General features: G+C 41.4%; 1 protein-coding gene and 3 long non-coding RNA genes across 13 annotated transcripts; 2 read left to right on the top strand and 2 right to left on the bottom strand.

Moving 5' to 3' along the window:
- Window positions 1-24,495: 24,495 nt before the first annotated feature.
- Window positions 24,496-28,382, bottom strand: LOC137483023 (uncharacterized). Its single transcript, XR_011004319.1, has 2 exons — window positions 27,118-28,382; window positions 24,496-25,560 (listed from the first exon to the last, which is right to left on the bottom strand). It is a non-coding gene; the product is annotated as an uncharacterized lncRNA (long non-coding RNA).
- A 156-nt stretch (window positions 28,383-28,538) lies between these two features.
- MACROH2A1 (macroH2A.1 histone) lies at window positions 28,539-71,499 on the top strand. 4 transcript variants are annotated; one of them, XM_068205776.1, is made up of 9 exons: window positions 28,539-28,655; window positions 36,294-36,494; window positions 49,186-49,292; window positions 50,748-50,945; window positions 52,767-52,874; window positions 59,568-59,658; window positions 63,418-63,507; window positions 66,583-66,757; window positions 70,774-71,499. In XM_068205776.1, exons 2-9 carry the CDS (start codon window positions 36,323-36,325, stop codon window positions 70,937-70,939), a joined length of 1,107 nt encoding a protein of 368 aa, XP_068061877.1. In that variant the 5' UTR covers window positions 28,539-28,655; window positions 36,294-36,322; the 3' UTR covers window positions 70,940-71,499. The 4 variants fall into 4 exon arrangements, with proteins under 4 accessions (XP_068061877.1, XP_068061875.1, XP_068061876.1 ...); XM_068205774.1 differs by lacking the exon at window positions 59,568-59,658 and adding an exon at window positions 57,987-58,086 and having other exon boundaries at window positions 28,540-28,655; XM_068205775.1 differs by having other exon boundaries at window positions 28,540-28,655; window positions 52,764-52,874.
- On the top strand, window positions 63,514-65,990 carry LOC137483024 (uncharacterized). Its single transcript, XR_011004320.1, has 2 exons — window positions 63,514-63,744; window positions 65,518-65,990. It is a non-coding gene; the product is annotated as an uncharacterized lncRNA (long non-coding RNA).
- A 57-nt stretch (window positions 71,500-71,556) lies between the features above and the next one.
- LOC137483022 (uncharacterized) lies at window positions 71,557-89,373 on the bottom strand. Of its 7 annotated transcripts, none has more exons than XR_011004316.1 (6): window positions 85,993-86,007; window positions 85,729-85,890; window positions 85,164-85,353; window positions 79,441-79,506; window positions 79,117-79,193; window positions 71,557-73,351 (listed from the first exon to the last, which is right to left on the bottom strand). It is a non-coding gene; the product is annotated as an uncharacterized lncRNA (long non-coding RNA). The 7 variants fall into 7 exon arrangements; XR_011004318.1 differs by lacking the exon at window positions 71,557-73,351 and adding an exon at window positions 77,895-77,909; XR_011004315.1 differs by lacking the exon at window positions 79,441-79,506.
- Between the last annotated feature and the right edge of the window lie 54,806 nt (window positions 89,374-144,179).

Raw genomic sequence — 144,179 nt, 5'->3', positions numbered from 1 at the left:
CTGAGAAAACAGTTCTGTGCTCAAATCTCCAAATTTGCCCAGAAGAAAACTTGAATTTGCAGTCAGGAAGTTATTAAGAGAAAGGTTTGTTATATCAAAGAACACTATCTGAGCCAAAGGTACTTGGATGCACAAGATCATCATCATCAAAAGCTGTTTAGCTGATGTACAGGTATTTCAATTTGCTGAAGTAATTTTGAAGTGTTTATATAAGAAGAAGAATCACAGTAAACTGCTTTGAAATCACCGCTAAGCACCGCGAACTGAGCACTTGAGCATCTGAGTTGGCAAACAAGGAAACTTCAGGAAACAGAAGCTCAGAGTAGCCAAGGACATTTCTTCATAGCAGGAAAATTAAGTAGCTAGGATGAGAAATGTGAAAGGCTCTTGGGCATGTCTATGAAAACAGCCTCTTCACAGATCTGTGCCCTTGACGACAAATAACTTTCAAGTACTCTTGCAAGGATCTGAACAGAGGAATACAGGAAAATGAGAATTTGCTATTAAAATTGTTATGGAAAACTCCTTGGCACAAACTCAGCTCTTCTCAGCAAAGTCTGAAGCACTCCTTTGTTGAGTGGATGAGATTTTGCAGGAGGTGAAGCTCCAAGCCTACCTAGAAAGGGCAGTTGTCATTGGCATCCCAGTACATGATCTTGCAGACCCTGACCAAGGCCTGTTAAATCCAAGAAGAAATCCTTCAGGAGACAATAAATCTGACATTTGATGCTTACATGACTTGCATTTTCACTGATATTCTGTGGAAAGTTTAGAAATAATAAAATTGTTTAAGGGAGACTTTTATTTTACTGCATGGGGTAAAATGAATGCGTGGTGCAATATCTTAAAATTCATCTTTTTAAAATGTCACATTTTAGTCCTTGAGAAAGGCTTACTTTTCCAGAACCTCACACATGTCATGCAATTCGTTGTGAAACACGATTCATTTTTAAATAGAAAACCCTTTCACTGTCAGATTCACATGGGAAGAAAATTTTGTTTCCCTGGATGCAGGGACTCCAGAGAAGCATCAACAACCAGAATCCAGAGCATTGAGAGAGCTCTTTCTGTTGGGTGCTCTGGTGAACATTCAACTTTCCAAACCATTCACAGTGACTGAAATCCACCCTTCAACAAAATACATACAAAACACATTCTGAGCTTTGTACCTTGCTGATCAGCCTGGCATAATGATAAGGACATGGTTCATGCAGAACCAAAAATGTGCCACCCTCCCTGCAGTAATCAGCCATCTCTCATCCCCAGGTCCCATATCTAACATGTCCCCAGTGATATGGACACGTTGAGTGAGCCACAACTGTCATGCAATCATAGACTCATAAAATAGTTTGGGTTTGAAGGAACCTTCAAAGGTCATCTACTCCAGACATCCTGAAAAAAGCCTTCAACTGCATCAGGTTTCCCAGAGCATCATCCAAACTGACCTTGAATCTTCCCAGGTATGTGGCATCTGTCACCTCCCTGGGCAACCTGTTCATTTTGACTTGCACTGAACACTGCTGTCAATATTGGAGGTGCTCCAAGAGCTCATCTCAGATGTGGAAGAAGAGGAAAAAAAGGAACATTAAATAAGAATTTATGGCTTCAAGCTGAATCTCCTCCCAGGTGCATGCAGCCAGGGGCTGAGGTTTGCACAGTGTCTCTGAAGGAGACCTGCCAAAAGGATAAGCAAGGGCTTAGTGCACCTGATCCTGCAAAGTGGCCAGAGCTCAGGTCCCAGTTCTGCAAGGCAGTTAAATGAAGACTTAACTGTAAGCACATGAATAGTCTCTCCCACTTAGCTGAAGCTCTTTTCCAGAGCACATTTAAAATGAGATTGGACAGAAAACCAGAAAAAAGGGGGGAAAATCAAACCAAGCTCAATTCCCACAGTAAGTGGGAAACAGAGAAAGAAGACTAATAAACATTTATCATTTCTAAAAGCAGAATTTGCAGCGGTGACTGGCTTGGAGGAAGATCTCATCTGGGTCTGAGCTGACAATGTGCTGTGTTCCCATTGAGTCCCCCAGTGCCTGAGAAACTACAGCTGCTTTTTTCTGGGGCAGGGAGGAAAAGGGAAAAAAATAAAGGGGTTTTTTTTGGGTGGGGGTGGGGGGGGTGGTGGCAGTGGTGGTATAGGCTTTTACAGGTCAGCAAAAAGAAATATTTCCCAAGTGTTGCAAGATTTTTCTGAATGTACTTGGTCCCTGTAAGTTCATGTGCTGTTGTCCTTGCTGCACCCTTTAAGCCAATTCCCAGTTGGTTTTCCCCTCAGGAGCACCATGGAATCCTCCAAGCATAAACAGAGCCAGGGCTTCTCCCAAAAGGAGCCGCAGAATTTAATTAACTCTACTCCATGTTTGCAGTCCTGTGATTTCTCTTACCTTTAACATGAACTCACATATGGATTAAAGTGAAATAAACCCTACAATTTGAGTTCAATTCAAAGCTGATTGGAAACATGTATTACCTTTCCTTGACCCGGCAGTGGGAAGGGAAGTTATTACAGTTCTTTAGTGAGTTTGTAAACTCTTTACTGCTGTGGCAGTTTTAATCCTGCTGAGAGAAAATTTGATCTCTACAATAAATTGCTCCCATTTTATTCTAATACTTTACAATCACAGGTTTAGATAGCAAACAAGCATCAAGTTCTTTTGGAATCAACAAGTGAGAGTATTACCAGCATCCTCATGGCATTTTTAGGTTAAACAATAAACAGCCATAATAATAAGAAATGAATGATTCAGATCATGCAGGCTCTAATATGCTGATGCAGAAAAATTTGGAAATTTTAATGGTTTTGTTACACCATGACTCAGAAAAAAGGTGCATGTCTGAACTGAAGTAACTGATTCTTCATTCCCAGATAAAACAGCAGATTTTCACCATTCTTTGGAAGTTTGTAAAAATTTCACGGTCACACGAAGAATGTCACAAATGATAGATGCAAAAATTCTGGCAATGCTCTCATGAAAATGTGAGTGTGGTCCAAAGGAGTCCAGAGCAAGCTCCCAGCAGCTCTAATGCCCTTACAAGCCCTAATGGCTGTTTGCATGTCAGCTGAAAGGAACCGGAACCCCACACTCGGGCTGACTGATGGGGGTGATTACAAATTAGAAAAGCAGAATTGGATTTTCTATCTCTTGAGGTCTTCAGGTGAAGGCAGGATGTCTTCCTGGAAGACATGCTTTGGCAAAACAGAAGTTATGAGGTTGCAAACAGAAATGAGCTGGGCAACATTTATTGGCCAGTGATAGATGAGTGGTGCTTCATCTAATGTGCTTCCAGCTTCCAGTGCCATGCATCTCCCAGGAAAAATCCATGAAGAGTCTCACCCAGGAAGTCTAAATCAAATCTCTAAGGTCTTTGCTTAAATTAGGCAAATCAAACACTTTGTACAGGACTGATGTGTCCTAAGTGTTTGTGTTTATGCATTTGCATGGTGATAAGGCACAAATCTCCCACACAGTGCAAGGTTCCCGACCTTTCCTTTTCATTTAATGGGATGAGCTGGTGCTGTGTATTCTGACAGAGGACAGACCTCAGGCAGCTCAGCATGTCACTGTCCCCAGGAAAGGAGCTGACATTCTTGGGGTAGAAGAACTGGATTTGTTTTAGCAACAGAGTGAAATGCCACCTGTGAAGCATTTTTACATAATTCCTTAAAAATAATCTAACAAAAAAGGTGCAGGAAGGGGGAAAGGATATTTTTCCTCTACTCTTAATTTGCTTGCCAAGTTGGATGCAGTGTAAGCCACCTGGGCACTCAGGCTCTAGGAAAGGCACAGTCCACTAGCAGGATTTTCCATCACACCTGGGCACCAAATATCTGCAGCTTCTAGATCCATTTGCCACACTATTAAAACTGAAATATTAAACACAGGGTATTCAGCTGAAAAGTGGGGGTTTATTATTCTACATGAGCTTTAGACTTGCCAGGCAAAAACCCTCAATAATATTCCTTCTAAACTCAAATAAATTATTTGCTCTACACAGAAGAGTCAACATAATATTATTTACAGGAACATAATAATGCCACCACTTTTACTATCTCTGTTTTTTTTGCATGACACAAGGGTAAAAAAGGAAAAATATTGATGCTGAAATCAAATCAGACAGAAGATGATCCAGTGTAAATAGAGCATAAGGGAAGAACTTTTGGGATTTGCTTTCACTGCTGGCATCTGTTCCTTCTGACACATAAAATTAAAGAGAATGATAATTTGTTTTCATGGGTGAACAAAGAAATAACTGCAAAATAGAAATAAAATCAAAAGTATGCAAGAATGTCAGTAATGGGTCACACAAAGATGAACCAGCTGACAGTGGCTGCTGCTCAGGGTTCTGAAAAAGAAATGAGGAAGAGGATAAATACAGTGTGATGATTCTCCCTGTCCTTCCATGCTGGCATGTAAGGACTCCCAAAGCTGAGGCTCCAGGCTGGAGCAGCATGTTTGCCACCAGCCAGCTAAGCTCCAGGACTGCTTCCAGGACTTTGTTACACTTCTGTTTGTTCAGGAGTGGTTGCCCTGTCATTTCCCTGAGCATTCTCTCCTTTTGTCTGAGGACAAAAAGGACAAATCACTCCTTGCTCAATGTGCCCACATACAATTTTACCAAACCCCGTGCTTCTGTTTAGCCTCTCTTTTTTGGCAGTGATTACATATTCCCTGTTTTCTGGATCACTCCCAGACTATTCCCAGTCTGAAATGTCTTCTTTAAGAGGGGTTACCAGCCTCCACCCCTGAGGCTGGTAACAGCCCTTCCTCACCCATTCCCTCAGTTTCCCATGCAAGAGGTGATGTCTCTTCGCAAATCCTCTTCTACAAACTTCAGAGGTCTTTCAGACTGAAGGAAAAATCATTTTCTCTTTCGACAGATGATGTGAGGCTGAAGAGGGTCAACATGCATTTTCCCAAAAGCATCCCTGATGCTCCCAGCACCCTGGGCCATGTCAGAGGCTCAGTCCTTGTCCCTTGGCTGTTGTCCTCTCTCCCCAGTCCTACTGCAGCCCAGCTCCCCTCTGGCATTGCTCCTGCTGAGGCTGGCTGAGCATAGGGTTTGCATGCACTTTCTCCAACATCACTGTAACCAGCTGACTAGCCTCCCCTCAGCCCCAATTTAATTTTATATCATTAAACAACAAGGTACAGTCCAGAATATCTAAAGCCTTTGAGTGGTCAATGTAACCTACAGCAGCCAAAAGCTCCTGATCCCCAGCCAAAGCAAACTCATTAGGTACCAGAGAAACAGCCGTGGCAACACTGTTTTTCTTTCAGTGCTGACTGCAGTGGGGATATTATATGAGGAATGTTCATATGGAATATGATTTTTACTTGGCCAGTAATAATTCTGCGAGGTTTACAATCACTGGGGTCTTGCAGGTCAGGAGTTATTAAATGAAGTTATGAATTTTGCATACCTACCAACATAGGAAACGGGCAGTGACCTCCTACACCACTGAGACACACTCAGGTCTGTGGGGCCTGATGGGATCCACCCAAGGGTACTGAGCCACTTTCCACCATTTCTCACAAGTGCTGGCTAAGTGGGGAGGCCCCAGCTGACTGCAAGTGAACAAATGTGACACCCAGCCACAACGCCTGGCTCCAAGGGTGCTGGGCAGTGTGACAGCAGGGTGGGGTGAGGATGGAGATGGGGATGGAGATGGGAGCATATCCTTCCCTGCACTGCTCCCTCCCTGCTCCTAGCCTCCCCACTTACAGCTAAACATTTCAGCCAGCCTTTCAGGGTTGCTTTTGTTCTCTTTCTCTAAAAACCTTCCAGGGAAATGCTGTGCTAACACGCTAGCCGGTGCAGTGCTCGGCACAGGGAGGGAGCAGGGGGGAACACACAGACACCAAACCCAGGGGTCACCACACCGATGGGAAGCACAGAACAGGCTTTGTGTGGATTTGCCCTGCCAGCTCCCTTCATTCTTGACTTGAAACACTTGCTGATAATCCACTCCTTGACCTCTCCTACACAGGATGCAGTGTCACTATATGGAAGCCATATGGAACAAAGGGATCACTCTCAATACACGCTGAGCATAAAAAATAAAAGTTTACAATGGCACTGTCACCACAGCAGCTGGGTCGGCTGTTTGCCAGCGTGCCCTCATGTTGGCAGCTGGAAGCTCATGTGCCTGGTATGACAAAGCACAGACTATCAGGCTTCAGTAAGAGGAATTTCTGCCAGGGAATGTATTTGTACCTCTAACTGACCTAGCTCCTGAATTTATTGTCCAGATTTTTTTTCTCCCCTTCGAGTAATCATTAAACCTGTGAAATGTTTTCTAGAACATGAGAAACAGATATGAGCCTTGATGGTCCTGTTCCTTTGAAGGAGGATACCTGGTTCCCATTAATAACCTATATATAATGGGATGGAGCTATGGACAATTTGCTTTCTAGTGATTACAGATTGGAGTAAAAAGCTCAGGAATAATCAGAAAATGCAATGAGTTTCTGCTGCAAATGCATTAAATGTGCATACATATCTCATGTCTAAAATTTAGATTTGCCGATAGAATTTAATAAACTTTAAACAACTCCCACCAAACTAAATGACCTACTTGTGCTTTGAGAAGAAGAAGGGAAAAAATCAACTAAAACGTTGATTACTTACAAAGAAACAGTAAGACTCTTAACATTGCCCCCTCAATACAGAAATAAGCAAAAGGCTTCAAATAAGCCTTAGAGGGGTGGAGCTACAGGTAAGGTTTTGACCTTCTTGTTCCGTATTTCTTCCCTAATCTGTCTCTAATAGCAGAAAAGATGTTCTGGCAGATGCAAAAGCCACCTGATGACCAAATTTGAGCCAAAGTTTCCACGTCACTTTTATCAACAAGGTGCTACTCATCCCCTGCCCTGCATTCCCAGCGCTTCTGGAGCAGATGGCTGGAGCTGGACAACAACCAGCATCTTGTCTCTACCTTCCTTTGCCTTTCAGGAAGGTTTTATTGGAAATCTCATCTGCTCCCATTGGTTTGGTCCCATGCCAGCTCTAAATGAGAAATGGCTCATTTCCCACTTCATTTCCCCTTCACAATTCACGGGGAGTGCTTGGCAGTTTTCAAACCAAGCCTTGACCAAGAAGACCAGCACAGGCTAAATCCACAACCCAAAGGAAACCCAGTTATTCAGCCCAGTGCTGCTGCACTGGCACCACTGCAGGGAGAGCAAGTTCTGCTTGTCTTCAGTATCTTTTGCAGAAACCCTTCTGCCCTCACCAGAGAGGATCACACATAACTTTTGCTGATTATCTGGATGCCTGACAATGAGAAATTTCTCATCATATGACAGAGCACAAGCAGTGGTTTCTTCAGCATGACAAGCTAAACCCTTCTCCAATTTTCAACCAGGAAGGAGGGGGGTTAGTTTGGAATCAATTATTTAATTATCAGGCTTGAGAGTTCAGTATCCCTTATGAAAATTATAGAGAAAAATCTGATGGGTTTTAAGATAGAGATTAAGTGACCTTCCTTGCACACAGATCCCAGCTTGCTACTCCACACTTTTGGGTGGCAAAAAAAGAGGGGTAAAATGTGTCTTTTCTTGTATGCTAGCAGCTGACCTCAGAGTAGCCTGAGGTCATTTTAAACCTACCTCTGCCTTTATTATGTGTGTCATATGCCCCGATTCATCCTTTGTAGTTTAAAGCAAAAATGACCTTTTATAGCTATCTGAAGCGTAATTTTGCTTATGTTCTCCACTCTCACCATTTGTTTTGAGTTAAATATCAAACATATGTGCACCCATTTTTAACAAAAAATGTTTAATATTAGAGAGCATGCCCTCATATAAGACTGGGAAAGCCTTTTGGGGAAATAAGCCTTTCAAATAAAAAGGCATATTAGTAAATTTTAAAGTGATTTTAACTGTATATTTTCAAGCATTAAAGGAAACAGATCCAGAAAGCCATAAAGTGACAAGTGGGAGGTGGGGAAAGATATACGGTACTAGTTTGAAAGAGAAATTAGACCTGGAACAGGGTGGAAAAATCCACCTACCCTGGAGCTATTTGAATTCACAGGTTTGGAGGTAGGGAAGTTGGAGAGAATGAAGGAGGGCTGAAGACTGGATGGGGCATCAGCTCCATGCCTCAAACCCTGGCAGACACAGGTTGCTGACTGTCAGAATCACACCATGGAGAAGGTGGTAACATCCAGGCTCATTTTATATCTCATGACTAAGAGGCAAACAGCAAAGCTCAGGTTTTTCAGAGCCAGCTCCCAGCTGGAATATTGTGCTGTGACTCCATGAAGGTATCAATCAGCTCAGTACAAGCTTTTCTCTTGTTCCCCTCCTGACTCTGCAGCACTGATGGTGCAGGGCTGCATTAAACATTCCACATCTCCTAATAGTTCTTGGCGCTGCACATATTCAAAATACAGGACTAAATTACCTGGCCTCCATGATCTGCAACAGCCATCTCCTCTGATGGTTAATGCTGAAATTAAAGTATTTCCATGTGGCTGCTTGAATTTCTTCCCCTGTAGGAGAGGACTTTCTCTGCTGAGACATGCCTGCAAATTACATTTCCATTTGGCACCAAAGATGGTTTGCAGAGATTTACTCTATTCTGGGGCTATTCCATTTGCAGTTTGGAGGAGAACTGATACCTCTGGTGTTTTACAAACTCAGGTTGTGTCTGCTGGTGCAGTCCAAGAAGATGTAACTGGTTATCAGTCCATTAGGCTGCTGCAGCAATACCTGAAACCCTGAATAATCTGAAGTCATTTTCCTTAATGACTGCTGAAGGGAAATGATCCTGCTTGCATCCACTTAGCTTTGACAAAGCAACTGAGCCCAGGGATCTGCAGGAATTAGAGCTCTGGGGGCTTGGGGAAATAATCCTCTTGCTCCCCACTCTATTTCTTTTTCAAGCCTGGCTGCCAGCTTGCACATCACAGCAGCTCCCAGAGCTGGCTGCTGGCTTCCCTGCTTTACATGAAATACAGGTTCCTCAAAGGGCAAAGGAAAGAACATTTCTGTCTCTTTTAATACCTTTATTCCTCATGATCGGCTGAAGTGGGAATGGAGCATTATTACATTTTGAGAAGTGTAACAAGGCAGTAGAAGATTTATTCCTGGATATTCCACTCTTGCTGAGGGATCTCTTGACCAAAGTCTCATAGTTTGGGGGCTTGTGAGCCCAGGGCAGAGAGCAAATTTTGCATTTGGGGAACCGTTGCATACCCCTGGAATGGGCCACATCGAGGACAGAGGTGACAACAGCCACAGGACTGGCTAAAGGAGGAGCAGCTCCATCACATCACCACTGCACTGGGGCAGTGCATTCCCAAAGCTGGGCAATGAAGGGAAGTCAGTGTGTTTTTTCTGTGCCAATCAGCCTGGCCTGCCACTGCATGGTATGTCCATTGCATCATTAATTTTAAGGTCAGAAAGCACTACTTTCATCAAGGTGTATTTTTTCTGTATTGACCTACTTAGCTGAGTTATGAAGCCTATCACCACCACCACAGTTCAGCAAAGGGTCATCAGTTCCTCAATTAGGACTTGTTTTGATTGTGTTCACTCACAAAAGAGCAGCTCGACCATTTGGAGACCTTCCAGCCTGACCCATCTCCCAGAAAGTCAGTGGAACTGAGGTTGGGCCCTTCCTGCTTTCATCTGGAAGAAAAATAACACAAGGCAGGCTGGAGAACAGGAGCAGTAGAGTAGGCACTTCATTATTAAGGCAACTCAAATCACAATCCAAGAGAATTCAATAGTGATTTTTAAATTCAGTGCATTAAACCAGGACAACCTAATAAAACCAGTTTTCCACCCTAAGTATTGAAAAAGAACAATGGAATTATCACTGCTGGCTGGACCTGCTGCCCAGCTCAGTAGGATTTCCCATCCTTCGCTGAGAACAAACACAGAGATGACAGAATGTCAATGTGTGGTACAAGGCAATGAGAATCATTGAGATTCCAAACCATCCCATCCTAATCCTCGCTTCCCCACCAGCCGAGCTATTCATCGGATAACCAGAAACACCTGGGTACAAGGAATTTCCTGCTGCAATTCAGCTTTAATTTCCTCAGATAGTAAAAACCTAAGGCTCACAAAGGTGAAAGAAACCAGCAGTCAATCAAGTAAATCACCACCACCACCACTGCAGCAGTGATAGTACATTCTAAATTAAATTTTAATTCCCACCTGATGGTTCACTGGGAGTTACTTATATAAAACCATTCATCTGACCCACCTTTGTATTTCAGGCAATTTGTTGGGGTCCCATTAGTTATTAACACCCACCTAAGTTCCAGAACACATTTTTTTATTTTTCTGTGATTCTGATCAAAATCAAAATCAGAAGCAAAGATAGCAATGTCTGCAGGAATTTGCTGGACAGATACATTAAGGTACACAGACAATCTTACTGTGGAAAGCAATGAACACCAAAGCCAAGAAAATTCCCAAGTTCAAGCCTAAGTATAAACAAGACAGGTTTAGGATCTTTAATTTTTATTCATTTTGGGGTTAGAAAGAGCTTATGGTGCTTACTGGTATCATGACTAAGTGACAAAGGTCACCTCTCCCTGTGGTCAACTGTCTTAGCAGCAAAGATTTCTGAGAGTTTGGCACAAACACACAGAGAAGCTGTGGTTGCCCCATCCCTGGAAATGTTCAGGGCAGGCTGGATAGGACTTTGAGCAACCTGGGATAGTGGAAGGTGTCTCTGCCCATGGCAGAGGGGTTGGAAAGAGACAGTCTTTAAGGTCCCTTCAACCCAAACCACTCTGTGATTCTATGATTCCTCAAAGAAGGCTGGACATTAATTAGAGAAGGTGATCAGAGCTGAGGCATGTGGGCAGAGCTGAGTAGAGAAAGGCAAGAGGGGGCATTTCAAACCAGCACTTTTAGTCTCTCATCACATGGATTAATTATTAAAAAAAAAGTAAACCAAGTCCTGACAGCCAGATTTTTAAGAGCAATATTTGTGGAATTTCCATTTTTACAGACTCAGCACAGCATCTGCAGTCATTTCTGTTTGCAATTCTGCCAGATCTGTCAAAGTAATGCACACAATTAAAGTATGTTTTTGGCAAAAATTTATTGCAAAAAAATAGCTTAAAAGGAAAAAAAAAAGTTAATTCAGTATAAGAGTCATCCAAAATTGCTGACATTCCTTTTTCCTTCTCAGTGAATTTAAATATGAATAGTCACAATTGCCTGTGAAAACTGGATTCTGTATCCTAGAAAGATGCTTTGCAAGGCAGCTTCTGACACTCTTGAAGACTATTAAGACCAGGGAGCCTGCTGTGCTCACCAGGCAGGGGCTGTGTTAAGAGACAGCTGCCAATACCAAAGGAGTGAGACCTTCTCAGAGAAGGTGTTGTTGGGTTTTATTGATGGGACAGGAGTTTCAACAACATCTCCTGCTGCTCCAGCACCCCAAGCACTGGGAAATGTCACATTGCACTTCTGTGGTAGGAGGCCCTTTGCCTTCTGGGGGAGGTGAGAAATAAGACTTTCTCCATCAGCTGTAAAATTCTTTAGAGCTGAAAAATGCTGTGGTGATCAATGTGAATGCAGTATCATCTTTAGGAAGGTATTTGCTCTGATATGTTGCAATGTGGGATTTTAAAGGAAACACTATTTTAAAACAGTCCCATCATTTGTGTCTGAAGAGCAACAGTGTGGCAGCTGGAATGGGTATTTTTAGGGGCTCAGTAAGAGATTTTACACACCAGTTGCTTCTCACATCAAGATAGGTGCAAGGCAACAGATCTTTCCAAACTCTCAGACAAAGCAGCAAAGTAGGTATCAGTGATAGTCAGTGCCAAGTCAAAAAGAAAAAAATAGGAAAAAAACCAAACCTGCAACAAAGCTGTATGGAATTCTGTCATTGCAAACTAGGATACAGAATGGGAAGCTACAGCAACAACCAAGTTATGTTCTGCCAGTGTAAAATTTATGTGGACAAACAGGAATTCTGCACTCACAAGGAGAAAACAAAGCAGAAACTTGGTTCAGGTCTTTATCCTTTCTGGTTTCTGTCACGCTAAAAAGTTGCCCACGGCCTGCAAAGGCTCCCAGAGTCCCTGTCACCATGACATCTCATAGAAACTGCTGGGACCTTCTCAAGGAGGAGGAAGATGAGCAGATGTCTCTGTAGAGCCCACCTCTTTATGGGTCAATTAACTCCTTGGGACCCCGTTAAGTGAAATTAAAGGGAGACTTTTCAAGCCACCTGGGCAGCATTTCAAATCCACTTGGTCCATATTTCTCAAGAAATAAGGTCAGATAAGCCCTGGAAGGGGAGAAATTCTGCAGTAAAGAACATTTCCCACAGATAAAATCCAGCCTCTGATGCACCCATTTCCCAGCAGAGAGCGATTCTTTTCCTGCTATAATGGCACACACACATGGACAACCATGTCCAGCAAACAGTCTCTGACAAGGGAAGGGTGATGGGTGGACTGAACAAGGACTGCACCAGGAATAACAAACACACTCATATGGAAACAATTAGAACCGTTTCTCAAGGGAGGAGATCTCTCTCTGCTTCTTCAAGCTTTTCTTTATATTCCTCCCTTGGAGTTAGCCTGAGCAATTTTTTAATTCATAAACTATATTATGTAGGTGGGATTTTCCAGCCTCCTGCCTGTTTACAGCAATCAGGATTGCCTCTGTCAGGATATTATGTCTATTTAAAAATGTTTATCACTCACTACTTCAACCAAATTTGAAAGCATATCTGTTGCCCAGCAACAGAAAAAGCTGCTCCTGTTTCCGGTACAGAAAATAGGAGTTTAATCACCTAATGTCATCCTGTTCACTGATAATTAGGCAAAATATGTTCAAGGAAATGCCTTATATTAAAGTTACAGGAATTAATTTTACTTCCATGTGTAGGATCAGATTGAGGCTTCTCCTCTGTGGTTTGTGGGGAAACTTTAAAATTTAACGTGTGATGAATAGGGCTTCTCCTAAGTCCTATTCACTCAGGACAGTCTGAGAGCTTAATTCCAACCAGGTGATGAGAGAGAGGGAGGAACCACACTCAGATCTCTAAAAATTCATCTCAACATGCCAACCACAATGAGAGCCCCTCAGAACTGTGTGCAGATATTTTCTCTGCTTCCCATGACCAGGAGATCTGCCTGACTGCACAGTCCTGCTTACGGCCACAGCTCAATGGCACACCAGTAATGCTTCTTGAGGTCTGCCCTTCCACGTAGTCCTCTTGGCCTTAATTCAGGTGGATTGATCCCTATATGTGACTGGGTGAGACAATTGTTCACTGCCTTGGATGGCACTGATGATCCCAATGAAGCCTGGTCCCACTGTGCAAAGGATGATCAGAACTAGCTCCCCCAGTGATGCTCTCAGGGCCTGGGAAAGGAAGCCACAGGCATCCTGAACAGTTTAGTCTTCATAAAATGAGAGTAATTAATTTTAATCCCCACTAGATGGTGCAGGAAGTCAATAAATGTCAATCGTCTGCTAACACTGGACTTGTCTTTCAAGTGCTTCCATATTCTCCTGAAATACCTCATCAGATGGTTTCTTTCATGAAGCCCTAAGCAAGGTTTGAACCAGAATCTGAGCAGCACCTAAACTCCCTGCTGTGCACCAGAAAGAGTTTTTAAACACCTTTTGGGCATAGATCTGTGTTTGTACAGCACATTATTATTTTGAAAAATAATAAAAACAATATTATCATTAATAATAATACCCATATAGGAATTGCTTGCAAGACTTAACAGCAATCTAGTTCTGCTGACATTTAGAAATTCTCTATGGGATTTAATAGGCAACCACATCCTTATTCTATATTAAGGTGGTTTAATGTATCAAAGGACAAGATCTGTTATCTTATAATTAGATTGTGAATGATTTCAAACGACAGACTGTACAGCTTCTTGTACAAATGCTCTAATTCATGGTTAAAGATCTCCAGGATGCTGGAATAACATAAAAATATACATAAAGATAATAAAATCCTGATGGATTTTATAATTATTTCTGTCTTTCAAGATTATAATAGCTTCATACCTCCAGTTCAGTTTTTGGACTCTCAGGTCATAAACCAGAGGGGTCTTGCAGATCAATATGCAAGTTATTTAGAGGACTGTTTGATGCACATATGATTTTCTGTAACACTGACACATGGCAGCACGTAGATCTAAACCCAACAAGCAAACATGCACACACTGGGGTAAGGATGAAAGAGAGAACGAGCATGGCAGATGTTAGTTGGATCACATAATGCTTGGCTGGAAGGCACTCAGATACTCTCTGGTGATGAAGGTGGAATAACATCCTGTATAGATGAGAAAGCAATTTACCCAAGGAACTTGCAAGCAAATAAAAAAATACAGTACCATACTCATGAAATGAGCCCTCTCTCTTCAGTCCTAAATTCTGCCATGAGGCAGTGCTCTGAAACAACTAAATCTATATGGATCAGATGAATTTCCAGCTCTGAACACAAATCAAATCCAAAGAGATAACGAGCCAAACAGAGACATTAATTATTTTTTATGCTGTCATTTATTTTGCAACATTTAATTAATGTCATAAAAATATATACTATACATTTTCAATAAAGAATTTAAAGTACCACAATCAAAGATCACATGACCCTAGTTTCATTATGAAAAATACCTGGATTCAATAAAAGGAGGACATAACTTTATCCAAGACATAAATTTGGTTCAGGCAGCAATATTGAGAAAGGTTAAATGGTAAAGAAAACTAATCTCTTAAAGCAATATGAATCATAGAAAAAGAGGTGGTGGTAAGGCGATAATAAAAGTCAGAGCTGTAATTTTCTTCTCACAGAAGCAATGCCTGCTAGGGAATGCACAGCACTGCGGGTGCCTTCACACCACAGCAGGAACCAGCCGGGTGAGCAGGGACCAAACACACAGTGTTAGGAGTCACACCTGGGAAAGGATGATGGGGGTGAATTTGGAAACAGGTTAGACTGCTTAACAGGGCTGCTTTGCAACCTTCAAAGTGCCACTGGGGTTAAATACCGTGGGCACGTTGTCTCCTGGTGTCAAAGGGTGCAGAACTATCATTTGTGTGGAGCTGTGCCAGTTTACCCCAAATGGACAACCCAGTGCCAAATATTTCCGATTAGTATAATTTCTTATTTATATTTTTGAAGCCAGTTTAATCAAAGACAGTTTAAAACTTCTTTACTCTTCACTGTACATTCTCTTTGCTGGCAGCCTGAAAATGCAACCCCACCAAAGTAACTTGTTTTCATTGCCATTTGTCCTAGAGCTTTAGACTTTGATGAGTTCAGAATTTTGAGTCCAGCTGAGGAGATCCATCTCTCAGTCAGCACATCTGGCCAGTCACTAAGATTTGTTAGCATCCGTTTAGAGACATGCAGACCCTTCGTGTTGTCCTGGTTTGCTTCTCACTTGTTTCCAATAAATGTAAACCTTGGCCTGTTTCGAGTTCAAGTTTTTTAATTGTCTCTTTGGAGGGACAAATTTGGTCTGACTTATTTTGGTTTACTTTAGTCTTCCTGAGCCCAAACTGGGAAAACACAATGATGTGGCAAGGCTGTCAAGCCACAGTGATTAAAATGGCCATGTCTTGAAACCATTGCTTCCTGAAAGGTGGAACTGCAACATGTCTCCTCAGATTCACTCTCTCATTAGAAAAATGCAGTCTGGTTTCCCTCCTGCCATCAGAGAAAGACTGATTCTGAAAGCCAGTGCTCGTGAAAGTATGAGAAGAAGACTTGGATAAATTCTACTTCTTTAACAAACCAGTATATCCCTGTATCTTCCTGACACCTATCTGAAAATCTTTGCTGCACATTCATTATCCTGCTATCAGCTGCCTGAAACCCTAACAAGTGTCTTCGGCACCAGCTCTGTCTCCTATCTAAAACTCTTTGATGAAAACTCTAGATGCACAGGCTGGAATTGAGTTGGCTCATGAGGAAAGGCTGATACTTCCCAGATATAAAAATCCCAGCTCCGTTACTCACCAGCTGGATGTGGATAACATTTGCTCATATTCCTAATAATTTCATATATGGGCATCAACCAAACCATGAAATGGATGAAACTTGAAACCTCCTGCAGTGAAGACTCTCTGGATTGAAAAAAAGAAAGAGCTGAGTGGGTCTCAAGTATTTTAAGCTCTTGATCAAACCAGGAAGCTCCTGGCATGCTGGCTGTGCATGGCACATGACCTTCTGTCATGCCACTCTCCCCCTCATCCACCCTTAAACTTGCAGTAAAATATTGGATAAATTCATAATTTCTCTAGCCCTCTTACTATTTATTGCCAGACCCTGTGGAAACTGTTCCAGCATTCCTTCATTTCCATTTCCCTGGCAGCTCTGAAGCTACATTCAGGATTTATTTCTTGAAAGTACAGACTAAGTCCTAGACACAATCACACTACATCACTGCCCTGTGCAGAAGTTGTCTTCACATTCTGCTCCATTCCCTGCAACTTTCTCTGTTATCTTAACACTGAATTTTTATTTAATTACATTAATTCTTCTTTTATAGCTGAAAGCTTCTCTGATAAACAAAATGGAGATATTTGGGTTGTACATTTAAATGTTTTAATATAGTTCCACATCTTCTGTATGCCTTCTGGAGAAATAGATTTAGACCAGCTAATACTCTCTGGATAATGGAGTACAGAAGCCAGGGAGAATGAGCTCCTTCAGTATGTTTTACACAATGCAGAGCATTATAAGGCAAAATAATAAATACCTCATGTGATACACCTCAAGTACTGCCTAAAGAGAGATGCACATCTTTAGGATGCATATCTGACAGAGGCCTTTATTTGATAAAATCACCAAACTCTTTTCTGATGAACCCTCTTGCAGCTCAAATCTGCTTATTCCAGATGCAGTGTTCTATTCCTTTGCTTCCCATGCTATAATCTCCTCCTCAAAACAGTCAATAGCAATTCCTACATAAACTGACCATAGCCTCCTCATTTTAATTCAGTCAGAGAGCAAAATCAGGGTGCCCTTTGTCTTCTGAACAACTGCTTTCACAGCCGTGGAGCTGTTTCCCAGATTTAAAGAAAGAAGTGAGGCAAAGCAGAGCTGTGTGTGTTTCACAGCAACCTCCAGCACAGCCATCTGCAGGGGAGCTGCACTGGGGCATGGCACAGCCACAGGGACCACACCATTTGCAGCAGGAGGGGGACATTTGAGCCTGAGGAGAATACCCCCCAAAAAAAGCAATAGACCTTGGTGACAAGCTACCACAGGTATCCTGAATGCTTAAAGCTACATGATAGGAGAGCAGGAGCTCCTGCACAGAAGCAATGGTCCTTTAACAAGAAATAGTGAGTTTCCTACAAACCAAAGTGATGATCTCCTATAATCCTCTTCCACGACCATTTCCCCAACTTAGATTCCTCCTTCCTTATTCCCTCTGACTGCTAGAAATCAGCAAAAACCTGATAATAATAAAACCCCCACTGTCTGCTTTGTCTTCGGACTGAGGTGATGGCAAGGATCTCTGCAGAAAACAAAGCCTTGCTGCTGCTGAAGTCATTTTAAAACCATCTGCCGTAATTTACTGACTAATGAAGTGAAGGCTTGCTCTCCCCAGCCTCACTGCAATTTGCCATATTTTTTGGCACATATATAAAACAACACTTGCCTCCTCTAGCAGTCTCTGTGACAGTCTCAAGGTGACTGTCCAAATATTCCTCAACCCTGGCAAATGTAAAATCACCAAACTTTGTTTGACCCTCACTGAAAGACATTACAATAGAGTTAGTTTTGCAATACTCTAACAGCAATTTTTCTCCCAGCGGCTGTGTGTTGGCAGTAAAGGACATGATCACACAGAATACACAGCAAATCCAAGTAAAACTGGAGTTCATTGCAGAATTGATTGACTGAGGTTCAGATGCAACTCAAAAGGTGAAACCATGTGTTACCTCACCATCACCTCTTTTATCTTGTACAGCAATTCACTGTCCTTGACTTTGAATCCTTTCCTTCATCTCTTTTCTTTATTCTGCTGGAAATACTGCAGTTAATTTGCGGGAATCCAAGCAGCATATTACTTTTGGAATCCCATCTGATTTCAGGTACATCCCATTGACCTCATACCCCATACATTGGCAGTTAGATTTTGTTTAGAAACTGAAGAAATAAAAATAATACAGAATCATAGAATGGTTTAGGTTGGAAAAGACCACTAAGATCATTGAGTCCAACAGAAATATAAGAGTTTATTTAATTAAAAAAGAAATAGCCTGATCTTGCCAGAATTTTCCACTTCTAGTTCAGGGAGGTTTATAGCTTGCCAGTAGCCCAGTCTTCATCCTTTGTACATTTTTCTTCCCTTATGTCTGTAACTCCCTTCGATCCTGGCAGGTAAAATGATGCTGGGACTGTAAGCACCGAGGTACACAAGTATGCTGACATCAGGCATGAAGCATGGCACCAGGAGGCTGGAAAGCCTGTTTACAGTGTATCATTTCAAGAGTGGAATGCCATATATTTCTTTGTTTTTTGCAGCTTTCTTTAAAAAGTCTTCATGGAGTGAGGTGCTGATTCAGCATTGCCTCCTGGTGAGCCATGAGAGGCTGATGATGTGAAACTGAAACACAAGGTCCAGCGCTGGAACAGATCCTTAGATCAGCAGAGTCAGCCTTCTGCTATGGCAGAAAGCACATCATCCAGGCCTTTGCACTGCTGAGGTTTTCTGAGGTGGCAAGCAAAACGCTGTTAATTTTTGCAGTTGGCGAGACAGTAGGAATAAGGCAGGGCTGGTTGTCTGAGCCCACCCAGGCAGGGATGACCTGCCCCCTGGAACGCTTCCCGGCGTTATTTATGACAGCCTCTGTGGCCACGGCTGCTCTCCTTCTCCAGCATCAGTTGCCAACTTTCCTTTTTTTGGCACGTAATAAGGAAAAGTTCTTTTTTTTGCCAGGTGAAATGTATTCACTGAACTCAGGGTATTTGGTAGTAAATTCTGTCTCTGGCTTTGTTTAATGCTACTTTGGTCTAGTGCAGTTTGTCCATCTGCTCCCTAGTGCTGCATCCATTACGGGCACTGAGATGCTTGTTTTATAGCTCCTGTTACTCCCTTCTCTCTCCTGAGGCGTTCTGCTGACTGATTTGAGAATACAAGCACATTTTCAGAGGCAAGGATCTGAAAATCATTTCAATGCTTCCAAATGTCTGGATATTTTCTAGAAGGTCTTTCCAGCCTGTGTCATCTGCTTTGAACATGATTTTTGTGGTGCTTTGCACCTCTCCTTTGAGTCCTTTGTCACAGGTTTAGTGTCACTAGTTCAGGACAGACGTGGTTTAGATGAAAGCAGTAGGTTTTCTGTAGCCTCTACAACTGAAATTTCAGTCCGTATAATTTGCTTCAGTGTTTTGCCTGTAATTCACATTGTCTCTGCAGCAATCGAGTTGTGTCATCATGTGCTTTCAATGGCTGCCAATTCCCTTTCTTCTCCTGCATAGCTCAGAGGAAGTCAAGGTAACCTGGCAGTCCCTGATCTGCCCATCTGGTTTGCTTTCCCTTTCCTCTTTGCGTGTTCCTGACTGATTTGCGTCCAGTAGGACTCTAGATTTTATAGACTCCATTTGCGTGAGGTACTGCAAACCATTCCTGGCCAAAAGGATGCAACCTTTAAATCACCACAGCACAGTGTAACAATTTTTTCCCTAAAAATTGTGACATAAAGCCTTCCCTGGATGCCAGGACCGCTTACAACTCTATTAACCAAAGCAAATGCCCGCATTGTTTTTCTTCCCAGTCTTACACACCTCTTACACTGATTCCTGGGTAACAGCAAAAGCTGCCTCCAGAACAGAGTAGCTTATCAAAGCAGTATTTACTAAGGAGTTCCTGTCTTAACCTCAAACCAGAACTCACAGTGCAAGATAAAGTGATGCCAGACCACACAGTTCATCTCTAAGATTGAGGTATAAGCCTTGGAGCCTGGCTCCATTCCCAGGCAGATGCCAGCCATAGCCATATCCTGTTCAGAGGGGTTGGCCAGCTCCAGTCTCTCTTGCTTTGGCTGTTGTCCAGCATTAGGTTCATAATGAAGCTCAGTGACAGATGCATAAACCTTGCTGTCATCTACCTCCCATTGCTACCAGTGCAGTGTTATGATTTTTGTCAAATACTTCTTGACCCTTCCATCTCTTTCAGTGCTTATTGCAGCTTCTAGTGAAGCACTACCATCAAATCCTACACTGAACTTATTCTAATCCAATTGTTTGCCATTAAGGCAAAACATAAAACAGTTTAAATTGGGAATTCAGTTCATCTGAGTGCTCCTTCTCCCTTCATGTCTGTTCACGTATACATAAAAATGACAGATGAATTTTTTTTTATTTACACATAATCACAATTATTTAGCACTCCTCCACATTTCTCCGAATTTGAGGCAAGCAAGTTAATAAACTGCCCGTGCCACCTTTGCAGCAGCGGCAAAACTTTCCCGACCCAACACTCTTCTGGAAGTGTCCATAAAGAGGCATTTCCAGTAGCACAGTTTCAGATAAACCTTAATCAAAGTCTAAAACTGCTGTTTAAATGCAATTTAAACTCCACCTGCTGGCTGAGCTCCTTAATGGCATCATGTCTGCCCATACAGATGCTAACAGGGCTTAAGGATGCTCCCCTTCCACTGCTAAGGGGCTTACGAAAGATCTATGATACATCCCATTAAGAAAAATACCAGGCAACACTTTCTAAAGTGATTAATGATCTCTATAGCTCTGTTTAATATAAACATGTCTAAAATATCTGATTTGCAAAATCACTAATCACATTTGGCAAAACCAACCCTGAAATACTCTGAAACACAAATGGGTCTAAGGAGAAGTAACAAATGTCCTCTCAGTTAAGAAAAAGTGGAATGTATTTCACAAAGAAGGCTTGAAATAGGGGTTTGATGACCAGATGTTGTTTTGTTTCCCATATCCAGTTTCCAGAGATACATTTCAAATAACTGTAGAACACTACATACATACACATAGAGAACACAATGCACATATGTGACAATGAGGGATTTGTGCAGGGAGTTCAAATTTAATTCCATTGAGACTCCTATACGCCTGTGTTTTTACAAAACCATATAATGAAAGAAAATTAGGATTTTGTTTTCATTTTTTATTTCGGTACCTAAAAATCAACTTCAGTGTCAAAACAATCTGTATAGCATTTTAAGAATATGAGGTGTGTTCAGGAAAAATGTTGGGCATTAGTAAATTTTTCCATGTGTGATAAGGGTAATTTAGCATAAATCTATGCATCTTCTGTTTTCTTAAGGCTTGTCAGTCTTCAGAAAAATGTTATGGTACTAATGAGACAAAAATCTCTGCAAATTCAGTGCATGGCATACAGGGAAATCAAAAATTAATTTAAGAGGCATATTTCCAAGCTATGAGGGTTATTGACAATAATCAGTACAATCAGGAAGTCTTCAAACACTGACTAGACTCTTTTCAAAACACGGCATAAAAAGATATTCATTTTGTTTCGTGTTCATATTTCATATTAATTTATTATTCAATAAACAGTTTATGTGACTGTATTTATATTGCATGAATTGTTTGGAAAGTATTCACCACAACTATCACCCAGAGAACATTTTACTTTCCATAGCTCAATTTGTGGGGCAGGTCAGCTGACACTTGAGACTAATTCTGCTTGCCTGGTTAATCCACAAGCTTCAGAATGACCTTCTAAGCACTTCCAAACAAATACCCCAGCCCATTTCTCTCTGATATTCACCTCAGTGCTTTCCATAAGCCATTTTTTAATGGATAAAAATGTCATCAGATGAATTAGCAAGAAGCAAGTAGAAAATAATAACATATCCTGACATCAGTTGCAGGGCTTTATATAAACACACATATAAACACAAGAATATATATGTTACAGGCATCTGCTGATTCCTATTGTGCTTAGTGACAGAATCTGAACGTGACAGAAAGATGGACCTGCTCAGTTGGTAATACTCTGTTAGCTTGATGCTGCTTACCCCTTCAAAAGTCGTATGGGAGGACAACCATAGTGCAAAGCCTGTTAGGGAAGAAAAAAAAAAAAAAAGAAAAGCAAAGCAAAATCCAGCAATAATCATAGGGTTTCTCATTAACATGTATAGTCTTTAAAAGCTCAGGTTCTGAGTAGCTGTCAAGAAACCAAGACTTTAGTTAGAAATAATTAGTTACAATTCATACCCTCAGCATCTGCACCTCATCAGCCCACCCAGCCTGCCTGGAACTAGCAGGAGCAGCGGAGGTTTGGCCAGACAGGTAAGGCACTGCAGGAGATTTCAGCTGCCCAGAGCCTGGGGCTGCACTACAGGTGATTCCCATAGAGGGAGATGTTGCTTTGTTTCTTCCTTATTTCTAAGGTTTTCTGTCCATGTCATGGGAAAAACTTTGTGTGCTCCAGTCACAGTGCAGACTATGTAGATTTTTAAGATGAGCAAAGCATTCACCAGAACTTGTCAGTCATGTCTATTACTGAATTAAATTTTTCCACTGTCCTGCCATATGGCTTTTTTGAGCCAGCATTGCTGAATTTACAATTCCTGACTGTATTCTTAACCTGTCCAAAGGAGCCCATGAAGATGCTCAAAGGGCTGGAGCATCTCTGCTACAGAGACAGGCTGAGAAAGCTGGGGTGTTTAACCTGGAGAAGAGAAGGCTCCAGGGAGACCACACTGTGGACTCTCAGTACCTAAAGAGGGCTTATAAAAAATTGATAGAAACTTATTCCAAGGGCATATGTCCTATCCTTAGTGACAGGACAAGGGAGAATGATTTTAAACTAAAAGAATGGAGATTTAGATTGGATGTTAGGAGGAAATTTTTCCCTGTTAGGGTGGTGAGGCCATGGCACAGGTTGCCCAGAGAAGCTGGGATTGCCCCATCCATGGAAGTGTTCATCCAGGCTGGATGGGACTTTGAGCAACTTGGTCCTAGTGGCAGGTGCCCCTACCCATGGCAGAGGGTTGGAATGAGATGAGTTTTCAGGTTCCTTCCAACCCAAATCATTCTGGGATTCTGTGATTCCTAAAGAGGGATGGAGATGGAAGCTGTTCTTACAAAGCAATAAAGCAGCTACTGCATTCCCAGCACTCTTTGGATCCTTTAGCAATAGCCAGGCTGACCACATCACTTGGCACTTTTGACATGAACATACTTCTATGTCCATCACAAATAGCTGGCACCATCACTTCCTCATTCTGTACCTCCACACAGAGAACATACTTCAAAATAAACAGAAGGAATAATGGGCTGTCTCTGATATAATGAATTTATGAAGCTCAGGTTAAACTGAGGACATCACCCTCTGGCAACCTATGGTTTGCTATGACAGACAATAATCTTTACATCTGCAAGAGAAGTTTTGTTTAATTTAAGGAGTAGGGTTTGTCTGATGAGATGGATGTGAAAGCACCTGATTTCATTGCTGCCTGGTATTATGGTGGACTCTAGTTCTCTTGCCTCCTTCATGAACCATATTCTATATAATGTCTTCTGTCCAGCACAGGAGATTTTTAATTAATATTCCTCAGAGAGGTGATCTGATTTTGCTTTTGCAGGCAAAGAAATGGGTCTGCTTTAAAAATAACCTTTTATATGATATGATGCATCATAGCAATCCCATGCAGAACAGCGGCAAGGAAATTACTCCATAGCAACGACCACATCTTAATAGAAGATCATCTCCTGGACATCTCCCTGTGCATTTCTGCAATTACCAACTATGTCTCCTACCATCTGCAATTATATAAAATCCCTCTGGCAAGTACAGCTATTGCTTACATGGAAAATTAATGTAGTGGAGCAATGGGACCTAATAACTAAATATAAGAAATATGAGTTATTACTACATTACTATCTGCCAAGCTTTACACCAGCTACCAGGAACCATTGAGCTGATCATTATGTGAAGTAATTTTGAATTCTTTGACTTAATAATATAAATCATAGCTCTTGGATTTAATATTATCTTTGCACAATAATGCAGAACTTTCCCCTGCCACTTGACATTAAAAATGCAGCAATGCAAGAGGCTGTTTTCAAAATCAGAAAGGAATTAATCGATCTGCTGAAAGGACAAGGTGGGAGTCAGGTTATGTTAGCAGCTGTGACCACAGGAGCAATGGACAAGAGTTCCTGTTTCCTGGGTACTTCAGGGTGCATCAGGCTTGTTTCAAAGCACACTTCTTCCATATTGCTCAGAAAGAGGCATGTAAGTTTCCTGCTGCCCCCGTGTCATACTGCTGTTGGGCTATTGGCTTTATAAATTAAAAAGCACTTAGATTCTACTTAGAAGAAGCAGGTTTTGAAGTGTGTTATATTGCAGGTTACTATTGTCCCTAATCTACAGATTAATAATGATTTTACAAACTTTGGCCTTTTTTTTGTCCCAGCATCCATTAATTGTATGAATGACTTCCTAATCTGGTTAAAAAGGTGCAGTTATCATAGTGGCTCTCGTTTTCATCTTAAAAATTTAAGACATTTGCCTTCTTTTTTTTAAAAGTGACATTTTATTTAAAGTATTTTGAAAGCAATTAAACATTTTCTGACAGTGGGTATAAACATTGATAAAAAAATTCCATAACTGACATTTCTCTAGAAGAAAGCAATGACAAATGGCAAAAATGTTTGAAAAAGTTGCACAAATATCATCTGGGGGAAAACAGTAAGACATTGCCTGCCTAAAAAGCTTTGGAACAAAGTAAATTATTGGTACTAACCTATCTCTGTCTACCAGCCTGGGAAAGAAATCTTAGACATCTACTTTTTGTGCCCTGGAAGTATTAATCTCACCATATCAGCACCAGTCAGTACTTCTGCCACAGAACAACATGCCTGGCAATTAATAGAGTCACCAGTGCCTTGACAATGTCGAGGCAGAAGGAAATGTTCTGAAGAGGGAGGATATCCCAATTGTCATGACTCGGATGTCAAAGCAAAGACTGTTTGAAAATGGAATTAATCCTGTTCACCTGTGGCAGATAAAGAACAGCTGAGTGTAGAACAGCAGCTCAGTTCAACAGTCAGCTCTCAGGTTTTGAATTGTGCTGAAACCAAACTGCAATTCTCTGGTGGTCTAGATAGAGGAGATAAAAAGGGATCATTAAGATCAATTGTTCTGACCCTGAACCAAACAGGTATCAAATACACCATGCTTCCAGCACCGTTTGTGGGCAACCTTAGTTGCAGAACTTCCTGATCTTGACGGGCTAATTTAGAGTAACAGGAAAGTTGAGTTTCTTCAGAGTGGCTGGAAAATAAAGGGAAGTGAAAGCAAAGGCCCAGCCCACGCACATTCAAGTCCTGTGGTGCGTCATTCCTCGGGATGGTAATGACACCGGTGGATTACAGCAATCTGCTAGAAAGCCAGGGTCAGCCCTCTGAAGTCACAGCTAATACTGCCCTGGGACAGGCAGTAGGTCTGTGGGTCACTTTAGGAGCATGAGCACTGAGTGGATTTGGTACCAAGTCACTGTGCCCCTCTGATGGTGAAGGCAAGAATGCCACTAGCATGATGCACAGTACAGGTATATTTATCTGTGTCACTGTAACCTGAAGTTAAGAAGCATGGATTAGTCACATGGTCTGCAAAGAGAGAGGAGGCTGAGCAGCTGAAGGAGGTTCAGATAACCCCTCCTGAGAAGCAGGTCATGTCTGAGGAATCTGTACTTTTCACCATGTGAAGTTTTAAAGAAAACAGCAGGGATCTGCTGGTTAGGCACACAACATCCTGAAGGAATATTTCAGCAACCTGCAGTAACCTAGGACATGTATTCTCACTAGCCAATAAACATATAACAACAAACAAATACCAGTGCCAAAAGAGGTGACACATTTAGAATTAGGATAGCTATCCCTAAGTGAAAATGCTTACCTAAGTTTAAGAGGATTACCCCCAGCCACGGCCCTTCCCACGCTGCTCTGCCCCCTCCCAGGTGATATTTGCTTCTCCACCACCTCTGCTGCATAAACAAGTTAAGTGTTTGTATTCTAAATCACTCAGAACTTTCTTCTGCAAATAGTCCCTTGATTATAGAATCAGTGTCAAAATAAAATAAGAGTAAATAAATGTAAGAATATGAACTGTTTATATTAGAAATAAAGGCAGTGGAACCCTGGAAAGATGCTTTTTATCATTCTATACATAAATAAATATATCACAACTGGCAAAGAGAATAAAATCTAAGGCAAGGTTTTTTTTTAGTGAGGTAGTTCATGTAGTGTAGTTTCATAGGCTTTCATAGAAACTTGTAGAGAGTCATGATACATTTTGTGCTTTCAAAATGGGCACTCTTTGTAGATCCAGCAGATGTTCAATATAATAAATCTGTGTTTTGGTGGGAGGTGAGCCAGTCAATGCTAACATTACACATTATCAACAGCAGTCTTCATGCTAGCATCCTATTCCACGGACAAATTGTTCAGGCCCTCTGCAAACTCAGGCAGCTCCCACTCCAGAAATTCTCACCAACTGAGAAGGCTTTGAAAGATAAAATTGAAAGTTTTGAAGGCTTTCTTCAAAAGCATAAAATCCATAGACTACCTTTCAAACCAGACAAAATGAACAATGATAGTAGAAGAGCACAGACAGCGACCTTTGGGTTGTAAGGGACCTTAAAGATCATCTAGTTATAACGCACAAGTCCCGACCCCTTGCAGCCTTCCATCAATCCCATCAGACAATGTTATGTGTTCTTTAATTTTACACAGGCCTTTGCAGCTCATATCAACAGAGATATCTGGAGGAGGGTTGGTTTTGTGGTTTGGGTTTGTTTTTTGTTTTGTTGGATTTTTCTTCATTTAAATAAAGCTTGTGTGGGTGACAGGAAAACAGTGTGAAGAGCCAAGCACTTGAGGACCAGTTCTGTTGGGTACTCTGCACAGCATACAGAAAAGGTTACTGCGTGGGCAGCACTACCAGCAAGGAAAAATGAGCGGGGCAACGAGGAGGAGGAAGAGGAGGAGGAGGGGGAGGTGGGAAGGAGATGATGCGTTCGGATAGGAACACAGGGAAAGCAGAGTGTATCCTCAGCTCCATCAGAGCTGTGGCAGATGGCCTAGTAAGGACTGTATCCATATCTTTGGGTTAAGGGCAATCAGGGTACTTACCCAGCAGGGAGCCTTTGTTAGGCAAAGCTGCCCCACTGCAAGACAGGCAAGGTACAATCAGCACTCAGGGAGTGCAGTCAGGACTAGGCTGCATTTGACCGTGTGGTGCACTGAGATGTAATGAGAGATGTCTCGGGAGACACTGAGTTCAGCTATGTTAAAAACCAGACCAGGTCTGGCCATTAAGATGGATGAGAGCCCCGCAATTATAATGACTGAAACATTTTTTGAAAGGATTTTCTCAGACCAGCCACACATTTTACATAGGCTGTTCCCACTCCCGTTTTTTTCTTTCTCTTTTAAACCCTCTTCTTCCTTTCTGCTGTTTTGTATGACAAAGGCACTGCGATGATATGCTGATATTCAGCAAAATAAGGAGAGCTGGAGCTCAGAGTGGTTGATAAGAAGAGCGGGAGAGAAACTCCTTGTAATCTAGTAGTAATGGCATTATGCCATTTGTCACCTGGTACAGTTCTACCCATGAAAGAACAGCAACGGACACTGGGGAAGAGGCTGTGGGCTGGCATTCGGCTTTGGGCACTGAAGAAATAGGGTGCTCCATTCAAATGGCAGTGGCACAAGAGTCTGGGAGCATTAGCAAGCCAGGAATCTTCCAGGACATTCAAAACTCCAGCTGCTTCTAGTCCCACCATTGTAAGCACAGAGGCAGTCTGTTGTGACTTGTCTGTCCTGCAGCAAAGATCCGCTGTGGCAGCTCCTCTTTTCCCCTGGCAGCCGGTGTGCAAGGCAACTGGGGGAAGCAGGAGAGGCGAACAAGGGAATGAACCCTCGCTCCGGCACAGGGCGTGGGGGCAAGGGGCAGCAGCAACCCAGCGCTACCAATCCAGCAAGGTGAGCTCAAGGACATCCGTGTGGCCCATGCACAGACGCCTCCAAAGGCTCCATCTGGGGCCTTGGTAAAATGGCACTGAGCCATTTTTGTATAGCACAAGAAGAAGGTGCGCGCCCCTCACGGAACAATCCAGCTGCTCATTCTCTTGCCTCCATGAACTTCATTCTTCGGAGAACACAGCGCGAACCCCTCGTTCTGACCTCCCCGTCCTGAAAATCTGGAAACGAACACGTTTGTACACAATGGCTCGGCCGGCAGCAGCTGCGGAGGCCACGCAGGGACCGGGCTTTTCAACAGCCGGGCTGGGCCGGGCCAGCTGCCGCCTGGGGCCCGTGCGGGCGGGAGGAGAGGCAGGAGAGCCCCGGGAACCTCCGGGATCGCGGCACCGCTGGCCCAGCCGTGAAGGATCGTGAGGGGAGCCGTGAGTGGATCGTGAAGGACTGTGAGTGGAGCGTGGGGGGGCCGTGAGGGGATGCTGAGGGACCGCGCCGGATCGTGCGGCACCGTGAGGCGGCCGCGCCGCGAGGGGCGGGCGGTGGATGTGACGCGCGGGCGCGCGGGGCATTGTGGGAGCTCCGCCAGCCCGTCCAGCCGATCCCGGTGGCCCCGCGGGCGGAGCGGAGCAGCGGCAGCGGGGACGGGAGTGGGGCCGCCGCCGGCCGACCGGAGACATCTTGCCCGCGCCGTAAGTCAGCGCCCTGGTCCGCCCGCCGTGCGGGCAGGAGGGGGCGCGGGGCTCTGTCGCGGCGCGGTGGCACCCGGCGGCGGCGGGGGGGCCGCGAGCCGGCCGGGCGCGCCGTGGGACGGACGGGAGCCGGTCCCCTCCCCTGAGGGAAACCGGGAGTCGGTTCAGCTGCTTCTTGCTGTGCCTCGGGTGAAGCCGCGAGATCCACCCGCGCCCCGCGAAATGGTGGCAGCGGGTCTCTATTTCCCTGGAATCCGCTATGGAATGACGGTGTGGGGCTGGAGGGAGCCCGGCGGGGGTGCGGGAGCAGCCGGGGGTGTGGAGCCGCGGTCCCCCACGTCCCTGCTGTTCCGCGCACGGACGGGCTCCGTCCTTGTCGATCCCACCGCGGGTCGCCGAGCAGGGGAGGATAATCGAGGGAGACTGCGAAAAGCACAAGGCAAAAAACAGCAGGACTCGTTTTCCATGTGTTTCACTTCGGGATGAGGAGCCCATGGTGTCAAAGTTACCTGCCTCGTCTGAATGACTTAATTTTAAAAAGCCTAATGATGTATTTTAAACCTTAAGCAGAGGCTTCTGAGAGTAGTAAAAATAAATGTTTGTCTGGAACCAGGGCTCCTTATTCTTTTAGGACTGTCACTTCTTGTAGAGGCTGCAATATGTCTGCCTGCAGGATTTGAGCAGCCCGTACGGACTGGGTGTGGGTGCTCCTCCAAGGGGACCGCGAGTACTGCAGGGCGCAGGTGAATGCAGGTTCCCGGGGCTCCGCACCGGCTCCAGCTCAGGAGCGCTGGGACTGAGACTCGAGGCTGACGTGTTTGTGCGTGTAGGAGACAGGGAGGGCAACAGACTGTTTCTGTGACTCGCATCTCGCTGTAATCCTTTTGTTTCTTCTGTGATCTTTAAAAGTAAGTTGTAGAAGGCCCATGAAATTGTGTCTGAAGCCAGCTAGTTGGAACTAGCTCCTATGCAAGCAGGGTGGTGTAAAGCTGAGGTTGCTTCATTTGTAGAGATGGAAGGAGACTTGTTGTTGAAATATACTTGGATGAGACTTGTTATTTATCTTTTGACCATGCAAGTGAACAACCATTTTTTTCCCCAGGACTGTGTGGCTGTCACTTAGCAACAGGTCTGTAGAGAACTTGGCAGATCCACTGCCTCCCCCATTCTGAAGAGTAAAAGAAATAAATTAGCAAAGGAGCAAGAGTGCCATTAATAAAAACAGTACCTGGGTTCTCGGGGACAGCCCAGAGTTGAAAGACTTATGTTGGAGCAAAACAATTACAGTTGCTTTGAAAATTATGTTTTAATGCAGTTGGGTATGAAAGATTTTCCATCAAGTAGTCCCTAGAAAACTACTCAGTGTATTTGGGAGTTTGGAGCTTTTTTTTTTTTTTTAAGTGTTGTGAAAGAAAGGAATTGCATTGTTTACTAATGGTTGCAGGTTATTTTGCTGCATTATGTTTCATAACCTTTCACACTGAAATCTAGGCCTTTTGGGTTTCTGAAAAGTAACTTTGCTTTGCTGTGTGAGCTGTATGCCCTTCTGATTGTCAGTAAAGCCAAATGTTGACAGTGTAGATTAAGCTATAACTGATATGAAAATTAGTGGTAAGACAAGAATTTGGCTTAATGACAGTAAAGTCAGTAAAGTGCTTAAGCACTGGTTATTTTGTAGATCAGCATGAGCGAAAAGAGAAGTCCACCACTGCAAGCTTAGTCTTAAAAGAAACCAGTGTGTTTAAATTTGTTCTTAGGAGTTGCCTTGTTCTGCCAATACACAGGAATGAGCTTTGATAAAAGATATTCCCTTGATAACGTAGGTGATACAATCACACTCTGGAAGAATAGTCATGAACCTTTGCTCTCAGAGAAGTACAGAAATATTTTTGTGCAACTCTGTCAGCTAGTTTCAAAGCCTGCTGTCTGTTCCACAGAAAAGGTAGTCCTACCCCAGCAAGGTTATAAAGGAGCAGGGATCTGTAACTGATGCCACAAGTGGAGAAAAGAGCCTCCAGACAGATCCTCCATTGGGAGAGGAAGTGTTGGCCCTGTGGGTAGTGCTAAGCATTAGGCTTTGTCATCTTAAGAGGTAAAATTGGAAAAGAAAAATGCAGCACTTGTGGAAAGACTGCAGGGCTGGCTTGTTTGCTTGCTTGGGAAGGATGCTGTGAACACATAAAGAAGCTATAGTTCCTTACCCAGGCCCATTCTAAAGACAGGATAGTCAGGATTCAGCTCATGGTCCTTGTTCCAGGAGTGATGCAAGAATCACACCATTCATGAACTTGATGGATCAATCCCTTCTCTCAGCAGTATATTATCTATTTTAAATTTTGTTCTGTATCTGAATTTTGCCTTGGAAGCATCCACATGAATTCTTTATTATGTTTTTATTTTCCTACAAAAATGTTAAGGGACAAAGTTGTTCTTCAAAGTGTTATTTAAAACCATTTTTCTGCATTAAATTCGCAAATTATCCAGTTTCTTAAGGCCCTCTGTAAATTTTTATGTTTTCTATCTAGTATACAAAAACCTATAATGTATAAATGGTTATTTCAGGCCAGTTCTCCCAGCAGTGGTCAGTGAAGATAATTGTATTTACGTTTTCCTGGCTATTGGTGGCAGGATGCCCAGCAGAAACTTCTCACACTCCCAGCACTGTTCTTAGTGGAAGTTTGCACATTAAGAGGTATTTATTTTGGTGTTTCAGACCCACTGTGGGAGGGAGGGACTTCTGCCAGTTGAATACAGTTGTGCAGCAGTATTTTGTTTAGCACACATTTTATGAAAACGTTATTCCTCTTTGTCCCATCCTTTATGTTATTGCTATAGGAATTTTAATTGTCTTAATCTTCAACAGAAAGTACACCTATTGTGCATTCCTAGATGGGGAGTGTTCTCTTGGTTTTCCAAATGAAAATAAATGTATGGTGCTACCTTCTCAGATGAGAAGTTAATGGAGCTTTCTGTTTTACAGCTGTTTTTCACTCTTCTGTCTGTTTCAGACCTCAAAGAGTTACTGCTTTGATAAAGAGTTTGATCTAAAGTTTGCAATCACATCAGATCAAATGATAGCTGAGTGATTGGCTCTTTTTAGTTCTGTTGTACCTAGAAACCACAGTTTCAGGCAGAGACACTGTTGTGCTAGGGAAGTATTATTAGAGACCATTCTATACCATTTTATAAATATGCCAGAGTAGCTTCTGATTAGCTAACAACAGAGCAAGCTCATTGTCACAGCAAAGTCAAATGCATGTTTTCAGCAAGAGTTCAGCGAGTGCTGAACTCATTTTTATGGGACATAAATAGATTTAAGAGAGAATGGCAGCAACTTACATTGTTAATCTTTTGAAACATGGAAAGAAAATAGTATTGCAGTTAATCTCTTGTGATACAAACTGAACTTTCCAGCTTAGTCTTTGTACTGAAATAAAAATAATTGCAACATCTTAGTATTTTTCCTATTGTAGTAATGATCTCCTGGATTCTCCTACTTACTGATATGATGATGTAGAACTAAATTGAATCATCTCTTTGCTAAGTGCAGTTAATACACCAGTGTAAGCCCTCAATCAGAATAGTCTCTGTCTCTCAACAGTAAGAGTCATAGTAATTTGTTTAGTCATTAAGAACTAGTACCTGAAAACTGTTAATAACAGACTGGGTTTATTACTGCTGTTTGATCAAGGTGTCAGATCAACTGAACTAATTAAGTGCTGGTATTTGGAATTTGGGTATCACTTTACCAGGATGTTCAGGCTGTACTTTAAGAATTAGGTGATGTTAAACCTTTCAGAAAAACAGATGCCTACGTGCATTTGAGGAAGATGGTATTTGAAAGTGTGGTTCGGCAGAGTATCTGTCTTCACACAGAAAAATATGGCCAACCAGAGTTACTCCAGCCAATTTCAAAGAGAAAAATGGTAATTTTGCTGATTTCATTGCTATACCTTAAGGTTGTTTCTTAAGAAATGGATTTCTGGCTCACAAAGATGTGACAGCAGAGGAGCCTTGTAGCTTGGATCTTTGTTTTGACCCAATTAATACACCATCAAATCTTATTTATGTGTTTGGAGATCTTAGAAAGCAGTGTGAATCTTGCCACAGTCTTTAAGGGGTTTCAAAAGGCTGTGAATCAAGTGCTAAATTTTGTATCTAGGGGGATCTGCATCCAAGCACAGCAGAGCCACTGAAGAATATAGTGTTACATTTGATTTGAAGTCAAAGATGAACTTAGATACTTAACTCCTCAATGACGTCCCGACGTCCCCTGATTATCACAGTGATAATTTTGTGAACTCTCACATTGAAACAAAATCATTTTATTAACAAAATCTTTGGAGATTTTGCAATGTATTTGGTAAAGTTCTCAAAAATTCCATTACAAAGACAGGACAGAAGAAAGAAAGGAAAGTACTGGTCCATTGACAGTGATTTATTTAAAAATATATTTACTTGCTTTTATTATACTGCTCAAATCTTGTCTGAATTATGATGCATGTGATAAGGTTGCCTTCGGTTGCCTCTCTGATCTGTGGGCTCCCAGTGACTCAGCAAACAGCTCTAGTTCATTAGTGTTGGCAGCATTCCAGAGTTTCTGGTGTTACAAAGATAAACCATTTCAGAACATGGAAGGCACACGGCTTTCTTTGGTTTTTGATCTGTTGCCATGTTCTTTGCATTTCACCTCAATGCATTTTCTTGTGGCTTTTGCAAGTGAAATCTCTTTCTGTTCTGTTTTTTGGTGGAGAACTAGGAAATAGGGAAGAGGCATTGGTTGGGCCATCCTGCAGCTCAAAGGCAGGACAAACAGGTTCTGCAAAGTAACGATGCGATCCTGAATACACAATTAAGCTCTGAAAAAGGTTTCCATGCCAGGCTCTCACTTTCACCTTCCAAATGGTTGCATGGTTGGTAACAGTAAAAGTGGTACTTGAAACCTAATTGAAGTTTTCCTCTCTCCACCCCCAACATCTAACCAATCTGAGCATACATGTAGGAATGGGATCCTTGAGATGGGAAGGTCTGAAACTCATCTATATCATATTTCACCTTTAATACTGAAAGTTTCAGAAGTTCTTGGTTTTTTTCATTATGCAGCCCTGTGCACCAGCACCTTTCAGATTCAGGCAAAGTTTCTCCTCAGAAATATACTTTCAGCTAGAAAGGTCTTTAATGTTCCTTATAAAGGGATCAGGTGAATTGGCAAGATGGTCACATTACATTAATATTTAGGATACCCTGGACCTAATTGCATAAAATAAAGAAATTATCTGTAGAATTTGCAGAGGTGATAAAGTAAGCTCATGAAAGAAAAGAAAAAAAGACACCATTTTACAAATGGGTTGGCGTTATTCTGTATTACTACCTACTTTACTAATGCTTTGATGCAATTGTTACAGCAGCTGACAGCTAAGATGTCATTCTCCCAAAGAAAGAAAACATTAGCAAGTAAGGATTTCCATATTCTCTTCCAGCTGTTCTGATATCCCATAAACTCACTAAATGATTAATAGAAGTTTGCTGCTTAAGGCTTGCAGACTTTCTCTAGAAAAGTTATGGTTTTCATCATTGACCTCTCAGTTACAAACCAAATATATTGCAGGGCAGCACAGATATTTCTTATGCCCCTTTCTGTGGTGTTTGATTCAATGAACCTCTTAACATTTGAGGTTAAACATCCCTAGTACTGTTGATGAAAATGGATTATGAAATATGAAAATAATTCTTGGCAGAAGGTCCACAGACAAGTCAAAGCCCCACCCAGCCTTCCTGCTAACAAAGATAGAGCTAACTAGATGAGAAAATGCAATTAAATGGATGTTTTTAAAATCATTGGTGAGCTGCATTTGGGTCATTTCTCAAGGCAAGAAAATTGGCTTTTGTCGTCTTCTTCACAGAACAATGGTTGTTACAGAGTTGACTCCACAGCAGATGAAAGGAGAAGGAGCCCTTTTGATGGCTTCCCCTTTCCAAAGATTCCTATCTGTCTCTGGACATGAGTTTCCTAAATATAGTGTGACTTTCATCTGATCTATGAAGATGGGATTATTTTGTTTAGCCTTAAAAAACAGTGAACCCTTTGCATTTAATTTACTTAATGTGCTGTGCAGGTGTAGATTCTGATGAATGGAATGTGGAAGTGGAAAGGAGAAGAAACCTCTGATACTCATGTTCCTTTAGCTATTCTGACTGGCATTTGTTTGGCAGTTATGTAGCCTAAATCTTATTGACTCATTGAGAATTGAAGGACTGCAGGATGTGTCAGCACCGAACAGAAATTGCAAAACCTAGAAGTAGGGTTGATGAACCTGTTTTGCCTAATTCTGAGATCACTTCATTGTGGATTCAGGCATGTGAAAAATACATGAGGGCAAGGAGGGAATTCAGGATAAACAAGTGAAAAATAGGGGAAGTAGAGAAATGGTGTGATAGAAAAGGAGGACTAAAGGAGGTTTCATTGTGGAGCGTATAAACACATCAGTGAATTTGGATGTGTGTTAGGTGGAATTTGTGCAGCAAGGGAAGAAGTGAGGTGCACGGAGCTGTGTCTGTATCACTGATGCATTCTGCTGGTTTCCCTGGAGTTCAGACATGAGGGAGGGGAGAGGTGGGGAGATGGGCACTGTCTCCTTTCCTTTGAGGTAATTTCTAAACCCAGTGAGTTGCCTAAACCTTCAAAGACACCTTGAGAGCCTGTGAACCCTCCACCTCTTTGGATTTGTCAGTTTCTATTTACAGCCTGAGCAGATATCAAAGAGAGGACAGAATATGTTTGACAGCTGTATCAGCAGTAGGTTCCCTCAGCGAGATAAACTGAGATACAGTTGTCAGATACGTGCTGGGTATTCAGAGCACTGTGCTGTCAGGAAAATGTGGCAGATAGAAGATTGTCAGATTCCTGGAGGGAATGTTGAAGCAATATGCTCTTCAGTGTAGAGATGGTTGAGTTTTGGTAGGTTCAAATCTCAAGGGGGTCAGATCTTTCTAAAAATAGAAATCTACTCTACAGGAGATGTATTTTGCCATCCATAAGCCTTTGTTCTGTCAATTCTCATGCATCTGGGAAATCGAGTTTTTTAAAGGAGGTGAATACACTTTATGAAAGCTTTAGTGGATATGTTTTCTCCTAGTTTGGAATGTAATTATACATGAACCTAACTGCCCTACCACAGCTGTTCAAATGTCCTACCAAAAGGTTTTCATGGAGATAAGGGGGCTGTGTCAGTCTCCTTGCAGAAAGCATCCTCTGCTTCAATGCAGAAGTTCTATTTTAAATCCGATACTTATCACTCTTTGCTCCATTAGTGGTACTGGGTTTAATCTGTTAGGAATTTCGGCAAGGTAGATTCTTAGGAAATAACTTGTTTCATATATTTTCTGTATAAAGTTATATGAAATTACAGTGGGGAGTAAACATTCTGTGGGAAATTATAAATTATTTTAGGTTCTTGTTGTGTATACTCTAAAAAGGCAACTTGTCTGTATGTTTTAGACACTGTAATGCATTGCCTACCCCAAAATGCTGATTTGCCTTGGAATTCAGTGTGTGGTCTTATAGTATCAGTCCTTATTAATAACCTTTTATCTTTTGTTCCTTTTTTTTTTTTTTTTTTAATTTCTTCCTAAATACAGAGTGCTGTTTCATTCCTGATACAGACAAGATGTCCAGCAGGGGTGGAAAGAAGAAGTCAACCAAGACTTCCCGCTCCGCAAAGGCTGGGGTCATATTCCCTGTTGGAAGAATGCTCCGGTACATTAAGAAAGGCCACCCGAAGTACAGAATTGGTGTTGGTGCTCCTGTGTACATGGCTGCTGTACTGGAATATCTAACTGGTAGGTTTTGCTGAATTACATGAAATAGTTGCAGTAGAAGTTAAACACAAACTGAATTTACACAAAAAAAAACCCCAAACAAGTGAAAAAAGTTAAAGCTGAAGTGTGTGTTTTGCTGATCACACATCTAAGCCAAAATCAAGGTACCCTCACCCCTGCCTCAGAGCCTTGATGACTTTTGTTCATTCCAGCATGGAATTTGCTTTCATGACTTGTAAACATACTCCTTCCACATAGTCAGGGTTCCCACTGCCATCAGTGTGTGTGGACTACATTGTTGCAGTTCTCCTTGCTTTGATTTTGTGCCTGATGACTTTGTTTGGGTTATAATTGTCTGTTAAGCATATACATTAATTTTAAGTAGAGAGCTTCTCCATGTTTACACAGGGCTGAGACTGCTTACAGCCTTGTTTAAACATTTTTGTTCAATTTGCAGATTTCTTTTCAGACTACACATGCTGTTTGCAATTTGTTTGAGTCTGTGTATACATGCAAACTGTTCATCTGCCCTGGATCTATGTAGCTTATTTGCTTACAGTTGTAGTTCTTGTTCTGTTCCCTTCATCACATCAGAATGAGAATACCTTAAATAACTATCTCATCCTCACCTTCTTACAGGAAAAAGTATTATTTTTCCTCCATTTAGAAATAAGCTTCAAAGGAATAAAATGCTTTTCCCAATGACATAAACAACCAGACATGCAAGTAAAGATCTTTACACAGCTGTTTTGTTCTCAAACAAAACTTAAGACATTGCAAGTTTACCCATGCCAAACAGAATTACAAAAGCAGTCTTTTGACAGAAAACGCCAGCTGTAATACAATCAGTATATGGGCTTTTTGCAGTAATGGTTTGCTTAAAATAAAAAAGAAGAGATAAGGAGGTTCAGTCACCTTCATGTGGCCAGACTGATGTCTAAGTATTTACCTGTGGTGTAGGGATCTAGCAAAAAGCACAAGTACCAGATAGATGAGTGTTTGGAACCAGATTGTATTAGCATGACTAGGGAAAAGTTTAAATTGGATCTTATTTCTCAAAGCAGTGTTTCTTTTTCCAGTGCATCTGCTTGTGTTGGTGTTCTTGCCCTAGGTTCAAGTGTTTCAATGGACAGGAGATTTTAAGCTGTATTGGTGTGCTGAGCCTCTAAAAGGTACAGGTTTTTCTTTGACTCAAGGACAAAGTTATAACACATTGACTTTTTTGGGAGTATTTAAAACTGAAGCAACCTGACCTTACCACAATATTAGATATGTTTCATAATGGCTTTTGATATTGAAGGACAGAAGTTTGCTTCTTATAAAGTTTCTTCTTCCCCTAAAGATGAAGATTGATAATATTACCAAAAAACTAATAGAGTGCTTGTTTTCTGTTGGGTATTCATACCATCAAATATATGTATTTTTTCACCTTCACTTGTCGACATTCAGTAGTCTTTATTTGGGCCTTTTCTTTAAAAGAGTGCTTTTAAACTTCATAGATGGTCTTAAAAATGAACATTTCCTTTAGCTAGGTTGCTGCTTACAGCAATAACAACTCAAATAAAAGGCTTCTTAGGGTGAAGGGTGCTTTGAATGTTGTCCTTTTAAAGCAACAGAGCAATACAGGTGAGCTTAAGGCTCTCCTAATGAGCAGCACATGTTACAGGTTAAATAATTTAGTGTTGACTGAGGCAATGATAGTTTAGGCAGTTAAGAATAGGCTGGGGAAATAAAGGTGTTTCTTTAACTGCTGTGCATCTTGAGAACTTGTCTGAGGACATTACCAACAACAAGAAAAAAAAAAACCCAAGGAAAGTAACATACATCACTTTAGGAAAAATTAAAGGCAGGAGGAAAGAATAGCTGAAGGAAAAAGTACTTTTCTTCTTTATCCCTTCAACTATTTTAAGGCAGTTTTGCTGTGTTTTTTTGTCTCCTTGGAAGGCTAGGTAGATAATCCTAGTAATCTGTATCTTATGGCTTTCTTTCATTCCTATACATAGATGCATGTCAAAAGCACAGATACGTCTTTCTTTCCAGAGTTGGTACTGGTTTTATCATAGAATTATTTTGGTTGGAAGGGACTTTGAAGTTCATCTTTTTCTAATCCCCTTTCCATGGACAGGGAGACCTCCCTCTACACCAGGTTGCTCCAAACCACATCCGGTCTGGTTGCCTTGAACCGTCTTGGCCATTTCCAGAGATGGGGCAGCCACAGCTTCTCTAGGCAACTGTGCCAGTGCCCCAGCACACTCACGGGGAAGAATTTCTTCCTAATATCTAATCTAAATCTATTTCAGTTTGAAGTGAATCCTCCTTGTAGTCCCATCACTACAAGTCCTTTCCTCTCCAGCTTTCTTGTAGACCCCTTACTGTTTCAATCTGGTGGGTTTTTTTTCCCTTTCTCTAAGTTTTTCACACAATGTATAGTATAATTTTTAAGCCTTTAGTGCTCAGTATGTTTTCTGAACTTCAGGTCATTCATCTTTTTCAATGTAATTCAGAAACAGCCCCTTGAAATGGAATGCTTGGAGATTTTTGGTTTGTGTTCTTTTTACCTCTTGGTAGTTATTACTTCACAAAACCAGAGAAATCCTGACTTCTCTCCAGGAGAGTTTTTAAAGATCCTTATGTTAGCACATGGTCTGAGACCAAATCAAAGCATTTCAACCATTTCAAAGTAAAACCAGGAATGTGACATAATAGGAAGGAGACCATGTGAACTGGCATGCTAATAAATTGGCTAAATCAAAAAGCAATCCTGTGTATCCAGGAAGGAGAAGTATAAAATATCAAAAGCAGTCATAGGAAAGAGAAACTTCAGAAACAGAAACGGGAGGGGAAATGACAGAGACATGACCTAATAGAAAGGAACCTACTAAGGTTTGAAAACTGTACATCAGTGTACAGAATATGGAACCAACTTTATTCATTTAGAAGGTGAGGTGCTAAATTTTGCTGGCCTTTTCTGAGGTTTAACTTTGATGTAAATCTGAAATTAGCCCATAATGTGGTCAGATCTGGGATTTTTTGTTAATTTGAGATTTGAACTTCTGAAATGCTTCCAGCTGTTCAGACTTGAAGGTCTGTTCTGGATTCATCTGGAGTTATGACTTACCACTTTGTACTTTGAAAGTAGCTTATTTTTATCTTGTATGTACAACTCCTCATCAGAAAGTAAGAGTACACATTCTATGATTTCGCATGTCCTTAGATTTCAATATACTTCACATTTAAACAAGTTGCACAGTGAGTATCCTCCTTTTCTTACTTATTCACTAAAGGTTCTTGTTACCTAGAAGTTAGAAAATAATTCTCTCATCAACACAAGTAATGTATCCAGTTTGGTTTCTTAAGCCAAATTGCTTATTGTTTCCTGTTTTTTGTCTATGGAAATATTGTGTTATGTCCACTGTAAATAGGATGCAAGTGTGTCTTTCATGGGTAAATGTGCAGAAAGTACCTTTGTGTGTTACCAGTATTGAAGCAGGTGGATGTACTTCCTTTCTTTATGCTCGAGGAGTAGTGTGGATGCCAAAGAACTGTAAACACACAGTTCTTTCTTTTCCTTCTTTGAAGCAGCAGTTCATGCAGTGCTTCCTGCATTGCAGGGAATAGTCAGAATAGTGGATCAGTTCTACAGCATAAGCAGAAATTAATTTTAACCATTATCAACAGTTTTCAGTTGCCACATTCTGTGTTGGTGATTACTTTTGTCTTCTTTCCTTATTGCACTTATTTTCCAATGGTTCCTTGCCTATTTGTTTTTCCAAACGTGGACTTCAGAAAACTGCAATCCCTCCCATAATTCCTCTGCAAAGTAGTGCATCAGTATCAGTTTATGTCAAAAAAGAGCTCTAGGTCAGTCAAGAGAATGGCCACAGACTTCATCTGGGGCATTGCAGCCACGCACATGAATTTCGGTGGTTTGTATTTGTCAGAACTGGTCCTGCCATACATCTCATCAAGTATGGTCTTTTCAGGTGTAGGGCTTGCACTAGTTACAATATGTGGTCCAACCTTTCTTACTAATGGAAAAAGATACTCTTTTGCCCTTGAAAAACAGAAATCTCTTGAGCATATTTAAAGGTAGAAAGAGCCAGGCCTGCAAGTGATTTCTGCTCTCCCCTCCCCGATCATCTGTTATACACTGTAAATAATTTTCAATTGCCAAAATGTCATAGCAAATGAGGAGAAGAAGTTTATAAAACAGCAGGAGCACAGGAATACAAAAGAAATGAGACTGATTTATATTTGTTATGTACATATGAAGGTAGGAGAAAATGTTTAATAGTTGTTTTCTCCATTAGATCTTCTTCTCAGCTCTGTTTTTGGAGTTTTTTTTGCACAAGGGTACCGTTGATCATATATTTTCTTGAAATGTAAAATAGCATTTCTTGAACCCCATGGTTAGAATTGCATCTGAGGCATTCCTGTGTTTACCCAAGTTTTTGTTTTCAGGCTTTGTGATGTCACCAGAATCAAATAATGGGGGTTCATGTGCTGGAGCTCAATTCATTGTGATTTTATCTTGATGAATTTTCAATGTGGGAAACATTTTTGATCCAGCTGCTGACTGGCTGCAAAAGAAAAGTCCTTCCTGAGAGCAGTAGGTTTTACTGCTCACTTCAGATGCTCACTTTGCAATGTCGAAGCTGAGCAAATTGAACTGCTGTTCACCTCTTGTGTTCTGCTCACTGACTAAAATCTTCACAGGGTCACAGAGGAAAACAATGATTTGCCCTTTCTGTCAAAGCAGATGTTCCACTGAACTCCTGCTTGGAAGCAGAGGGGAGCTCAGGGGTTCACAGTAAAAAAGCATTTGGTTAAAAGCAGATTCAAGTTCCAGGCAGTCTGAGACTCCCATTAATAACCATCCTTGGAGAGTAATGAAATTTAAGCAGATAATTAATCGACAGTATTTTTTTGATACCATTGAAATGTGCATTCATTACCAAGATACATTTCTGCTATTTAAACAGGCAGCTTTAGAAACATGACTTCATTTTATGTTGGTGTACCACAAACTCTGTCCCAAAGACGCCGGAAGTAAATTAGGAGCTCATAGGACCTGTGCCTTCTCTGAGCAAGCATGAAAATACCTCTTTGTATGTAATGTTCTTTCAATATGGATTAGTACTGCCGGGTTGTTTATGGCAATAACCTCACAAGCAGAGACCTTTTGACTGTATCAGCATAGGAACACTCCTTTGTAACATTCCTACTACATAAGACTCCTGTCACGCTCTCAAGTGAAGTGTCAGTATCACAATTTAAAATTGCTCTGCTTCTAAGTGCAACTTCAGATATAAAACTTTGCACTGTTATCAAATGAATGACCAACTTTCTGAATTACAAATGCATCAATCAGTGTCTTTCAAATGTATATAAATGAAGAGTGTTCTTTCACTTATAAGCCCTTCCTTGGCTCCAGCCCTGTAAGCACTTACATATGTGTCTGTCTTATTGTGTAGTCCTGTAAACTTCCATGGATCTCTGAGTTACAAAAGCTCACTCAGTACAAAATTACTGACCTGATTACAGTCCTGATGTATTTTCCAAGCTGCACAGGTCAGGTTTGATGAAAAACTGTAAGAACCAACAAGAGTGTTTTCTTGTAATAAAAACTCTAACAGTGCATACTGCTATGTCAGCATAGTTCAGAGGGGTAAATATGCAACAATGTGACATGTGTAATATTTAAAGAATGTACAAAATGGTGGATGGGGCTGGTTTAGTTTTTATGGCATGGTCAGTGAATATTTCCTGCCTTGAAAATGTTAATTTTTTTGCTATATTTCAGTCACATTTTAAATAACATGAAAAACTTCTTAGTCTAGTAAGTAATTTCACCTGTTTATTTGGCTAAGTTGCAACAGACTAATGACTTCATCTATATATTGCTGCTCAATTTAATACTGGTATCAGCCTTTGTTTGGAAGAATGGAGTGTAAGAGAAGCGTAAAACAAAAATGTGGCTGATTTTGTTACGCAGTTTTTTCCTACTCATAGCCTTGTCTTAAATGGAATTCCTTGTTGAGAAGAATAAAAGAATCTATAAAGCTGAAGTCTTGTCTTCTTTGGCCTTTTATTCTTGGAGTGACAGTTGTAGGACAACTGGGTAGAAGCAAGAAGACATTCTGACTCTACAGTGTATTTAGCAAACAGTTTCTTTCCTCAGATATTCTCAAATTTTAGAAGTTCTTGCATCAAGTATTGTAAGCATGATTTTTTTTTTCACGAGGAATATTTAGAATGCCTGAGTTCAGCTAATATTCTGTCTTCAGTCTTCAATATTTTTCCAAAGTATATTTTTCCCTGAATTACCTTTAGAAATTAAATTCCATGTGGATTCTGCCGTCAGATGAAGTGCTCCATCCTAAGTATAAACTTCACTGGGGAAAAATAAATTTAGGGGATATACAGTGAAATACAATATTTCTTAACCATACAGGAGGTACTTTTCTCTCAAATTGCAAAAATGTCTGTGGTACAGCAGGCTTTGTTAGTGCATGATGTCATGGATACTAAAAATGGTGCTAAACCTTTCTGAATGTGTTCAGAAAACAATTAGACGCATCCATAGAAGTAAAATCTGTTGGGGAACTAAACAAAAAGACAGCATTTCTAACTCAGGGAACCACTCAGCTGCACATGGCTGAAATCAGAGGGAATGTTCTGGAAAATTTGCTTGCTCCTTTAATGCCCCAGCCCACCTGCACTTGGGCACTGGCTGAGGACCGGAGGTCAGGTTGGATGTGGGCTTTGCTCCAAGGAAGTTACAGTGAGTCCTCTTGATTTCTTTAATGTTTAGAAATGCAGCATTAAAGGCTAAGCCAGGAGCTGGTCTCAGGATGTGAGTAGTCCCCTGTATTCTTTAACAGCCAGACCAAAGCATACATGGAATCATTTAGATTGGAAAAGCCCTCCAAGATCATCAAGTCCAACTGTTAACCTGGCGCTGCCAAGTCCAGCACTAAACCATGTCCCCAAGTGCCACATGCTGCACTTGATCAGGTAACGTCTGGCAGCAGTTACTTTAATCATGTTTGAGTGCATTTCTAAAACATATGTGAGCTGTTATGAGGAACAGCAAAGTGTACTGCCAGATAGAGGAAGCTCCACTGAAAAAGAATAAAGGCTGATTTGAGTTGGAGCAGGATTCGTGTGGAGAAGAGCTAGGCTATCTCTTTAAATTAGTACTCAGGGTGTGGCCATTGTAATAAATAACATCTGAGTTGAAATTCAGGTTTCCCTGAAAATTGAACTCTCATGTCTTTTACAGATCAATAGTAAACAAGAACAAAAAAAAAAAAAGAAGTTAAATAACATTGGATCTCTTACAAAAAAAAAAAAAAAAAGGATGGTATTAAAGTGTAGAAAAAAGCTGAAGAGATGTGTAAGTCAGATCAGAAGGCTCTAAGTGGAAGTGGCTTTTGTGGCCTGAATTTGTGTTTTATGTAAACAGCAGTCTGTCATCTGCCTCACAGAAATGCAAAACTTATAATAACTTGGCAAAGTTAACAGTTTTTCCTTTAAGGGGCCTAGTTTTGATACAGCTCAGACACTCAAGACTGAAAGGATTGGGGTTTTTATCACATCCTAAGAGAACAATTGCCCTGCTGAGAGTTAAGGTTTCGTCAGGGCTTGTTCAAAGCAGTAAAGTTTCTTGAACTGATTTTCACTGCATCAGATTTCCATGACTTTGAACCAAGGCTGAGAACTGTTTTATTGGAATGCGTAAGAGGGAAAGTGTTGTTAAATGATTCTACCTTCACTCTTGCAACTGCAGATTCCAGGGGGATTGGGTGGAATGCATGGAGAGAAGAGTGCAGGAAACTCTTAACAGCCTGGATTGATTGGGTTAAAACCTTCTGGAATCATGTAAAATGAATCTCACGTCAGTAAAATGCTGATGGGAAAGATGATTAATTTGAAGTACAGTAAGCAGACTCTTTGTCATTTGGTTGACTCTGTAGCAAATACATATTTTTCTCAGTGGAATTGTATCAACATTCATTTTTTTTGATTTCTGGATATTATTTTCAATTTTCTTTTGAGGAATGGCTTCAGATTTTTTTAGAAACCCCTGACTTACTCCTGTTGGAATTTGCATGTTCAGAAATTGGCCTTGTATCAGCACATCACCTGTTAGTTGTTAAGAGTTTAATTTTCAAAGATATGATTTCATCTCCCTGAAGACAAGGTGAACAAAGTGATTCAATGCAACAGCAATGATTTAGCTTGTGATGTAAACAAAAAAAAAAAGAAAAAAGAAAAAAAAAACATTTTGGGGATGAAGTCAGACCAATTGAATTTATTGTTTACATTGAGAAATCTTACAGCATGGAATGCATGATAAGCTAAAGGCTTTTTTATTTAGCCTTGAGAGGAGTTTTAGTCAGTAATGGCCAGTAATATTTTTTTTTGAAAACTAATGATAAATGAACTAGAGCACTCTCCAGGAGTGGGAGGAGAATGCATTTGCTTTTGTAGCATCCAGGTCTACAGTTTCTACTGTGCTTGCTTTGTTCTGGCCTAATAGTAATTAGTTTCATTTTAACCATGTGTTGTGTTCTGTTCCAGAGTTTGCAAGTGTTGTGAAATACCAATGTAACAATACTCAGGGCAGAGGGCAGCCCCTTGTGAAACAGGAAAATGCAAGTAGTGAAGTTGGGAAGTTAGTAGGGTGTCTAAGAGATGACCAGGGTCTCTGAAAGTAAAGGATGAGGAAAACTGAAATCTGAGTCCTGAATCCTTTATCCAGGATGAGGTTTCTGTGGCAACTTCTGACACTTTTTGGTTGTGTTTGAGTAGGAAATGTCTTGAGAACAGCTTTTCCTGTGGTCTTATCTCAATCTTAAATATGAGGATACACAACCAGTTTGCTTTTCTCCTTTAAAAATACTTAACTGAACTTTTAAAAACCTCAGCTGAAGAAAAGCAGTTTTGGTCCAAGTGCTGAAAACAAGCTTAGACCAGTTTTCACTACCCATATCCCACTTCTAACTATTACCAAGACGCTTTTCAAGTGATCTAAATGAAAACTGACTTGGAGATACATTTTAAGGAAAATTTCTTAACTTTTAGGGTTTCCCACTCAATGCCTCTACTTTATTAATGACTGAAAAGAATAAAAATATTATCATAACTATGTCTTTTAAATCAAGTTGGTATGCTCACAGTATAGTCAGATTTCTGAGGCATCAATGCCTTTTTTGCTATTAAACAGCTGTCCATACATTAATATATCACATGCTGACATTGCATTCCTAATTAATTTTCTTTTCCTAATTATACAGCTCTCACACTTTTTTCTGGTTTGTTTTATATCAGTACTTAAAGTGGTACATGTTGGTTTGCATTTTTGTTTGAAATTATTCAAAAGCACAGAAAAAGTCATTTGTGAGATGGAATTTCTCTTCATATTAAGCTGATTTCAGTATGTAGTAGTTGAAGGATACATTCCAAACCATATAATACTGAAAAAGTTGGGATTTTTCTTCATTTTTTAAAAAATAGAGCTCTTCATGTTCTGTAAAGTAAGTCTTGCAGTTGCCATCTGCCTGAGTGGTAGTGATGTAATTATTCTCTAGGGGGGAAATGCCTTGAGTAAATACATGAAACGAATGGAATAGACATTATGCAATTTCCATCCTTTTTGTGAGGCCTCATTTTTGTAAAACATTTTTGTTTTGGTCTTCTGGTTGGATAAATACAAGCTGAGTGAAACCTGATGTCATGGAAGCTCTTAACACTTTCTTTTCCCTCAGCAATTCTAAGCAAAGCTGTCTCTCATGACCCTGCTCAGTTGCTGGAGTTGATTTTTAAATGTCTGTTTTCTCCTACTGTGGGAAGATTGCTTTTAATGAAACAGAACTCCTCAATGACTCAAACCTTTGAACCTGGTAGAATGACACTTCCAAAGTGATGGGTTGAACTAAGAGTTCAAGTCCAGTCTCAATTTTTAGTACTTTTTTCCACCTACTCCTTTTTCCCGGTAAATCCACAGTTACTCTTGTGAAAATTTTAATCAGCCCCTTTACAATCCTTTAATTTAAAATTGATTTTTAAAATGGGCAAAATACCATTTAAATCTCCAGAATTAAAGCAGCATTAAACAGATATGAAAGTAGTGCTGTCTGCAAGAAAAATCCAGGCAAGTAGTCTGAATCCTGTCTGCATGCAGAAAGTCTTCATTTCCAGCATTTCTAAGTGCTCTGATCTGTTGGATTTGGATTAGGTTTGTCTCTTGTCAGTTCTAAATCAAAAAGGTGTTGCCTGTGTTGGCTTCAGTTTGAATACCTCCTAATCCTCTGTTTTTAGATAGGAGAGTCCCCCTCTGACCAGACTTGTGCACATAGCTGAGTCTGGCAGTTCTCAGTGCTGTGGGTCTCTCTGCATGTACAAGCAATACGTGATTGTTGTTGGAGTGCTGAGGAGAAGGCCAGAAGAGAAATTCCACCCTCCATGGCCTCCTCCTCTCTCCCTCTCCCCAAGCTCCTCTTTTGTGGTCCTCAACACCAGTGCAAAGCGTTCTCTTCCTGAAGAGGAAGTGGGGTACCTCAACTTCCCTAAAGGACCATTAGAAAACTGTAATTTCAAAATAAGTTTCCTGTCCAAGGAAGAGGGCTTAGCACTTACAAGAACAGTTCTCCACTGTACGAGGCAGACATTTTAGTTTTATGAGGAACAAATAAAACATTCCTGTGTGCTTTACAGGCATAACACTTTCTTAGAGTCTTTAGTTCCAGAATGACCTGTCTGCATAGCTGTGCTGATCAGTCACAGAGAGTAACACGGCCTGACTGTTCAGCAGGGCCCGCTGCCGGAAAGCAGCGGAGGTGGGGGAGCAGAGGCAAACCAAAAAGAAGCAAAGCTTCCCTTGCTTTTCAGCTGGGCTTAAGTCTGAGGTACAAACAGTTGCATTCCTGGTGTGAAGAGGTGGAGGTGGTGGCGTTACTCGGTGACAGAGCCTTGCTGGAGTCAGTGGGGGTGCCTGGGGTGCACCCAGGATGTCACCGTGTGTGCTGCGAGGTGATGGAGGGCTTTTCCACCACAGGCTGCAGGCACCAAAACCTCACGTCTCTGAGCTGGGCTTTGCCAGAAGTATGTGAAAGGGATTATGCCAACTTAATTCAGTTCTTTGGAGGTGTGGAAACGGTGGGCAGGTTGACCTTACCCTGCTAATCCTGCTTTAAAAATAAATTAAAGCAATTGTTGTCAGTATGAAATGTTGAGTTACTTTGGGGTTTAGACTGAATATTCTGCCTCATGCTGTAATGAAGTTAATTCGGTGCTTTGAAGAACACAAAAATGGTGAAAGCACACCAAAATCCTCAATGAAGTTTAACTGTAGAATATTCAGAAGCAGCTGAAAGTTTTCCAGTAAGCATCATAGCTTAACTGTTATGGGACTTAGGATGGAAAATAATTGGTGAATCATGTTAAATTCAGTCTAATGAGAAGCCGTAGTCTGTGCTGTGTAGTGTTACTGAAGATTTACTGTGTCCTATGGTAAAGGCATGTGGTCACATGAACTTTGATTTCAGTCATTTTTTTTCCAGGTTAATGCCTTAATTCAGTTTTCTTTGCTTCTAAATCAAGCTTACCGGAGAGCTCTCATGGTGTAGTCAGTTCTTAAATGTGAAATCAAGCTCATATATTATTGGAATGTTACATTTTAATATTAGTGTGTAATAGATGTAAAAAAAGACATTTCCCTTTTTTTTTTCCTCTTTTTCTCCACACATTACCAGATATGCAAAAGGAAATCTACCAAGTGCAATAGTGAAACACAGATTGTAGAGAGGGAGATGAAAGGTTAGGTGTAACGGAGACAGGTAGCACATAATTGCTAAGTCTGATAAACAAGTTATGTCATTTTTTTTAATTGTTCCCCAGACTTTCTTGTAATTAATTGCATCCTTGCCCAAGGTTTGTTGAGCTGCAGATAAATCAGTTAGCAAGTAATGCTCTAGCCTTTCTCTTCAAAGATCCTTGCATAGAGAGCAAGTTCATCTTTCCTAACTCAGAAAAAGCCATTAAATGCCTGGCTGTTGAACATTATTTTGTCAGCTCTGGAAATATCTTCTGAGGAATAATTTATGAGGAGCAAGCAAATATGATTCATCAATTACTTCTTCTGGTTAAAAACTTCTTCTCAGATAGAGAAAAAAATCTTTAAATGAGTGTAGCAGCAGAATTTTTATTTTTAGTGTCCTAACTTGGATGTGTGTTTACATGGTACCCTAATGCTAAAAATGAGTCATTGAGAACAGTGTCTTTTCCAGTAATAAAAAAGTAGAAGTGATGCAAGCCAGAACTCACATTTGACAGATTTGAGAAAAAGACCTCTAGAATTTATGTATCTACTGTACTCTGTCCTCTGATATGAGAGCGGTCCTAAGAGATGAGCACACAGTACCCTTGAGAAGAACACTGAAAAGTGAGGAATCTGGGGAAACTGTTTCAAAAGAATAAAAAAAATAATTCTAGTTTAAAGCACGGGACTTAAGTGTGCATTTGTTCTTCAGTGATTAGACATATAAAAACAAAATGATAATTTTAGAGTTAGATGTCTGTTGAAGGTATCTACAGCAGTTAGGAGTAACATGATATAATTCCCATACCTTTTTGCATGGATGCTAAATAATACATTGAATTTCTTAATGACCACACTGTAATGAAAAGGAGCTTACTTTTTCCCCAGCGGAAATTCTGGAATTGGCTGGAAATGCTGCAAGGGACAACAAGAAGGGTCGAGTCACTCCTAGACACATCCTGTTGGCTGTAGCAAATGATGAAGAATTAAATCAGGTAAGAAAAACCTCTGCCATGTGAAGGCCAGGATTTCCTTTAGGGCTTCTTAAATTGTCTTTTCATATAGCTGACTTGTAACTCAAGACCTCTGCTTATTGAGCAGCACACCAGGAAACACTCACTAGCATGCTGGCTGTGTAGCTAACTACAGCACTTAGCTTAATTATGTATTTCAGCACTCCTAAAATGTGTAAAAATGCAATGGAGATGTAACATGATGTTTGCTAACACTGTTACAGCCACTTCTGTTGGACTGGGGTATTGTCATAAATTCTTCAAGGACACAGAAAATCCTGCAGATGCTGTTTTTTTTTGTTTGTTTTTAGTTTCCCCCTTAGACAGCTGAGGTCTCAGTGGGACCTATCCTGTTCTCACTGAAGTCTGTTACTGTGACCACAGAAGAGCTTTAAACTCCTGCAAGTCTGTGTCCTTTGCAGACTTAAAGATGCCTTTAACCTGGCCATAAAAAGATTTGGCATTATTATTACAGTGCTGTGGTGTCAGCCAGAGGCAGTGGCTAGGATTAATGTATCTTTGTGTGAGGTGCTGTAAAAACCTCTCTAAAAAGATACTTTTTCCAAATCTGTGTATCATGATGGAGCAGGAAAAATATTCCCCCAACCACCCTCCTTCTGGTTTTGTCTGAAATTTGGTAATACTTTCCATTCATTATACCTTTGTAAGCTTGGAGCCTCACTGAGTTGAGACTGGGGAGCAGTGAACACGAATCAGAAGGTGGGAGCACCTGGGGGACTTTGATGTCACTGTCTGTATCCTCCTGAATATTGAATTAGTCACAGTTAGATGTATAAAAATGAGTTAATGTGGTTTTAAATACAGAACTTGATGTATTTCAACTCTTCTTTTAAAGGCTTGAGTACACTGCACACTTTTGAATATTGATCTTCAAATGCATATTTTTTTGAAGAAAGACAGGTATAGAGATTTGTATAAATGTTGCCCTCCATTTTGAAATTTATTTTTCTGAGGAAAAAACACTTTTTAATAATACAGTTGTTGGAAAATGCAGCACTTGGGAAATATACTGGGTTCTTCTCAGTGGGGCATCCACTGTAGTCTTACACCTGGACTTTGGGGTCCCATTTTTCTCTCACAGGCTGCCCTGCTGGGCCCTCAGGTGTGTGCCTGGGGCTGCCTTGTTTTTCCTCATTGGGTAACAGCCTTCATGGCATGGATTCAGAGAAACAGATCTCAGGTGAGCCCTAGAGATGCTGACAGTGACCATCACGTGTGCAAGAAAAACACATGCTCCCTTTATAGTTAAAATCAAGTATGTGGTCAGCTCCATTTCATGCATTTCTCATCTCTTCTTCAAGGATAATGGTGGAGAAACTCAAGGCAGTATACAAAATTTGCAGTAAATCCTATTTTCTATTTATCAGTGAGTAAATACTGGAATTTGTCATGTAGAACTTTTTTTTTTATTATTAGCTATTGAAAGGGGTCACCATAGCCAGTGGTGGAGTGTTACCCAATATTCACCCAGAGCTGTTGGCAAAGAAGCGGGGATCGAAAGGAAAACTGGAAGCCATCATCACTCCACCCCCAGCAAAGAAGGCAAAGTCTCCATCACAGAAAAAACCTGTATCAAAGAAAACAGGGGGCAAGAAAGGAGCAAGGAAATCCAAGGTAGAGTAATGTGTTTATTTTAAACCCAAAGCTTGCCAGCAGTAGCTGCAGGGAGCTTCACACTGGGTCAGCTCCCCATTGCAGTGTTGTTACCAATGGTGATTTCAGCCACAGAGTGAGCAGGGGAGGATGAGCTCTGCCCTCTCCCTGGTGCACCTGGAGCCTGAACATCCTCAGGAGTGGCCCAGGTCTGCAGCACAGACAGATGGACCATAAATCCTCTGTTCTTTGTAAGAAACATTCCGAGGTGGGCAGAGGGTGTACCAGGAGACAAGAGGAAAGTGTCTGGAGGCTGTACGGCTCATGCCTTACAGGTATCAGTTTGTAGGAGTAGGAAATCTTTCTAATGTGTACATGTGTAGCCAAGGATATTTTTTCTTTTGCAAAGCAACGACAGTTAAGCAGTAAGTTTGGAAAGTAGGAAGAAAAGTACAGGAATTTCACATGAAATGGACAAGGAATGTAGAAGTTCCCTCTGGGTCAAGCAAAGCTTCTGTATATATCCTGTTGCTGTTTACTTAGTCTCTCTTTTGATTGTTTCACTCTTTTGGTTTTCTGAGCTATTGAATTTAGTTTTCTCCCTCAGAACACCTATTAGTTGACATTTCAAATACAGTGCTTCTAATAACCATGCATTAATAATTCCCCTAAATCTGGAATTTTTTTGCCCTGCTTGATTACAAAAGCAGGAAGTCTGTTGTGGGGTTCTGTTTTTCTTCCACACAATAAACTGTATTGTCTGCTTACTATATTGGTATTTGGCTAACAGTAAACTCCTAGGGAATTGAAATAAGACCCATGAAAATCTAATTTTCAAAACACTTGTGTAAAGTAAAGCATGGTTACAGCTTCTAAAAGCACAATGTACCCTTGCATCAGTTATTTTAGTTGTTCAGCCTCAAACTTTGTTTATATACTTTGGAAAGGGACAATAGGAGAACAGTGGCTTGCTCAGTGTTCCAGGTGTCCTTTTTTTTGCTTCAACAGAGATATTGCTGGGGCACCAAATATTTTTATGAAATTGTAAATAATAATTTTATTGAAAATGTGAAATTGGCACCAGTTGAGTTTATAACCACAGTCTTTAGGAATTTTCTTCTTTTTCAAAATGTTCTAATCCTCCTTCTTGTTCAGTAAACCAATTAATACCTGAAACCTGTTATTTCACTGCAGTAATAAAGCTGAAAAGAGAAATGGTGGTTGAGGGGAACTCCTTCTCTCTCCTCCAGCAGTTTCACTGGAGATGAAAGTAGGTGATGATGTTTTAAATAAGACAGAAAATTGTTCAGCCCATTTCCTGCAAGCAGGCAGATAGAAAGTAGATGTATTCTCTCTTGACACTACTTCTAAGGACAGCCACATTACAAAGGAGAATTTCTAAAAATAAGTCTGTGAAATCTGGGAGCACCTCCCTTCACAGATAAAATTTATTCTCTGACAAGTCAATTTCTAGCTTACAATGAGTGTCTGCCCACACACAAAGATCTGTTTGTCCACAAAAGCCATTAGAAAGCTGTTAAAAGTTTGGGGCTGTTTCTATGTTTTCCTGCAACATTTAAGACAACTGTCGTCTCAGCTGTGCACTGTTGTGGGCAGGAGGAGGCACCTGTAGATCTGCAGACGTTGAGGTCGTTTTTCCTATTGATCCCTTCAGCTGTTATCAGGCACTTTGGTTGGACTACAGGATAAAATCCAACACCACTGTTTGTACAGGCATTTTATTGCCTGCTAAGCATTTAGTGCATGTCATATATCTTAGTGTCATTAAACTGTTTTTCTCAGAGTCTTGAGTTAACTAATTAACTATATTTCTGGAAGAAGAAGCAGGGAGAAGTGAGCAAATCAGCCAGTGCTGACAGTACAACAGAGGGAACTCCTGCAGATGGTTTCACAGTCCTGTCCACCAAAAGCCTGTTTCTTGGCCAGAAGGTAGGATCCTGCATTTTTATAAATTAATACCTATTTTTCTGTGCTGCTTAGGGAACAGCCCCCTCCTACCACCCCTTTTTCCACAAAACATCGAGGTACAATGGACATTTCCCCACTGAGCAATCAAGGAGATGTATATCAGTTTTTCTCATCAAAGAAATTCTCTGAAACAACTTCTAAAGCATTTTAAAAAGTGCATAAATAAGTCTTCATGTGACTACATAATTAAATACTAAATTAGAAGGAAAGCCTGTGTGCTTGTAATCTCTCTCTTTCATAAACAACATAATTGTTACAGATAAGCATCTGCCAAAGAGATAATTCTAAGCATAAAATGTGTTTTTTCCAACAGTCAGCCCACTTCATTGCTGATGTAAATGATTTACAGGTTTTTATCAAAACCTATTTTAGACATTTGTTCATAATAATGGTTTTATGCTGTGTTCTGCTTTGTGATTTACAGAAGTTAATGTTGTGTAATAATGGATGATGCTTTTATGAAAAGCTAGAGATCAACAATTCTTTTTTTCCCTGTGAATATGATTTGGGATGTGGGTTGGTTTAATACAAATATATATCTGCTTAAAGAGAATCCATTTAAAGAGATGAGTCATTAAATTAATTTGGTCTTTTATCCGGAAACCTGCCTTTAATTTGTGATGCAAAATTTTCTTAAGTAAAACTGCATCTTTCTGCTATCATTCAATAATCAGATCATTGTGTTGTAAGCCATAAAAGATGAGCCATTGTCCATTGTGGAATGTAACTCCTCTGACTCATTTTTATTTCATACTGAGGTTGTTTTCCATTTATCCTCCAGTTTGTTTGCCAAGTAACATGCATGAGAGTAACATTTTTTTCATTACTTCTGATTTTCCACATTTAATTTTACAGCTACAGCTAGGTGGCTGATTTGGTAGGATTTGTTTTTATTTTACTCCTGTTAGGGGAGTGGTTTTTCAAAAACATGTTGATGACTAAATTAGAACCCAAAATTTGTAGTCTACATTACTGTTTCAAGAAGGCAAGTAACATCAGACTTTTGGAGCTGATTTTGAGGTCATTTTAGTTACCATAGGAAACTGTAATAAGACCTAGTGTTGTGTTCCAGCAAGACTAACCCAGCAAATCAGTGGGGCTTTGCTGTTGGGCTCAGTGGAAGAAAATCATGAACTCCAGGACTGCTTTAAGCTGTGGTGGGCAAAGCCAGTGTCTGTTGTACAGCTTCCCGGTGTGTCCTAATACTGGGGAATCGACTTCTGGCTTTCTCATTCACTTGAGTCCAGCCCCCGGATAAAATTACTGGTGTGACACATCCATCCCTGCACTGGGTCCTTGTCAGCTAGCCCTGCACATGAGAGGGACCAGGTGTTAGCATTTTGTTGTAACACATAATGAAAAGAGAAATTAAAAGAAAATGAAAACCTGTTTGTCTTCTGTGAGGGAACACTCCAAATCAAACAGATCATGTTCCGAGGGTTAGGGAAGGCATTTGAAGAATTGCTGCTGAGATCAGTCAATCAATCAGGATCTTTCAAACCTTCTGTGACATTCTTGAGCACCTTTCCAGCCATCTGTGTGGTTTGCAAAACCATTATCTATCTGTGAGATCAGAAAATCCTTTGCTAAATGCAGGGAAGGAAGAAAACAATCTTGGTTTTGATATCACACCATTCATAAGTGTTTAATGGAAAAAAATATTTTTCTAGGCTCCATGTTTATGGAAGGGAAGGAACTTATTTGCAAGAGCAGCTCTTCATCCTTCTACTAACCCTACATTTAATTTGATGCAAAAATCACAAATGACAATGTTGCAGACTTGGGTATTGTTCAGTTTTTTAAATTCCAGTTATTGCGCTAAATGTTTAGGTAACTGCTGACATTCAGCTGGAAATTCTTAAAAGTCACGAAATGGCAAAGAATCCTTCAGTTATACCTGTATAAGTTTATTAGTGCCACATTAATTATTAAAATCTAGTTAATATGTAAATGATTGCACATCCACAAGTGACATCTCAGTGGAAATGTGGCATTGTGCACATTAACGAGTTTGTTTTTCCTGAGAGTATTGCAAAGTAGAGGCAGAGTTGCAGGATCTCAAGCCTAAGCTTTAAGGTTTGGACTTTCCAAGAGACCTCAGCTTTTGGTCTGCACTAGGCATCGTCAGTTTTCAGTATGAAACTCATACAAGAAAAAGCTTCAATACTTTTAAGGTAATTTTGTTTGAAATCAGAAATGCCAGGCTTGGCTTAGAAGATATTCCTGGATGTGCTAAGTGCCATCTGCATTTTATCTAACTGTCCTTTAATTGAAATGTTACCTCAAGTTATGTCCATTCTTTGTTGCACATGTATATGCAAGTTGTGTCTATTTATTTTTTTTAAGTGGCCCTTTAGGGGATCACTTGTGCCTAAGACATGCTTCATACTGTTGGGTAGTGAGCAATTACTCATTGGAGGATTTAATTCCATGGGAAAAATTCTGATTATTTTTTTATTTGTTTTTGGCAAATGGATAGCTAACAGTGCATTGAGCAGTAAATGCAGAATTTAGTAAAATAATACTTAGCTGCCAACACATGCTATCAGTCATGGGCAGCTTTTTAAGCATTTTCTTCTTGATGCTAAATTTAAACTTTAATTACCAGCTGGCTGTTATGTAAATCCCATATATGAGTAGGCTCAGGGATAGATTTAAGGTCCAAAACAAAAACAGTCTGCAGCTGATAGATCTGGGGCAAAAACTTGTAGAGCACAGAATTAGGAATCAAAAAAATCACTTACAGAATGAGCAAAATATGTTTAGGAACATACTGTAATCTCCACAAAACAGTCGTGGTGTGTGCATGTGTTTTGCTGTTGTTTTTTTTAATTTTAAAATTCATTAAGTTTTTTTAACATTTTGGTTTAATTTGATTTGATTTGACTGGTTTTTTAAACAGCCGTTGCTTGTAGTCAAAACTCAAGACTCAAACTCCAGTATGAATAACTCACCACGTGTGAAGTATTAAAGGATTCCAAGCTATTTGGAAAGGAAGCTTTCTTACATTTTATTACAAATTCCTGAACAGACACGTACTTAAAACAGGACTGAATTACATTCATTTTTAGTCAAAATCACCCTAGTTTGAGGTAACATAGTTTACTCAAGCAACATATGCAAATTATATGAAATTGCAGGCTTTTAAAAAGAGAAAGAAGGCCAATTCATAGAATCAAATAAATTAAATGGAAATATTTTTTTCAGAAAATTTAAATCTAGGGATGATGGCCTCCTTAAAAGTCCCATTCATGTGTATGTGTTTCATGGACTGGCTTGTATTTCCTGTTAATAAATTAACATAAACAAAGAAATTATTTGAAGAGTTAAGTTTAAGAACATGGTCTGCAACAAACAAGAGATAAAATTCTGATATGGATGATTTAAAGTGCCATGCCTGAAGATGAATGTTATGCTTTGTAGGCTGAGGGCTTTGGATTAAAAGGAAAGCCTGGCCTAACTGCAGTTGGTTGCAGGAATTGCATAAATGAATGAGAGCTTTCTCCTTCCTGGTTGTTTTCTGTCTCACCCAAACAGCTACTGGAAAAATAATTTAAAATACATATTGTAAACTCAGGCATTGGTTATGCTGTAGCTAATGTATTTCCCCTAATGCAAAAGTCTGGAAAATCTTTTGCACTTTTAAAGTATTAAAAGTTTTGTCAGTAATAAACATGGTTCCCGTGAAATCAGATTTCCAACAGAAGCTATGAAGCAGTGTCAAACTTTGGTTAGAAACTTCCCATAGCTGCAGTTTTGACCTTTGCCAAGTTTAGCATTCCCATTAGGTTGCATCAAGTTGTAGAGTTGGTTTGGTGTTGTGGGTCACATCCTATGAGGAGACCCCCAAACTGTCTCTTAAGAACTCATAGTGCAGATGTGAGGTCAGTCTCTAGATCTCTGTGCTGCCTTCCGCAGTTCCCTGTGTGCCTCAGGAGAGAGGAGAAATCTTCCTGTGATTTCAGGAGAAATCCTTCTGATTTATAACAAGAAAGAAATTGAAAGACATGCTTGAAATACATGGGGGTATTTAGAGGAGTAAATGAGCATTAATGGGTGGGTTTAAAAATTTCTGCTTTCATAAGGGACAAAAGGAAGTAAAGCAAACAAAATAAAAACTAGTAGCAATAAGCACATATCATGTGCCTGTTTACAGTACCTCACCAGACATTCCCAAAGGCTGCAGAACTGTAATGAGGACTGAAGTGCTGGAATACAGAACATGGTGACCACTGATAAGGAAAGAAAAAAAACCAAAAAACACGTCCCCTTGTTGGGATGGAGGAATTGTTGGAGACAAGTGTCTGCTTTCTTAGAGATAGGCTCATGTTTGCTGGCTTAAAGAAGGAGCAGCAGCAGCTTTGATCCTGTTTCAGTGCAGAATAGTTCCAGCACATCCCTGTAATTGATGCTTAAGGGATGCTTAGGAGTCCTTCATCTCTATACTTGGGGAAGAAACAAATACCCTCCTTTAATGGCAAAATTAGAATCACAGAATAGTTTGGAAGGGACCTTAAAGCTCATCTCAGTGCAACCCCCTGACATGGGCAGGGACACCTTCCACCAGGCCAGCTTGCTCCAAAGCCCTCTCCAACCTGGCCTTGACCACTTCCAGGGATGGGGCAGCCACAGCTTCTCTGGGCACCCTGTGCCAGGGCCTCCCCACCCTCACAAGGAAGAATTTCTTCCCAAGATCTAATCTTAACCTCCCCTCCTTCAGTTTAAGGCCGTTCCCTTTGTCCTGTCACTCCATGCCCTCATGAAAAGTCCCTATCCAGACTTCTTGTAAGCCCTCTTTGGATACTGGATAATAATAAGAATCCCAAAGAGTGATCAGTGTAAAACCAAAACAGAGCTTACTAGTTGGTACATTCATGTTCTCCCAGTATGAACCATGTTTGAGTCTTGTGTTTGAATTTTTTGGGCTAATATCCCTTCATGACCTGCCTTTTATTTTGCATATTTGTTTGCAGTGATGCTATCTCCATCTGTGTTGCAAAGCTCACTTTTCTGCAGCTTCTCTGTGATATCCCAGCTGTCCTGTTATTTCCCACCTCATGCTTTTCTTTTCAGCTGAACCTTATTCACAGTGAAATCAGTAATTTAGCCGGCTTCGAGGTGGAGGCCATTATCAATCCTACCAATGCTGACATTGACCTTAAAGATGACCTAGGTAAATGGGGCATGGGTTGACACAACTAACGGTCACATGGAAATTATGGAACCCAGAATTTACTCTCTAGGGCTTCATACCTTTAATCAGAGCAGAAATTCAAATCTTGCAGGTCCTGCTTTTTTGAAGAACTATATTCAAAACACTTTTTGACCAATTCAGAACATTTGCAGCTGTTGCTAGTCTTCAAGCTGATTTCAGTTCAAAAATTTTAAATTCTTTTCCATAATGATCAAATGTGACTGTTAGCTATTTTGGGGGGTTTCTTATCTGAATACTTTGAGGACTAAAATACTTTTTTGTCAGGTTTTTCTCAAAATAAGCAGTTTCTCCATTCTACCTGCAATCTCAGGGATTTTATTTCGATATTTAGTCTAGGCTTAAAAATTTTGGAAAGGGCTTATTACATAATTAGCTGTCCTCAAATCTTCCATACCTTGATTTGATGTTTAATTCAGTCAATAATTTGTTTCCATTATGTTTCAATTCCTCCCTGTCACTTTTACATTCAGCTGGAAACAAATACTGATATTATACCAAGAGTGAACTATCTTGGGTGGAGAATCACTTTTGATGCTTTTCTCTTGTTTCAGATTGATAAGAAATCAAAAAATCCTCCTTTAATAGAAGTTTATTCTTCAGCAAAACAAAAATTGCCTTTCATGCATTATGTACTACGTTTCCTTCTTATTTGAGTAGACCTGTTGCTGCCTTTTTTTGAAACTTCCTTAATGGAATACAACCCATAATTCTAATACTGTTGCATTTCCTATGGGAATGCAGAGAAGTAACTTCACAAGAAAAATGGTCTAAGAAGGCTAATTTTTATATCAGCCTTTCTTAAAAATACATACATTTCTGCAAATGTCTTAGCTATTCCATCACATAATTAAAAGATACGCCTTACTTTTAAACTATACAAACAATTATTTGTATTTTTTAAAGCAAATTCTGTACAACCCTGGCTGCAAATACATACTTTCCTACATATGAAGGAAACTGGCATTTTTAGAAACAAAATGATGAATGGCTTTACATATGAAAATCAGTGGCTGTCAGCTTATTAGTGCTGACAAAATGGAGAAACTAATTATTTTGTTTGTCTTGATGATCCTGAATTTCTCTTTTTTAAACAGATTCCATATTTTAATGTCATGCTCTGTGGGGAACTGGTTGTTCTAGGTTTCTGCAAAGTGAAATGGGGCATTAGCTGATTTTAAAACTTTGGAAATGATCTCATGTGATTGCTCTGACTTGTCATTTTAACATTTATTTGATCATGTCATACTCAATATTCCTCCTCCTGCTCCCTACACCCCTTTCTCTACACACACCTGCACACACAACTCAGCATACTCCTTTGGCGCAAGGTTTGGAGATGTAAAGGTAGGAAAATATGGACGTTGGTACATGTGTAAATGTAGAGCCTGTGCTGGGTCTCTGTCCAACGTGGTTGATATACATCTGTTTACCTGTTGTAGTTGCAAGTTGTACAGGCTGACATTGCCACGATCGACAGTGATGCTGTCGTTCACCCGACAAACTCTGACTTCTACACCGGTGGTGAAGTAGGTAATGGCAAGTTCAGTGCTGCGGAGTTCGTATGTGTGTGCATGGTCGATCAGCAGCCACCAGCTTGTTGTAGCTATGCAGATTTGCATTCATTTCTCACTTCCAGCAGTCCCGACTGATCATAACAAGAAATGAACAATTACAAACCTAGTGGGCATTTTTGGTTTTTGTTGCCAAATCATCCTTTCAGAAGTAACCACGGAGTGCACCACCAAAATTGAAGTGCAGGAACAGTGCGTTAAATGCAGGCACGTGACCAAGGAAAATTAATTACAACATTGTTGGTTTGCCAAGTGCCTGGTTTGAATGTGGCTTGAGTCTTCATCTTTAGATTTTAACCAGTTCCAGTGCACCCTCTCCATGCCAAGTTTCAGATGTTCATATCTGGATTCACGGGCTGGATCTAACCTGTTTGTATTTTCCAAACTCTTAAGAATATCTTTACAGACCAATGACCTTCCTTGCCCTGCTCCATGGTCTTCACACCCACAAGCCCAGGCTAGTGCTGCACACACATCAGTCACCTGAGCTACACAGATGAGAGAAGGCATGACAGGAAACAGGACAGACCTCTTAATTCAGCCATTTTAACTGTCCCTTGAGTAATTTTTTTCCTAGCCCTTCTCCTAACCCTCTCATACACCAAATTTTAAAGGATTTTATAAAAGGGTAGGAGTACTTTGATTGAACTGCCTTGGTAATTTGAGAAGGCAGAATTTGGGCCAAATGTAGAAGTTGCTGGCAGTGCTTAAAAACAAGTCAGCTGATCCCAGCCTCTGTTCTGCATCTCATCTTGACCTCACCATCGCTGTGAGAATGGGCTCCCCCCATGCCTGAGGCCTTGTTTTCAGTACTGACTTGGAGGGACACATGTCCTGCACCACCTGTTTTTTTCTGAAAGGGCTGCATTCTGAGTAACAAGCGGAGAAATGTAGCTCTGGTTGGCCTGTTGAGGCAGAAGCACTGTGACTTTGCTGGCTAAATAATATGCAGAGTGTCATAGTAGCCTGTACCTGAAGAATATGCTACCAAAGTCTGTCAGACCCATTCAGCCAATGTGCCTGTCTCCTACCCTGTGACAAAGAAATGCTTTGATACTCTGCAAAGAAAATTGTCTCTTGAAGTTGGACTGCTCATTCCTTAGTGTAGGTTCCTGTTGCCTCTGACTGCTGTAAGAAAGAATAGAAGTGCACAAATGCTTAGCTTCCAATGATTAACTTTTACCCATCTAAATTTTTTTTTTAATTTTTTGTTGGTTTCTTCCCTAACAATTTAAATGTACTGGGGGCTTATCCTGAGAATTTTAGAGCCTAAATTTCTGCTAACGCTGTTTTCAACACTGATACCAATGCCTGCTTGGAAAGCATGAGATAATGATCTTATTCTCATGGGAGTGACACATATTTATGCTTGTGAGCAAATAAGCTACTAACCTTGAAGCTGTGAAGCAAGACTTCCATCAAGAAACTTGCTAGTGTAGTGGAGAATGGTTAAATACAGTCTGTCCTTTGCCAGATTAAGCTAATTTACAGCATAGATGTCAAGTATGATTTCAATATAAACCCTCACTATTAATCAGAAGAACAGCATAATTGAGGACTAAATGCAGAATATTTCAGTCATTCATACCAAATATTACTTTTTCTCTTCTTTGTACCAGATCTGCAAGAAGAGAGCTCAGTGGAATAAACTGACATGGTTGTTCATTGCTTTTAATTATAAATTAATTCCCAATAGAAGGGAAAAAGCTGATCCTTCTGGATTGAATTAAACCAAACTAGGCTAAATTCCATTAAATGTACAACAGCTTTGCAATGGCAAAGAAATGACCTACTTAATAGAACTTTGTGTTCCTAGGTTCTGCACAAGGCTTAATTATGTTTCCCCTTGAAACAAGAGAAATTAAGGATTATGAATGTCATGGGTTTTAGGACTGATCAGAGTCCATGGACTCATGGGGAATATAACTGGCATATATATAAATATAAATGGGAATGATATGGAAATATATACAACAAGAATATAACTAGATTGGAAGGCAGTTTCATTCCCTCCCCATCCCTTCTCAGGGTGATTTTATAAGACCCTGGAATCAGTCATATCTGCTGGATGGGCTCAGCAAAGGGCACAGGGTGTTGTACTTTCCTCACTGCCTTTGAAGGGTAGAGTGCTTCCAAGCACCTCAGTGCTGCTCTGAATCTCCTTTCCCAGCACTCTACTGAGACACCTTGCTCCTACAAATAAAGCCACTAGTGTCTTTTCTAGGAGATTTGTAAGGTGATCCTCCCACTCAGTTGCACTGGGATAGGCAGCTTTAAGTTTCAGGAAATCCTTAGGAGTTTGACTGAAGTATTTATATTTAAGAGCTTAAATGAGCACAAACAGCAAATTACACTCTGACCTACACAGTCTGACCTTGCAATCCAGTTTTTGGCAAACCCTGTTGTGAACTGGTTATGAAAAAGCCAATGAAAAGGCATAGCTTTTGTAATTGTCCTCAGCTTTTGTACCCCAAAAGCAATAAACTCCCACGAACAAAATAGACTCAGGGTCACAGAGACAGTTTTTGAATGGAAAACAAATGCATTGTTTTCAACTTTACAGTTTGGAAGAAATCTAGCAAAACAAAACAAAAGCATCTTGCAGTCTTCTTTGTTCCTAGAGCTATATAACCTGATTTAGTAACCAGAATCTTGGAGGAGGGACTCTGCTTCCTGGAGCATATAGTATGTGCACTTCCATCAGAAATTGCATTTTTTTTCTTTCTTCATCAGTGGAAGTAAGGGGTGTCACCAAATAAATGTCTAGATCTTTAGAGATCCTAGTTCTGAACTTTTGGAAATCAGTTTTCAAAGCAATATCTCAAATCAGAGCCTTTATGATATCACTGCTTTTTATTTATCTATCTGTATAATTAATATGCAAAATTATGTGGGATGCTTATGTAGTTAGGAAAATGCTTTCTTGGGCTGTTTTTTCTTTCATTAATATTTAAAACTAGAGCTGCAAAATAAGATCTAAACCATTTAGTGATGGACTGCCTTTGTAAACAGCATACCTTTTGGTTGCCCTGACACACTGCACAGCTCTTCTCCTCCCAGAATAACTTTGTCCAGCTCCTTAGTTGTAGTCAGAGAAGTTCATTGGAGGAATGTGTTCCTTAGAGATTCTCCTTATTTCTGAGGCTCTTCCTCTTGGTTAAAGGTGGCTCAACAAGCTGGGCAGTTACCAAGTAAAGCAGCCCGCTGCACTCACGAGACTGTTTCATTCCTGGGGCCACCTGTTGGGGTCAGGGACCAAGATCAGGTGAGTTTCAAATTCTTATTGTGGCAAATGGCTCTTTAAAACAATTTGTAAGAGAAGAGGGGAAATGAATCCTAGGGGAAGGAATTACGAACCTTCAACCACTGTTGAGCTAGCACATTCTTCTAGAACATTTCACACTAAGAGATGCTCATGAGAAGGAAGGGAGGTAGGGATGTCATGTCAAATGTTTTTTGACAGTAAATTCAAGTCTGAGAATGTTAGCAAGGGATACCAGTGTGAGGTTTTCGGGTTGTTAGGGTTGTCTTTTTGTTCTTTCTGTTGTTGTTGTTGTTGTTTTTAATGACTAGCTAATTCTCAAGTCCCAAAAGGTTTAGATCTTACTTTGCAGTCCCCAAAAAATGTTTGGGCAGAAAACTCTAGACTGATGTAACAGAAGTGAATTAATACACGTCTGCTGAGATCAGAGGAGTAAACTAACAATTCTCTGTTCAGGGAGCACTTTGGAAAAGAAAGGTGGCAAGGAGTTTGTGGAAGCCGTCATTGAGCTCCGCAAAAAGAACGGGCCGTTGGACATAGCCGGAGGTGAGGCTGCGCTTCGGGACCCCCACCCAGAGCCCCGTGGGAGCGGGGCTTGGCTCCCACAGCCCAGCTTCCCCTGCAGCAGTGCTGGGGCTCTGCTGTCTGCAGGCAGCTCCCAAGGGCTGTGTGGTTGTATTCTCCACAGTTCAACTGCACACACTGCATCTTAAGTAACCTTTGCCTAAGCACCTGGGAAATGGGCAGTGCTGTAGTGGTACAGTAAAGCCAGGCCGTTCACAGGTACGTGCATGCACACTCAGTGTTGATCATTAAGGGCACAGTTCAGAAAAGCAATTAATGAGATGTTGGTTTTTGAGTCCAATTCTGTTAAACATCTGCTTTGCTGAAATGCTGCTGACTTTCACTGAACTTCAGCATGTGCCTAAAGTTCAGCATCTGCTTGGGTAGTTAGTTTAATCAGTGCCAAAATCATCACTATAAAAGCTTATGACTTTTTGATGCCTAGTTATCAAAATTTATGTAATCTCAGAGAAAAATCTACTATGTGAGTAATAAAGTTTGATAATGGCAATATATAATTTTACACCATCTGTGAAATTGCTGATCCATGTTGTTCATATAGAAGGCTGATTCTGCCATCTGTGTTTATGCTATAAAAATAAATACAGTGTGCACAGTTTTGTAAACGAATCCTAACTACAGCCGAAGGGGAGATGTAAGAATTCAGCTCTGACAGGAAAAATTACAACTGTTTACTTCTGGAGCTTAATACTTTGGGGGTTTCTCCCTTGCTTTTTAAAAATTTTAATAAGTTTTTCTTGGAATTTTTGTTCTGCAAAAATATGCAGCATCAGTTACTCACTTTTTTCTTTTTACTAACTTCTGTACGAGATTGCTTACCAGTCCAGACCAAACTTCTCCAAATAGGTGACAAGTTGAAAAGAAAAGTTTCTTTTTCTCAGCTGTTAGTGCATCCCTCAGATCTGGGGGTTGCTTGGCAGTCTTACTCCAGAGCAGCTCTGCACTGCACTTGGATAAACTGGCTGTTAGGGACTTGTTGGAGGACTCTAGAGCAGAACTAATACATCCATTTTTCAATCTTACATGTACCCAGGGTTCAGATTTCTCAATTCTATGGACATCCCTTTAATCTACCCATAAGCAGAATGCTTACCTGGAATGTGACTAGCACAGAATAAGTCCATAGTTGGCTTTATTTTTTCTTACTTCCCATTTCAGTGCATTTGCATTTGAAGTAAAGGAGAGCTGCTCTTGGTAATGAACAGTTGTCCTCATTAGAATCTTAATGAGTTAATTAATGACTACCCTGGAAAACACTCCCTTAGAAATATTAAAGTTGGCCATGTGTATCAATACAATATTTTATGCTTTCAGGGTGAGGGTGATAGCCACATTTCACATCTGACTAGAGATATGTCAGCTGCTTTTAATAGATTTTTCTTGGATTTATGACGTATTCTGAATCTGCCAACATTTTAGTTGCACATTATGACAAATTAACATTGCCTAACACTGAGGCTATTCAACATGTTGGGACTCAGCAAACCCATAAGAACATAAATGCTCATGCTTCCATTGTCCTTCAAAATGTTCTGGTTAACCCCTGGTCAGGATCCATATGACAAAGTCTATTTTCCCTTTCCTGCAGCAGCCACGAGATAGTATCCATATGTGATGATCATGTGCCAAGTTACCTCTACTATACTTAAATAGCAAAATGCCTCATAAACATTCCAGAATGGAATAGAGGATTTCTATAAGTACCTCTGCTTATAGACTGATTTTTTAATTTTTTAAAAAACGTGTTGGTATTTTTATTATGGTTTTGTGAAGACATAAGTTACCATTTTATACCAACACTTTTGTGATGTATTTTAGGGGCTGACTCTCTGTGAAGGCTCACTGTATGTTCTTGTGGGATTTCAGATAGATGTTTTTCTTCCCCCAGCTTGTGATTAGGGTGGCTTGCTTCCCCCCACCTTTTTTTTTTTTAAACAAACCAAAGTTACAACTTTTTATTTGCAACCACAGCGCAGTGAGTTTGGAAATGACAGAGATCCTCTCACCCTGGCTTCTGGCAGGCAGAGCACAGTCTGTTGTTGCTCTGTGATGGGAAGTGGTGAACCCAGAATGTGTTCTCCTGCAGAGAAGGAGGCCTCTCATCTGGAGAATCCCTGCCTGTCAGCAGTTTGTAGGCAGGGTCTGCTGCATCTTCTTCGTCCCCACATGTCCACGGTAATATTGTGGTGATAAGATAGGATTAGCATGGTAAAAATTATGTTTCATTTCTTTGTACATACAAGGCCTGGCCTGTTGTTACACAAACAATGTGAATCAAACACTGCAAATCTCTAAATGCATCCTCTACAGCCCTCTGTCAAGAATGTGATGAACGAGAGAAACCAAGCCCAGCATTGTTCAAGTGATCTTGGATGACCCATACACAGAAAAGTTAAAATAAGGCCAGGCCCAAAGTCTTGAAATCACACAAAATGTCTTCATTATAGTTATTCAGAGACAAAGCTGGAAATAAAACCAGAATTTTAATTCACCTCTTTTCCATCCTTCCTTTGGGGTTTGCAGAGCACTAGTAGCTCTGAACTGCTCCAGTTTGGGCTGGGGTATGATCAGAAACCAGCTGAACACTCTGTACATTTAGCAGGAGTAGATGAAGGTCATCAGAGTTGTAACTCCTTGTGCCTGTCCAGCATCCTGGTATTTACTGTATCTGTGCAGTAAACCCAACCAAAGCAAGATCATCCCTTGTTTGGGTTTGGGTTCTAACAGATATTGCCCTTCTCCTTACCCAATCCTAAGTATAAATGTGCTTCCTTTGATGACAGCCACAAATTCTTGCTCTCTCTCAAATAAGCACGATCCCAGCTATGATTTATAAATTATCACAGCAAAATGCAGCTGAAAATGGAAAACACAAAGTCTCTGTAATCATGTTATATTTTAAGGCTGTGTGATTTATAATCTAAAACATTCTCAGGGGCTAAGGGAATGTCTGTTGATTGCTATTTTAATCACATGTACACCCCTTTAATCCTAAAGAGAGGAAGGTAATTATGTTCCATTTTCAATTCTTCCTAGCTGTTGTCAGTGCTGGCCATGGACTGCCTGCAAAATTTGTGATCCACTGTAATAGCCCAGGCTGGGGCTCAGACAAATGCGAGGAGCTGCTGGAGAAGACAGTGAAGAACTGCCTGGCTCTGGCTGACGAGAAGAAGCTGAAATCAATCGCGTTTCCTTCCATTGGCAGTGGCAGGTAAGGTTGTCAGGCAAACCCGATGCCAAATAGGTCACATTTTCTAAGTGCCATCTGCTGTTCCAGTCCCTTCCCATGTACAAGGCACATAGCTACAATGCTGGCTTTTTTCTTCCTTGTTTGAATCAGTTCCCTGAAAGAAGAGTTTCTTCTAGGTTTGTTCAGGCAGTGCTTGGAGCCTGCAGTGTTTTCCTGAGTACTACTTTAGTGTTGGCAGATCTCATAGTGATCCCTGCAAATCTTAAAGCATGCAAATGGGATAAAGAGCATAAAATGAACTTTCAAGAGACTGTTAAAAGACTTCTTTCAGACAGTCAATTCATTCATATAAATTAGAGATGTGGAAAAGAACATGAAGAAAAGGGGTCTCTTTTGCCTGATTTTAGCGTATAATGAAACTTACCTGTCTTACAATGGCCAGAAGACATGGCTTAGTGTTTGTTTAAGCAGCAAACCTAAAGTGCCTTGATTCTCAGGATTTGCAGAGTCACTTCAAGCTTTCATCCAAAATCCATAAGCTAAATTCCATAGAGTTTACATCATGGGACTAGTTCATTAAAAAAAAAAACAAAAAACCAAAAAAAAAAAACCCTTAAAAACCCTTGCCAAGGTCTTTGAAAGCCTCAGTCTAAAGTTCAGGTCCTCTGGCTCTGTACAGTGTGCTCAGTGCCTTTGAAAGTCGGATCATGTTCTTAAGAGTTTCATTCCAGACTGACTGCACCTTTAGTCTGAGGCTTCTGGGTTTGGGGTGCAGAGGGAGGTTGGGAACACCTGGTCCTCATTGATGGCTCAGCAGGAAGACCAAGGGCCAAATCTAGGCTGAATTACACAGTTGTGTCTCTTAACCCTAAACAACTGACCCTCTCGAGTTTGCCATGAAAGAGGTTAGCTGGTGTACAAGAAGAATATTCTTCCCATTGTGCTGTGTTGCAACACTAGATTAATTCTTGAATATTCTGTGGGCTAAGGTAGAAAACAGTGTTTGAGGTTTTGGATGAATGACAAGAAATAAAAGTTTCATTAGGATGCTAAATTTAAGCAACTTGCATCATAGAAATCGCCAGCTAAGGCTAATTTGCATAGGTGTCATTTTAAGGAGATAACTTGAGCAAACTTTGCAGTACAGTAGAGAAATAAAGCAGGGGGTTCATACTAACTTACTGGATTAGCTGTCAGGGTCACAGGCTGGTCGGTACAAAGAGAAGCTCTGAATCACTCTCTGGAAGAAACTCTATTCCTCCACAGAATAATGTGGAGAGTGCAGAGCGTCTGTGGAATTGGTTATGTAAAAGTGGGACCGTGTAAAAGTATCTTCCACACAGCCCTGTCTTTTCTGGATAGCTACCAGCAAAGAATCATTCCCAGCCCTTGTTGTGAAGTAGGTGATTGGTACTGGAAGATGATGAAGCCTTGAACAATCCTCAGGATTCATATTCTGTTCTGAAATTTGGTTACTGACAGGCAGGATCTGGGGCAAGTCCTCCACTTGGCATAGACATGTCATTCTTACTTGAACCAGTTGAAGTGGTGCTTTTAAAAGATGGAGAGGAATCAAAAGGCCTTGAGTAATATATGAGGTTATGTATTTTTCCTTTTTTTCCCCCCTTAATTAGAGATACTCAAGCGTAAGTTAATTTTGGAGAGAACATAATATATTCTGACAATACTCTCTACTTGTTTTATGAAGTCAAAAGCATTAAAAAAAGAAAAAAGTAAAGCTTTAAAAGATAACAAATGCCAAAGACACCACATGTATGCAGCTGTTCTAGTACAGGCATCTGTCAAGCAGACATCACCCAATAAACCCACATAAACAGTTTCATTCTCTTTTATAGTTGAGGAATGGGATTACATGAGGGCAGTTCAAATAAATCACGGGGGGAAATAAAATAGCATACTTGTAGCATTCATTGGGCCAGATGCTCAGCTACAGCCAACTTATGGAAAGCACAGCTTGGGTTCTGTTCAGAGGTAGCCTGGAGTTCAGTCTGGTAGGGCCAGCAGGAGAAAAGGGAAAGGAGAGTTAGGGATTGAACATGAACTCATCCTCTGAGAAGGGATTTCATTCTGAGGCTCTGACTTTGATCTGAATTGACACTGGTTTGGCTGAAGTCCCAAACTGCCTTTCCACAAGAATTTAACTCAGACCCATAGATCAATGCATCAGGCTTCTGTTTCTTGCAGCCCACACATGGCCATCAGGCTAGCACCTTTCTGTTGATTTTTGTGCTCTCTCTTGTTTTGGGAGAGGTGTCCTGAGCAATGGATTGTTAACAGCTTGCCGGGCACTGTGCTTTCCTTTCACCAGGCCACTCTTCTTTCATGTGCCCTGGTGTGACCACCCTGCCAGAATACTTGGAAGCTGTGTGACTTTAGAGGCCCCTGAGAACAGTTCAGAAACAGTGTATGTCCCTGGTTTGATGCTGCCCTGCATGACAGTTCAGAGCAAAGTTCCTGGAAGATCTCTTCACTGTATGCCAGGATGCAGCACTCATAAGTAACCTGCAAGTGCCTAAGTGTGGAAGCTGCTGACTCCTAAGCAGTTCCTGTGTCAAAAGTGCTTTCAGTTGATTACCTTCTCACACAGCTGATTATCCCTGACCAGCTCATTTGGCTTTGGAATAGTACAAACTTTGTTCACAATTCTTTTTCCTTTTTTTTTCTTCTTCAATAGAAGAAAAAATCAGGCATTTTCAAAAAAGAAAAGTGTAAGCTATTTCATGCCATCATTTTTGAAATACCACAAACATTATCTTCAAGACAGCACATATAATATCACATTACAGGCAGAACTGACATAGAATTGCTCTCTGAGAATGTTTTTTGATAAGGCAATGTGCAGCAAGTGGGCAATTGCCCTTCACATTTGGTGTGTTGCAGCACAAAATAAGAGGGAGATTACAACAGCATTTTACTACTAGTGTGGTACTTCAGTGACCAAGTGCTGAGAAATGTTCTCCTGTTAGTGCCAGAGGTGGATTTAGCCCAGCTTCCTTGAACTGCTCAGGAAATGCTGAAATATTCATCCATCTGTGTAATCTGTAAATTATTTGTAGTATTAATAGTACACACTTTATAATAGGAAGTATTAACTACCAGCTATCTGTAAGTGCACGTCAAGGGACCAGGTGATGTTCAACAGGCTCTTTCAGGTTCTTTTTGGGTGCTACTCCTAAGGGAATGGTCATGTCCCATCACCTTCAGACTGACTATGGAGTGCACATCACTGAGTCTGGGGGAGGACTCAGAATTTGGCAGGGTAAAACCATGGTCTGGGTGAGTAGCAGTACTTCAGGAGTAACACAGCAACAAAGTTCAGGCCACGTTCCCAGCAGTTACCAGGAGTAACTGCAGTAATTCCAGGAGTTTGCCATGATCTATAAAATTCAGATCGTAAAGTTAGGTCATAGCTTTGTTCAGACCATTCTACTTGTTCTTGACTTGTTTTAAGAATAGATGAATCTTTCAGACAAGAATTCCTAGATAAAAATGTGAAGAATTTTATAAGAAAGGTTGTCAGGTTAGGTCCTGTAAAATCCTGTGCTTAGTTACCATTAGTACTGATAAGACCATATTGTAGTTTGGGTCTTTTCATGTTTCATATTCTATATGAAGTTCTCTGTCCCTTTTTACTTTTCTTTAACAGTTGCTTTGCTTTCAGGACAGGTTTAATTTTGCAGCTCCAACACATACATTGCTTTCCAGAACACAGCAGGCTCTTGGTCTACTTACCTGTTAAATGAGAATAATTGAGCCATCAGGTATCATGAGGTTCAACCCAACAGTGTGTGTAGACTCTGTATTCATATTTTAGGAATGCTTTCCTTCTGTTTGAGCATTTTAAGTTCACCTAAATCAACAAGCTTCTAATTCACACTGTAAACACTGGCTTTGCAGCTTTATTTGCCATGAGGTGTTGGAGAAAAGCTGGAGCTTTCCCTGGGAGGTTAAACCATCAAAAGTTGGTTCAGCAAGTCTTGATTTTCTTTTTTGTTTTTTTTTCTATCTCCTTCTAGAAATGGCTTCCCAAAGCAAACAGCTGCTCAGCTGATCCTGAAAGCCATCTCCAGCTATTTTGTGTCTACAATGTCCTCTTCAATCAAGACGGTGTACTTCGTGCTCTTCGACAGCGAGAGTATAGGGATATACGTGCAGGAAATGGCCAAACTAGATGCCAACTAAGCCTAGAAAGCTACAGTACCAGCCCCCTCTTCCACCCATCAGCATCCCCAAATCCTTAAACCATTGTGAGGCAGAGCATCCCTTATTTTAAATTTTGCCCATCTAGGGAAACAAACGTGGGGGTTTTGTTGTTTTGTTTTGGAATTTTTTGTTTTGTTTTTCCTCTCTAAACTGTTTTATGTTGGCACTGATAGTTGGCATTACTGCTGTTAATGCACTGTTATACCAGGCATTGTCTGAAGTTAGTGTAATCTAGAAGATTTTATAGTTTTATTTTAATGAAGTATGAATTGAAGCAGGAAACTGTTAGGAGTATGTAGTCTTTTACTTGTGAAAGAAACAGGCCAACCCTATTTTGTAACTGTGTTGTGGTGCTTTATCAATACATCAAGTGGCGTTCCTTTCATTTTTTAAAAGAACAGATGCTATAAACCTAATTTGTGTTTGTTTATTGTCTTAATGATTCTGGAAGAAAAAAAAATACAGAAACCCTGTTGTCTTTAATTATATTTACAATTTTGAAACTGTGTGAATTGATTTAGTAAAATGTTTGAACTGTTGCTCTTGGTGTACTTGGATTGATTTTTCCTTTAAGCCTTTATCTTTTAAGTGCTGAAAAGTTAGCTCTGAGAGGGATGAGAGCAGGTCAGAATCAGTGACCTGGAAGCTTGTTTGGATATGCTGGGCATCTTCTCTGTGCTGGCTGCATGTGAGTGTGCTCAGTGACACTCACAGCTGGGACTTTTCCAGAGTGTTCACCCTTCCCAGTTGTTGCTTCAGACCCTCCTGTTCAGAATCTGCCCTAATTGCCTATTCAGTTTGGGAGGTTGAAGCCTTTTAGATCAAGCAAGGCCTAATATTTTTTGAACTCTTTCCAGTCATCTAATACTGGCCTGTTTGAAGCTACTTTGTAATTTTTCCAAATATTTATGAGCCCTGTTTGTAGTGGTGGCCCTGTCCTTTGCACAGCTGAAATCCATACTAGCATAGACTTTATGGAAGCCACTTGGGTTTGTACTTTGAGAAAAAGTTACACTGTTAAAAGCTATTGCATGTGGATGCTGCTCTGAGGGAAGCAGATCTTCCTTTGAAGTTTTTAGCTGATTTCTAGGTAGGAAGCATAAGTTTTCCATCTCTGTTGAAAACTTCATTTGCTGATGAAAGAGTATTTCACATCCAGTCTGGATTGACCCAGAGCAACAAGCAGACCCAATTGGACTTTTCAGTAAGTTCAGGAATACCAAATATTGAGAATGTGTAGCTTGAACTCCTGCAAAAGTTTGGGGTGTTTTTTGTAGAAGTTGAAATACTTGGAGCCTTCAAGTGTGGCAATAACAGAAGGCAAAATTTAAAATATAAAATAAAATAAAAGTTATTCTAAATATATACCCAAAGTTAACAGGATCAAAGAACAAATTATTTTTGTGCTTCAAATGCATAAAGTGTTTGACAGAATATGAGCTCAAACTTTAAAATTTTTAATGGCCAAAATGCATTTTGTGCATTTCTTAGACAGCAGCTTAAGGGACAGTAAATGAAATAAGGTGCAGTACTTTGGGCATTTAACTGTGAAGCATCTGCTACTGCAGTTGGCTCGATCCTTGGAGTTCAACTGAACTTGCACTTTCCCCAAGTTTCACTAGATGTCACTAAAAGAATTGAAAAATATCAAAAAACTCTCATAAGCAGCTAACTAGGAGTGAAATGGGCCTTGATTTTTTTCAGTACAGGAGGGGATTTCTGACACAGGAGGACACATATCACACTGATCATTCAGATAACAGAATCCTGATCTGTTTGCAGTGTAACATTTACTATACTGTATTAAATCTCACTATTTTAAACTCTGAAGGTTTTAATGTCAACTGAAGTGTTTATCCAATTTATTATCTAGGTGGTTGAAAGTACAATATCCAGTGGCATTTAACAGATCTCACACTGCACCAGGCTGGGAGGGCCAACTTTTGTCTTTCAACTAGAAAATCCTAAATCAAACTGAATTGTAATTCACATCACATGGACTTGCTTCTTCTGGCCTCACATCTCAGCTCCTTATTTAGCTGTGGGCTCCATGAGAAGCTTGGCTGACTTCATTGGGATCACCTGTGATGTGCCATTTTATTTGCAGGGATTATGGTGCTTTTGTCAGGAATAAGCAAAACCAGAATCATTTGCAGTGCTGGAGCTGTCTCATGGGGGCATTGCCATATTCTCTCTCCATACAAACACCAGAGCATCCTCTTCTTCCTCCTCCAACAGCCCAGAGCCATCTGTGTGCACCCACATCTCCCACAGCCCGAGGAGTGCTGCTCCAAGGTCCCAAAATCCAGCAGGCTCTGTCAGGAGAACCAGAATCCCAGAACAAGCTTGACCTCAGGCAGCCTGAGTAGATTATGGCACCTATTCAAGAACCTAAAAAGTAACATATCAGGTTACATTCACAACAAGGAAAACAAGAGGAGAAATTCCTGCTAACATGTGCACTGGGGCCAGGACATTACTTTGGGAATCTATGTGGCATTTTGCCAAAAAAAAAACCAAAAAACAAACAAACAAACAAAAAAAACCCAACAAAAAAACCCCAAAAATAAAAATCACACTTTGGGAAGGCCACACATGGAAAAATGTCAGTGAGGTGCCTTTACAGCTTATTCTCTTACTGGTAAGTTCATTCTGTCTTTTACCTGAACACAGCAGTTAAAATAGACATTCTGTAAAACTTTTTCAATACTTTCAAAGTAAAAAAGTTTAAAGCATTTTGTGGCCAATAGCATTTTCAATTCAAGTCAGTAGAAGTCAGGTGGCTGAGCAAGGATGACCCTGACGGGAGGTACAGACACATGGCAGAGGCTTTGCCTGTCCTGATGCCTGTTGCATCCTGGAGATCCCACTGCTCCCTATTTTTGGGCAATTAGGCAAAGAATAGGTGGAACTGCATTGCTTCCATGTGCTTGACTCAGAGATTACAGGTCTGACACTACATTTCACCATCAGTGTTCAAATTTACAGCATAGTTGAGAACAAGTAATTGTTCTAATTGTTTAATGAATGAGGGATTTTTAAAAAATTCATTTTAGATTAATAACTCAAGCCCTCATAACCATAATATTGGAGAAGCAGTGTGCAGCAGGGTAAACAAACGCACCAATGGGACAACATCAGGACATCTCCAGAGATTTGTCACCAAAAATGCTTCCATGTACAAGATTTTATCACAATTGGGAAATGCAATTCAAGGGTCCATTGGGAGCAGTATCAACATAATCATAAGTATAATATGGAAATACAAAAAGATAGGTGTTAATAGCAAGACAGGAGAGTGTGTAATCCTTCAGCCACCAAGTGTACTAAGGAAGTCACTAAAGTGACTGTAGTTCTGTAAAAATGTGAGGAGGACTGGAACTGGAGTCATTAGGTGTGAGCAAAGCACTTTTAGAAATGCTTTTTTCAGTAAGAAGGTGAATCAGGAACCTTCCTGTTTGTATAAACTCCAAAAACCAGAATAGACTCAGAGTCCTAGGATGGTTTGGGTCAGAGGGACCTTAAAGATATCTCTTTCCAACTCCCTGCCTTGGGGAGGGACATTTTGCACTAGACCAGGTTGCTGAGCCCAACCTGGCCTTAAACATCTCCAGAGAATTCAGAAAAAGCACTCCAAAAGGGAAAACAATAACACACAGACAAGACATCAGAACCATACTCAGACTGAAACAACCAGAGAGGCAAAAGTTTACAGAAAAATAAGGCTCCAGGTTTCCAGCATTCATTAGCACCAAGTTTTTGTGAGCTCCCTTCCCCTTGATCCTAGCTAAAATTGGGGTTTCTAGTCTGAGAAACAGCACTGATAGGAGCTGCAGGTGCTGGTACTGGAAGATGAGGTCTGTAGCCTGTGCTAACCAGTCACATACTCTGCTCTGTGCTGCTTTTACAGAGGACGGTAATACCTCAAGTTGTAACTGCAACTCAGAAGGAGCAGCATAATTGATAGGCCTGAAGAGTGCAGGTAAGTAGGAGGATTGTATTTATATCCCTGGCATGAAACCCAAAGGGAACCAGGCTATTGCACACTGGCTAAAGTGCTTGAAAATTGCCACCAATCCCTTTTTGTGTCAAGTTCTTCAGAGATTTAGTTTGCTCCTCCATAGAATCCCACTTAATGCCTCCACAATTCATGTTTAACCATTATCACTAGCAACCTGCTCATAAATGCTTCTTCCTTGTTAGATTCCACAACCAGGAATCAAGGGGAGATGATACTGCTGTTTCCTAATACAAAGGAAGGAGCAACGACGTTTCACAGCGCAGCCCATAAAATCCCAACTCTTCCCCACTTTTTCACCAGCCTGGTTAACGGAAGAAATTTGATATTTTTGTACCTTGAAATGACTAACCTTCTTAGGCTTAGGAGAATAAATTAAAGTTGAGTCAAAGTATGCCTCAGCTGCAGCAATGGGCAGATTGATTTGCTTTCCATCTGGGAGATTAAATTCCACTGCCAAAAAAATGGCACCAGCATAATTAGCTGTCAGTCAAGTTGCAAAGAGACAGACTATGTGGGATAATTGAAAGCCCTGCAGCTTCTCATTACATACTACAGTAGCCCTATTTGCAAATTTCCACCTTGAGGAGGTTCTCCTAACATGGTCAGGATTGTACTCATTCCTCCTGGCACATTCTTGTGAAGTGAAACAGGAGTGTTGTGCAGGGATGGATTAATTTTAAGTAACTCGCTTAACCTAAGTTGGTTATAATATATTTGTCAACAGCCCCTGACAGCTCCACTAGACTTTAATTGCAAACAAATCCAAACAGCTAGAAGGAAATGGTGTATCTTCCACTCTGGGTACACCCAGGAGACACCTTTACAGACATAAAAATCACCTCCCTCCCTCTGACTTTCTTTTTTTGTCATGCACTGTCCCTCCTGCAGGAATCCTCCTATTCAGCAAATTGTAATTCATAATGAACCCATCAGTATGCAATATTACAAACATGTACCTTTCATAAAATAATGAACTATTTTTTCCTCCCATTTCCTGAGGCTCAAGCATGCTTCAGCGATTGCTGAGTGTACAGGAAAGTTTAGAATCATAGAGGAAAATCACAGAATGGTTGTGTTGGAAGGGACCTGGAAGATCACCTGGTTCCAAGCCCCTGCCATGTGCAGAGACACCTTTTACTAGACCAGGTTGTTCAGAGTCCCATCCAGCCTGGCTTTGAGAAACAAGTAGCTCTGATGATCAGTCCAAACCTTACTGAAGGGTGTCTAGTAATCTTGGTGATGAGGCAGGAGGCAAAAAGTGTTCTAAAAATAAAATATGTTACAGCTGTCATCCTAAAACTATAGGGAATAGGTAATCCAGATTTTCCCTCTGACTATAATGGGAGTCAGCACTGCCTGCACTCTCCTGTTAGGGTGAGATGTAATTTCTGTCCTTCTTCCCCAGTAAACTAAGGAGAATTGGGTCCATCATACTGACCAAGCTCCCAGTTTTAAACAAGGCACCGCTTCTGCCGAGTACCCCGGCCATCCTGCCCTCCCCAGGGGAGGAGGCAGCCGTGCCCCGCCTCCCACTGGGCGTTACCTGATCTCATCTACAATAATGTGATTTATAGCAATGTCCCGAGGTGGGAGGGATGGAGGAGGTTTCGGGGGCTTCATCTGCTTTTGGCGGCTTCGAAGTTCTCCAACCCAGAAAAGTCTCTGGTTCCCACAGAAGAGGGAGCCAGTGTCACACCTCCCACGTGGCTGTGAGCCCTCCGAGCTAATAAAGCCCGGACTAATACACTAATAACTCTTCTTAAACCAGAGCTTTCATTATAAATGTAATTTATGTTCACCTTTAAGAGCACCACAAACCCGAGCCCTCGCACAGGCACAGATTTGCCTCTTGCTTCCCTGCAGCACTTCCTCAACACTGGGACGCACTGGTGTGGACTGGGAGCCAAACTGGGAACAGAGCAGGTGGTTCATAAAATGAGTAAAACCAAAGTAATGAATTTGCTGCTGTGGTGTGGGAGAAGACTGGGTTGGCACGACAGAGCAAGACAGAAACTGCAGAAAACAGCGTGAAACTCTTCCTGATTATTCAGGCTCCATCAGAAATATAAACACACCAATCCACTCCTATGTCTAGAGGGAGCAAGTCAGGATTTAGCACAGACAGGTCTCACCCTGGCTTATCCTCATGTATGCTAGGAATGGGAAAATTGCCCCTCTTGTCTGTGCACAATGCCCCTTTATGATTTATTAGACGGTCCTCTCTTTTTGCCTCAATTACTCACTTCAAAAGAGGGTGGAAATGGGACATTCCTAGGCCTAATACTAAATGCATGTAGTCAATAAAAAAGAAAAAACACTGAAAAATGTTTAAAGGGAGGGTGCTTAAGTTATTGCAGCCCTTGGGAGCATTAATGTATGTGCCAACAAGTTACTGTATGTGGCTTTAACATGCTTATTTATTCTGCTGTGCAATAAAACTCTCTCTTAAATAGTGCCAAAACCTGTTTGCCATGGCAACCCCTCATCACACATGTGTTCCAGTAGTACTTACAAGCACCTTTCTAAAGAGAAATACACAGCAGGATAAATGTCTTGTGACCTTCAGGGCATTTTACAAAGTCTTAAGCACCCAAGTAAATATTACTTTGGACTGAAATATTTATTCCAGGTATTTTTTTTTTCTTTTTGAGCAATATTAAGCAGTGAAGCAAAGCTTGTTCCTTGCTCACTTCTCTCCAAGTGGAGCTCTAATGACTTGGACAAAGCACAGAGCCTGGTTTTTACCTGGCAGGGCTCGCGTGTTGCCAGTTGGCTGGGGAAGCATGGTAGGGATCAGCTGATCTTCTATAGTTTCAAGTGCACTGCAGCTGTTCCTGGTGTAATTAGTCATCCTTTGTACTGTCACAAGAAAATGGATGTTTTCCCTCCTCCCATCCACACAAATGTTTGCTCGGTGTAGCCACTGGCCTGGAATCCAAGCATGCACATGTCCATAATAAAGCCACTAACACTGGGGTTACTCTTCCAGTCCTGCAAGTACCCAGGAAGGGCTCAATCCTGGTTTCTTTTAGCACTGTTTAATTTACTGCTGTGCCTTAACACAGCTGGCAAGACCAGCTCATTTCCCACATCAGTGGGCAATACAGCCATGGAGCACTGCAGGAAACTGCAAGGAGCAGGTCTGGGTTGTCCTGCCGAGCCTTCCTCCCACGGTGGGACGCTGCCCTGTTCGCTGTCCAGCCAGCAGCTCTCTGCTGGAGGCAGCACTGAACAGAGGAGGATCCTCAGCCCTTCCAGACACAAATTCCCAGTGACTCAACAAGCAAAACCTGGTTGATAGTGGCCTCTTTTTATCATCATTGGCTGTTTGTCCTGTTGTGCAAAAGTAGGGCCCAGTAGAAGGAGCGAGCCAAGCAGGTTCTGCCCAGAGAGTGGGGTTGCCCCCAGGAAGGCTTAATTGCCAGGAGTTACCCTCTCTGCCCTTCCCTCCTCCCTCCCTTCTCAACTGCTTCTCTTTGTGGGGTTTCCACTCCTTTCCTTCCCTTTTCATTTCAAAGAACGTTATTTAATATTTCCCAAACCCATCACAGGACTGTGGAGGATGATGAAGCACCTTTATTCCTCAGCTGTGGAGAGGGCAGGGCTGGCTCACTGAGCATCAGAAATGGCTGGTGGAGCCTCCTGAGAAGCCACTCCCCAACAGCGGAAAGGGGAATAACAGCACATCCTGAAAAGCCCCCACAGCCCTCCATCCTGAAGGTGGTACTGCCCAGAGGTGAGTTCATGCTTGGGGCACCCCTGAGGGCATGTTCACTTCACTGAATTCTGCTAATAAGATTGTTAAGGGGGAAAATAAGAGATATTTTACTCCTCTGGCATCATATAGAACCACAGAATATTATAAGTTTGAAAAAAAAGTAAGATGATCAAGTCCAACCATTAACCTAACACTGCCAAGCCCACCACTAAATATCATGAATTTTTGCACAATAAAGTTCAGTTTAATCTTTACAGAAAGAAATCCATTAATATTATCAACCTCTCCTGGGCCATGCACTTTCCTCAGAGCTGACAAACCTTGCCCTCTCCATTGCCCACCCAAATTCCCTGTCCCAGGCTCTGCTGCAGACTGTGGAGGGAAAGGGCTGGTCCCAGTAAGGCACAGGAACATTACCAGATTTGGCTGTAAAGACATTCCTTCTTGTAGCCAGCTCCAGGGAAATGCTCCCTCCAGCACCCAGGAAAGAAATCCTAGAAAGCACCAGAAAACAGTTTTTTTTTTTTTTTTTTAATAAATAGATGTATATAAAGCAAGAAAAGAAAACAGTGTATTCTTAATGCTCCATTATTAACGGTGCTCAGGAAGGGATTTTCTGCTTTACTGGAGCATGTAACAGGCTTAAATAAGAATCCCTACCAGAATATAATTTTGTAATTATGCAGATAAAATTTTTTTCTTGTAATGACAATATGAACACTCATAAGCTACATTACTTACACATTTCTGTAAATAGCAGGGATGTCTCTCAGGTTGCACTTCCATGAAGACCACAAGCATGACACCCTGACAAACCACAAGTCATTTAAGACTCCAGGCATTTAATAGTGTTGTCCTGTTGGTTTTAGTGAGGCTTTCAGCTACTGGCTCCTGGCAGGATTCCTGAAGCAGTTGTGCCATGCAGAAAGCTGATTTCACAGTCCTATGTTATTAATTAACTATTTCAGCACCAACTCAGGTGCATCCTTTAATGTTCAGTGAAGCCTGTAGAGAACCAACCATCCTGAGGGCTGTTCTGAAATGCCTCAGTTTTACACTTTGCTCCCAAAACAATACCACACCTAGAAAGAAATAAACCATAGAATGGTTTGGGTTGGAAAGGACCTTAAAGATATCCTGTTCCACAGCCTGCCTTGGGAAGGGACCCCTTCCACCAGACCAGGCTGCTCCAATCCCTGCCCAACATGGCCTTGGACACTCCCAGGGATGGGGCAGCCACCCCTGGGTCTTCTCTGGGGACCTTGTGCCAGGGCCTCACCAACCTCATGCTGAAGAAATACCCTCTTTTTTTCTTCTTTATTTTCTCAGTGACTAACACAGAATATAAACACAGCACTTGCACGCCTGCATCTGTGACAGGACATAACTCAAAAATTCCAAGTGTACAGAAATAAAGTCTAGCAGCTCTGTACAGTAAGTGATTCCTTCTGGTAAACTGTGACCCACTTCTATGCTATCACAGCAAATATATGTTTTACTGCTCTGGCAGTGGGATCGATCCCTTCCACAGTAAGTGTTTAAACAGATACATGCTTTGCTGGGGAACTGTGTTTGGATCAACTCCATGAAATTTCAAATTTGTGCTGAAATGTCTAATTGTGAACACTTCTGTCATGTCTTACAGCTTCCTAAATCCCAACTGGAAAATATCTTTATTTTATACTGGTGTCATCAGTTTAGACAAACATATAAAGTTCCATTTATTGAGCTGCAATTTTGCAGTGCATTTGCAAAATTCAGAAAATATGTTAATGTGTGATTCTTCCAAAAGGCAGGCACAGAAAACACACACTGATATACTTGTGCATGTGTTTATAATTATTTTTGTACATTACTGTGTCCAAATAGCTGTTAGAAAAAAATTCCAGGCTAGTGTGGATGTGTTTAGTTTTACCCTAGTGTTCATAAATGCATAAGAAATCTCTGCTGCCTAGAGACTTCTGAAAGTCTCATTCTAGCAGGAATCAAATATCAGGAATGATACCTATTACTGCATCCCCCTTGCTTGTCCCATCATAACTTGGAGGCATTGCAATATTTTGTGTCATTACATAGTGCTGGAGGCATGAAAATTCTCCAGGCTGATTAACATCCTGGAATTTCTCACACAAGCACCTAATCCATTGGAAAGGACTGTTGGGTCTCAGCTGATCACTCATTTGTCTCACTGAAACACTATGAGTCCATTTTAAGAGCTTTTTTATAGACTCGTATAAAGGAGAAAGTGAACTTTTTAACATGTTTGCACTTCACTAAGTCAATACACATAAAAAGAAGTACAACTGGGGTTCCTACATGGATATAGAGCCCAGAAGTGCTAAGCTGGTAAAGAGATACAGCTACTAGCTAGGCAAGAGATTAACTTTATTTATTTCCTTTTCTTCAATTTGCTAACTTCTTCCTAGAGATGCAAGAGACATCCAGGAATGTGACAGCAGGGTGAGTCAGATCCCAGACTTCCCAGACAGATGTTTTACCCAGTACATTTATATGTGAATTTTTTTCCCCCCTTAAATCATTTTCTTGGAGTAGTCTGTGTTACTCTGTGAGTTGTTTTGCCGTTGCTTTTCTGTCCTTTGAATGCCAAATCCACAAGCAGAGCAGGATTCCCAGAGCACTGTCATTCCTGTCTCTACAGAACCTTACATACAGCTCAACACACACAATCTCTGTCCCAACAAGCTTTTCTGGGAGCACTTTGCCCAGTTACCTGACAGGAGGGTCACAGAGCAGCAGTGAGGATTAAGGGTCTGTTTCTCCTATGTGAAAAACTGGTGCACTTGCCCATCGTGCTGCCTAAATATCTAACAGTAGTGTATAAAGCATAGTGGAGTGTTTGACCATCCCAATTTACTGAGAGCTTCTCCTTCTCCCCAGCATCCCTGCTTGTTGTCCAGATTGTTCCCACACCAATGCGAAGGTCTGAGTCATACGAGAGAGAAGAAAATCAAGTTCTCTGCAATGGTGGTGTTGGAGGCACTTTCCCCCCCTCTCTGATGCCTGTGAGATGCCAAGAGAAAGAATCTCAGCAGCTGCAAGATGCAGGAAACAAAAGAGACATGTTTTTTTAAATAGAAACCATCAGTACCAATACAGTTCTCTACTGTGCTTTGCCCAATTGAATTTTTATTAAGCTCTGTAAAAGTTTCCAAATCTGAAACTTTAATTTTTTTTCTGTTTAAAATGAAATTTAAAGTGGCAAGTTTTATTAAAAACTAATGTTAAAGCAAGAGCACAGCCAAGAGAATCGCTGAGATGAATAATGTTATCAATTATCATTTAAACATCTACATCTTCAATAGTCATCCAAAACTTGTCAGAAGGAAGACAATCAGGATCTCCCAGCCAGATGGCTGAAACAGCAGCAGCCAGCCTCTCCCATGGATAACTGCCTCCTTCACAGTCTAACTCCCAAAACATTCACAAATCTCTGACAAAGTTTAAAGTAAAATGTTTGATCCAAAATTAATGATATTGGTGTAGCACCATTGATTGCCCAGTTTGCAAGAACCTGAGTGGCATTCAGGAAAGTACCAGAAGAAAGTATGAAAAAAGAAGAAAAGAAACTAAGCAAACAGAGATTCAGAAAGTCCAGTTTATTCAGAAAAGAAGAATTCTCACATCAGCAACACAATCAAAGTGAAAGTTGCAAGTTGTCTTGGGTGGTGTTTTAGTTAAAGCTGTTCCAGGTTGGGGGTGGGGTTTTTTTGTTTTCTTGAAAAGTACAGACATTAGCCCAAGCCCTCTGAAGGGTGACAAAAGCCACAAAATTTCCAGCCATAGCCCAGCATTATCTTTCCCTAAAAATATTGTTCTAGGCTGTTATTTGACCAAAAAGTTGAGAACATTTAAACCAGAGTGAACCACAGGCTAGATACAATGCTCATTAGAAACAGCCTCAAATTATATGTATATTTGTATAATGTGATCTTGAAGTTATATTACAGTAATTCTTCTTGGAAGAGAATCTTCCTGGTAACGAGGGCAGAAATTTATGCTGCCCTCTCCTTTCTGACACTACACTGAGAAATACCCTGGCAATTCATGGTTTATTACCATGAAATGAAACTTTAAGGGAGGAGATCTGTCAGGGCAAGCAGACCTGTAGCTGCTGGATCAAGATAAATACATACAACAGAGGAAAAAGAGTTCCTATCTAAGTCTAAAAACTGAGGGAACCCAACACTTTGCCCAGCTCCACAGGTTTAATGCAAGTAACTTATTGTAATAGCCATAACTGTAACAAGGGCATAACTGTTGCTTAAAATAACCCAGAGAATCAGGCATTCATACTTGGATAAATCTGGAGATCCACGATGGCAGCATTTCCATTTGTAAAATAGGGATGTAAACCAACAGGGACCCACCAAAGCCACAGCTGTGCTCTGCCAACAACAGACAAGATTTCCGGTCCCAGGCCAGTTTGCTGTGGAGGATTAGGGATGAGCAGGGCTGGGCCCCAGGAGCTGGATGACAGACATAGTGAGAGCAACCCTAACACAGCCCCCAGTGCCCCCAGAGCATGTTCAAACACACCAACATCAGCTGTCAGATGTAGAAGGAGGTTGAGAGCACTGGCATGCAGAGCATTTTCTCCAAGTCTGCACCAAACTACAGTCTTGAAGGGAAATCTTGATTTCTGTCTCTATATAGTCCATAATCAACCTCATGACCGAGGAATTAAGGGAATCTTGATATAATTGCAAGCTTCTTATATAACTAGAGAATATGTTTTTCATTCCTGCTCTCCAACAAAAAAAAATTTTGGACTCTTCTGCTTCTACATGATCCCACACCTTCCCAACAACAGGCTCATTAACTTTTGATCCCAAAAGGATGTGAAGAACAAAAGGACATCAAGGTCTTTGGGTGAATGCATGAATGCAGGACAGCAAGTCATATGCAAGCAGTGTTTGAGTTTCCTACTGTTCCCCGACTCCCAAAATTCTCTGGAAGACCTGGTAGAGCTCATGTTATGATGGGCAATTTGACAACAATCTGAAACACGTCCTATCCAAAATACAGCCTGACACACAAGTGGTCTAGGCAGCAAATACAATGTTTGCCCATATGCTATGATTCTATGAACATATGGAGTAGTATAAAATGAGATTTTGAAATGTTTTGGAGTTTAACTTCATTACCTCACTCAGTGCCTCGTTAATTAGGTCTAATTTTAATCAGCCAACAGTCCTAATTGAGCAGAGCTCTCTTCCAAGGGCTAGTGGGAACAACACCACTGCCCCATCACATTTATTCAAGGCACAGCATTCCTAGAGTGCTTGTCATTCCACAGGCTTTGTTTCAGAAACCACTGGCAGCATGATTTTACCCCGCTCTGGTGAGTACAGAGATCCATTTCATCATACTTCTCACAACAGGACTGTTGGAGATCCAAGTTTCTAAGCAAGATCACCATGACTGCTCCCATCTCAAAAAAGTGGGAAGAGAAAGACATGCCACAGATTTTGGGGCAAAATACTCAGGCCTTTCCATATTGGGACTGTTGACTGAAAGACCTCTGATTTTTATTAGCTCTAAGAGGTAACTTTTTCAAGCACTTCCTTACTTTTTTACTCCTATATTAAGACAACTTATTTCCTTTTAATTAAGAAGCCAGTGGTCTTTTGAGAGATAAACAAAAGGGAGGGAGACCCCCAGCCAAGTGAACAGGATCCACTCTCTGATATGCAGTTTGTGCATGGTTAATGGATGTTGGGCATTAATATTTCTTACCCTTTTGTCTGTGTTCTCTGTAATAGAAACCCCTGTCTAGACTGAGTGGCTACTATAAGTAATCCCAGTAATATCCAATAAAATCACTCTGAAATGTGATAGCTATAGTTATCAAGGAGCACCAGGATTAACTTGATTGATTGAACAATGGACTTCTGGTTTTTAACATGATCTATATGTTTCCCAAAAAAAATTCAAAAATATACATAAGGTTGTAAAACCTTCAATGCTGGGCAACTTATCATAGTCTGTAAGTGTACTGACACACCCTGAAAGGAGAGGGATTAGTGCTGCTCCAAAATTAAAGGGAAAATGGCAGTGGTCATAAAGAAATACTTTCACTTAACCAACTTCTGCAAGGACAGGACACATCACCCTCTCACTGACAGCCAGCAAACAAAACCATAGATACTCAGTCTTTGCTTGAAAGTCCTCTGCTGAAAATGCTGCAAAAGTCTTCAGTTGTGATCCAAGTCCAACCATGAGAATCACCTGCTTTTCCTAGAGTGGCCTCTGTCTCAATAAATACATCTTTCATTGAACAAGGAGAATTAGGCTCTTCCAAGAGTCATGAGAGCACATGGAATGCATTTGCTGAATTTATGTAAGTAGCGAAATATCTAAGTCTGGGTGTAGAGCATCATCCACTTCTACAAGCCCACAGTGGCTTTCCTGCTGACCCAGGTCTGCAACTGTGCATCCAATACCTTTGCTTTGAGCTTGGTTAGCTTACGGGGGGTATGTCTGATCTTTCTGGAGACTAAATCACATCAGTGGATAATTAATTAGTCAGAGGTACTTTGAGCCAAAACTCCTGCACTCATTTCCAGCTCTGCTCAAAGTCCTCTTTTTGAATTTGTTCAAAACCTTGAATTCTTTGCAAGGGCTGGTATGAGTCTGGAAATGAGAAAAATGTTCCTGTCTAGTACAAAAGAGAGAACATTCAATAACTAAATGCATGCTTAAGTTGGAGATGAATAACATCTCAAACTATAAAAGTATCAACCTTTAGGAAAGTTGCTCAATAAACCAGTTTAATCTAAGGAATCCCCATCCAAAGAACTGCATTTTGTTTCTAGAGTTCATAATCAGTTCCCAGGAAATTGAAAGGAAACTGCCCTGAGTTTGCAGCAGTATTGGCAGCAGGAATTTTGGTGAGGCACAATCTCTTAGGAATGGGTTTTGAATGACCTGGCAGCAAGATGGGGTTTTTTGCTCATCTGTGGTATACCAAAAAACAACATGCCTACAAAGGAATAGAAAGTTACTAACCTTAACAAATTCTTCTGATGTTCAGGTTATTTCTGCACCAGATGTGCAATGACACAAAACATTCAGGCACTGTCTCACACTGCAGCAAAAAGACAAGCTTCCTTCCCAGTACCTCTGCCTTCCCTTTTATAATGCACCTGTGGATCACATTTCCCTAGCTTCCTGCATTAAAATGGCAGAACAGGGGGGTCAGGTTTGTTTGAAAAAACAATTAAAGGAGCTCTCCCTGTACTGCCAGTTGTTAAGTAGCTCAGCCTTACTCACCTGGGACTGGCCTGCTGCAGCAGGGCTGCTTGTTCCCTTTGTTCCTGCAAGTAATCCAATTTGAGCAGGGAAGGAAAGGGAATTCCAACCAAAAGTCCTTCATTCACTAATAATTTTTGTTTTTCTTTTGTTTTTCTGGTGGAAACATTCTTATTGCTGCAAGCTCAGCTGTACCCACTGCCTAACTTTGCTGAAATTCCAACCAAATCCAACATTTAAAATAAGCAAGAGGTGAACACTTCCAGTCACTTCCCATCCACCAGTCACTGTGGAGCTCTGGCAGTTTCTTAGAGAAGGATATGGTCCATGTCTAGCAAAACATGGTTAAAGAGCTCCCTTTGCTGACCTGACACTGAACCTTTCCCTGAGCTGTTCCCAGTGCAGGAAAATATTTATTTTATTACAGCCCTGCAGAACTCATCCCAGTCCAGGCACTCAGATTAAGACCAAATGTGTTGAGCTTGCATTGGGTGAAGTTATGATATCTGTATTTGGGATTTTGTCTTTTTGGTAGATGCTGGTGGTGCTGAAAGGGCACAAAATAAAAGAATTGCAATAATAACAGTGCTCATGGCAGCATGTAGGTTCTGTTGGGGACTTCATAAAGGGGATAGCCCTATCCTGTGTCAAATGTTGTTTCCAAAGTCTTATGTAACACAAGTCTCCCTGAATCCTAAGAAATTCCTTTTACAAGGAAATTCACGAGGCTCTCCTGGCTGGCTGAGCAACATCAACCCTTCGAGTCTTGGCTTACGTCAGCTCCCTGCACATCACAGACATCTCCAGACCCAGCTTAGCAGCACCACCAGGCACCCCAACACCAGGAGGGAGATGGAGGAGGGAACCTCTCCCCAGCCAAAAGGGAAAGGTGTTGAGGTGGGGAGAGGTCACAGGGCACACGTGTCTCTAGGCATAACCCAAATCTGATCCTGGGAATCCTGCAGCATGAGAGAAGAGACCATCTGACCTGCACTGAGACCCAGCTCAGGGGTGTACATGCAGGCACCAATGAACCACGCTCATTTATTTCTGATTTCCACTGCATTAACAGCTATTTCAAATAGCAGTGAGAGAACTGAAATATTGTGGGGTTAGACATTGATGGAAACATTAAGGAGTTTTCTCACCGAAATTTCTAAGTAATCCATGTTCTCATAGTAACAGAAAAATCCCTGTTTAAAATATAGTTGCAAATATCCTGTTTCTTTTTATTGCTGAGTTGATATATCAGACCTGGGATATGAGATATATGATATTTCCATTACAACCATAATGACTCCTTGGGACCTATATGGTGTCACTGTGTATTACCAGACTTCAGGAGTGATCCTGAATACAAGGATTTTATTTACTAAAATCTCACATATACCAGTTCCCGATCCTTCTATTGTAATATGAAGAAAATGAAAACTAATGAGAAATAAATGCTAATTCCAATATTTTAAAGCCCAAGTGTAAATTTCCACCTTTAGAAAACATGGTAGGGAAAAAGGGGGGGAAAAAAGTGTGAAATCATAAGTTCTTTTATCTGATCACAAGAGAAATGCCAAATTAATAGCATGAGGGTATATTAGTGTCTCTGGGCTTGTTTCTGAGTGTGTGAAAGGAGCCTTTATAAAGGAGGCTTTATTCGAAGACGACCCCCAGTTCTCACACAATTTTCCAAAAGTGTAACAATAGATCACTGGTACAGAAACAGAGATCTGCCCCAGTATTATCTGCCCATCTATTTGAAAGCAGCTTGAGAGGCAAGGAAGGGTGGTGAGGTGCAGATGTTATCAATTAGCCAAAGAAGTTAACAAAACAACTTCAAACCGCAGCAGTTGTTCCAGCTGAGAAGGCTGAGGTTTGAAGTGGGCATTGAGCTGTTGCTGTGTGCTCACTGCTTTTGTATGTGCTGATAGGAAACCAGTCAGACCACAGCTGTGAAATCCCAGCTTTGGGAACCAGACCCTCACTTTCAAATCCGAGGGGCAGCAGACAAGGCTTGTATTGCAAAGGATGCACAGTGCTAAGGTAAAAATCACAGCTAAAACAGCAGGGCTTGTAACGTGGTTGTTGACGAACAAAGTGAGAGAGAGACAAAAGTAAATCCATTTCTGTCATAGCAAAAGCAGCAGTGACATGAAGGTTATGTAAATTGCTATTAAAAATAATTCCTTCAAATCATGACACACAGGCAAATGTGTGGGTAAGGATGACCAAGTCTAGAAGTAAGAGAAAATGTACTTGCTCTACACGTGGAAATGCCACCAGGTAAGGTGCAATTGCACCAAGTACACAGATAGTTGCAAACCCTGCTTCATCTTTGGGCCATGCTGAACCCTCGGCACCATCTACTGATCACCTGCTAGAACATTCAAACTCTGGCAGAAGGAAAATCAGGGATTTGTATTTCCTACTGACAAAAAATAACAGATGTCCAGAGCACAGGAGAGCCAAAGAACCTTCCTTCCCTAGGGCAGAACTCCCAGCCTGTGTCTCTCTGTGAGTTATTTAGTGGAGCTTGTGGCCATCCCAGCAGGCCCATCACCTCCAAGCAAATGTGGTGCTGAAATCCAGCCTGTGGATGCTCCCAGGTGCACTGAAGTGACTGCATGGCAGCAACCAAAGGCATGCAGGTTCCAGAGCAGCCTGAGGACACTGCAGGATAGAAGGGCAGTGTTTAAAGCCTGTTGGAACAGGCAGTGGTGCTTTCTGCGGAGCCTCTATGGCCTGAGCAGAAGCTGCTCATCACCTCTGCAAGTAACATTCATCCAGACTGCATTTCTGACCTACTTCTGCAAAAGTCAAAGCAGAGTCTAACAAACAAGTAAGCTCAAGATAAATACAACTTGTCTGCAAAGTCATGAGGTCTTGATTGTGACAAGCCTCCTGGGGTTGTCCTTGGCCCAAAATCTTGGGTGGGAGACAAACACATGGTGGTGTTCAGCCAACAAGGCTCCATGGTGACAAGACCACAATGCAGAGCTAACCAGGGAGAGAGAACCAGGGTTTCATGGCTGGAAGCAATAGGAGGCCAGAGCAACCAAGGGCAGCTGAGTAATTGATCTTACAACAGTTAATTAAAAAATCAGTGTGATTCAGAAGAGTGCAGCCAGAGGTTTATAAGGCAGTGTGCTGTGTAGGGCGTGTGTTGGCATGGTTTAAAAGAAATAACAGCAAGAAATAAAACATTCTCTAACCCTGAAGTGACAAGAGAGAAACAATAAAAAGTTGCTGTACCTGCAGTTTGTCAGTGAGCTCTACAAATGGGAGTGAAAGACTTTGTTTCACTGCCTTGGAGCACAGAGCCATCCCTTTGTTTCCATGAGTCCTGCCTGACGTGGCCACTAGCCCAGAGCTGCAGGCACCCCTGGGGTGTTGCTGGGGTTGCATCTGCCTTGTTGGAGTCAAACACTGAGTTAACTGCAAGTGGTTGCACCAGCAATTTGAAAGAGGTCTGAGTCACACAGCCATGGCATCTGGTGCACAAGTCCTTGCAGAAAAAAGGGCTGAGAAAGGCCTCCTGGGTCGCCCAGCCTTGTCTCTTGCTATCGCAGGCACCATGTTGTATAATCCCCTCCATAAACAGCAGCAGCTGTAGGAGAAAGGCCTGGAATGGCTGAGGATGCTGAAAGTGAGGTGTTACAAGGTCCTGAGTCAGGGGGATTGGGAGTATGTGAGGAATGCAGCTATGTGCTGTTCAGAAGAGCAACATAATATTTTATTAATGAAGCTGGAAAGTCATACATCCAGGGAAACACCCAAGACCTTAATTATGCCAGAAAGGCATCAGGGTAATGCAGTACTTACTTTCTACTTCTGGCCTTGAGTTCAGAGAATTGTTTTCTTCTGTTTCAACATTTGGTTGAGCACAACATGCCAGCAGGAGAGGAAAAAAAAAACTGGTTTCCATTCCTGTGAGTACTGTGTCTGGTTTAAATCACGAGAGAAGGAGACTTCTAATGAGGCTGATTCATATAATGATGTATTTTACAAGCTATTCTTAGCAGATTCACTGCAATATGTCATTCTTTATGTACCACGAGAGATATATGAGCACACGAGCTTATGAAGGGTGGGGAAGTCTCTGAATAACTGGCCAGTTTTGCACCTCATGTGCTGGAGAAGGGGAAGTTCACACAGACTATTGCTTCCAAACCCTCCAGACCTCAGGTCAGCTGTGAACTCCACTCCAATAAACCCCAACATTACAAGACTCATGTCTTAAAACTTATTTCCAAGGAAGTGTCTCATTTTATTGCAACACGAATAGGAGACTCTAAGGTAATATTTACTTTGGTTTACATTTCATAAAAAAAGAAGACTGTAATTTCATGGAGGCTCTAACAGAAATTCCTCTTTCCATTCAAGCGAAAGAAATCATGTTTAGGACCTTTCCCCAAGGGCTCAAGGAAAGCACATTAACATGGCAACTCCCACTTTGCTTTATTTGTGAGTTACCCTTGCAGGAGGATGAGGCTGGAATTGAGACAAGCTATAAGTGGACTAACAGGCCAAAGCCTGTGACATTAAGGGGTAGGCAAAGATGCTGAGAGGATAATCCCAATGATGCAGCTCTCCAGCTGACGAAAATCAGAAGAGCCAATAATCACTGAGAGATTCTCACCTAGACAGAAGGTAATTGCAGGGGCTGTCAGCACCAGGGTGCAGTGGTTACTCCAGCTCTGCCTGTCACTCCTGCCACTGCTGACCTTCCCAGCACTGTGTTTTAAGATGCTAGAGGAGGGGCTGAGGCCCTTTTAATGAACTGAAGGGATGAGCAGGAGGCCTGTCCGGACCAGCAGTGGGAAGAGAAAAGACACGTGCAGCCAGCCCTGAGCGTGGGGGAAGCAGAGCTGCTGCAGACGCAGGAGCCACTGGAGCACAGGTGACCCCGGGAACTCTCCACACTGAGCCTGAAGCAGCTCTGGCCAGGTGGGACAGTGCCACTGCCACAGCCACGCCAGTGCCCTGCTCTGGGACCCAAGGATGCTCGGACAGGTGAGTGGCTCCTGGCCGGGGGCTCCTGCCAGCCCCGTGTGCTGCTCCGAGGGGCCTGCTCCAGCCTCTCCCTCAGCACTGATGGAGCAGCCTGAGTTCTGGCACGGGGAGCTGGCTCTGTCCCCTTGCTGGGCTGCCAATGGACCTCCTCCTTCTGGCCCAAGGGGCCACCAGAGAGTGATCCAGGCTGCTGCCAGCTCTGTCTGCCGAGGAGCAAGGGATGGAGCCCAGGCCCAGATCATAGCTGCTCTCTGCTGCTCGCCTGCAGACCAGCCCTCCTGGGTTTCTTAAGGGCAGGCTGCCCTTACTTACTAATTTTCTTAATTTTTTGTGGCCTCAACGATGACTTAGTCATAACACCAGAGTCGGCCACCAGCTGCTTCCTATTCCCACGGTATAACCTGCCCCTTCACTGTCTTTCCTTAAATGTAATACGTGGTACATTTGTGTCTGGTACTTTCTCTTGTTTCTGCAATTGAAATTTTATCCTTTCATGGAGTGCCCGAAATTCTGCAGAGACACTTGGCCTGAATACTCATTTCATTGCTGAAAGCCAATACTGCTTTAACAGATGCAGTAAAATTGTGAGAATCTAAAGTTCACTTTTCTTCTTTAACTACCCCAGATGAAAGAAGTCCACTCCGCACAGCTGAATGCCTCTCTTGTGTGCTGGCACATGAGCTTTAAAGGTGTTCTGGTAGTTATCAGTCCTCTGTGCTGCTGGAGTACTTTTGTCCAGATCCTCAGCTGGAGGAGATGGATGTAGCTGTGCTGCAGCCAGCAGAGCTATGCTGATTTATACCCCCAGGCATACTTTTTTAATGTGTTGATATCCTTAGAAAGTAATCACCAGGCTCCCTCAAGCTGATTCCTCATGACTTGCAACTGCAGTTTCAAAGCAGTGTTATTCCTGAAGCCTGGGTACCCCTCCCACACTGTGTAGGAATCTGTCCAAGGCAGGAAGGAATCTGGACCCACACCAGTGGCAAATTCCCAGCCTCTACACAAAGCATCCTTCATCTTTAGACATGCTTGACTGTATAATTATTGTTATTGCCTTGCACAATTTCAAACAACATTTCATGACACAAAAACCTCCAGACCAAGCTGTCAAATTATTTGCATTGCAATAATTTAAAGAATACAAAATCTGTCATTTCTTCACCTCAGGGAAACGAAACCAGAATGAGCCAAAGCTTTAGCACTGCACACTGTGTCTATACCCCACATCTTTAGATTCTCTTTCAATATCATTTCTGCCATGTGAGTTAGACCAGTGCAGACCAGTTCCCTTCTGCATTTGCAGCAGTCAAACACCCTGTTGAGATGTTAGGCTCTGTTTAGTGTACAGAACTCACAGCCCTGAGTTACAGACCTATCCCCATCCAGCAGTACAGCCCCTCTGTTCTCTGCCGACCTTGCAGGTTTGTCACCATTTGAAAACAATTATTTTCCCCTGACTTGGCATTTTTGGCTCCTACCCAACTCCTTGTGGGCACTTTGGGATTTATAGTTTGAGCTCCTCAAAGGAACAGTTATCTTGAAAGTTGAAATTATATCCAAAAGGCTAAAACATATCTTTCAGCTGAGTGTGGTTTTCCCTGACAGAATTGCTTCATATGGATCTAGCCAATTCATTTTCCTGCAATGGAGGGGTTGCAGGGATACCTAAGGGAGGATTGGGATGAATGTCTCTTACCATCAGAGACTTGACAATAGCAGTACTATTTACTTCCCTTCTCAGATGATTTACATAGCAGACAAACATTAATCATATCTTCTGACTGAATAATTTTGTATGAAGAAATAATGCAAAATAAAGTAATTTAGCTGGTAAGTAAAGGTAATAAACATTTTTAATGCTCACAAGAGAAGGAGAGAGGAAGATCCAAGAATTATTACCAGACACAGGTACCACTGGAGCCTTTAGCTCCCAAAGAGGGAGACACTGAAACACAAAGATCCCAACCTTGGCAGCCTGTCTTCCACCATGCACCATGAGGCTGCTTTGCCAATGGGAACGCAGGGAATGGGAGCTCAGCACAAAATTACCTCACCTGTACCTGTCCTCCAGACTGTAACCAGGATCTTGACATTCCTGCATGCTGTATGGTGTTAAAAACGATTGTCTGTAGTCCAATGGACATCTGTATCCCAACTTTCCTGGCTAGTGTTTAGCTGTAGGGAAGCCCAAGCAAGCTGCTAATTTTGAATAGAGGGAACTGTTCCTCCTAAACTGTGAGATTCCAGACTTGAGATTGGTGCCATTTCCCTAGCCAAAGCTTTCCATGCCTTGGTTTCAAAGGTGACTATTTGATAGATAAAAATAGCAATAAAATTATGTCAATGTTTGTCTTGCAGTCACCTCTTACTCAGAGGGGTCAAGACATCTTTGAATCATTCCTCACAAACACACTAGCAACAAAAACAATAACAAAAACTGCAAAAAAAAAATCCATGTTTCTAGTGTACAGAACCTATTTCCTGGGGTAAGGCCTCTAGCACCTCATGCTGTTCTTGATTTTTATAGCTGTGGAAGGAAAGATGTTAAGCTTAAGGTTTGGAAATTGTGCTTTGATCACTAGTTATGTCATACAGTAGAATGTGCCAAATGGAACTTTCTACAGTCTTCTTAGAAACACCCTTGCACAGATTCCAGAAAGACCTGGACCTCAGCCTGGCACATTTCAGACTTACTGATTTCTGAAGTTAAAAAATAAAAAGAAGCAATGCCACTAGCAGCACTTTTGGATGTTTTTGATACCCAGCCTTGTCCTGTAGCTTGTTCATGGTGCAGTCAGCTGGATGGCCTTGGTCAGGACTCCCAGTAAGGCTCCTCCTCACATTTCTGCCCCCTATTGAGATGCACTCATTTAACAGGAGACAAATATTTCAGTCATCCTCGAAGCCTGGTTTCTGCAGTTGCAATATCTCCCTGAAGTGTTGGCTTTCACCTGCTTGTTAATGAAACAAGCAGGTGACTGTGGTAAAAGGAAGTGAACCCACGCACCTTTTCACTGCCACTGGAATGTCAGCAATTTTTGGTAATGACTTGAGCACAAAACAGATGAACTGAATGTTTTGTGTGGTTTGGGTTGGTGTGACAGTGAGGGTCATGCATGGTCTGGAATGGAAATGGTAGTTGAACAAAAAGGGTAACAGGAAATAGAATAAATGAAATAAATTAGTGTCCACACTGGGATTAAAAAGGATTTTCAAGGCTCTGCCATTGGATGAGTTTATTCATTTGCAATTAAATGAGCCTTTTCTCTCTCCATTAACAAAAATATAACATCCTTGTAGCTGTTACAGAAAAAAACTATATATCAAGCTCACCTTTAAATAGGTATTTAACATCTATATTCCATTGTAACAGGTGGCCACAAGGAGGAAAGCTGGGACTACTGAACTATAACCTTCATGCTGCTCTACAGCTGTCAGGGGAACATGATCTGGGAAAATACTCACTTAGGAAAATTGACCAGAGACAGGGGCTGATATGAGTCGACACCCTTGCCTTCTGCAGGGCACTCAGACTTACCCAAGCAGGTACATCAAATGGAGCTGAGCCTGCCTGTTTTACAAAAATATCATCCTACTCATATTTAGCCATACTTCATCCTGGGGAATAATTCCTATCATTCCTTATTTTGGAATTCCAAAGAAGGAATGATAATTTATTGTTAATAATTTATTATAATTTATTGGTTATTTCTCCACACATCAATGCCTGAATGATCTCCCTGGAAAGCATTCCTCACAGGGAGTGCCATCCTGCCAGGACCTTGTTTTGACTTATGCCAGTGATACCTGCATGAACTGATCCCATGGAAGTGTCTGCAGTTCCTTGGGAATCCTTTCCCATCTGAGAGATCGTCACGAAAAACTGTTAGTAAATTCTGTTTATAAGTGGTTAAATCTATTTCCTTAAAGAAAAGTGAAACCACAAGCAGGGTAAGAGGGTCAGAGGAAAATTCCTAACCCTGGAATCCAATGCACTTTAGAATAAAATACGATAAATTTGCTTAGTGAGTGACAGCAGCACTTGGTAGGAATGCAGTTGTAGCCCATCATTTATCAGAGCTGTGCTTTGCCTCACATCTTTATCAGACAGATTTCTTTGCAGAGCTTGGCTACATCATCATTTGAAAAGCTCCCATAAAAATGCAAAGTTTGTTCTTACCTGCCTTTGCCCTCCATGCAATCCCTTGGTTTGCACTGCATTCCTGACGCTCTTGCCCCTTGCAGACCAGAGCTCCATTAGCACAAGTCTTAGGTGACACTCAGATTGCTTTCGACACCCAGAGTGCTTAATTCTTCAGGCTGTCTGGAATATATTGGCATCAGTGGTGAATAATCCCTCCCAAGTCATCACATCAGGCCTGTTTTAGTAAATCTTTCCACTTATTAAGAACAAATTTAAACCATCAAAATATGCTTATGTAAGGAGTCCTTTAAAATAGTTCATAAATTTAGGAGCCAGCATAAACTGAAAAAATACAATAAAAAAGAAAAAAGTCAGTGACATACTTTAGCCCAGTTTAAACTCAGCTGAATCCTCCCATCTTCTGCAAAACAAACAGGAGGTTTTGCATAAAAGCAGCTAGCAAAGTCCTGCTGGTGTTAAGACATTCTTTCTGAAATGCAAGGCAACACTTCATCTGCTTTATGAGCCCAGGGCCGAGCTGGTATCTACATTCCTGAACAGGCAGCCAGGATTTAGAGAAGCACATGTGCAGAGCAGTGGCTCCCCAGCTCTGGAGGAGTGGAGAGGGTGTCCCCTGGACCCAGCTGAGCACTCAAACTTCTTGTATGAATCTTTGGGATAAAGAAGTCAGGGGAGCGGTTGCTTGGCATAACCTGCAGGCTGTTCATGGCAGCCCTGGGGAGCAGCTCTCTCTGTGCCAAGCTCTTAGCCAAGCACTGGGGCCAGGATACTGTAATGCTGGCTAGGAGAGATCAGCAACACTCAGGAGAGTTGCTTGGTTGGAGCTGTGTTTCACTGAAAGCCAGACTTCCTGCAGAAGCATCCCTCTCTGCATCCTGCAGGGCCTCGTACCCCTGCAAACCCAGCAGCCACTGCCTGGCGAGGGCACCTCATCCTGCAGTCACAGAATGGCTTGTGCAGGAAGAGACCTTAATGCTCATCTCATCCCGGCCCCTGCCATGGGTAGGGGCACTTTCCACTGTCCCAGGTTCCTCCAAGCCACATCCATCCTGGCCTTGAACCCTTCCAGGGGTGAGGCAGCCACAGCTTCTCTGGAAAACCTTCTCCTTGCCCTCCCTTCTGACACAAAGCACTTCCCTTTGAGTGCTGCTGAGACCTGCCCTCGTTTGTTGAAAATGAGAAATAAGAGGAGGTGCAAGAGGAGGTGCAGGTCCAGCCCCAGGTATTATCATTCTTTACCCTGAGTGTGTGCATGAGAATGGCAGTGGTTTGGTCAGTGTGTTCTTAAATCGATGATCCTATTAAAAAAACAGACTGCCAGTGGATGGAGAATTCATTGGTATTGCAGGACTGTCTTTTAAAGATGCTCCCCAGGGCTGACTTGAAGCTTCTACTTGACAGGTGTATGTAATGTACCAGGATCCAGGGAGAAATCCTGTCTTGACAATTCAGCTGAAATGAGGCAATGAAGAGAAAGGACAGAGTCGGCAGGTTCATGTGTGGGTTAATTTACAGCATCTCTAAGTGTCTGCCAGCTCAGTGCTTGGAAATCCTGTCACATTCTGTGAGATTGTATGAATTATAAATTCCCACTAATGGCCCCACACATAGGGATGTTTCAATAGTAGTTTCTTATTTTTCATTTTCTATGTAACAAAAAAGACAAAAGGACTTGCAGCAAATTCCAGAGTGATGCATTGCCTGGTTGTGACAGTACTTCCCTGTGCCAGTAAGAGTTGTATTTATCATTCAGGAAGGTAATCTTCTACACTTCCAATATAAGTAAATATAAAGCATTTTGCTCTGATTTTTATTCAGGCAGATTTATGCCTTTGATAAACCCCACTTCCAAATGTACAACCAATATTAAGGCAAGTCTAAACAAAATCTTATTTTAATAAATACATAGTTTGAGGTCTGAAAAGATTTTGCCTTTATGCACCAAAATGTATAAACAGCATCTATATGCCTCACAACATTTCCACTGAAAGCAAGCATGATTACACTGAGGTGCAATCAAAGCAGAAAGATGTGTTTGTGCAGCACAGAAAATGTACTGGGATATCCAGAGAAAATTATGTTATCTTGCTGCCACACTGGCCCTTAGGTTTAAAAATAGCAGTTCTTTGCTCTAGCTTGCAAAGCACTGGGATTCTATCTCTGATTTTCAGCTGGAACCTTCTGATAGAAAGAAAATCAGAACAGATGTCTCCCTTAAGGGACAGTGGGGAACAGCTTTAAACTGACAGAGGGCAGATCAGATTAGGTATCAGGAAGACACTCTTTGTGAGGTGGTGAAACAATGGCACAGGCTGTGGCCTGAGAGAAGCTGTGGATGCCCCATCCCTGGAAATGTTCAAGGCCAGGTGGGATGGGACTTGGAGCAATTTCAAGGACCTATGTATTTGAGGCAAGGGAGGTTAATAATTTAATCAATAGTTTCCTTTGAAAATATCCTCCACAACTCTTTGACTACATGTTAAATTATTCCCCAACTTTTCTATATTCACATAATCCTAGATGCTCTGCATTAATTACATTTGAAAAATTGTCCACTCTCAAGCTTCTGATGCCATGGCTGGTCTGGAGCCCAGCCACAAGCCCAGCAGCACACGTCGAGCCCAGCACATTTATTGCTGCTGTGTGTGATCTTCTGGTGCTGCAGTGCAGGGGACGGATGTGACACACTAAAGCCAGTTTCTGTTTCATTCCTGGAGGTATGTCCCTCTGCTTGATTTCCTCCTGCCTAACCCAGGGTTAGGGCTAGGGTTGGGTTAGGGTTAAGATTAGGGTTATTGTCCTTTTCTCCTGTTAATAGTTTCTGTGTGCCAGCAGTTTTGTCAAGTGCACAGTGCCCATCGTCCCCAAACGCTTTTTTCCTTTGGCTGGGGCAGTGGACAGCACTGGGCTGAAGCAGGAATGTCTGGCTGGCCCTGCCTGTCCTCCCACAGCTCCATCCCATTGATTCTAACTGGCTCTGCCAGGCACTCAACCCTCCCAGCTCCCATGAAAAATCCCTAGGCTTTGGGGACACTCAGAACTTGCAGCCCTGTGCTTGGTCTGTCCTGCTTCCCTGGAGTGCTCTGGAGTACAAAACTTATGTACCTGACAGAGGGTAAATGAAAATGTCTATTTTTTGCCTTCTAAAGGCACCTTCCTGAATGTTCCATTGGCTGTTTTCTTCACATGAACATTTTTCTATTTTCCATCTGTTAGACAAGGTCATGACATTGCATTTTGCCCTGTGGAAATTTTAAACAAAAATAAAGCTATTTTTATTTTGATTTCCAGCTTCTCTGAATATCAAGGGAAACTGCATTAGCCCCATTTCTTTCAAAATTACTTTTTAATAAAAACAGTCATTTTTTCCCTAATACTGAAAACATGGCTTTCTGTTCCTCAGAACATTCCTTGTTTTTCTTTTAAGTAATTCTGATGGAAATTACTTCAGTTCTCTTTTACTAGAAAGCTTGCATGAAACAAGGCAGAACATTGCCTTGAAATGAAGAAAAAATATATCTTATTTTAATCTTTTCATAAAAAGCCGACTTTTCTCCCAATCTCATTGCTCATATTTTTAAAAAAATTACTATCAAATAGAGAGCAGAAAATCTTGAGTATTATTCTTTGTCTCTGCGTTCAAATTGAAGGTTTTTAAAATTCTTCTTGGCTGTTCACAAGCCCAGAGGATTTCTTTTGATTTTTTAAGCCTCTCTAGAAAGTGCAGCCTTTTCTCTGGAGACAAGTTCTAAAAGAAACAAATCAGAGATGAGGAATTTTAGTAGTCAGTTCACTCTCTGGCTCATTCCTTTGTCTCTCTCCTGTCAAGCCACTTTGATTCTGCATCCCCCACATAATCTCAGCCTTTCAAGGCATTTATAAATTATAGAAGTATTTATTATTGTGGGGAAAATATGATCATTCACTGAACTCATGGTGAACTTTGCACACATGCTCACTCCTTTGGTCCTGAGATTTTTTTTCATAACAAACAGCCCCTATTGCTTTAGCTCTGCGGGCTGAGAGCTTGGCAGGTGAGCAGAGGCTCATTCTGCAGAACCCAGAGCTAGAGCAAAATGCAAAAATTCCCACTGTCTCCTACTCTTTTCTAAAATGAATCTGCACCTTTCCTTCATGTTTGTCCAGTTTGCCATATAAATATAGCAAGCACCATGTTGGTGGGTAAATCTCTGGGAAAAATTTACCCATAGTCCCACATGGCTTTATGGTGAGATTTTCAGTTCCTTTGTTGCTAAAATATATGTGTGCGAGAGTGGGATGTGAAAACTCGTGAATAAAATTAAGCTGTAGTTTTCACTTTCTCAGGTAGTATTGAAGGAATAAGTTGGTGTGTATTGAACAGGGACCTTGTCACTCCTCCACTCTTCCAACACTGTTAAACAGGACAGTTCAATGGCAGAGGATTTGGAATATCTGGGTTCATATATTTGGGGTTCTTGGGTTCACACCTGAATATCCCACCTGGGATATCACCTGGGAGATTGATAACTCTTAATCACTGGGATCTGTTCCACTGCTGACTGTGCAGGTACATGACCATGTCACATTTCCTTTCATACCTTTCCTTGATGCTAAAAAGAACAAAGTTCTCAGTGTGTGCTGGTCCATTGCTGCAAAGACACTTCTCAGAGCAGACACTCTGGATTTGAGCTCAAGCCCCCGGAGAAGGCCACTTAATCCCCAAAAACACCTTCAGTAGCCCCCTCAAAGGCTCCTCACTTACTGTGTCTTCTGTGATATCTTCCATTAACGCTACCAGGGACCCAAACTCTGCCTGATCACTGAGTGATCTGTTCTCCACCAGGCCAGAAAATGAATGCATTTAATAAGGATTAACCCCAGCTGGCACTAGGGAGCAATAAATATCATAGCACCAGCATTTGTAACGCTGCAGTTATCATTGTGTCAGCATTTCTGTTATAAACCAGGGGTTGCAGTGGATTAGAACTCAGCCATAAAATTTTCTCCAGGCTGAAACTTGGCATAAAAAAAGAAATATCAGTCTATGATATTTTTTCTTAACCTTTAAAAAAAAATCTTTTCAGTCTATTTTAAGTTGTAAAAAGAAAGAATATGAGACTCTTCCCAAATTCTTTAAATCATCATCCAGGCCTCTGGGGAATGAAGAAAGACTCTGGCTGTGGCTGCATTTATGGGTGAGTTTTCAATGGGGTATCAGAAGTTCAGGGATTAAAGATGTTTTTTGGTATTTCTTGAAAGTCAAAAGCTTTGTCACATTATATTAAAGAGCTCAATTATTTAGCAATGGAGCTTTACAAATATTTCTTGCTCCCCTTTTTGTTCAGAGAAGTGGATAATCTGAAACTGCCAGGACCTCCAAACCATGCTGAATACCCAGGCCAAGCCCCAGGTTAGGGGTCCCACTGGGATGCCTCCTTGTGCCAAGCTGGGATGGCTCAGGGGACAGAGTGGGGAGGCTGAAATCAGGGTTGTTCAGATTTTATTCTGAGCTGAAACTCGAGGTTTTTCTCAGAAACAGTTCCCTCTCAGAAGCCAGCTGCACAGCTGAGGGGACTGCCATGAAAGGAGGACATCCCAGCGCCGTGGTGTGGGAGGAGAAGCAGGCACAGAGCTGTGCACTGGGATGCCTCCTGTGACTCTGAGCCTCTTCCCAGAGCAGACATCATCCCCTGCTCTCCCTCCCCACTGTGGCAGCACAGCCCAGGGTTCCTGTGTCTGCACAAGCTGCTGGCTGGAGAAAAGCACAGTTTACCCTGCAGTGTACAAGCACACACTGCCAGAAAGGTCACCACTGTTTTGTGTAGACCTCAAGAGAAGAACATGAATTAATTTGTTCCCCTCAAATAACATTTTATTTTAGAAAAGGGAGAGCTGGTTGTTTTGTTTTTTTTCCTTGAGCAGTCTTAGGTATACTATTGAGTTCCAGTTTCCCTTAAGAGCTGAACTTCATCCTCCTACTAGGATGGTTTTATTTTAGTTACCAAATATTTGAGGTTAAAGTGAATAGTTCATCTTTAATGGGATTATCTCTTTCAATGTTTGCTTTCATTACAGTTTGAATTGCTCTGAGCATGAGAATCTAACCTCACCAAAAGCATATTTTTGTAATTTGATACAAACTAAATTTAACCTTTGACTCTCATCTATAAAGACGTTACTTTTTTCCACTGAAAAGCAGAATGTTAGATTAAAGATCTGCCAGCTTCAATTTCCAGGTTTCTAACCTTCCTGTGATTGGGTTCTGCACTGTGGAAAGCTGTGTATTCAGTAAAGGTATTTAACATTAGCTGTAATGGTTGAGATAGTCTCATAACTGCTACTTTTAATGGCTAGCTGGAAGTTCTCTACTGATTTTTTACATGATTTCCCTGACCTACACTGTACAATACAGGAGAACTCTTTGGACAGAGATATTTAAAACAAAATCCTCCCTTTGAGACACTTCACTGTGTCATCATAGTTCTTTTGTTAAACAAATAAATTTTATCTAAATGCTTTGGAATATTAAGGCTGTGCTTAGGAAAACTAGATACATGTTCCCTCTCCTAAGGGCTCGTTTTAAATGGCATACAGAATAGGAAACAGTGTCTCTGTATTATTCTATATATTTCCTCCAGTAAATCACCAGGAAAAGTGGAGAGGACTGGCCTCGTTTTAGAAAAAAACTGTATTCTTTTTTCTCTGCTGGGAGAAACCTGCCAAATACGTGGAGTTTTTCACTTCTGCTTTGATAAGATGAAGTGTTGAAACTTTCACCGACAAAGCTTGTCAGATATTTGTCAGCAATTTAAGGGTGGGTTCTTTAGAAAGAGCAATTAAGTGTGAGTGAAAAATTATGATGTCTCCAGTCCTGCAGGATGGATCCAAAGTGGATCAGCTGTCAGACTCCTGGGGAAGGAATGGTGCTTCCCTGCCTTTCTGCAGAAATGATGTAAAGGGGGAAATGGCTCAGTGCATTCATCAGGACACGGAGAGGAATGGGGGTGCATTTATTTATTTATTTAATCCGGAAAATTCACTATGAATTCCACAAAATCCTTTCACTTGATAGGTTTCCTATGTCTCTGGTTTTTACACTTCAAAGAAAGGTCTTTGTGTTCATAAACTCACTCAAATTGCATAGGGAATATTGACCTGCATACAAAATTTACACTGTTAAATCTCTCCATTCTGTAGAGGAAAACAAAAAAAAAAAACAAAAAAAAAAAAAAAAAAAAAAAAAAAAAACCAAAACAAAACAAAAAAGAAACCCACCTTTATTTCAGCTCTGCAGTCATCAGAGAAGAATACTGCAGCTAAAATTCAAATTTCAGATTGAACACTACATTATACTGCACTAATAAATGGTCAACTTAGAAGCATTTCCTGTTTATACACTGTGTTAATAAGCATCCATCACCCATGTCACATATACGGGATACCAAATTCAAATGTCAAACAAAATGTAAGAGGTCACACATTTTCCTTTGCTAACTAAAAGTGTAATTCATAAATATTATTGCTACCAAACTCTCCATCTACAGCACTTGTTTAGAAATATGCACATGTAATATAAATTGTGATTAAGTTAAATGGGTATATTATTTCCTGTTTTAAGGGCGAGCAGCAGCATGAATTATGTTTTACTCAATAGGCATTTCAATAAAAACCTACAGCCTAACAAGCTGCTATCATACAGTTCAGCTGCACAGACTAACATGAGAAGGGGCTTATGATCCACCACTGTTCATTCAGCTGTTTCTCTGTCTGTTATTTCTGCTGATGCAGAAGTACATAAATGAGAAAACACATTTTCTTAGCTCAAAAACCTCTTCCCATTTTTTGCTATAAAAATTAAGCTTATTTGGTCATAAGGGGTTTCTATATGTAGAATAAATATGATAAATATAATCAGCTAATGGCAGTTTTTTTCATATTTACTGACTTAAGAAATGTAGGGCTGGAAGAAATCACTCTGTGAAAATAATCAGCAACTCCCATGTTTTGAAATTACTTGTTTTCATTTGTAGAAATCAAGCACTCAAGGGACAAAATAATGGAGAGGTTTTAGAAATTACTTAAACAGATTTTGAAAATGTGCTTTCAATGTCACGTAGTCACTAGATTTTCTAGAATTTTTGGCTGTGGTGTCTCTCTTTTCTTGATATTGAATTTTCAGTTAATTTGAAGCATTTTAGGACCAGCTTCAGAATTCTCTGGGGTCATTTTAAAGACTTGCAAAGCTGTAAGTAGAATAGACTTAAATTAATTTGAAGAAAAACCTGAAACTCTGATATTATGAGTAATATTGTTACTGTGACAAAACATTCTCCCTTCAGGCCCAATGAAAGATCTTGCTCACAAAGACACCAAATAAAGATATTAAAATTGAGTTTAAAATATACCATTCCCCCCCGCCATTTACATAAAAACTGCCAGAAGTCCTTCGCTTTCTGTGTGCCATTAAAGAATAGGAGCAAAGGTACATTTTGCTTGGATTTTATTTAAGGAGAGTCATTCCCACCAAGAAGCTGCAGAGCCCCAGATAAGCAGACACAGTTACTGCTTGTCTTGAAGCACTGCATACAAAATGTGGTTGCAAATACTGTCAAATCAAAGGCTTTCAAGGCAAATAAGAATGCCACACATTCCCAAGTTATCTACTCCTTTTTTTTCAAGCTTTGGGTAAAAAAAAAAGGAGGTTTACCAAGTCACTGGAGTCTGGTGTTCTTTTAAAAGCTTGTAAAATGGGAGCCTGAATATTTTCTTTTATTAGGAGGACCATAGTGCACAGCAAACACAAAGAAGATTACTAAAAAGGAAGGGGTGCTAAGACCTTCAAGATACTCAGAAATGAAAATAAGTTCCATATTCTGAAAATCCTAGGAAAACAGCCATATAGGAGCACTGAATTATATTTCAGAGTTTTTTACAGTAGTGTAAAATCTTTGATGTGTCCCTGTTTATGAAGTGAAGGAGACACCAAGGCAGATACTACCAAAAAGGAAATATGCCATTCCATTTAAGTATTCCAGTAATGGAAAGAGAGCCTTATTCATTAAAATTTCAGCACTAATAAATAACTAATTGTATAAATCTTCCCCTCCATGTTTTGGCTGCTGAATATCAGTAGTTAAAAACATAATAGAGTGAAGTTATTATCATGAATATCTATTATTGAGTGATTTCCCTGAAAACAGCCAACAAATAACGGAAGAATTCCAAAGTCAGTTTATAGAGCGCTGTGTTGAGTTTGTTTTGCTGTGGGGTTACATCCTTTAGCTTTTTCATATTCCTGAAAACTTCCCAGAAGGAATTCCCAAGAGATGTGTCTGTTTTTACACCATACCACATGTGAGCCTGTGTTGTCCTTCCAGCCTGGAGTGGGAAGAGGAAGCCCCAGGTGGTGCAGGGAGCAGCCTCAGCCTCAGCTCCGAAGGGCAAGGCTGGGCAGCAGCAGCACTGGAGCTGTGGGGAGGATCTGGAGGAAACGGGTCTGTCCAGGAAGCCTCCAGACCTCCTGGATCCCAGGGGATCCCTGGAGCTTGTGAACCACAGCTCAGCCTCGAGGGGATTCACAGTGACAGAGCTGGGGGAAGAGGAGGGCAGCAACCACTGCCCCCTGCCTGGATGCTGTATGGGAAAGTCCCCAGGGAAAAGGGTTTAATAGGGCAGGAGTGGGGGTGCAATCCAGGCCCACGTTAGGAGCCCCTGCGTGTTCAAAGGAAAGGTTTTATGAGTAAAGACAATGTCCTTCCCTGAGTGAAGATCAAACCCTTCCTAATCTTCTGTTGCAACAGACAAATGACTTAATAACTGTCTGCATATTCTCCACGTAAGCTTTTTAAAAATAACTGAAAGGGTTTGTAGAATTGGTGTCCCTAACTGTTGAAAATCAGGGACTGAATTAAGAACATATTTTCTTTTTTCTCCAAGAGGCCAAAACATTACAGTTTTCCCCCCTTCTTCAGACAAATAGTACCATATTCTTGGGAGATACAAATTTTCCTGAAGGCAGAGACAATCCAGCAGCGTGTCCTTCTGGTCCAAAAGTGCCCTGTGAATGTTTCAGCTGATCCTAGGTGGCTGCTGGATCTTCTACAAAATTTGTCCTTTTGTTCCACGCTTATTGCTAAAATCCCTATTCATTCTTAGATGAGGTTTTCGTACAATTCTTGAAATCTGTTCATCTTCTAGATATTTTAGGAATATACATTAATAATAGTAATAAAAACAAGAAGAAGAAGAAGAAAGAAGAAGAAGAAAGAAGAAGAAGAAGAAAGAAGAAGAAGAAGAAGAAGAAGAAGAAGAAGAAGAAGAAGAAGAAGAAGAAGAAGAAGAAAATCAAATTAAAACTGTGCATTAACCACAAATATAGCACACACAGTTTCCTCCAGTGTAATTTGCTTTTTGGATAGGTGTGACTAGCAGAGACCTCTGTATCATTGGCCATCTCCCCCAAGGAAGGCAGTCAGTAGCCCCTCAATAAAAACCTGATTTCTGCACTGAAGACTCCACATGTGCTGAAAGGTCCAAGGTCCACGGATTAGAGGTATGCAATGGACAAAGGCTATCTGGAAAGGGCTGTCCTCTTTGAATCCCTACTGCTCTTAATTTGAATGGAAAAATTTTAAAAGGCCACAAATGTATAGTTCTTCCTTCAGAGCCTAATAAACACCAAAATGTAAATAATGAAAGACTCTGTTTATCACAGTCATTGACTGCCTAAAAAAAATGTATTTGAAAGCAACCTTCAAAGAGACCAAGCAGACCAGAGCAGTCATGGTGACCCTATGGCCCCACAGGAAAACGTCACTCTGATGTCCTGTGCATTTAACCTAGAAAAAATGTCACTTGGTCAATGCATCTTCTTACAGTTACAGGTTGCTTGACTTTGAGCATTTTCCTTTTGTGCGCACAATGAGGAGAAGGATATGGGGAATCCACTAGAATTCACAATTAGTGGCCCCTTTTAGGACCCAAAGCAAAGGAATAAAAGGTGTTGAGCACAGCAAGGCTCCAGTAAAAAGTAGATAGAATGGGAAAAATTATTTATTTTCCCTCTGTGAATGAGTGGTTGGTTGTATTATTTTTTACCAGGGCCCCAGTACTGCCCTGTACACTGCTCAGACAAATGTCTCCAAAGTCATTTAGGTACATAAATTTTTGTTTTGCACAAGGTTGTCTATGGAGCTTGAGACACCTTTGCTTGCAGACAACAGAGAAGAAAGGAGTGCCATGTGGGACAAACTACAGTCTCCGGGGTTAAAGATGATTCACACTTTACTGCTGGGTGTATTTGTGGGGAAGTTGGAAATTTGACTTCTGTAGTTACAACTGGAGTTCAGCATCCTGCTGTCTCAGGGCACAAAGGCTGAGCTGGAGCAAAGCTGGAGAGAGGCCATCTCCAAAAAGGAGCAACTTCTTTTCCCAGTAATGCTGCGGTTCCTCCTCTGTGTCAGAGACAAATGATGAATTCTGATGGGAGGAAGGCTGCGGGACACAAATTTTACATTAAAAGCCAAATTATATTTCTTCCTGTTTATAACTGCAGAGCTCTGGCTCAGCAGAGCAACAACTCCTCCCAGCCACTGAACATGTGCACAGCAGAGACCTAAAGCTGCACTAAGCCCTTCGATGGCAAATGAAACACAACGGGTAGGTAATGAGAGAAATTTTATCCATCTATGGTCAAGTAAGCTAATTTAATACCCCAGCAGCTCAGTGCATAACGTTTAGCCCTTTGTTTTGTTCCACTGACATTCAATCACTTATTTATCTCTGTTGCTAAAGGGCCACACCTGAGCTCTGATTCATGGAGCACAGTTGCAAGGGAAGAGCAGTCATTTTCACTGTTGATTATTACATTTCTGCTTAGTGAGCAACAGGTTCAACCTGCACAGGTAACTTGGAGGGAAATTAGCATGGAACCTTCTGTTCTTCCACCAGTCCAGCTGTATCCGCTGCTTTTGTTCAAAGTGACAAGCTTTTCTTGTCACCTGTGTGGACTTTCCATGCACAGCTGAGTTACCTTGCAATATTTCTTTCCAGAAACCAATTGAAGTTTTCACTTTTTGGCATGTTTAACGAGCCTGACATTTCTGGGAAGCCTCAGTCCTTGTGTGCATGCATTGGCACAGCAGGCCCACCGTGTCTTGAACACTTCATGTTTATCACTGGTGCAGGCTGTGCCTGCAGCTCCTGAGCCAAAGGTCTGACCATCCCCAAATCACATTTGGGTTAGCTTTGATCTGCTCACAGACAATGGACAGAGCTGAGATTTCAGGGTGGTCAGCAGCCTAACTGGCACAGTAAACCCGATGGATTACTAAACATCTGGATATCCCCTCCTAAATTAAAAAAAAAAAATCACCAAGTTGAACTGAGGCAAAATTTCCAAGAGAAGAGGGAAAATGTGTCCAGAGAAACCCAGATGTTGAACATCTAGGCTGGACGTGGTTTAGATTGGTGGTGCAGAGGTGAGGGCAATTATTAATTTTTTTTTAATAGGAAAACAAGATTGTGAAACAATCTGAACCAGCAGTGGGCTTCATTAATAAATGTAGTTTTCTGGTTTTCAGCAGAGGTTCTGCAAACGTTCTCAGCACTTATAATTCATATTTAAAAACAGCTTCAGATGTTCAGTAGTGTTAAAATCATTGAAGCCTATTGTGTCCCTTGAACCCCAAGACACAGCAGCCTTTTAACTGCAACTTCCCGTGGCTCATTTCCAGTAAAGAAACATAAACATGTGAGGTCTGCTGACTTTCTCTCCATTTAGACTCTGGGAACTTGATAAATGCAAAACATTTGCTTACCTTATGAAGAGGAAGTCATGCTCTCTATTGCAAAATTTTGATGGCAGAATGAGGGACTCATTGCTGGAAAGCAAGAAAAATAATGCAAGAAAACTCTGTTTTCAGACAGATTGTGTGGATTATTTTTTATGATTTCTGACTGTTTTGACTTGGCAAAGCAAGAGTCTAACAAAACAAGTGATGAAGGCTCCTGGCATGTGACTTCTCAAATATTTAGCAAGTATTTGTACATTTTATTAAGTCAAGATGACTCATCCATCTTGACTTGCTTACATGTATGTTTCATGTTCTATGCTATGTAGACCAATAGAAAGTGTTAGTCATTTGTTTTATTACTGCAGGGTTTTGTTTCAGCAAAACTATCTAGTTTTGATGCTGTTTATTTTAAGAACAGCTCGGGGTGGATTTTGTAAGTCTGCAAAACCACTGGCCTTTCTATCTTTTTTAGGCAGAGGAGACATAGAACTGTGAAGCAGAATCTCAGTTTTTAGTTTAAAATTAAAATAATAAGTTGCTCTCCCTTTTATCCAGGGGCTGTGTTCTGGGAAATGTAATTCTGGTAAAGACAGAGGAATTATTTTTGCCAAAATCCTTCCACTGCTTTTTGCTCAAGGCCAGGTCTTCTGCAGCCAGGAGAAAGAAACCCATAACCATAGGAGTTTTGATTTTGGGAAAACTTCCATGGGAGGTAAAGTTTAGAGGAGGAAGTGACAATGGCACAGATATTTACTACAGGGGATGTGGACATTTTAATCCTTTTTTTGAACTTCAATTTGTCCAACTTAAATGAATTTAGTCTCTTCAGATCTGTAACAGCCACTGGCTGCCCTAAAAACCCAACAACTGCTGGGTTTGCACGAGTCACCTTGAGGTATGGACTTGGATAAATCTCTTCCAGGATGCAAATATGGGTTTTCTCAGCTAAAATCATATGATAGCTGTGCCACGTTATGGTGCATCCTCTGGAGTGGAGCTGTGTCCTTCCCCACTATGGCTGCACAAATTCAGTGCTTCCATAACCACATATTGAGTTCTCCGCTTATCACGAGTGAGGTGAGCAGGTTTTGACCAGAAAAAGGTTTTGTCCCCACTATGGCTGCACAAATTCAGTGCTTCCATAACCACATATTGAGTTCTCTGTTTATCACGAGTGAGGTGAGCAGGTTTTGCCCATTCTGAGGAGGGCAGCATGATCTAATGAGCTGTATATCAGTCTGAAAAAGGGGTCAGATTATGCTGAAACATTATGCTGAAACCCAGATTATGGGTGAAACATTATGAAGTCATACTGGCCACAAGGCAAAGATCTGGGACATGAGTGTTTAACATATGACCTAAATCTAACTTAGCTTTGTTCATCTAGACAGATATTCATTTAAGCCAGTTCTGAAATTTCTGACTGAAGCCAGGAAACCACACAGCTAGACCTCATTAAAAACAAAATAAAATAAAAACTGGGGAGGGGGCGTAGGGGGGTGGTCTGTGGAAAGTTGTTGTTCCAACTACAAGAAATACATGGACAGTGCTTGTCTTCTGCTAAAAAACATCATATTTTCTCTGGAAAAGGGAAAACCTGGGCACCAAAATGAATCTCCTGAAAAGTGCAAATTTTATGTATTAGGCCCTGCCAACAAATTGCTCCTAATGAAAACTCTGTTTCCACCACATTTTTTTTTTCACAAAAATCTTGCCTAAGCTTTTATCAGCTCCACACATCACTATTTTCTATTTGCAAAGCCTATGCTACCTTCATGTCTTGTTGTGTAAACATTTTTATTATGTTTTCTTTTTCAGACCAACAGCACGTCTTCAGGAAGGAGAATAAGGGAAAAATAACTTATCACTAAACATGTCTTTTCCATCAGTAAAAGAGAACAGATGGAATGACATGTGAGAGGTTCTTGAACTGAAAAATATGTGACAGATACATAATATACTTGTCTTTAAATTCATATATAGGAACACACAGGGACATGTGCATGCACAGATGACACACCAACATCATGTACACTCTGCAAGGTAAATAAATGCAGATGGAAGCAGATTTATGTTCCATAGCCAAACACATTTAGCAGCATCCAAAAGAACCCTGAGAAGGACGCTGTAGATGTATATTTTATCTGCAATAGCAATCTACCTAATCTATTCTGAGTTTTGGCTGGTGTCTCAGGGTACTCTAATGTTGCCAATTGTGCAGTAAATCTGCTGGGTCACATTACCAGACATATCAATACCATTCACGGTACAAATGAGCCATCAGCAAACTGCAAACACCAATGCAGATCATTTCAAAAAAAAAGACAATAATAAGTAGGACTGCCCTATCCCCTTACAGCCCTAGGAGTGAAAAATGAGTTATAATGCAGAACACCTGTGCTACATAATGAAAGTCCTGGAAAGCAGTTGTGGCTCAGAAAAGCTGCTTGGGAGCGTAACATATCCCTGCTCCCACCATCCAGGAACATAACGGCCAACAACCAAACCCAAACCAGCCCAGACCATACACTGCTTTTGCCCAGGAGTTTTTCTGATGACAAAGAAGCAGAAACATAATTCAGTGCTTGGGAGTGGCTGGGGCAAACCCTGACATAAAGCCTTTCCCAGCTCAGTCTGGACATGAGTACTAACAGAGGGGGAAGAGTTGCTGTTTGGAAGGTCACACAAATAACAGGGGCTTCCCTTCTCTCACTCAAGTCAGTTGTTCCTGCACCAGGGTCTGCAGCATGTGACAGAGCTCCTTTATGGATTTTTCCAAATAAAAGATTTGGAGAGGCGGAGTCTGTGAGAAGAGCTGCTTATTCATTAGACCAAATACTCTTGGAAAACAGTGGAGAAGCTTCGGGGCACAAAAGCCCTCGTAGAAACAGCCAATGTCAAAACCAACACAGGCTTAGAAAACCATCTCTGCGGTGTGTAATTATGTTACTCATCCTGTTAGGCTGGGCAGAAAGGGTGACTGGAGCTGAGGAGATGAGGAAGGTGGTCAGGTTTAACCCTGTGGGACAGAGAACTGGAGTTTTGGAGGGTTAGCTGGAGAAAAGGGTCTTGTGATCAAAATCTTAATGGACAATAAGAGTTCAAGTGATGGAGAATCTATCATGTCCCTTGGGAAACTGTTTTATTAATAACTTACACTGTGTTTAAAAGTTCACCTCTTCTTTCCAGGTTTGATTTTTCCTTCTTTGACATGAAGCCTGAGGACCTTTTCTGCCAACCCTAAAGAGATTTTTATTTGTGATATTTAAGGATTCATAGAGTAACCCAGAATTTAATTTCTACTTATGGATATTCCTTTCAATTTAAGGGTCCTTCCACTCCTTTTTTTTAACCCAGTATTTTCTTTTGTATCAGAAGGAGTCCCTAACTTCACTCTTCAGGGATCACACATAATACAGCACAGATTGGGAAGGAAGGTACTCAGAAAATGCATATGGGAAGGTCTAGAGATCCTGAGAAAGCTATAAAGCTCTGCAATGAACACAAACCAGAACCAGAATCCTGGAAGCTTCTAAAATAAAACTGCTGCTTTATTAAAAATTAACATTTTAAACCTGAATCTCACTTTGAGTGGCAAATACAGAATAAACCCAGCAGAATAGAAGTAAATTGGTTTCCAGGAGGGCTAGTCCTGCATGGTCAACATACTGCTGAAGTAACTGGGGGTTTATGCTGTTGTAAATAGCAGCATTGTCCCCCTTATCAGGAGATTTCACTATTTTGTGCTTTGCACTCCTGTTGTTCTTTGGAAGGTTTTTATGTAACATTACTGGTTGTTCTGCAAAAATTGGGATTAACTTGGAAGACATATATTGCAGATTGGATTAGACTTCAAAGAGGTGTTGCCAAAGAGAACTTTTAAAAGGCTTTAAAAAATGAATCGCACCGATACAGGCTCTTTTCCTTTGAACATGGGGGAAAAAAAGCAGAGTTTAATATTACTTAAATGCATCCAGCAATTAAGTTGCTTGGTACTCAGGCAAACCACATGGGGAGGTTTTCAAAGGCAAGAGGATATTTTAGTGACTTTTCAATGATTCCCTTTCTCCACATTTCTTCTGTGCCCCTGAGACAGCTGACACCCATCTCAGTGCCTGTGCCTGAATCTGCCCTCTGTACAGAGCACCAGAGCCCTGTCAGCCACCCAAAGGGAAAACGGCTTCAGACTGACACAGGGCTGGGTTAGACTGGGTTTTAGCAACAAATTCTTCCCTGTGAAGGTGGCAAGGCCCTTGCTCAGGCTGCCCAGGGAAGATGGGGATAGGTCATTCCTGTCAAGATAATGGGGCTTGGAGCCACCTGGTCTAGAAGGTGTCCCTGCCTGAGGCTGGGGTTTTCAAAGGGAGATCTTTAGGGTCCCTTCCAACCAAACCATTCTGTGATTGGTCCAGCATTCCCCTTTCCTGCTTGGGTATAAAATGGGCCCCATGTTTTTTGTCCTTTCCCCTCAGGTTGTGCTGCCTCTCTCAGGCTCTGTGAAAGCACTGGGGCATGACAGACACACCTGCCTGTACCAGCACCTGTGTCTCTGGAGCACCACGTAGGGTTTAAACTGGGGATATTTTAAAAATTATGGGCTAATTTTGGGACAGTCTCTACCCCAAAACCTCTGTGTGTACCTCTCAAAGGAGCTTGAGGCAAAGAGAGAGGAGGCATTGCTTCACACTGCCCCAAGTCCCCCAGCCTTGGTGGTGCTTTGCCTTGACCCTCCCCATGCCATTGCTGGAGGACAGCTCAGCATGTTTCATCCAGGCAGCATTGCACAAGGGATGCCACTGGCATTTCCAAGTGAACATTTATCAGATGTTGTTGAGCTTTCAGTGTTTTTGGCCAGGCCCTGCCCTCGTGTAATGGTCAGCTTGGAAGCAGCAGGCATGAGAAAGACATGCCCAGGCTTCAACAGCTGCTGGGCACCAAGTGGTCGTGCCCTACCTGTCTGCTCCCAATGCCCTGGGGGTTGGCCCAAAATGTGGCTCCAGCAGCTCCTGGGTTTTACATCACGTCTTTGAATGGTTTTGTATTCTTCTCCATCTATTTTTAATTTCTTCAGGGTAAGAGGATTTATCTGTCAGTAAGACTTTGAGGTAGTTTGTTTTACTGCAGGGAAGGTGAAGCCCTGACTGGTGGATGAAGTCAAGTGCTTTTCCAAGTAGATTTGGGTGTTTGTAAGGGCATGTGGAATGCAGGGCAGGAGAGATGCTGTGATAGGGACCTTGGCTGACTGCAGATTTTCTATTGGAAGAGTAAATACAGAGGGTAAAATGTCACTGTTTTTGTAGAACATACTAGATCTCTTTCTTTTTCTCCCAAGAAGCCTGGGAACTCCAAACAAATGTGGGGGCAGTTTTATTAAATGAAAATATTCATGCATTGAGCTAATTTATATCTTTCAAGCCCAGCCCAACCAAAAAAATCAGTTGAACAAACCACTCTCTCAGGAGCTGGGGAGGAGTTATGAGCACACAGTAATCCTCCTAATTGCACTCTACCTCGGTTTTCCATTTTGTTAATCAATGGCCAAGAAATCCTGGCTGTCAGAACTCATTATCAACCTGCTCCGTGCTCTTACCCCTGCCCTCACCCTTTGGATACACACTCTGCACAACCTCTGCCTTAGGCATCCTCCAGGTTTCCTTCTGCATCTTTCTGGTGCACAATCATAACCAACTTTTGAATATAAGTCAACTATAAATAACTGGGGTGCTGCTTCACCTATGGATTTGTGCCAATGGAGCAGCAGAACAGAATGAGCACCGGTGGCCAGCTTTGCTTCTGCTGGGAGCTTTAAAATCCAGCTTGGGTTCCAGAAGATCTCTGCCAGTGGAAACTGCCCAGGCCCAACACTTCATCACTGTATCTCCTGGCTGGATCCACCCCACCCAACATAAATGTTTGACAAAACTTTACAATTGGAAGCTCGGGTCAATTTCTCACAATCCACAAATTTAAAAAAAAAAAAAAAAAAAAAAAAAAAAAAAAAAAAAAAAAAAAAGAGAGAAAGCAGTTTGAATTTTCTCCAAACTTTACATGACTCTTCTCTCTTCCCTTTGGAGTAGATTTGGCAATTTCCAGGCCTAATGAATTTTCCAAGTTCCAGTAAAAGGGGAAGCTGCCTGCAGCCCTGCCTGCAAACTTTCAAGCCTTCCAGCTCCTCAAAGCTCAGTAGTGCTTTCCACTGTGCTGCCTCTTTGTGGTATGTGCAGTAAAGGTCTGTGATTCCCCCGGACTTCATTCTCCCTCCTTTTTCTTTTTGTTACAGTCTGTCTCAAACACATTTAAAAAAGAGGATTAGAACTGGGGATTGGATGAAGAACAGTGACATCTGTTCTAGTGCCAGGTGACTTCCATTTTTTCAGAGTTTTGTGACAAGAACATTACTTAAGAATATGACCAGATGAGAACCATGTCCCACCTCCATCCTGTGTCCATATGTTTGAGTTTGTCCTACAATGGCCATGAAATATCAATCTTTGCTGCTCTTTTGGTGTCTGAACGTTACAGCATATACAAGAGTTACCCTAGAATGAGGTCGAAACACCATGACGGCAAGATTCAGGGGGATTTTCTGCCCCCTTATCTGCATGGGCTTGTGGCACAGCTGCATTGTCATACTCAAGAGAATGGAGATAGTTCAATCCCTTACACTGGGATCTGGGGCATTATAAATGGCCAGTGTTGTTCTGGCTTCATGTTGGCTTTGCTGGGCAGAAAGACTTGGGCCCTGCAGCATTAGACATATGGGGAGAACCTGCTCGAGCTCATCCTTGGGATGAAGGTGATGGGAATTCCCCAGGAGCTGAGTTTCTAAGAATTCACACAGATTCATTGACAAGAGGGAAATATAAAGCAGTATTTAGAAGCAGATGTCTCTCCGCCACTGCTAAGCAGCCACAGACACTGCACGGTCATGTGGATCCCTCTGCTACAATCCAGATTTATGTACATGGAATCTCATAGCAACATAATGCACAGATCTCACCTGGCTGTAGTTCCTCCCAGAGACTCTTTAGCCTAGGCTTTCTCCACCTACAAATCTTCCCCTGCTTCCTACTCATGGAGACTGAAATAAACAGCCACCTGCAAGAGCATTCTCCGAGCATCTCCCAGAAGAACCTGTAATCTTACATGTTGCATATTTGGAAACACTCCTGCAAATCTAAACACACCAGTGTTCCCTTTCTATATGTGACAGAAAGGCCGCATTGCCATATGTTCAAAAGCAAAGCAAATTCTCCACCTGGCACACAGAATGACAGACCTCACTCATCTCAGTTTTCCTCCATTTTGATTCAGATTTTTACCATTTTCTCAAGATGCAGGTAGAAGTCGGGCTGTTCCAAAGCATCTGTTTACCTCCTTCTGTAAGTAAAATACCTTCCCCAAATCTGCCCTTTGCCCATCTGCTGTTGAGGAGTTGCCTCTATCAGAAAACTGCCTTTGTCTGTCACTTCTCTTTGGAGGCTGGTGCCATGGAGGCCATGTCACTTGTCACCTCATTTCCTCACCAACATCTGTTGCACCACCAGCCCTCAGCCCCCACCGTATCACATGAACTGCAGACTCTGCACCAGAGGAATTACGTGGAGCTTGAGGCAGCCCTGATTTATGTTGCAATACAAATTGCACTGTAAGTTATGCTGCCCTCAAAGGCGAGGGATTCTGACAGAGCACCTGTTGTCCAGATTCCTCCCTTCTCCCCACATCAGTCTCTTGCAAGGTCGAGTCATGGCCAGCATGGCTTAGGATCCAGGACTCTGAAAGCTGAAGGCATCAAAAGGGTTGTTTACCCATATTTTACGTCAGCTATTTCAAAGATGCTTCATTTAAAGAAATTGAGGGATGATAAAAATAGTAATGGCTAAAAGTACCCTGGCTGTTTAGTATGAGGGTCCTTGAAAATATCAGAAATTATAATAACAAATACCCAGCAAGCAAAATATAAGACAGAATACCTGTGCACATTAATGACTTACTGGTTTTTAACTTTTGCTTTTCTTAGTTGCCAGCACATGCCGATGTACACAGCAAAGTTGACACGGCAGACTTAGCAAAGGTTTTTCCAAGTTTGTATCGTTTACTCTCACAGTAAACTTTTCTGCCTGTTAAGCTTTTTGTGTCAATACTGGTGACCAGTTCAGATCAAGAAATCAGAGATGAGCAATGGTCAACTATAACAGGAGAGATAACTATTCTATTCTAATGAATCCTCTTCCCTTTTCTCCATCACCTTATGAGTGTTTAGCTCTCACCAGACTGTCAAAGAGGACAGTTTCTCTTTTTGGCTGGCTTACATCTCATCTACATCACCTGGAAAAGAAAGAGAAGAGAGAAGATCTGCTGCAATGTTCCAGTCCTCACACAGCCCTGCAAACCAAGAGCTCCCATTCAGGCCAGAATAGCAAAGGAAGGGGCAAGACCAGTGCTGGGTTTTTCCATATTATGGCCTCTTTTACCCCTGGGAACTTTCTGCTCAGGCAGAATCTGGCGATCTTTTTTTTCTTTTGAATTTCTCTGACATACACAGTTGATTGAAGTGACCGGCTCCCATAATGAACTGTTGTGGTTATTAATGTGCCCAAAGCAGATATTTGAGTTGTTCAGTGCAGCTGGTCCTGCCTGTCCTGAATGCACTGAGCTTTGCTGTGCACACACCTACTTTTTTGTCTGGTCTATGGCATCCAGAAGGATATGATAGCACAGCAGAGGTGAGACACAGCACTAACAACTGCACTGAGGCAGGATGAATCTTAGACTTTGATCCACACCAGTGTCCTTTGGACTCCCCTGTTCATGACATGCCTTTGCAATGCACAAAGACTCATACCTCGGAGGGTAACCATAGGAAAAGGTGTGCTGTATTTGTTCAAAAATTAATTATTGATGTCAGTCAAACTCCTTAGCCTTGAAGGTGTGAAGGGGAAACATTAAACCCGTGCAAAGGTCAGCTTTACCAGGACCTGCCTATTCAACAAAAGGAGCTAAGGCAGAATGATAAATTGCCAATGAGTTCCTGTGTGTTCAAGCAAATGACAAACTATTAACCTGTAAAACTGAACATTGCAATACAGGAATTCCGCTTTGGGATGGACTCATCACAGAAGTAGGTAAGCAGAAGGTTTTGTGAGTTGCAGACGAATAACTGAGCATCAAATATGGAGAAAAAAGATCATGCACAAGCAGAGGGCATTTTTGCAGACTAACTCTGCTTTTGGTTAACATAAATACCTAAATTCCTGTGGATGAGCAAGAAAATGCTGATGGTATATGTAAAGAGGAAGTAAATGGATCTTCTATTGCTCAGTACTGGACTCTATCATATGGAACTATTTGCTGAACCAGGGTAGTGAAGTACTCCTTTGTTTATTAACCTCTTGTTTCAAGAACTGGCCACTTGTAAAACAGGAAATCTCTTGAGGTCAAGTCTTTCACTGAGTTATTCTTATAGATTAAGTGCAACTAAGCCCAGCTAGCTACACAACCACATATTGGTGTGGATGGAAGAACAACTTAATTAAAAAATGGGAGTTTTGACGATTATATACTTCAAAGCCCTGAAACTATCACTCTTCCCAGTCTCCCCTAGTTATTGGGATGAAGATTCTTTCATGAATCTGTTTTTTCTGCTATAAAGTTGGAGCATTTGTTCAAAGAAGACTCAGAGGCTGAATTAATCCACAGCCAGCTGCCACATTTCCATGGGATCTATAGTCCCAGCTCATGGAGAGTTTTTAGAGCAATGACTTTACAGCCCCAAGACTGCCACACTTATTTGGTTATGAAGACACACTCACCCACTTGGCAAGTTAGGAACCTAAAACAGACCAGACATTTTTTGTTTAAGTCCTTAAAACTTGTTCCTTCTATTTGCTTTCTTTAGTAATCCATGAGTGTTGAACATCTGGGACTCATCATCTGTTTTGTGATGACTATGAGGTATCTCATATTTTGAGCAAGCCCAGTAAACCTTGGTAGGTTTATGTCAGAAAAAGTCAGTGGACACTCCCATGAGCCTCTGGTCATCCAGCTTCATATGGGCAAGGTCTACCTGCTTTGGATGGGAAGTCACATCTGTTCCAATCTCTATATGGTTTTGGTATGCAACTGCTGACACTAACTTGATCTAGGACATAAGTGTACACCAATAGACTCACAAAAAGCCAAGAAACATTCCATTTCCACGATAAAAATAAATTTTCAAGATGCTTCTTGGAAATATGCATACATTTTAAAAATAAACCACACCAAAGAAAGCAAACAAAGCAAAAGGCTCCTCTACTTTATGATACCAATTTCAGTTCGAAGTGAATTCAGACCTATGACTTGGGCTATGTCTGCTCTAAAGCTCATGGTCTGTCAGCAGGCCAGTGTTAGGCAAAATTTCCTGTGCATCCAGAGAGAGAATTTGCAGGCACAGCTTGTGCAGATTCTGGAGTAATTCTGTGTCCTCCCCCAGAGTATGCAGAGGTCTCGGTGCTCTGGCACTGTTTGTGCAGGGTGCAGCTGTGTGCACAGGGGTGGCTGTGCTCACACAGCACCCTCACTGAGCAGTGCCTGTGAAGCTGAGTCTGATGCAAAGCCAGGCCTGCAGGACTTGAAGGGGACACGTGGGTACTCACCACCTTGTTCAAAATGGTCCAAAACCATAAAAAGCAAGAAATAAAATATTTCCTATTCTCATTAGGGTCTGCAGGCTTGGCCTGTCTGAGAACTGAAATACCTTACTGCATGGTGGCTAGAATTGGGTTGCACACAGAGGGGAATACTTGGACCCATACTTGTATTTCTCATCTTTTGCAGGTACTGAAGATTGTGAAGATCCGCTTAGTTTGTCTGTAGTAGCAAACAGCAGATCCAGTCTGACAGATACAAACACCCCTGGGTAATGCCTCTTCAACGTGCAGTCCAGCACAGACAAGTCACCTGAGTCAAATATATTCACATGTGTTTTTAAAGAGCAGTTCTCAGCTGAAGGCTAGGGACTGAAGTGCTGACACCCTTAGTGGAAAGACAATTCAGCTGGCTACAAACAGCAGTGACTGTATTTGCATCTGTCATCACAAATATATTTCAGTTTTAGACTGGGGGAGAAGAGAAAACAAACACAACATTTTCTGGTTAAACAGAAACAGAGTATGGAATCACTGAGACCTTCTGAAGGAGAGTTTATTTAATTTATTCTTCCGTACACACAGCTAGTTTGCTAGGATATTATAGCTCAACTCATTTCTCTTGTGACCCATGGCAACCTCTGGATCAAAAAGATTACTTGTGACTCATAACTTACCTTGGCTAAATATAAATATAGGGCTTTAGGTTAAGTAATCTAGGCCTTAATCAATAAAACATTTAAAGTGACAGTACAAGGAGGGATTTCAAAAGTCATGCTGTTGTAATGTTAAGTCCTAATACCTGAGTTTCTGGGGCTCTCCTTTTCTGGTTTAACACAGATGCCCCACATCAAGGATTTTCCATGCATTTTGTGCATACAAGTACAGCTGCATACCATTTGAATGTTCTCCTGTTCCACAGCAAACTCATGCTCATTTTTCCCCACAGGAAATCCAAGCAATTGCCCCTGTGTGCAATACCACAATTAGGTGACCATAATTGCATACTTAATAAGCTTGTATATGTTATAGTGCCAGTTTCTCAGATGTGGCCCCCTAAATGGATATCTGAATCTCACTTTTGGTGGTGAGGTTGAGAAAAAAATGTATGAAAGTCTTATTTCATATATCCAAATTGGACCCAATTTAAATCCCCAATTCTTGTTTAAGTGCCTGTATTTCAATATCAGATCCTACGTGCAAATCAGCCACCCTGGGCTAGTGTTGGCAACCTTGAGATGGGAAAATACAAGTTGAGTAAAATATTACTCCATTAAAAGAAGTCTGGAAGCTTTCCAAATAACTGCAGGAATGTAAAGATTTCAAAATTATTTTTCCCCAGCCTGGGGATTCTGCAGGGTCATTCCTGGTTATAGCCGTGGTGGCCGCTTGAGGGAAGTGGTTGCCAATCCATGTTACCAATCCAAAGCCTGTGCATCCAGTGAGCAGAGAGTGGATATAGGGCAGGACTCCCCACTCCCAAGGTAAGACAGCTTCTACACCCCAGAGATGGATGGGACAAGGGGCAGTTCCTATCAAACCATCCAACAGTGATTTTCAAGTGTGTACAGGCACCAATAGATTAGACTTGATATAAAAATTTAGTGGGTAAGAAGTTAAGAAATTGGAAGGAATCTGTGTTTATTTGTAATTATTTTAGCATTATTGACAATCTGGGACTTCAGAAACAATATAAATTATGCTGTCTGCTGTCCATAGTTCCACTGATGTCAGTCGAGGGAGTTTGGACTAACACATCTCCCTCAGAGCTTGTACAGTCCAATTTATGAACATAGAAAAACTACTAGTTTCAAGTATTAAATAACTACATTTTTTCCTTTCTGAAGGAAAGAGCCAAATTTGTATCTGGCTTTTATTCTTGCCCAGGGTAATGGAAAAGAGGAGATGTATTGCAGCCTTAAAAACCTTTCCATGAGTTCTTCAGTATGAATTATTTTATATAATTCACAGAGAAGGTGACATGATTTACATCAATATATACAGTTAAATTATTCTATATTGTAAACCATTAACAAAGAGGGATGAAGGGCTTATGAAGAAGAGTGGAGAGACTACAATGTTATGACAGAATGAAAAATTTCTGGACATGCAAGAAGACATCACACTGTTTCCACTGGAAGATGCTTGTGTATGTTTCCTACAGCAAATATAAGATCTTTGGCCTGTGCACTGGAGACTATTCCTTGTTTATTTTTGTTATATACCAGAAAGTTTTGGACAGAAGAGAAAGGAGATTGCACTTCAACTCCTTAAGTACAGGGTGGGGTCGGTTGTGGAGGTATGTGTCAGAGGGATGTAACTCACAGCTGATTGGTCTTATCCAGCCTACATTGTTCATGAAGTGGTGTCAGGGGAGGTTTAGGTTGGGTTCTTCCCCCAGAGGGTGGCTGGGCACTGAACAGGCTCCCCATGGCAGTGGTCAGAGCCCCAAACCTGCCAGAGCTCAAGGAGTGTTTGGAAGACACTCTTAAGACATGTGGTGGGATTTTGGGGGTTGTCCCGTGCAGGGCCAGGAGCTGGACTCAGTGATCCATGTGGGTCTCTCCCAGTTCAGGAGATTCTGTGATTCTGTGATCCAAGTCCTCATCAATTCAAGAAGGATTTTTTGGTGGTGCTTGCCAAGTTTTAAGGCACAGTTGCCCCGTGTGTCTCCACTCTCAAATGAAGGAGATACATCAGCAAGTTGGTCCTCAAAGCCAGCACTGCTGGGATATGAATCCCTTGAGTTCAGGGATTAAGAGAGAGCAAATCCCTCTTCCTCCTTTTACACAAGATCTTACGAGCAGGATGCTGCATGCTGCAGGCTAAACAAACCAGACACTGAGGTGGAATCCCAGGGGTGGTTTTGCTGTGGGAGGTTCCCACAGGAGTTTGTGGTCAGGAGAAAGGTGCAACAAACCCACCAAATGGTTTATTTTGAGAAACAGAGCTCATCCTGGAGAAGCAAGATGGGAACACTGTGGTACTAGGAAAGGAACTGCAGAGGGACTCTCTTGCTGCCACAACTTTGTCCTTTTCATTATCTAGACTTGTCATCTGCTACAACTCCAGGGAAAGGAGCACTTGCCAATCCAATAGAGGGTCTGATACTCTTCATCTTGGAAGTAGCTTCAGCCTTGCTTATTTGTTGTTTTCTCTCTGCTGCTGAAGATTCCAAGGGAAATATTCAGTTTATCTCTTAATTATTCTTGCATCTGTTTTGAGAAAAATTCTTGTTTTCTAAAATGTGTTACATTTCCCCCAATATGGACCCATTTAACTTTCCTTTGTAATCTCCTAACTATTTGGTATGAGGTCTTTAGTAGTTCTGCTTGTTGTGAAACAGCTTTGGGAGATAAGTCCTAGTCCATGTTAACTACACTTCAAATAATCTTTGTGTAACTGTGATGCAAACCCATAATCTCACAAGGCCCATTTATAACCATTTTAATGACTGAGACTTAAGGATGTTATTGCAGGATGGGCAGGGAGAGAGGGGTGAAGAACTGACCAAGGAAGCACATTTCAGTTTGTCTTCCAAACAGCTCAGTATCATTCACAGCTTTACAAGGATGAAGTGACTGGTGAACAAACAAGGAGGCCAAATCTCAGATAAAGAAAGGGGGTCCCTTTCTGACCAGCAGAAGGTCATATAAGCCCATTCTTGTTTCTTTGCAGTGAGACAGAAGGTTGAGTTTCATAGAACTGGTCACCTTCAAACATAAATGAAATATACCCTCGGGATAGTAAATAGACCAAGCTCTGATGTCTGAATGCACACACAGAGAAGTTGTGTGCTGTCCTTGGGGACATCAGTGGTGAGGGAAAAGAGGGCTAGGAACTGTACTGAACACTGGAGAATGTATTGCATTAAACAGATCTTTAGACAAAATCATTCTCTCACTACCCTCTTTTGGGCTGCCTTTTGGTAAAAGAAAATCTGCTCATACCAAGGACAGAAAACAGATTGGGATTTAAAAATAGGATGGTTTCAACATCCCTTCAAATAAGTCTCCCAAAAATACAGCGAAACACACAGTAACCTACAGGGGCAGAACTCCTTCTAGAGAAAGATAAAAGCCTCTAAATATAATTTCTGACTACTTTTTGTTTGCTCAATTGCTTTTAATTAAGCCACACTTGGTTTGGGGAGCCAGCCAAAGATGGAGAACAAAAAGGAAAGCAAGAAATCCAACCCTTCAAACCTTTGCTCAGTGGCTGAATTTTCCTGGCTTTAAGGAATAGTCTTTCTCCATGGAGGCTCAATGCTTCTCTCTAAACCTGCTTGGGAGAATTTATTATCCCTGCGCACAAGTCTTTGAAACCATGATTTTAAGGGTAATAATTTCTAAGCAGTGAAATTTGTGAGAGGCTGTAATGTAATGCCAAGTCTATCCTATTATGGTTTTAATTGGAATATACTTTTTATGTGTTATTAGAGAAATGTTACTGTCCTTCTTATGCTTAATACTATATGAATAGCTAAAGCTCTTTAATGACCATGTAATTTATTGTCCCTATAGTTATGGCATTAAGCTACAAGGCACCTAATACTTGCAAACATTGTAAACTCCAATTGCAGCTACACCAGTGATCCTTCTGTCAACTGAGCTAAAAATGACTCTATGATAAGGGTAAGCACTGAGCCTTGTAATGCAGTTATCTGGAGCTCAGCACCTGTACTACAGAGAAATGTCCAATAAACTGTGCTTAAACCCTTTTACATTGTTATCAGATATAACTGTAGCAAATACATCCAGCTTCCAGAATGCTGCTGATTGCTCTGATTCCACCAATCTTTTATGTATTTGTCAGCTTTAGCCTAATTTACTGTTAGCAGTAAATCAGTGATTCTCAAGAACTTGAGAGATTTCAGAGGCACCAGAGTGGATTCTGCCCAATGCCTCAGAAGTCTTGGAATTTCACGAAAAATTGCCAGCAGTTTCTATGAAAGGTGGGGTCTTCTTTTCAAACATCCACAGCTGCTTGAGAAAGTACAAAACTCACTGACAACAGAATTCAGAGAATTTGGAAACAGGTTAGACTGCTTTTGCCTTTTGAGTGACAGGAACTAGGTACCATCTGAGGGTAACCTTTACCTCAGAAAAAGCTGGCCTTCAACAATGGTGGTAAATTGCCAGTCAAAAGCAGACCTCTCACATTAATGCCTCTGTCTGGCAAAGGAGTCAAGAGAAGTCCGTGCAAAAAGATACTGTAAAGACCAACCAGGAAAAGCTCTCCGAAATGAACGACCTCAAATATGATAACTGGAGATATGTCAGAAGACATGTACAAAATTGATTCTTCATTGGCTTTTTCTAAGCAGGAAGGATATAAATCTAATCCACACACCAGAAGAACAGCAAGATCCATGCATGGATGAAATTACCTCCATGCAAAGTTTGTTATCAGCACAAATGGCTCTTCAGATTTATTAATAATTCTGGTTTTCTTTGCTCATAAAAAAAAGCTGGATGGAAATAAAAGGAGCTACCTAGACTGATCCCCTCTCTGAGCCGTTCTGTGCCTCATAATTTTTAAGAGGTTTCCAGAATCCTAACCCTAATTTTAGCTTTTCACAATTCTGTATTCCAAAAGGAGAGTTGACATTCAGCTTCAGAAGTGACCTAGGAATCCAGTTGGTGTCCCAGAAAGAGAAAGCAACTTGAAAAATTCCCTGCATTCAGATACTCAGCACTGTATTCCCAGGTTCCACACCTGGGTCGTGGTCGCTGTCATTCCTGGTGAGGCTGTAAATGGAACAGAAACACACACTCTACCCCGGGTACATTCTGTTTCTATGCAGAAAAGCCTTTCCTAAACAGTCTATTTTAAATATTCCTGAGATGTTCCGTAAGGCTCAGGGGGACTCTCCCCACACTATTGAGTTTTATTTCCTTTTTAAAGGTGGAGATGTGTGGGAATTATCACCTATATCACTGACAATGTCATGCTTACCTGCAGAGTCACTCCTGCTGCCCAATTTGCTACTTATCACATGCTTTAAAATTCCATGGTGCACAAAAGTACTGTAAAAACTCCATTTTATTTCCTATAAAAATACATATATTATGTGTGTATATACATATTCCTACAAACTGTAATTTGTATTTGTTTTGGAGGGCTTTACACCACACAAGAGGTGATAGTTAAATAGAATCCTGGCACCAGCTCCATTAAGGATATTAAAACATTTGCAGAAATTCTCTCCTGGATGATCTGTGGTGTCTGTGTAATTCCTCTGGCTAAGCATTCCTCTCAAAAGAGTACATGTAGCAAATCAAGTGCACGAAAAGGATAAATCACCTTTCCTCACCTGTGATTTGTGATTGCTCACTTAAGCCACCTAACATTTCTGCAGCCCAAAGAGGAGGACTAAAACCTGCTAAAAGAGGAAAACTGCAAATCACGCATTTCAACAACATTTCAAACTACATTTCGGAAAGGAATGAGCACTCAAGCTGCATTTTGTGACACATTTGAGATTTGTGTCGCTTCATACATTTCCCATGACCATCCAAATATTCATGAAGAATTAATAACATGGTCCTGCTTTTAGCAAGTTCCATCCATTCTTATTTGTATCTGGCTATAATCAGCACTGAGACCCCAAATAGTGGATGACTGCATTTGATTCTTGAGTCCTTTTCTTTTTGTTTATGTCAAAGCAAATTAGCTGGAAGGAGACTGATGAGGAAATCGAGCAAACTGTAGAAGGTCAAGAGGGCATTTCACTGAAATGTAATATAATAAGTACAATTTAAACAATGACAAATCCCATTCACCTCTTTTGTTTCCTTGAAATGTTTAGAATTATTTTTAACCATCTTTTTAATAAATAAAATTGTTCCATTAGTTTGTTGTACATTTGGATTTCATTAATTTTAGAATATTTTCCAAGCATCTAAAATTAAACAGATGTCATTGGGCTCATTTAGACCTCAAATAACCCTTGCAACAAAACCAATTATTTAAGGGTCAGTTGGAAGTTGGAATTTTATAATAAAGGAAAGTTTAAAAGTTAAAAAATGAAATGAAGAAGAAGAGAAAGAAGAAGAAGAAGAAACAATGCCAATTTCATGTTAATTTAATTGTTAGCACAATAACTGAAGATGTGTTTTGTTGTTGGTGAGAAGGGTGGAGCCAGAGTGCAAGTTCAGGAAAGCTGGTTTATTCCCCAGATGCCCTGGTTATTCCCTTTCCTGTGACAATTAGTCACGAAATATCTCTCCCAGCTTTCTAGCTCTACCATGGGGATGGAAAAAGAACAAAGTTTCGGCTTTGTTCTGAAAGCTGGAAATTTCAAGAACATCATGGTCATGTCTAGCAAATTGCAATCCAAGGACACACGGCAGAATGGACAAAGGCAAAACCTGGGATCCTGACTACAGTGCCATGCTTTAACAACAAATCCACCTACTTTAAGAGTGAAGGGGTTTAATTTGTTCTTGTCAGCACAAATTGTCATTTGTTGGGGGTTTTTAGGCTGTGGAAAAGGTTTTCAAGGGCAGTTGGGAAGCAGGCTGGACAATGCAGTGCAGGAGTGTTTCCCAGCAGGTATCTCAGGGACAATGCTGAGCCAGCCCAAGGTGCTTAGGAGGAACAAATGACTTCTGTGAGCCCTGTAGAAAAGGAAGCTTAAAAATGTGGTATATAGGCAACTGCTTTCCCCTTCCTCACTGCTTGCCAAAGAGGGAACTGGGCTCCCAGCTCTGTAAACATCTTCAGATTTATAGGGGTGTGTCTGAGAACAGACACGAAAAATCCAACTATTGTGATTCCTTGGCTGAAAATAAGGAGCTGGGGTTTACTTTACTGAGCAGGAGGGAAAATGAAAATTGCTTTCCCTGTAACCTGAGAGACTTTGCAGAGTTCCCCTGCCAGAGTGCAAAGATATGCAGTGGTCCCTGCCCTAAACTCTACCATCCTACTTAGCTGCCAGAACTGTTAAATGGAGACAGAGAAAAATGAATAATGGATTGTATGAAAGCTATATTACCATAACTTTAAAATCCTGCTGCTGGAGACTGAAGATCTCTCTGAAATACTATCAAGCAGAGTGGAAAGGGAGTAGAGGGCTAACATCCAAAAAGAAATTTAATCACTGACCTCTGAAAATCATGGTTTAGGTTTTTCTTTTTCTCTTTTTTTTAAGCGACAGTAGCTGTAACTCTCCTTCTGACCCAACATTAACCTTCTGCAAATTTAACAGATGATTTGTAAAAACACCCCTTTATTGCCTTGACCTGTTTGAGGGCTGCTCTATCCTCCAGCACAGCTGTATCCTGTGGTCTCAGTTAGCTGAGTAGACATGCTGGATTGTTACTTTGGACTGAATTTGATAGCTCAAGTCATGCAGGTTATTCCCAGAGAGGCACCACAGCCCAGCAGAGCGTTTGTCCCATGTTGTGGGGTTTACCCCTAACGTGAAAAAATAAAAGATTATGGGAGATTCAGTGGAAAATTCACCTTGCTGAGCAGTGGGTAGAAGTCAGTTGAAGGACCTGGGCTGTTCTGCTCACAACTGGGGAAGAAGAGAGTGTTCCACTTTGAGGATGCTTCCAGACCAGTGTCAGGGCTCTGGCAGCTATCCTGAGGACCAGTGTCCTAAACAGTAAAGAGGACCTTGCAGCACAGACAGATGCAAAGGGAGTGAGAGCTCCCTAAATTCTTGCAGAAGCTCTTAGGCACAGTGAGGAACCTGAGCATCCTGCCTCTTAGAGCTCCTCCCCAGCAGCTGAGGGGGCACAGGGTCTGTGCTGCCTGCTGCCTTCTGCCTACCCTGGGGTTGGTACCAGCATTTAGGGCTGGGCTCAGCTTTGCAAAGCCAAGATACCCAAAGTGATGGCATCAACAGTGGGCTAATCTAACCTGCCTGCCAGGTCTTTGCTGCTGAGCCAGCCAGAGGCTTTGCTTGGGGGAGACAAAGGGGCAGCCAGGACATACAGGGAACAGAGTGAATACGACAGCAATGTGGCAAACACTGTCCTAGTGCAAGGAGCACTCTGGTTCTTTGTGCCCAGCTGCTGCCATGCTCCAGGGCATCAGGGACTCGTGGCCCTGAGGACAGGTGGGTTCAGGCAGTCCTCAGCTTCCTCCACAGAGCAGATGGCAGCCAGCACCGTGCTGGGCTTCAGGTGTTTCAGATCTGCTCAGCTGCCCAGTTACAAAGGAAAGCCAAACATCCACAGCACTAGTAACTTCCTTCTCCAGGATACTCTTTCCACTGAGAGTCCAAAGAGCAGGAGACGTTTAAGGAAGGTTTCATGGAGGGGTGTCCTGGCTGTCTCTGTTGGCCTGTGCAAGGCTGCAGAGCTGCACAAGAGCCCTTCTGCCTGGAGCTGGGGCAAGCACAGTAGAACACCAGCCCCAGCTGCTACACCCAACACCAGAGTCAGAGGAGACTGCTTAGCACAGCTCTGATCAAGTTATCAACCCATCGCTTGTAAATAATCTCCAATAACAGATGGCAACAAAACAACGACTATTGGGAACTTGTACTGAGTTTATCTAGCAATAAGATCACCAGAACCACTAGCAGTTTGTTTCACTCAGTGCAGGAATTGCTGCAGCAGAGAGAAATGCACTGCTCTAACACCAACCTCCACAAAAAGCAAACATACCCTTTCAGATTTCAGGTTTTCAGCAGGGTTATTTTTTTGGTTTGTTTTTTACATTTTCCTCCCCCTTCTACTTAGTGCTTTCCAGGTTTAAAAAACAAAGGCTGCTCGTAGAGGAGGAGCAATAGTGCCTTTCATATTTAATAACTCTTAAATCTTGCTCAACATGTGGCAATTGTTAGGTAGATTTGGGCTGCAATTAAAGAGGCACCCTTCTTTTTCTTCAGCAACAATATAGGCTCTTAATCCGACTAAAACCATCATATTTTAAGAGCTGAGATCATCCTGAGGCAAATGGTATCAAACTTAACATGAATCTGTTTTTCATAGGGAAGTTTAAAAGTTAAAGTTCACTTTCCTAAAAGTCTTGCATTAAAGAGACGGCACCTCTGAGCGCTCTTTTCAAGTACCCACAGGTACCTGCATCAGGCATCAACATCTGGGGGATGGAGGGGAGAGTATAATTACTGAAATTCCTTTGTTAAGTCCCTTTTTCTGTAAGATCCTAAGTTGGGACTCTAAATAGAAGTGAGGTGAGGGGGTTTTGTTGCCTGATTATAGATTTGACTGCAGATAAAAGCCTTATTTGTGTGACTCAGCCTTCGAAGTGCTCACAGGGCTGATGTGGATAACTGATAAAGGCTGTGAAAGACAGGAATAAACACTGATAAAACAGCCGAGTGCACTTTGGCTTCAAACTAAAACACATACTTCATAAAACCTGCACAGCTGATGGGGAGACATTTTTGTTTCCTTCTGTGCTTTGGAGGTGGCTGTAAATATCCCCAAGGAGTCAGGGTTTGAAGCTGGTTTGTGCTGTCACTGCAGGCTGGTGGCCAGGCTGGCAGGCTGAGCTGTGCTGGCTCTGTGGTAGCACTGGGCTGGGGTCAGGACACCAGGCTCAGAGCTCCAGTTGGTTTTGCAGCTTTGGGGTTTATAATTTTTTTTTCTTTTCCAAATACAGCATGAGGAAATACCTGCCAGGAGGCCACAGGCAGGTAGTGAAGCGAAAAGCAAGGGTGATGTACCTACCAGGGTCACATAAACCCATCAATAGAGAGAAAATGTTTCCTTTTTTTGGCCACATTCAAGTTCCCTTTGCTTCTCAGAGCATTACTTCAGGTACCCCAGATTCCTGTTTTCCCATAATAACTTCCACTCCCTATCCAGCTGCTGCTTCTGATGCTTCACTCCCTTCCCCTTTCTTTCTCCATTTTTCACAGACCTTACGCTCCAGAGCAATTTTAGCAAAGCCTGACTTGCAGCCTTCATCTGTGCAAAGGTAAGAAAACCTCGGTGACAGCAGCAGTGTTTTTCAGAGGATCTGTAGCAAGAGGTATCTATTCATATCCACTAGTCCTGCTGCTAAACCTCTGCATCCTCCTTTGGAAAGGTAATCCTGTATTGTAAAGGCTCAACAAATGAGAACACCAAGGGACTTCCTCATTTATAATACCTGCAAATGACTTGAATGAAAATGCCTCCACAACTATCAAAGTTTGTGGAGGGCACCAAATTGGAGAGGGAACAAATAATGAGGAACAAGGGATTTCAATCCACTGGTTGTCAGGGCTGGTGAATGGAAAATGCAGTTTAATGTACAGAAACATAAAATAATAAGTCTGGGGCCAGCAAACCAGACAGAAGGATATTACACTGAATGGTGATGCATCATATTGACCAGTGAAGGGATTTAAAGGTCAGTGCAGAAAAATCCTTGAAGCCTTAAACTTGGCATACAGCTAAAATGAAAATAACTCCAGGAAAGCAGCACAGCAGTGGAGGCAAAGGGAAGGGACAGAGCCTTCCTACGCAGTCTGTGCAGCAAAATAGCAGCAGGGCTTTGCTCTAAGTGGCATGATATCATCTCCCAAGGGGTGCAACACACAGACACTCAAGTCCCCCGTTCCCCACATAGCCCAGCTCCTGTCTCAGCACAGGATGCCATCCCAACACCTGCCCTCCCACAGACACAGAGGAAAAGGCAGCCCAAGATGTTCCCTTGTTACCAGTAAAGCACAGGGGACGCTGCTGAAGTTCACTCCAAGGCTTACTGATGCTTGTCAGGAATGCAGGATCCCAAACCCCCCAGCTCATTTGCTCTTCTCCTTGATCTTTGCTTTTGGCACTGACAGGCAAGAAAAGCCAAAGCAGCAGAGCCCAGGGCCCCTGTGGGTGCAGCACAATTCACCTGTCTGAGCACAGAGCAGCTGCCTGAATCCTGCAGCCACCCAGGACTGGAGCACACGTGTCTGTGTCCATGTGAACGTACTGACCCACCTGTGTGACCTGCCAGAGATGCAGTGCAACAGTGACAGGTGGGAGAAGAGATGCAAAACTGAAAAGGCAATTCATTCCCTTCCCTGTGTCCCTAATGAGCAGTCTCATTTAGTCATTTTCCTTCTCCTTGCTCAGCCAGTTCATGCCTTTTCCCTCACAGCTTTCCTGCAAAACATCAACTGAAAGAAATTTAAAAACTTGCTCTCCTCCCAGGTGATTGCCTGTCTGAACCAACACCTTCCCTCAATCTCTCTGTCACTGTAAACACAAAGAAACAACCTTCAAGCTTTGCTGAGGTGGGTGATGCTGAGCTGCAGGTAAAGAACTCCATAAGATCATTAACAATATCCCTGGAGTATCCTAAACCCCATGAGTGATGACCTGGGGCATGCAAGGGAACATACAGTTATATCTGGTGGAAAATGGTGAGCAAATTTAGCACCAGTCTGAATCAGCAGTTTACACACACACACACACATACACACAGGCACAGACACACAGACACACACAGACACACACATACACAGAGTCAGACACAAACACACAGACATAGACATACACACATGCACAGCCTCTAAGATGGATTTTTCAAAAGGACCTGATGGGAAAGTGTTTTCTCAGTTCTTGGCTGCTGGGCAAGTGCCTTCCTTACCTCTGCTTGCTGCTCCTGAGTTAATTCTGGCTTTTCCCACCTGGGGGAGCAGCAGCAATTCAAAGCCAGACTGCCAGACTGCCAGAACAGGTCCTTCGTCCATCAGAAGCCCAGAGAGGGAGGAGAGGATAAAATACCCCTGGGGTTACAATGAGCATCTACAGGATGCAAGTACCTGGAGAAGTCTCCATTACTCGCCCTCTTCATCTGTCGCTCTTCAATTAATTCCCATTCTCTTCTCCAACCCTCCCCACCACTTCTGCTCCCCAAAACCTGCAGAGGACAGGGCCATGAGGGAGAGTGGGGAGCAGGCAGGTCCTGCAGCTGTGTCTGGCAGAGGTGCCTGCTCCGAGCAGGTAGGACAAGGCTCTCAGCCAAGTGAGGATCTCACAAGATCTGCGACATCTGGCAGTCACCAGCACTGCCTGTTCCTCAGCTACTCTGCCTCTGGCCGTTTTCTTGTATAAATGAACAGATAAATTGGACATATTCCAGCTGAATTAGTGTACACATGATGCTCAAAATGAACCTGGGGATAGAAATACATTACTGTCCTATTATGATGCCTACAATACAAGACCTGGAATTGCTTCCACGTCCCAGTCCAGATGCCTCTCTTGGCTCTTACCCAGCTCCCACGGCAGGTGAGACAGATGTCAGACCTGCTTTCTTGCCCTCCTCCTATGCTTCCATGGGATAAAAAAATAGGGCCACAGGCCCAAAACCACAGAAGAGCCCTAAAGAATTAGTGTGACCACAGTCCCAGTGCAGAGACATGCCCACAGCCATGGCAGAGCCCTAGAATAATCCCTGAGCTCTAGATTATACCATGCACATTGCATGGAAGTTTTAATACATATCAGTTGATAACCTGTCAGTTTGATCTATAAGAATTTCATATTGAATAGATTAGATTTCCATGCTGTCAGTACCTTTTCTTTTCAGAGGCAGAATGACTTGTATCCTGCATGAGCACAAAGGAAAAGAAAATGTTGGGTGCCAAAATATCCCATCTCTGCCAGCTGCCTTGCTTGATACCCTATTTCTGCTATCATCAAGTTTGAAATCTATGTATAGCAGCTAAATTCATTTTCTCTTGTTCCTCTTTCCTTTTTTGTGTTGCCCCTTCAGCAAAGACTTATATCTCAAGTCCTTTACTACAGAGCACTGTTTTCCACAACAGTCCTTAAAACAGAAATCAACACAGAAAGATGAGATTAAATGCAATCTTCTGTACTCAACTTCCAGGGCTTTTCTAAAAAAAACAGTGAGAAAATACTTAAGAGCATGAGCTATTTTCTGTGCCTACTACTGATCCCATCAGGAGCTTAAAACCAGCCCTGAAGGTGCTTTACTGTCTTAACAAACTCATTGCAGTGGTAGAGCAGAGATGAGGAGTTTCAGCTCCTGCTCTTCCATTAGTGTACAAACTGTTAAAAGACAAGAAAAACTACAATAATAAACATGAGCGAGCTTGCTGCAGCTGTGCTTGTCAGCTCCAGACATTAGTGTGGCTAATTCCAATTGGGAGCAGTTCCTGGACTTGGTGATAAATTAATCCCAACTCTGATAGTACGGAAAGATTTCTGTATGCATAAGCCAGAAGAAAACTTCCCAAACTGCTTAGAAAATCCTCTTTACAGTTATTTTGGTGACTACACACCAAAATATTTAGTCTGCATATCTTTTTTTTATACAGTGCAATCTATTTTTTATTTTGATTAAATTGTATTAGAATAGGATATGTTTCATCCAAAAGACAAAAGAATTTATGCACATGCTTGCACTGAAATTGCAGAATGATGAAGTACAACTGATGTGGGGTTATGTCTGTTTTCCTGGAGATACACTGCAACTGCTTGGTAGGAAAAGAGCAGTGCCATTGAACACTTCTGAGAGCAGCCTGAGTTTTATTTCAGATCACTGCTCTTGGAAAAATCCACAGGCTGACTGCTAAAACAAGAAAATATAATACTATTCACTGATCTTTTTTTCCATCCGTGCTGTGTCAGTGTTGGTCTGATGTCAGAAGGATGTGACCCAGAGGACAAGGAAAAGATCCACTGGCTGTAAAAAAATCCCCAGTGCAATGATTCAGCAGGACCAGTGTCTGGGAGAGAAACAACAACAAGGATGCTGGAGCAGCAGAGTCCTGGACAACTGGACATCTTCTGCCAGCTGCATCCTGCCCTCCACCATCTCCAGTTCCTGTGCCTTCTCCCAGATATTCAGGCTCACACACCACATTCATCTTGCAGTTGATTTTGGTCACACTCCTGCAGGAGCACTGGGTTTCAGGAAGTTGTTCACCTGGGCAGTTTCATCTCAGCCTCGATGAATAGCTTCATTCTGGAATAACAAATATATACAGAGGGAAAGCTGCTTGCCACAAGGATTCCTTTATGCTGTGCCATGAATTGTTGGCCAGTGGCCATTTAACATTGAAAGGCAAGAGCCACCTGTGTCAGGTGTGTTTAAAGTTCATATTGACTCCTGCCCACCAGTATTTGCATGATGGACAACATCAGAGAAAGGTGCATTTAGTCATTAATTTTTGCCTGACATGGGGAACGGAAATGAAAAGGAGCCCTTTTCTTCCAGGTACAGCTTTTGTTTCCCAGTGTGATCAGTCAACTACCAGCCTTATGACACCCAGCGTGGGGCAAACCCAGGTCTAGAGTGCTGGGGGCATTTCAGGGTTCCCTCCTGCCCTGGCAGCCCACACCCAGTGGGACCACACAGATGTGTGGTCCCCCACACCCTCCTGTCTGGTCCTCGCTGGCTCTACCCTTGCTGGATGTTAAGATCCGCTCAGCCTCACACAATGCAGCTTCCTGGGAATGGATTAGAAAGCGAGCTGTGTGGGATATTTGTTATGGCCATGCCTTTCATGGAGAAAACTGTGACTTCTAGCAGTTTTTGTAGATTTTGTAACCCCAGCCAGCCTGCTACTGATTCCTTCATGAATTTTTACAGCTTTGGCTCCATTCGTGAGCGGTAGAGTAGACATCACAGTTTTTAATGGGTTTAAGTTATTAGTTACGTATTACCAAAGGGTGTAACATTCTTTATGTTGTAAAATAAAGTCCGTTTGTCTTCTCTCCATTTCCCACAGCACACAGTGCTAAATACAGTGCACCATTGTTGGGCCTCTCTCTGAAGCTGGCTCTGGGCAGTTTTGGGTCGTGCCAGTGCATCAGCCACGGTGGCAATGATTGCTGTGGGTGCTGGAGGACACTCATCCCATGTGGGAATCCCCTTCCCATGAAAAAGGGGGGACCATAGGTGGGAAAATGCATGGCATGACTCAGTCAGGAAGGCTGGAGGGATTTGCAGAGGGTTTGGGAGCTGAGGGCTCAGCGCTGGTATGTGTCGCTGGAGGGTTTATAAGGTTTCCTTTCTGCTCCCAAATGGGAAACTCTGGCAGGGGGGAACATTAGGATCTCAACTCATACTGGTGTACATATCCACCGACCAAAACTTCCCTTGTCCACACAATTCAAAGTGGGAAAATTTGCACTGTCTAGCTGCAAACCTGGCCATGGCCTTTGTGCGGATGTCGTGGAGGGCAGAATTTGCTGGATTAGTACAAATACCATCTGTAGGCTTGGTTCAGATGAGTGCAGTGTTTGAAAAACAACCCATTTTGCTTATACAAGGACTAACGGCATAGCCAAAATCTGCAGAACATATCTGGTTTTCTCAAACAATTATTGGTGGGTAGCCAATATTTGTTACTTTTCTCCAGAATAATGCATAAACTAAGGCACGGAGACAACTGGCCACACTCATGTCAGACCAGAAACCCTGTGCTCTAAATTACTTTAACCAATTTATCTTCCATTTAAAAATAAAGACAGGGAAGAAAGAGACATTTAAATTATGTTTGATACCACTGAATGCACTTTTTAATGTTGATATCCATTGGAGCTGGGAAATAAATCCAGCCCTCTTTCATAAACCTAGTTCTTTTATAACTAATACAGATTTAGGATTTTTGTTTTGTTGCAGTTTTCCTGACTTAAAATGTCCTTTTCTGTCTTATAATAATTTATCAGCTAAGCTGCAATTCCAAAACCTTGTTTTTTTGCACAGTAATGTCAAAGGAAAGACTCCTTCAGCCCTCCTACAACTTCTTCCCAACCATCATAAACATGAAATCAGGCCTTGCAGAAAAAGCAAAGCTCTATAGGAAAGGGACAATTTTATGGTTGTTGTCTGTCTGTAACGCATGGGATTTTTGGGGACTGACTTTTACATGTCATCTGTCATTTGAAGACTGAAAAGAAACAAAAGAAACCAGGGAAACTTTCTCCCAAATCATTCCAGGCTGATCCTGGAAACATTTATTACGGGGATTAGGTGGGATTATTCCCCTAAGCAGTCAGACATCAGTCCCACCGACACTTCGGTGTGCACTGAGCACTGCAGAGCTTGGCATTTGCATGGCTTCTGTGAAATCTGGGGGGAAGCTCACCTACCCGGGGCTTCCATGTGTGCTAAAGCATGTCCAGGCTCAAGGCACCGTGTGTTTCCAGAGCTGCCCCTTCCACTTGGAATGAATCCACCTAAATATTTACACGTATTTTGCTCCTATAGTAACAAGAATATTGTAATGGTATGCCTGACATAAACGTGCTGGTATATTCTATGTTGATTCAAATAGCACGGGAGGCATGCGTGCAGTTCCTCCTTCCCAAGGAAGGACGGGCTGGCAGGAAGCATCCCATCGCCTTCCGACAATTGGGGGGAAAAACATGGGGACGGGGGGGGAAAACACAGGGAAGGAAAAAGTAATTTTAAAAGGGGGATTTCGAGGCTGCCCGGGTGGAAGAGCAGCCGCAGCCCTGCAGCGGCCGGCAGGCGGCAGAGCGGCCGGGCTGGAGCGGGAGCCGCGGGGAGCGGCAGCGGCGAGCCCGGAGAGGCGGGTCCCGCCGCCGGAGCGAGGGCCAGGGGAGACGGGAAATTTCCAAAAATCAACGCTGATCCCGGTAGTTCCTTCAAGTGGAGTTTTCAGGAAAGGCTGAAAAATTTGTAGTAGGTAGTTCCTTCAAGTGGAATTTTCAGGAAAGGCTTTGCCTGAGGAGATCAGGAATTCTCCTCTTCCTTTCGAATCCTGCCCAGATTTAAGTTGCAGGTTTACCTTGTATTATTAACTGCACTTTTCATTATGGATTAGGAAAAAAAAAAAAAAAAAAAGCCTGTTTTCCCTGTTTTCCTCAATCTTTCCAGGTTTACTCGGGTAAATCCTGTATCTCTGCTAAGAGGAGTTTTGCTTGGATACGGTAGTAAAATCTGAGATTTCTTAATCTATGGCACAAAGCAGAGTGAGAAGAGGGGAGAAGTATTTGAAAAAATGCCTTGTTTCCCTGTGCAGAATCTGTGGGCTAAGCTGGATGTTCGTAAAAAAATTGAGCAAACTCCACAAAAACATTCAAGTTTACGACAAGGTAATTTGTAAACTTATCCCTGCTGTACTCAGTCGCCTTGCTGACTGACACTGTCATGGAATTGGATGCAAACACTGGTGAGTGGAAAGGCAAAGAAAACTTCTGAAATCGTATTTGCACAAAGAAACCAATCCAGCTTGAATTTCCAACAGTAAATGCTAAGAGTAAGTCCTGCAAAGGAAGACTGTCATTAAAAAAAAAAAAAAAAAAAAAAAAAAAAAAAAAAAAAAAGGTAATATAACAAATTGATTAGAGAAAATAATGTTTTATGCTTACCAAAGACAAAGGTTCAGAAGGGAACTGCTATTGTATTACTGGCTGAGTTCTGATCTTACATCCCTAATACAATATCTGTCCTGCAGTAACAGTACAGAATCGAGTCCATCATTCTCTCAGTACTGAAACCCCTTATTTTGTATAGGTAGTTATAGATCTTGTTCCTACTTAAAATTTCATGCTTTTTTAAAAGTAAATTCCTAATCAAACATAACTCTTCAGAGCTATCATTACCCAGGGTTTTTTTGCCAGGCTTGTTAACTGTCTTGACAAACATCAGGTCCAGCCTCTCCACTCTGTGACTCCTCTTCAGAGGCAGGTAAGATTTATTTTACAAATAATACTAAGAACACGCTGCTCACTTAGTTGCTCTTTCAGTGAAACTCTAGAAAAATAAGTCCTCTCTTTTTGTGGCCTTACCTGGCATTTTACAGGTGTAAGGGAGAGTACCAAGAGCCCCACAGTTGCTCAACAAGGGAGATTTTTGGCTTTGCCAGAAGATAATTGCTCCAGTAGTGAGCTGCCGTTAATCCCAGGCTGTGTTCTCGGTGCTGACCTGCAGCCCTGCTGTTTACATCAGTGGGATTTTTAGGGCCAAATTTTGCAGTTAATTGCAGCAGTATAAATCTGGATTCCTGAATCTGCCTTCGCAGGCGTGGAGCTCCTTTGGATTTGACAGCAAAACTCAGGGCTGATCCTGCGGCCACCGAAAACGGTGGCCTTGTCTTGCAGCAAAACACAGGAAAGACCTGGGCTGGGCCCTTTCCCAAATTTCCTAATGGCAATAAATGTGAGCAATTAGGGGCTCCCATTGCTCTGAGGAGCAAGGGCTGCCTTATCTCCGCCTGCCCCAAGCCCTGGGCCCACCGAGCCTGGGTGGTACGTGGAGGTGTCACTATTAGAGCGGCTCTAGAGGGGATTAATGCTGCTGTGAGCTATATTATGTCCTGTCAGGAATCTCTGCAAAAAGAGCAGGAGCTGGAAATGCAAGCTTTCAGCTTTAAGCCCTGAACTTGGGGCTATATAGTAAGATTAAAGCATCGGTCTTTTAATGTTTTCCCTTTGAGAAGTGAGAAATCTCCATGCATTTAATGGCATTCCCTGTTTTTTAAATAACCTGTTGAGTCAAGAGACCAATTCGATGTCAGTGCTCACTGCACTCCCCTGCTACATTCCCTAAGTGCTGCACCATGCTGGCAGCTGCTGAGCAAGGTACAAAAACCTCAGCGAAAAGGGGAATGGACTGGCATTACAGCCCTGGGCATCGCAGCCCGAGCTAGATTCCTTCCCCAAGTCTTGCTGCAGATATTGCAGGCTCTGGCTCCTGCAGAGGGAACTGATTTATAAAAAGACATTGCAGGAACACCGAACATCAAGGTCTCTGCTGGAGGAAAGTGTGGATTAAACCTCTCAGTCGCTGAGAAATGCAAAGAGAAACAGGTAGAGAGTGAAGTGATGAAATAATTCATTAGAAGGAGGGGGTTAATAGCTCTGTGGAATTTCCTCATTTGTTGATAAATCTGCTTTAGTGTCCTGACCTTTGCTGTCACCCACCACAAACAGGGTGGACATGGGAGTGTTTTGGTAGCAAGTGATTTATTCAGCAAAATATTATTTCTGTTATGAATCCTGTATTCACAATCACAAATTTGATCCTCACTCAGAAAGCAGCACAGAGAATATGGGTTAGCTTTATCTTCAGCAAATTTTGCACCTAAATCAGACACATTTACCCTTACCTGTGCAGGATGAAATAAGAAAATATGGAGGGAGAGTTTCAGCCCTTATACCTTGAAGAACGGTGTGCTTCTCCCCAGCCTCACATTTGGGTGCACATCAACACAGCACAAAACTGTTTCAGAGATGTACTTTGGATCAGCTCTGTGTTTACTTAATAGCCAGAAAATGCAGCATTCAGGAAAAAATAGGTATGATTTTAGACAGCTCAGATCAGGTTTTTTTTTCCTATGGGCAGTTGCTATCCTCCATAATATATTCAGTACTAAATCTGCCACTTTAGAATTAAAGAAAGTGCAATTTCCAGCCACACCGAAAGTACATGGTAACTCTGGCAGGATGAGATTTAATTTTTGTCATGAAACAGATGAAAGCAGTTTCAGTTGGAGTGAAGCATAGAGGTTAAAGTCAGAACATTGTACTGCAATTCTCAGTAAATTTGGGAACAAATGACAGAAGTGAAGGCAATGATTTTTCCCCTTTTAAATGCTTGTGAAAACAGCCTCATGTTCTTTCATTTTCAATATAGCATGCAGAATATATGCACGTTTTTATTTTGTACTTAAAACACCTCCAGGAGTCTGGTTTATAAGAGGACAGAGAGGAATAATGAATCAAAAAATATGAAACAAAACTTTCTTTTACAAAAAAAAAAAAAATTCTAAATGGAAACTAGATTTGTAAGTGGACATTGCATTTTAAGTGTGTGTGTTGAGCAGTTAAAAGTGATGGAGACTGCAAATAATAAAACCATGTGCCCAAGACCAAAATAATGGTCTATTATTTTAACTCCCCCTGAGAAGCAGACACGATGACTTCAATGAAATTACCTGTGGAGGTAAAACACACAGATAGAGCTAATTATCAAAGCACACAGAATTTTCCACAAGTACCTGATATCATTTGAGAAATTGTGATATATTTAGCAGGTTTTAAGTTAAAGCTCATGTGCACACAGTTACATTTACATACACACACACATACATACCCATATATATACATATATATATACACACTGTGCATTATGTTTAATTATGGTGAAAAATAGCTCAGAAATGCTGAAAAACTGATTGCCTTGAATTATTCCATCACATCTGTATCAGCAAGGGTGTTGTCTTTCTCCCACTGAGGTTTGTGCCCCATTGACTTCAGGGACAACAGGACCAGCCAAAAATACACAAATATTTGTCTTGCGTTACAGACTACAAAAGTCCCTGGGAACATCTACCTGTGATATTCTGTTGTTATTGTATGCAAGAGATGCTGTTTGCTCTGTAGGAAAATACAGGTCTCTAATTAAATCCAACAAACATACAGTCTACTTTTAGCCAGTCCTTTTTTTACAAAAAAAAATTTAATTTCATAAATTAATATTTAGTTGAGAGGTTTAGTTAAACAAGCAATTAAAGATGTCCACACTCCTGAGCCCTTTTGTTTTACTACTATTTATTTTTCTCTAAGAGAAACCTTTATTTCCCAAAGGTTTATCTTGTGGAAAATCACTGCTTTAAATTAATTTTCTTTTCGTCAGGTGTAACTTATACTGCTATACAATGATGTTCTGTGTGTTATTTCAGAAATAAATAGCTGCTTCCTTGGGTTTGGGGTTTTTTTAAGTACCAGTTTCAAGAGAGGAGAGAGATTTATTTAAAGAGAAATTTTCCTCCTCGGAGAAAACTGTTTGAAAAGCCACACACACACATTGAGTCTTTGTCTATAGCAGCATCTCAGACTTGCTGAGGGTGTTTAACAATCTGAAAGGAGGAGGGGTAAAACCTAAAGATGCTTTATATGTGTGCCCTGGCCAGGTTTTTCAAAAGCTGGCATGCACCTAAATGAGAAATTTGGGGTAATTATTTAATTTTTTATATGCTGGACAAAAATCCTGAGTTTTTCCTCTCTGTTTATTATTTTTTTATTATTATTATAGCAGTAGTGGATTTTTCAGCCTGGTTTTTGCCATAAGGGGCACCTGGTGAATCCAAGAAACTGCAGTGGTTTGAGCTCCTGACTCTTTGCAGTATCAGGAGCTTTAATGAGCTCTCAGTGGCCTGATTCTGTTAGCAGTCTCTCAAGTAAGTAACTGACCTTGGTGATATTGCTTATGTGACTGAAAATAGTAGTCAAATTAAAAATTAACTTCAGCCTTTTGGAATTAGCTTGGGTATGAAGCTGAACTCCACACAATTTTCTTTCAAAAAGCAGCAATAACAGGGAATTAGGGATTGCTGGGGGAGTGCAAACCTCTAAAAGCAAATAGAGGCGAAATCAGCACATCTGAGCACAAATTATATCAAAAAGTTATAAAAATTTAACAGAGAATTGTGTCCTTTCTGGAAGTATTTAAGCTGTTCCATTGCAGCCTAATAGATTATATCCCTGCAATGCAATTTTTAAATCAGCTGCAGGATTTGATAGAAAACTGGCTTCAACTCTCTTAAAACCTGTAGCGACACTTCCCTGGGCATTCTGAGGGACCTTCTGGAGGGGAGACTTTGGTTACAGACGGGGTTTATTTTTTGGATCTGACAAACCCTTGGCTACCCACGAATTCCTTTCTGGAGTAATGCAGTCAGATTGCTCTGTGAAGGGCCAGTCCTGCCTGTACAGCCCTGAAGTGTGCCCAGGGTCAGCAGCTTGCACCCACAATGCTCCTTATCCAGACCTGCCTTTATAAGGCTGGGCTGTTTATTAATGCTTACTTTTAAAACTGCCTCGGAAGGGTCATGCATAAAACTGAAGAAACCCTTTTAAGGAACCAACTTGCTTCCTTTGGAAAGAAAAGAGAGCTGGAGCATGTGGAGTCAGGAAACCTTAGCTGGCCACCAAAGCTGGGTACACAAAAGTTGTGCCAGTGTGGCATTTCCTACCTCATGAAGCCACTTTTCCCCTCAGTGCAGCTCTGCAAATACAATAATGCATTGATTGAATCTCAAATTCACCAGGCTTCAATAAATTCTGAAAGTGTATGAAATTCAAATTGAAGCAAGTGACACACAGAGTGTTAGTCCTTCTCAAAATAATAATTTAATAACTCTCCAAAATGTATAGCGGTTTAGGAAAGGCAACCCAGATGGGAACTTATAAAATAAAGCTATAAAATTTCCTTCAAATGTATTTTAATCATTGTTAAATATTTACATTTAATAAGCACAAGGTTTTATTGTAACAGAGATGTAATTACACTTATCATTCATGGGAAAAATGGAGTTTTAATAGCCTGTACATTGATTTCCTAAGATGAAATAGTGTCCTAAAAATATGTCGCTTGCTCTCCCCTGGGAATATGTTCCATATGTGAATGTAAAACAGATGAGAATTTTTTTTTGTCAGTGCACAAACGATGTCAACTTTAGCTCTCATTGTCTCTGTTACATTTAACATAAATCTTTGCCTCTGATGTTTTGCTTATTAGAAGCACCTTAACAGTGTTTTACAACCCTTACTAACAAGGTTATTTATTTAATAGGAAGAGTAGCAACACCTTGGCATGGACTCCGAGGAAGCTGTTGGTGGAGGCTATGGCCTCACACGATTTTATCAATAATTTGTGGCCACTTTTGATGCATCAAAGAAAAACAAAGGTCAAAGGGATTACACATCTCCAAAAATTATCCTTTATTTGTCTGCCCCTTTTTTTTTTTTCCCACATCTTTCTTTTCTTCTTTTTTTCCTGCTTTCCGTGCTCACAGGGGTCCTGATTGTCAGGATGTTTTATGTCATCCCCCCTTAGCCAAAACAGCCAGAACAGCCATAGCTGCAGCTGCAGCAAGAGCTAAACTGGAAGCGTCCATCACCTGTAATTCTGATCAGTTTTTTATCTTGAAACCTGTAGTCATAAAAAACCCCTAATATAGGGACTAATATAAGAAATATCTGGATTTTAGGAAAGGATGACAACGTGGGCAGGAACGTGCTTGACCTGGCACCTTTTGAAATACTGACTGTGGCAGCACCTGGAAGCCTTCTGTATTGAAAAGATGTTCAGATGGAAGTCTCTATTAACATTGTTTATTGGGACTGAAAAAAATTATGGGGATTTTTTAATAGATTATAGCTTTTCAGGTGAACTGCAGAAATTAGGAAGAATAAGTTTACTATTTGGTGTATATTTTGTTCTGCTATGGCACTTGTGAGCTCCACATTTTCCAGCAGAAGGATACTGTTGTGCAAATACACCAGAAGGAAAGGCAGATAAATGTGGAGGAAAAAAATATTATCTTAAAAATTAACTATATAAAATAGTCCCTTGGACTTCACACAGCAGTACAACCCTACTCAGTCAGTAAATTGATGGGTGATGCATGGAGTGGACTCATATTAGCAATGGTTTTTTTCCCACTCTCTACATGGGTGGCCATGATTTTAGTCTTCATAAGTCAAATTTTTCAGGCAAGGAACAACTTTCTTGAGAATTAAATTAACTAAAACAAGCATACCCAAAAATTACCTATTCTTTTAGTGCAAATGTGTACCTCCCGCCACCGCGTGGTCCCAGAATCTTGTGTAGGCCAAAATCCTCAACCTTTGCTCTAACCCCACAAGAATCAAGTTGAGGCACAGAAAGTCAATGCATTTGAGCATATTAATTTCATTAATATCAGGGATACCCACAGTTTATTGCTAAGCTCAGACCTCTGAAGAAACTATTTGCTGCTGCACAAGTTCATGCACTTGGGGGATCCCATATCCAGCATTTCTGGATAGCTACAGAGCATTTCTCTGCTGGAGCTGGTCATAACTTCTGACATCAGGTAATGATATACCTGAGCATAACACTAGACAGGTAAATGCTGGAACCTGGGATGCAGTGTTACTTCTGCTGGCTGTAAGGTACCATCATTTGGAAACACTAAACAAAAACAAACCAGACTCGTGCTCACTCCCAAACGAAGGTCAATTGTCCCTGCAGCCATCGTCCACATGTGCAAGCTATTACTGCCTTGTTCTGTCTGTATTCAGGAGTGGCTGCTGCAGTGAATTGAGGAACTGCTGCCAGGAAATGTCCTTCTCTAAATGACATAATTAGAGTCTGGAGGAGCCCTGTTAAAGCAGATTGGGGCATCACTGCTGTTCTTGAGGCAAGCAACAATTCAAAGCACATAAGCAAATACTTAGACTGTGAGGATGATTTAATATTGACTAAGCTCTGATATCTGAGAATCCATGGAAGGTAGGTACAGCACTCTGGAAGGCAAACATAGCGTCAAGTTCACATTTTGTATTAGCTAAAAAATAAAGTGTTTTCATTGACCTCACTGACTGGAAATCAAAAAACCAAACCATTATCGAAATTAAAGCTATTGGCTTGACTAATTAAAATTACTGGACTGTCTGATAAAATTAAAAGATGGATGGTCAAATAACTCAAAACTTCACTTTCTGTTTTATTTAAGTGTTCACAGTTTCTCTTGAAGTTGCCCAGCTATTTTGGGTACAGCCGTAGATAAGGTGAATCACAGATGTGCCAGCTGAGCACTGCCTATGCCTCCAGCCTTGTTTCCACTCCTTTTCCTAGCCAGTCCTCAGTTCTGCAAGTGTTTTGGGTGATGGAAGCAAGTGGCCAAGAGGGGAGTTTAGTTGTGGCAACACACATACCTCTTCCTTGTTAGCA

The sequence above is a fragment of the Anomalospiza imberbis genome, chromosome 15 (genome assembly GCF_031753505.1).
Source record: "Anomalospiza imberbis isolate Cuckoo-Finch-1a 21T00152 chromosome 15, ASM3175350v1, whole genome shotgun sequence".
Classification (NCBI taxonomy): domain Eukaryota; kingdom Metazoa; phylum Chordata; class Aves; order Passeriformes; family Viduidae; genus Anomalospiza; species Anomalospiza imberbis.
This window is presented reverse-complemented; position numbering and strand designations above follow the sequence as displayed.

Coding starts and splice junctions, on each gene's coding strand:
- MACROH2A1 (XM_068205773.1), top strand. CDS start 36,323: ATGTCCAGCAGGGGTGGAAAGAAGAAGTCAACCAAGACTTCCCGCTCC. Junction 58,087..63,417: donor TGACCTTAAAGATGACCTAG/GTAAATGGGGCA, acceptor TTCTCTGTTCAG/GGAGCACTTTGGAAAAGAAA. Junction 66,758..70,773: donor CCTTCCATTGGCAGTGGCAG/GTAAGGTTGTCA, acceptor ATCTCCTTCTAG/AAATGGCTTCCCAAAGCAAA.